The sequence below is a fragment of the Gallinula chloropus genome (assembly GCF_964237585.1).
Source record: "Gallinula chloropus genome assembly, chromosome: Z".
Classification (NCBI taxonomy): domain Eukaryota; kingdom Metazoa; phylum Chordata; class Aves; order Gruiformes; family Rallidae; genus Gallinula; species Gallinula chloropus.
In genome coordinates this window covers 73,963,502-74,107,680 of record NC_140089.1, presented here as the reverse complement: position 1 = coordinate 74,107,680, position 144,179 = coordinate 73,963,502, and the positions used below count along the sequence as shown (strand labels likewise).

The window sequence follows — 144,179 nt, the reverse complement described above, 5'->3', positions numbered from 1 at the left end:
ACCTGGAAGTGAGAGGAAAGTTCCCAGAGGCTCTGGAGCAGCCTCTCAGCCAGGACAGCAGCAAGGCAGCGTGCTGAAGTGGGGCTTGGCAGACATGTGAATGGGAAAACATGAAGTGACAGACAGGGATAGTGGGAGGCTAGACTTGATGGCTCAGGAAGGCTTGGCTCCTATTTGCATGTCTGCAGGCAGAAAAAGTTCGGTCTGAATTCTTCAGTTTTTTCATGGTGCCATTCCAGGTAGCACTGGTGAACAGTGTTCATTGCTGCTGTCTCTGTAAGAGGTCCATTCCCATCCTCAGTTGTGACCCAGCCTTGGTTTCACAGCTTTTTATTATTGCCACCACCACCATAGCCATGTAACATCAATAGGACCTGAAACTCAAACAGTGTAAATCTAGATTTAAATTTTTTAAACAAAAATCTTTAAACAAAAATACTCACTATATTAAAATGCTCTTCTACAAGTATATTTTTCCTTTTGAAGACATATTACAGCATGGCCCATGCCTGACAGAAGTATCACAGAAACCCTTCAGATACCACAGTGATGGGGATTCTGTAAGATCCCATAAAAAATGGCTACAATCCTGATTAGGTATGTGTATACAGAAGGGAGAAGTAAAGTTAACACTGTGCCTTAGAGCCTCTGCAGAGGCACACTGTGAACTGCTTTATGTGGTGCCTTCTGAAGTTTATTCTCTGTTGTAAATCTGAATGTGATGAAGGAAATAAAAATCTCTTTTTAGATCATCTGGGAGAAGACTGTTTAATGTCATTAATATTATATAAGAATGAATTACAAGCCCACTGTTTCTTGTATAAACTAGTCAAACTCTGTAGACTTAAGAGCTTTTAAAAATATTTTTTCAACTGTATCATTTGGAGAGCCCATAGACCTCTCAGACCACAACCCTCACAGCCTGCTTCAGCCTGGCACTGGGAACAATGTGGGTTTTGCTCAGTGGATGTTCACAAAGAGTTGGGGTGCCCAATAGGACCAGGAAAACCTGGGTATTTATGGTGAGGGACAAAGCTGCTGTTCAGCCACTGCTTCTAGGACTTTGAAGCACAAACTTCATGCATGACTTTTGTGCAAGAGACAGAACAGCCATGGAAAGTAGGTAATTTTGAGGAATAAAGAAATAACATTGACTGTACGCACTGCCTGGAGAGTCTAGAGAAGCCTTCATTTTACACTAGTGACTCCAAAGTCTTTGTGTGATGGCACTGATCTTGTTCATTTGCTACATGTTCTGAGCAGAAAGAGGGAATTACTCTTTTAAGGGTTACAAGCTTATGCATTTCAGCTCCTCAAAAGACAAGAAAATTATTCTTGTTGCAGGGAGTGAAGTGGCAAGATTCCTGTAAACTGGGGAGAATGACAAAAATATTCCTAACAATTCAGGCTGATTTGATTCTGTTCATGGGCAATGGCAAAGGTGTCCAGAAAAACCTCACCTGGCACAGCATGTTCAACTGTTTAAGAGAAAAGAACCTGACACACATGTGGAAGTGACTGCATGCAGAGGACGCTGGTGGTGCAGACCCGTGCAGTCCTCATTTAGGCAACTGGCAGACCCTTAAATGGGTGGCTTTGAACAACCCTTGTCCACAATTTATATGCAGAGTCTGCTTGTAAAGAGTCTCTAAACAATGTGCCAGGTTTCTGTGGCTAGCATTAGAGATGGTGCTCTGCATTCATGATTGTAGATAATTGTTAGCCAAGGTTATCAACAATTCATTGACCTATTGCATCTCTTTATTAAGGTATCCATTATCAATTCATTAGCTTGTCCATGGCAAAGTGCTTAAAAGAAAAAATATAATGTAAAGTAAGGTTAATTATTTCCAAGCTGTGTTTTCCAAACAAAAACATCTTCCCTACTGAAAGATGAAAACATCAGCAGGAAATATTGTTCTGAAAAAAGGACAACTACTGCCATTGCCGCACCAAATCCACCTGTATGCACATACACAGACATGTCTGTGCAGCTCCAGACTTCAGAATAGTGGAGTTGCCCAAAGATCATCTTCCTCAGGCTTGTCTCCTTGCTGGACAGGTAACTCTCACTTTCTCTCTGACCCTGATGATATTTCCAAAAGAAATCTCCCTGACAGATGAGCTAGTTTGGTCTTTCATCTTCTAGTAACAAAAACTGTTTCTGGAATTTAATACTACTGCTGTACTCTGCTCCAACAGAGGAGGGAAGAGGTAGGCAGCAAGAAGCTATTGCCTGGCCAGTGCTGCAGGTACTGAAGCAGTGTTTCACAATATTTTTAATTGCAGTCAAGATCTTTTTTTGTCCTCTATCATGCACACAAACCACAGTTCAACAGCCAGTGCTACAACTAGCACCCAGCAGGTCCTATGACCTGGGAGAAGGCTCAACTCCACAACCATGTCTCAGACAGAGAAAACACACTGCTAATGATCAGAGAAATGACACAGCTAAACAAGCAGCTTTTTTGTAAACTATTCCCACTCTGCAAATGTTCTATTTCAAGCTATCATAGGCCCAGTAGATATGTTTGCGTTTTAAAAGAAAAAGCTTATTCTAAGAAAAAAAAATCTTCATTTAAATAGAACTTGATGGTTTCACATACGAACACTGGGGAAAAGTGCACAACACATAAGACACGGAAGGGTAATTTTAGTCACTATAACACATCTTTTGTAAAAACTCACCCTGGACTGAAAAACATTACAAAACAGCATCTCGCTTTCCAGAGCTTTCAGTTCAGTGGACAGTGTTGCTGGGTTCATAAAGGAATGCCAAGCTGGGGGACTGTCATGATCACAAGGTGCCAGGCAGAGACTGCCAAGTGTAGAGGGACCTGAGGACATCCACTTATCTGCCTGGACATGCTGTGGGCCACAGAGCATCCCCCTCTGCAACAAACCCAAAGCCTATGATAATAAACCAAGATCCACCCACAGAAAGACAACAGGAGAGATCAGGGACATCACTCACACCACTGGCTCTCTAGTAATTGCAAACTGATGTGCTATTCCAGAAACCTAAAAAGTCCTAGATGGACCAACAAAACAGACCAGGATCATGCTACCAGAGCAGACATGAGAAGCCCTCAGCTGTCCTTTCTGTCTAGACCAAGTTCTGGTGACAGGTTTAAGCACAGCAGGAAAAAAGACGTGCACAGAGATTTCGTTGAACACCTCAGCAGCATCAGTGCATGGTGCCATCACCCTGAGTCACCAGAGGAGGCCTAGGAGATGTGTCCGTCCTGGCACCCCAGACAGCTGAAGCATGATGCGATAACAATACAAGCACAGCGCTACCAGAGAAATCCACCATCTCTTCAAAACCCCTTTTGATTTAGTTTGTTGCACCCATTGTTTCACAACACAAACCTCACCCCTTTTCTCCAAGGATACCTATCTTCAGCTACTCTGCCCCTCATCTGTGGCTATGAAGCTTCATATTAAAACAAACCCAAGTCCCCCATTTCCCTGATCAAATGAGCTCTTCAGAACTTGCCTCTTCAGATACCCAGAATTTGTCTTCTAATTTCCAGTATAAATATATTTATGATGAATATGTAGCTGTTTAATCCTGAGCTAGTATTATTCTTAAACTCAAAGAGCTCTTTCCTCAGCAATTTCCACCCAACAAATTTATTACAAGATCACATCCCCTCTAACCTTCATTCGGCCTGGCTAAATGACCTAAACTCATCAAAGGAAATGTTACAATTATTTTAAAATACAGTTCTGATAATGAGAGAAAACAGCAAGACTACAAAGTTAGGGGACTTCAGTAGTAACAACTAAAACATGAAGGTACGTCCCTTAGTGGTTTTAGCTAAAGACAATCATTGATTTCCCAAATACATATTTCCCCACGAGACACAGCAAAAACCAAGTCTGATACTAAAGATAAGGATAATTCACTTTGATACTAAAGATAGGGATAATTCACTTTATACTCCACAATACCACATCCACCCAGCATCCAGCCAGCTTCCAGCTGGAACAGATCTTTGTACATCTTCTGGTCTTTAAAGGCCAGCGTAGGTGTCAGGAAGTCCCTCCTGCCACGGCACTGGCAGTGGTGCATTAGCTGCGGTGGGAGGCAGAAGTCTGGCTGTGCTCAGAAGCAATCATTTTGCAGGTTATTACTGAATTTGTTTTCCACTGACATAGTCTGTCAAACCTGCCTGGCTCCATTTGCAATCAAGTCTTTTTTCAACCTTTTTTAAGAAAAAAGAAATCCTTTTTTTTCTTTAACCAAGTTGAGATTTTAAGACATTTTATGGTTTTACTTTGACATGTGAGAGGTTGAATGGCAGGCAAATGAACCAGGAAATTCGGCCCCGTATTGGGGGTGGGTGTCATTAAGCCCTGTCATTAAACCAGAAGCATTCAATATGCCAAACACTCAATCTCTTAGAAGGAATAGCAGAAAAAAAGGTTTCTGATTTTAATGACAGTCTTCTAAGAAGCCAGTGGCTGAATGGACACAAAGCTGTGATTGGGACAGATCACCACTCACCCATGCCTGGGAAGAGAGGCTCTGGGAGAGCACCCTCGAGGCATTTGTCTCCTTGTCTGAATTAGAGCCCTGCAGGGGTAAGGGGCACTTCATTATTGCAAACCTACTCCAGCAAGAAGGATTAATCAGCTGTTGAACCCTCTACCCGCTCTGGCTCACTGTACTTAAATCCTGATGGCTCTTACAGCATCTTTAACTGTCCAGGGATCGTATTATATGTAGATAGATATATGCATCAGTATAAAAGATGCTTCCATAAATGCTAGAGGAAACTGCTTCTATTTGCATAGAGGAAGAAAAATGTTCTTGCCCTGCAGTCTGACAAAATCTGTAAAAGCTGTAGGAGGTGAATTCTCTTCTTCATATGTGGTTCATTTTTTGCTAACCATTACATTGTTCTTCATGAGCTAAAACATGTGAGTAGGATACTATAGCTGTTTAGTAGCAAACCACATGATTTACATCCTGCATGTGGCCTTATGAGTATTTGGTCCAGCCCTGATGCACCTCAGGGTGGTTAGAAAAGAGGACACAACCTTGCAGAAGCTGGAGGTGAACAAAAGGCACCAGATGACACCTGGGCTACCTGCAGTAGTGGATCTGCAAAAGAGATGCAGAAGTAGTCAGGAACGCAGAGGAGGTCTTCTTCCAGTCTGGGGCTGCTGGACACATCCTTGGTGCCAGCTGCAGCTGAGGACACAGGTTTGCTCTGAACACACTGGAGGGCTTTACTGTATGGTGTGGCATTGAGCAGTGTTTGAGGCAGGCTGTAGGGATGTGACACCCATCCTCCCCGTTTGTTAGAACTTCAAAAGACTCAGAAATCAAAATCACCTCATTGTTACTTACTACATGGCTGAAGCAGGTAGGGACAGCCTTAATTAGGGTAGATAATGTCACAAGAATAAAATCCTGACATAACATAATGTCTCTTGGTGGTACATAAATGTCAAGACATTTATGGAAGACAACTGTTGCAGCAAAACAAATGCCTGCATTTTCATTATACAGAGTGATGGATGAAGATGCAAATGTCACCATATGGCTAAAGGGTGCTGTGCAGATGAGTGGAGGTGATCTCTTGCAGTGTGCTGTCTGAGTTGCTGCATGCCACTGCTTCTGGGGAGGGACCACCCTGGGCAATGTGCGCTAGAGCGGCCTAAGAGGACATGCCAAGACCAGGCACTGGCCATGTATGTTGACCATACATACATGTCTTCCCTCACTGGATTAATCCTGGTTCTCCCTGATTTGATATCTGCTTTACACACTGAAGGAAGAGAAAAACACAGCTCATTGGAGGAAGAGATAGGGAGAGAGGTAGAGAAGACCCTTCTCCATAAGCCCAAATCAGTGAGAATTTGGGGTCAAAGAGACATTGACTGTACAAGCAATAGATAGTAGTGGGATATAACATGGACACAGGACTTTGGCTTGAAGATAATATGACTTCAAATAAAATTAGCCTTATGTTCCATTCAAATCATGCTCTAATTTCACAGATATTTTCAGAAGTCTCCAGCGCTACACACAGCAGAACTAATACATCAAAAAGGCAAATGGCAGATGAATTATGAGCTAACAAATGAAGAACAGAAATTGTTTTCTAAGACAGAATAACTCCTCTCTTCCTTTTGCCTCATTTTTACTGTTGGCATTGAATTATATTTTGCTTTTCAGGGGTTTTAATCACGGACTCGGGTTTCATCAGCACACGTAGCTCCAGCCATGGAACACAACAAGTACCCAGGTCCTCAGCATGGCCCAGTGCAGCCTCTCAGGACCCTGTCACAGCAGGACCAGCCCAGATCCTGAGCCCAGTTCTGCTGGGCACAGCACAAGAACATAAGATGTTCAGATGCCCCAGTTACTGTTTGGCTGAGGCTGATTTTCTTCCCATGCCCCTCCTGCTAAGCAAGAGCCCAGAAGAAGTGTGAACAGCCGACCAAGATGTTGCAGTTGGAAGATATTTCACCTTTATACAGCTGCTGAATCCCAGGGGGAAAGTCCTGGAGTAGGAAAAAAGACATCTGCCTTTTCTTCAGCCACCTCTCTTCACCTAATAGGTGCTACAGCAGAGGAATACGCTCCTGATGATGCCAAGAAAAATGTGGAGGTATAACTTAAAGAAAAGAGACTATAACAACATATTATTCAAAGCTGATTCCTGCAAAAAGCAGTTTTTCTGAGCAGCCACTGTTAGGCAATAAATAAATGATTAAAAACATTAGTTGATGGTTTTCTTCTAAAATATGACAGATTAGACTGGAAAACACTGTAATTTAGACAACTTAAAACAGACTCCAGAACAAATCAATCAAACTGGTTTTTACCACACATTAATGACATCCATTCCTTCAGAGAAGGATTTTTCCAGCAGTGCCCACACTGTGGGGAAACTGCAATATCTGAACCTATTTTCAAAGCAGGTGATTTAAAAGTATTATTTAAAAGCAAGACAAAGTCAAAGAGATTTCTTTCTTTTAAAGGACTGGAGGTCAATTTTCCTGTTAACATTCTATTCTTTAATGCATTTATTTTCTTCAGATTTTTGTTCTTTTAAAAATCAGACAAGCTTTTAGTTATGGCAGTCTGATTTTTGTAGACTGCTGTAGAAGGCAAGTCTCTTCTACCCCATTCTCCCATCCTGACAGGTCTCTGGGATGGGGCTGCAGCAAGCACCACACTGCAGCATCGGCACATGAACACATCAGTGAGCTGTGGGTGCAAGAGGAAAGTCATTAATGAAATAGTTCCATGCAGCCTGTGTGCAAATGCACACACCCAGCTGCACAGGAACACAGTTCCAGTTTTTCACACTTCCAAGAACCTGAGCTTTTCTGCAGACTGTCTGCTCCCATTCACTGCAGAAAATGGCTTGTCAAACTGATCACATCCCATCAAAGAGAAGGGCAGGCCACATCTAGAGGATACCACCATCACTCAGGAGCACAGGAGGCTATATGGAAGTGATAAAAACTCTTTTGGCAGCAGTCAACCCCTCTGCCTGGCCTTGGGGGTGAGTCGTCCAGGCTGCCTTTTGCATGCAGAGGCTCCACAGCGCCTGAGCATGTCACCATGACCCTCTGTGATCCTACAAGTAGGTTTATTTGTGCAAATTTTTTTCTTGCTGCATACACATGTGCAACACCACAGCCTTGGCTTGCTTCTAGAAACATTGCTGAGGACATGAAGGGAGTAAAAGAACTCTCTCCCTAACTACTGGCTTTTACAAGCCAAAAACCGAATAGGAAGAGTCACCAATCACCCCAGACAGAAATGCAGAGGCAGGGTTTAGAGAAGAGGCACTGGACATCTACTGCCAATTCTTAATTGGATTGTGCACAGCTAGAGCACACTAAACAATGGGAAACTTGGAGCAAATGGCCTTGAGGAGCAGTAGGTGAGGGCATCAGGGTCCTGTAGTAAGGGTGAGTCTCCTTTAGCAAACATTCAGTGGGAAGCAGCCAGCTACATTTACCAGGTGTCTGTGTAGCTGTGGGGACAGGATTTGTGCCCGGCTCAGAGCATCCTTACAACATCTCAGAGTGGAACCTGACCTCCAGTGAGATCTTGAGAAGCTCAGAGCTCCTGCAGGGATTGCTTCTCTGGAGACTGCACTGTGTTTCAAGTTCAGGTGCTCACCTACACTTCCCAGTACGACCCCCATTGCAGCTGCCTCCCTCCCCACTTTAAATATGATCACCATTTGAAAATGCATGTGTTTGGTTGTTTATTTTGTAAACAAATCCAACTCTATTAAAGGTGTGTGTAATGATTTGAACTGAATTAATTAGAAATCAAAGACTATTAAATAATAACACGTCTTACACTCTGAAAGTTCTGTGCATTCATTAGTTATGTTAATTATTGTAGCTCAGCCAATAACATACATATCTTGAAGTTCCACTTATAATTGAGTTTCAGTAAGGTTTTTAATCCTTTTCTATCTCACCACTTTTTTTCCTTATTTAATTGTGGCCACAGTAACACTGTTCAGAGGAGATTTATATTCCAGAAAGCCTGCTGTGAATTTCTCTTACATATTTGCATGGTTTCTATGAAGATTCTTGACATAGACTTCTTCTCCCCCCCCCCCCCCCTTTATTTTGAAAAGCAAAACATTCAGCCAGCCAGCCAAAACTCCTGCAGATCTGAATAACGGGGCAAAATTTTGTTTCATGCTGTTTCTCACTGCTATTTCTGATTTTCTCTTAAGATACTTGAATTTGGATCATTGCACCTTAGAAATGTGATGGGAAATGGCATTCTCACCACCTCTGAATATGCACAACATGCATCTTAAAATCTAACACAACAACTGTTCCAAATACTTGGATTAAATAGATCTCCCTCAGAAAATGAGACAAAGCTGTTGTGGAGACAGAGTGAGGAGAAGGTGAATTTCAACATTGAAAACTGGAAGGCTGTGGGAAACAACGCAGGAAAATTAGCCCGGTATGTCAGGAGATCACTTTAAAGTAGGAAGGGAACAGTTAAGAAAGCTATGAATATTACATGGAACCTTAGTTTGCTCCCACTGGTCATTGCCATAGCAGGTACCTTCCTACACATCACCAGCGACAATGAGCTGAGATGTCAGTCTCTGTCTCTGGCCATAGCACGCAGCAGGGCAGGACGGTGCCTGTCCCCTCAAGGCTGTGCTGAACCCCACCTACATTCACATGAGAAAACAGGGAGCAGGTGCCCACTGTGTTTTGCAGAGCTTTGCCCCAAGCACAGCAGCCTCCTCCATGGTGCCCATCAGTGGGGACATCCTTTCCAAATGTCAGGTTTCCTGGACTCCTAAGTCACACTAACTTGTTTTCTGGAAGTGCACCAAGCTTCCTGCACAATCACGGCTTTGCTCAAGTTATTTCATTATTCCTGTAGGATAAAGACAGCTCTTTTCTCCAAATACCACCCACAAATGATGTATCTGCAAGCAACGCTGTCTTCCTGGCCCTGGACACCTTCACTTTCTGTGCTGATGGTGGTTTCCAACAAAACAAACCAGCCTGTTGCCATGATCAGAGGGGCTGGTTCATTCCACTGCCAAATATGTTATGAGATGGACAAACATGAGCTTGGTGAAGAATCAAGAAGAAATGTGGTGGATTGCAATTGTTTTCTCATGCCAGTGAGCAAATGGGTTGGCAGTGTGTTTCCCCAAGCCCTTTTCCATCAGTGTTGGGTGATGGCACTGCTTCCAAGAAGGAAAAAAACTTACAGGGAAATATCAAGCGTAGAAGAGAAAGGCAAAAAAACTTCCTGTGGGGTGTTTCCTGGTGTCTAGAGAGACAGTGTTCAGTGTGCTTAGGAAAAACCCTGAATAAAAAGGCCAAAAAGATGTTGCTTTGTCAATGTGGAAAGAAAACTTTTAAAAAGCATTTGTTCCCTTGCCTTTTGGGAGCTGATGAAACTGTCTCCAGCAAAAGGGAGGGAGAACCTCAGCCATTTTTGGCTCAACTGCCTGCAACTATTTGCTGCTGGCTTTTGCTTTCCCATTTGCCATGGAGAAAGCCTGCAGGAAGGCATCAGGAATTTGGCTGGGAAGAAGGCAACTTGAAACTGCTGCCCAGCCAGGGTCAAGCTTTCCGGAGAATATCTAGAAGCTGCTTGTTTTATTTTGCAAATAAGTTGAAAATAAACGTTTCAGGTGCCCTGAGAAAGAATATTTTGATATTTTTTTTATTCTTCAGTGGCTTTTCATTCTGACATGTTTTATTTTGTATTGTGCCTTACTGAAAATAGAAAATGTATTCCACTGAAACAAAATGTCCTAAATTGTTGATTTGAAATTAATTGCTTTTTATTTCATTTTGTAAAGGAAACTTTGATGTTTTGCACTTTATTTTCATTTTACTATGAAAACAAATAGCAACATTTTGGAGCTTTCCCAAGAAAAGGAATATTGAATTTCAAACCGATCTTGTTAAAAAATTCAATCGTTATATTCACAAGCATATGAATTGCAGAGTTTTGTCTGTATCTTTACAAACAATGATTTTTTATTCTGTTTTTCCTGGAGTTAACAAAGATTTGTGAGCTAGGGGAAGAGGCTGGGGAAGAGTCTAATTTGTTCCTTCTTAATGGTACAGATGTAAAACATTATCTACATCCCTATTTACTGCTAATAGCAAGATAACATACCCCAGAGACAAATCATAGGCTCTTTAAAGTGCTCGTTAGCTCAGAAACACAGAACCCCACAGCATTCAGCAAATAACAAAGGCTTGCAAAGGCATTGTTAAGTTTATTGTTAGAGAGTAAAGATGATGTGAATGGTCAGACTATAAATAATACAATTTCATGAAAGGCCATGGAGAGAAAAGATTGAAACCAGCACCTTTGTGGCACAACCACAGAAGCTTACTGGGGTGAAGCCCTGCAGAGGGTGATGGGGGAGAGTCCTGGACCAGCTGCTCTGAAAGCTGGTGGGAGGGTGCTCAACTGCTGCAGTGACCTCTGCTAAAAGGAAAAAAAAGGTCTGAAATCCCCATCATTTGCCTTCTATACTTGTTCCCTGGCTTTTTCCAGAGTTGCAGTTTCCCTGGGGAGGGTTTCTTTGCTGCTGAAGCATGTGCTGGGGAGTCCATTGCTGAGGGGCTCCCAGCATGGCAGAAGTAGGTTGGGGTCCAAAATCAGGCAGTACGGTTTTGGGGGGGCTGAAGGCTTTTGGCTTTGATAAGGGAAAAAATAAGGTTTATTTTCTGTGAGAAACCTGCCTTGCTGACAGCTCAGGAATGTGTGCCTCTCCCCGTGTTTCGTGCACCCCTTTCCTCTTTCCCCACGATACTCAATGCAGCCTCATAAGTCCCAAGAAACAGGTGTGTACCCACATATTTCTGCAGGGTTACTTCCATTGTGAGCAGCCAGTGGAACTCTCCCATTCCCTTTTGCCATGAACATGAGAGAAATGAGCCCGCTGTAGGCTGTGCCATCCATTGTGGCTGCTCTCTTGGAGCAGGTTTTACTCTCATCAAAAAGAATGTTTGCATTGGAATAAACTGTTACTGTGCCAGGCTCACCGCCCCTGGAAGAGTTACTGCATACTTTGTTAGGAAAGGAACACTTCATAGGGAGAACATACAGATGGTCAAATCCACTGTACACTCATTAAAAGTTGATATGAAGGTTAAGTGAGAGGACAAACTTTGAATGATGCTGTCAGATAGGAGGTAAAAATCTCCACTTTTCTGTCAGTGGGAAAACTATCACCACCAGCGAAATAAATGTCTTTCTTTAAAACAGGTTTCACAAGTCTTCTTCCAGCCATGGGCATGGGCAATGAACAAACCATTCTCCTGACCTGGGAGTATGGGAACTGCTCCCCTCCAAAACACGGATTTTAAAATGAGTTGATTGTTCTAGATATTTCTCAAGTTATCCTTTGTTTTCTATTGTAACAAGACCCTCTGGGGACTATTTCAGAGCCTGATTAAAAGCCAAAGCCTAACCAAAAGCCCACAGAGCATCCTCGCCCCAACCGCCAGCCCCTCGGAAGGTCCCTTCCTGCAGGCACAGCTGCCCCAGGGGCAGTGCTGGCCCTGGGCTTACATCAGTGCCCTTGGCCCTGGCATCACACATGTTCCCCATTCTGTGATCAGAAATAATTACTTTCACTTTCCAAAAATAATCCTTGGGGAGTAATACATGTCTCCACTACTGAAACCAGACGATGTCCTACCACACTTCACATGGTCTGCCAGCTCTAGCATTGTCCAAAGTACTAGTTGGCAAACTTCATGCTCTTTGGCTATCTGAAAAGCTCTGAGACTCTTGAAGTTGAACGTGTGGCTGTCGCCTTACTGTTCCCTCTTTTTGAGTGGCTTCAACAGCAAATGGCAGGATTTTCAGGCACTGTGGCTCATAACATGATGCATGCTCCCTTTTCCAAGACTGGTAACAAGACAGTGACCTGGACAAAGATTTTATATTACCTTTAAACTGCAGCATTTCTAGTCCTATGCCACTTAGTATCACTGTGACATGATTCACTTTCCCCTTGATCTCACACTCCTACAGATACACACACACCAAGGACCCTGAGACTATCCTGTTAGCACCTGTGGAAGCAAAGATAAAAAAAAAACCCAAAATATATATCCCCCTCTTGTTCCAAGAAAATATCTGATTTTATTTTTTTCCCCACACAGGACAAAGGTTGATAAACAAATACAGTGTTTGTATATGACCATGAGGGAAGGAAAACTGTGGGAGAACAGCGTGGGAGTGCCAACTCTGCCTGTGCTTTCTGGAGATGGTTCTCAGCCACAGGGATTTTTTTTGTTTGATGGGATTAGCAAATATCTCTGCAATCTTACCTTGAACCACTCAAACAGAAGCAAGAGCTCTCTGCAATGAATAACAGCTCTACCATAACTCCATTTCATGCTTAGAGGCCTCCATTGTTTTGTGATGCCTTAAAAAAATAGTAATGGCAACAAAACTGGCTGAAAGGTGCTGGTGAGAGTGTGCTGGCTCCCTGCCACCTAAAGCCTCACAGCTGGGGGCAGTGACAAAACCCAGGGCCCACACCCCAACAAACTATGCTCTGGGCAGGAATTCACACTTATTTTAGAGCACCAACCTAATTAACTTAAAAGGACATAGTGGTTTTCCTTCTCTGTAGTCCTGGGCTTTTGTGGCAGAAACCAGCTAAGAATTGACCTTTTTTTCCATTGGTTCATCCTGTTCGGATATTACCTCTCTGTGAGTGAGGGTATTCCCAGAAGGATCATTTACAGGCATCTTTGAACCCCCTTCCTCCTGTCCCCCCATCCCCCATCCCTCACCTGTGTGACTGCACAGTGCCCAGGCAATGGGGCACCTCAACCTTCTCCTCCTGCTGTAACGCAGGTAACCCCAGTCCCCAGCAGAGACAATGGTGCTGATATATCCAGCAAATCAGTTAGCTTTTTTTTCCCCATTTCCCACCTTAAAGCTTCCATATAATTAACTCAGACTGTGTTTTTTCTTGTCTAAAGCTTCACCTGCAAACAGGTGTGGTGGAATTAGAGCTTGACTCCTCTTATCTGCCCCTCCCATAATTACGCAGATGAATGGCTGCTGCTCAGTTTCCCTTGCCGAAGTCCTTTTCCACTGTGAAGCACCATGTGAATGCATGAAGTTTTGAGTGCTAAAGACAGTCATGGAGAGCCCTTCATAGAATCATAGAATGGTCTGGGTTGGAAGGGACCCCGAGGATCACAGAGCTCCACCCCCCCTGCCACAGGCAGGGCCACCAACCTCCAGGCCTGGATCTACACAAGGTTACACAGGGCCCCATCCAATCTGGCCTTGAACACTTCCAGGGATGGGGCATCCACCACCTCAACGGGCAGCCTGTTCCAGTCCATTACCACTCTCTGTAAAGAATTTCCCTCTAATATCTAATCTAAATCTTCCCTCCTTTAGCTTTAATCCATTCCCTCTGGCCCTGCCAGTGTCTACCCTTTTAAAAAGTTGATTCCCCTCCTGTTTCTACGCTCCCTTCAGGTACTGGAAAGCTGCAAGGAGGTCTTATCTCAACAAACCCAGCTCCCTCAGCCTCTCTTTGTAGGGGAGGTGCTCCAGCCCTCTAATCATTGTCATAGCCCTCCTCTGAACCCTCTCCAACAGCTCTACACCTTTATTATATTGGGGACCCCGGATCTGGACACAGTACTCCAGATGGGGCCTCATGAAGGCAGAGTAGAGAGGGACAATCACCTCCCTGTGCCTGATGGCCACCCCTCTTCTGATGGAAAGAGCCCTTTTCCTCCTGAACTCCTTCTTCACTAGATCTTTAAATAATCTCTCAAATTAAATACAGTTGTTAGATTATATTTTTTATTATTATTATTATTATTATTACTATTTCTATATTTTAGTGTAACTCATTTCAATTCTTGAAAGCTACAGGCTAAACCATTGATTGTGACTCAGTGGTGAGAGCTCACATGTGGGAGCAGTAATCCAGGGATCCTTACACTACAATCTCACTAAATTAATACATCACAAAATCACAGAATCACCAGGTTGGAAAAGACCTTTAAGATGATCGAGTCCAACCATTCCCATCCTATGCTAAACCATATCCCTCAGTACCTCATCTACCCGTCTTTCAAACACATCCAGGGGCTATGACTCAACCACCTCCCTGGGCAGCCTGTTCCAGGCCCTGACAACTGTCAGTGAAGAACTTTTTCCTAACATCTAATCTGAACCTGCCCTGGCACAGCTTCATGCCATTTCCCCTTGTCATATCTCCTGTCACCTGGCTGAAGAGACCATCGCTCACCTCTTTACAACCTCCCTTCAGGTAGTTATAGGTGGTGATAAGGTCTCCCCTCAGCCTCCTCTTCTCCAGGCTAAACAGCCCCAGCTCCCTCAGCTGCTCCTCATAGGATTTACCCTCCAGCCCCTTCACCAGCCTGGTTGCCCTTCTCTGCACTCGCTCCAGGACCTCAATGTCCTTCTTATGGTGAGGAGCCCAGAACTGCACACAGTACTCAAGGTGCAGCCTCACCAATGCTGAGTCCAGGAGTACAATCACCTCCCTGGACTGGTGACTACACTGTTTCTGATAGATGTTTAGTAGTTAATGCTTAACTAGCATTCAACTGCCTGGGGCAACATCTACACGCCCCCCTCACACCTCTGCTCCAGCCAGAGCATCATGCTGTGCATAGGATTGTCTTGTGCCAAGAACTGGTTTCCCTTTGTGGTAACATTGTCAGCTACTGCCAATGCAGCAGAACAGATGCATGATATTCATACATGTACATGAAAAATTGTATGTGGTACATGATGGCTTTCAGATGTGCCTAAACCAAGCCAGGTGTCAACACTCAGCATCTCAGGGAAAGATGCACAATCTCCACAAAAAAAAAAGGCTGAAGTGCCTCCCCTTTTCATGCAGCATCACTCAGGCTTCAAGATGGGGATTAACCCACCTGTCACACCAGCAGCAGTGTGGCACAGCACTTCCCTACTCTCCCATCCCACTGCAGTATGTCCTGCACAGGCTGCAAATGCCCAGCCGCTGGCAAGTCCTGCCCAGCCGTGCTCTGCCGGAGCCCAAAAGCCCGTTCAGGCCAGGGTGCCCATCCTCTGTGTCCCTCTGGCCTTCGTTCCCCCCAGACAGTGCTCCTGGAGGTTCCCAAGCACACGCTTTTATCTGATTAGATATGAAGATATGCTTAAACTAAAAATGTGCTTCTAGACATGACCCAAAAGAGGATCCCATCTAGATCACTTGCAGTGACCTCCCCGGCTTGGCTTGCTGCCCCAGGACCAGCGGTGATGTGATGTGAGATGTGGTGCCGTTCACCTGCAAGCTCCCCGTCTGCTGCACCTGTCTTACATCTGCTGCTCCCTGGTCTCTGTACCCCTCTCAGCTCCACTGTGAAAATCATATGCTGCACAATGAAAATCCCCATAGAAACAAGCTCTCTGGTTGATGTCCTCAGAGGATTTGTTTTGCGGAGGGTCAGGTGGCTTGTTATGTAGAGACACACAACAGCAGTGATTTGGATAATTAATTACTGGCCATGACCTCTCCCACTTTTGAAGAGAAGCTATAGTGGTTGTTGCCCTTCCTTGGCTTCTCTGTGACAATGTATGTTGCCTCTAAGGTTTTGTCCTGGTTAGGATAAGATTTTTTTCTGGATTGAATGAGCTTTGTACCTCCACACCCAAACTGCTCTGTGGTGTCCTCTTTGCAACTACTGCCCCACATTGATGTACCAATAATGACTTTTCTGCACAACAGAGGGAAGGTATTTTGGATATTATAAATGGGTTTTTGTGAGGCTGTGGTTTATTTTATATTCATCTGCAGGCTCTTCTCCTCACTGCAGCAGTTAACATGTCCTAAAAATGCTGAATTGCTCTTAATGAGAACATGGATATGCTATTGCAGACAAATTTCACCATCCTTCAGTTTTATAGCAAGCAGATTTATGCTGTTGGGTTTTTTCCCTTTTTTTTTCCTTCCTATGCTGTAGGTTATCTGAAGAAGAAAAGAATCTGAAAATGTCAGTATTAGTCAATACAGCAGCAGAGAATCAGCAAGTAATAGCCTGTAAAGAAGATGGGAGTATCAGCAATACCATCAGAAGCATCTCCTCATGGATCCAAAAGCTTCAGCAGCAGTTCAGCTGCACCAGGCAGAGAAGGGTTCTTGCACTGTTTCAGTCCCAGATTTCACTCCTGCCTCTGGCTCCAAAGATTCCTGAGCCATTCTCAGCCAAGGCAGCTAGCTGGTGGTGCAGCCCTGTCCCCTGTGGCTGTGTAAGCACAGCCTGGACGATGAGCACCTAGGATCTGAGAGGAGCCATGTCCAAGCCTGCCACTTTCTTCCCTGCTCTGGCAAGCCCTGCATCCACGACCACGCTCCAGGGTTGGGCTAGCTAGCCCCCAGCATTTCACAGAGAGGCATCCACTTCACAGGGCTGCATTGTTTTCATTTTTCAAACACAGGCACCCACATGATCTCCAAGTTGAAATGAAAAACAGAGAGAGGATCATACAGCACATCTTTTTTTTTTTTTCTTCTGACAGGAATTGTGCTAACAGTGCATCAGAAACAGGCCAGCAAACCAGACATGCTGATGCTCAGTGGTAGCTCTGTAACACCACTCCCCAGCACCATCTCAGCCCATGCCAGCCCTCGCAGCCACGTTTTGGCTGAGAGCAGCCAGACCAAGCAGTGCCCCCTGGCAGCCACCCTGCCGAGCACAGCACACACCAGCTCTGCTCATCTGGTGTCGGTTCCCCCACTGGCATGGGTCAGCAGACACACAGACACACGTTTCTCCCTTCTCTCCTTCATTCGAGAACAAGCCCAGTCAATTGGGAGGACTGATGAAGTTTGAGCAGTCTTCCTCGGGCAAAGGCAGCTACGCCCTTAGGATTAGGGCTTGCATGAGGAGGAAAGCTCTTGGGTGGTGGGTTCTGTTGGAGCAAGAGCAAGATGGGACTAGGCAGAAAAGACTGGCAACCTGAGTGCCTGATTATAGCTTTGAAGTTTGTATTTATTGGACGAGACAGCTTTGCCTGCTAGAGCCTTGCACAGCTTGCTTTATTCTTGGACAGATCTGAGAGAAAGTGTTAATTGCTCATACAGCCAGATTTTCCAAAGGGGTGGCAGAAGCACTGCTTTGCAGGATATGGGCATCAGATCCAATTTATAGTCTTTATTCACTCACCGCCTAAGCAGATGAGATTGAATTTGTCCTAGAATTAATGTATACTTTCTGTAGGTGGTACCAATGTGCTGCTTCTACGGCTTGCCTTTATTTTTTTGGGGGGTGGGGGGTAACATAAAAGTTTGCTTTTCAGATCGTTTCTGCTCAGTTTATGCAACCTAATTCTCCTACCAGCTCCAGCGGTTGTGCCTCTTGCAAGACATCTGTTTCCAGCTGACAGAACCCAAGGCAGTATTTGGAAACCTACCCAAAAACCCAAAAGGAATTGACATAGGCCCCTACAGGGAATTTGATTAACTTGGGCAACCTGATCTTAAAAGGGAAAATCCCACTCCGTGCCCTGCTGAGGTGCCAGAGCACCAGGCTGCTTGCCCAGCCCAGCCCAGCCCAGCCCAGCCTGGCATGGCAGCTTTTCTGGGACAGCAAGATACGCTCTGAATCTTCCCCGGCAGAGCTGGGAACTGAACCTTCACACTCTCCTCGCTGGGCTAGCACAAAGAAAGCAGCACTGTTGCTGTTCTTTAAAGGAGCCAGGGCTGTGCCACTTCTGTGTCGAAAACAGCACAAAGCTACACGCTTGGAGAGACCCTTCAGCAGTTAGGGGGGGGCACACACCAGCATGTGGACCTCATACAGGCACAGGTTTGAGAGGAACGTGGTGATGCACAGCACTGCAACAGCAGCAGCGGCCGTGCCTGCGGGCATTGCAGCAGCTGTAACAGCCTTACACAAACCTAACAGTGTTCCTCTGGATCACATGCTCAGGGGACAGCTTTAAGGGCAGGGAAACAGAAATTCTAGGTTTAGACTCTACCGCTCCCACAAGTAAGTAATGTTCTGCTTGCTTTTGCAAGCCACCACAGCAATAAGGTACAACGGATACAATCTAAGTACCGTGGGAGGCAGATGGAGAAACTCATCAGCCTTGAAAGCAAGAATCTCTTCCATGCTCTCACTTCTAAATATGCAAACCAGGCACAGCAATTCTTCGCAACACAAACACAATAGCTACTTTCGCCTTTGCTGGAGCCTCAAAACCTGATGCTATGTAAATACATTCAGGAAAGGAGATTCTTTTGCCCACCCCGTTCCCACAAAGGTGTCTCCTGAAGCTCTTCCATAAGAGCTGCCACACACACCATGAACAGATGGACATAGGCAGAAGAGGGGTGCAGAACACCGCAGAGCATCAAAGATGTCGCGGGGTCTTGTAAAAAAGGCAACAACAGAAGTCAGACAAGATAGCAAAAGTCTGTTCGGGCCTGTAACCAATTTTCTCCTCTGTGAGAGCAGAGCTCTACTTTCTGCATCTGTGTGAGAGGACTTCAGCACTGCAAGGCTGGTGTTATTATCTCAGTGGTTTTGGCACTGACCTTGTACCCCACTTCACTGGGCTGGCAGACTGCTGGATTTTGACCATGCCTATAAATACTGGAGTTTCATTTCAGAGCAAATCATCAAGGTTGTTTTCTGAGCCTCAACATTTTTCTTTAAATCGACCCACCCGCCTTCCAACGGTACTGAAGCTAAAATGACACTATGACATATTTACTCATGACCGTATGACATGTATGGAAGGATGACCCCACTATCCACAGAAAAGAATTTTCATCACTTTGCAGTCATCTATTTTTATCATTTACCAGGTGGTTAATGGAATATGTCTTTGTGTGTCAACTCGTACTATTTTCAGAGAGCAGCCCCACACTAACATCAACAATTAATATCTCAAACGCTATCACTTCCACAGCAGTTTTAATCAAAAGGTAAAAAATCACTTCTCTAAGGACTACATATGCCACCCACCATTCAACCTGATCGAAAAACAAGTAATTACTACAATGAATGTGGGAAGTGTACTTGAGATTGACCCAACCGAGACGTCGGTGAGAAGAGAGAAGATGGGGAATCCAGTTGTTAGCTGAGTTTTGAACTTCATTATTTCTGTATATCAAATCCCTCTGCTCTCAGCCAAGACCTTGAGGGTTTTGCATGTGCTGAGGTGTGACACGCTGGCATGAACATGAGATAATCTTTCACTGCTCCTAATGGCAGGAAAGTACACCATGAAAAACAGAAACAATAGGTGAAAGATGAGATTTTTAAACTTTATTTTATTGATTGTTTTGGAAATACATAGAAGGACTTTGATGTTTAGTTTGCAGAGCTTACAGTACATCTACGTTTTATATCATATTTCATTTTTTTTTCTTTTTCAGGGAGAAAAGTGAGTAAAATATCAAGAGAAATATGTCCAATGTTATAATAGAATCTCTTCTTCTTCAGGACAAAGAATATCAACTGTCCTTGCCTTATGAAGTGCTGTCAAGCAGAGGATGATCTCAGTGACATCCCAATAAACATTCATGCAAACCATCAACCATCAACCAGGAGAAACAAGAAGATCTCACATCTCTGTTAATACTGATCATCGCACTACTGCTTGGAGTGCACCTTTACCCATGAACCCCACCTGTGTCCACAGAGAGGGAAATACTTAGGAGTGCTTTAAAAATCAGTTAGAAAAGTGGAGTCACAGCTTGTAGCAGTTGGGTTGTGCGGACACATTACATTTTCATAATAATACCAATAATCTACCACAATTTATTGTGCTCAAGATAAAAAAACCAACAATAATTCAAGTGTGACATGCAGGTATTTGCAGCACTGCTGTGTATGGAGAGAGCCTGTTCTCCTTTTTTCCCCATTTTTCAGCACCGTATCAACTTTTGCTCTCTTGCATTAACACTGATACAAATAAGACACATAAATATCTAGCATGTATGACAGTCTTTAAGAATTCTTCCGCACTCTTATCAAGTGTGATCTCCAAGCTGCAGAGAAAGGTTTGTTGCACAGACCTTAGCTGGTTATTCCTCACAACATCCCTGTGAGGCAGGAAGGAAAACATCTCCTTTTCCAGCAACAGGAGACAAGGCAGAGAGCACAGGTGACATTTCTCAAGGCAGTAAGTGGAGAACTGGAAAAGCTGAAACTCGGGAGTTCTTGGTTCCTGATTCTTTGCTTCAGGAACCAAGATGCTGAACTCCTTGACATTATCAGGTCGAGAGTCTTTTTACAGCCATCTGTTAGTGACTACGATGGCTTCTGTGCGTACGCCAGCAAAGCAGAGTTCTATGGCAGAAGCAGCACCACACTCGCTGCCTTCAGACACCTCTGTACTTTGTATGTGTCAGGAAATGTTCTCTGTAATTAATCAACCAGTCCTACAACTAATGCAGCATAGGTAATTGCAATAGACCAGCATTTCATATATAGACTTCTTTAAGACTTCCCCAGCTATTTAAATATACATATATTTTTCCCTGGATGAGTTAATAGCAACTCCGTTCCTGTGTATTATACTTTTTATACTCCCCTAAACCCAGCATCCATTCTGGGAACTCTTTACTAGAGCTTTGAGTGACAAGACACCTTCAGGAATCCCACCCATCCTCTCAGCATAGCCCTACACCCATCCCTGACCCTGAAGGCAAAGACAGGCATCTCTTGCTCTGCACAGCACCCCAAGGGTCAGAATTGTCACTGAAGCATCTTCAGGGACTGGGGAAGAGGCCTCTGGGCTGCTCTATCCAAACGCAAAACTGTTTCACACAGAGATAAAGTAGAATCAACTTTTGTTCTGTAGAGAGTTTTAATCTGCAAAATCTCCATGAGGAGAACATCACCTCAATAGAAATGGCCAAACTTTAAGAGAGTAACTTCTTTGGAATGACTGAATACACCTAGGGGATACACCTAAATAGATAAAACAGTTGAAAACTAACGCTCAGTAAGAACTAATGTGCTAACCCTGGGTTAAGTTACTCTGAAGCACTTTGTTCAACGTAGTTTCAAGTGTTGCATGCACTTCTGTATGTTTTATTATAAAATTAGCACTGGTCTTTCTACATGTTGCCTTCCCATGGGCTCAGGATCAGGTCTTGCTTTCGCATTCAGGCTACATTAAAGCCTACCTACCGTTAGCACCCGTAAGTGCAAGTCATACAACTCTGTATTATGGGAGTACTTTTATACCAGCCTAAACGTGCTTGCAAAGACTTACAAAGGTGCTTTATTCCTTTGTGGGAAGGAGGATAACCTATTCTGGTACTGGCAAGAGATTATCAAAGCATAGTTTAGAGTAAGTGCAACTAAACAAAATAATCTCTCTAATCAAAAGAATTTTATTGCTGTAAAACTCATGTGTAGATCAAGTCAAATTTTATACCTGCCCATGAAAAAGAAGCATTTCTTATTTTAGACTGGAAAAACGCAGTACAAAAGCTAGTACAGGAGCTAAGTACAGATGGATTTTCCTATCTGATTCCCTAGTAATGTGTTACATTCCTTCTACAACACACACTGTGGTAACTCATCCATCTAGTTTTAGAATGCCCTTCTATATCATATCCCAACACTGCTTATCGCATGTACATGGCATATTTTACATGTTTTTCAGTCACTTCATCTGCTCCAGTCCTGATGTCAAACATTATGTCAGAAATTATTTTACCTGAAATGTTTTACTTCTTCCTATTTACATGAATGACAGAAACCATTATAGTTGGAGAGAACACTGTATTTTAGTAACTGCAGATTTCCAGTCAATTCATGCTCTGTATAATAAAGACATATTGTGCTGATTTGGGATGTGAGATCCAATGCTGTCATATTACCTATTTGCAAAAATAACAGTGATTTCGTAATTAATAACAGGGAAAAGAATATCTTTATCAAATAGCAGAACCAGTATGAGAGAATGACTTCTCATTTTGATTGTCTGATGTTGTTCATTCTAGTTATCACGAGTCTGGATTCCAAACTCTTTTTTTGCCAATGTCTTTATCAGCTAGTGGTGCATGCTTACTGCTTGTACCCTTAAACCAACTGTATTCCCTTCAAAAGAATCTTCCACTTCTGTTTCTCTATGTTACACTGGAACGGCAGACCTCACTCCAGAAACAATCTCCATTTGCCTCTGAGTGGGAGCTGGGCAGAAGAATCACATCAGGAAACTAAAAGCAGTTCACTCGGGACAGTTGTGCAGCTACCAGTTGTCTGCACTGTTTAATCCTCCTTCATAGTATCCCCATTCTAGTTTATTATCCCCATTATATGATTTAAACAGAGAGGGTCAGAGTTGGACTCTGGGAGGTGTGGGCTTCCTAACACCAACAGACACACACCGGGGAAGCAGCAGACACATTCAGGGCTAAGGACCCAGTTATTTCCACCGGTTTAAGCAGTTTTGTCACACACATCAAAAATTTCAGGAAAAGGAAAGTTCATATTCCTGATGCCTCTTTACAGCTGTGTTCATTTGCTACAGACCACTCCAGAAAAAAACTCCACACCTGAACAGGAGAATGTACGTGGCATGTGCCACAGTTCCAAAGCAGTGGAGTAACTTGTAAGGTTAATGATGTAAGGAAAAGCAGAGACAATCATACCTTTGTGTGGTCATTTCCTGAATCTGTGTAAAAAACGTAGTATTTGGCAGAGAGACTACAAGGCATTTTTTTGACAATCACAGAATCAGAGAATGGCATGGCTGGAAGGGACCCCATGGATCACAGAGCTCCAACACGTTCATTAACATTTTAGTATAATATTGTTTAAAATATAGGGAATAAATTCACTGTTCCATTTAAATTGGTAATGTTATGAAAGTAAAATACCATCCATTTAGGCTGATAGTCACAGTCAGAGTTTAACTATCTGGAAACTACTTACAAAGCCCTTACCAAAAAAAAAAAAAGGAAAAAAAAAACAAAAAAGAAAAGGGAAAAAAAAAGAAAAGAAATAAAAAGAAAAAAGAAAAGAAAAAGTAACATTGCAAAACAGTCATCCATTTCTCTTCACTGAGCTCCCACTTGGAAACAAGCCTTCTGGCAGGTTGAGCCCAGTCTGTATTTCACGTTTAAATCTGCCTCATTGGTATCAGTTTTGGCGAAACCTAGCAAAAAGGAGGGAAAAAACACAACAGTTGGCATACAGATATAGCAGTACAACCCACTGTTCACTTCCACCTCTATCATGCCACTGAAGACTTGAAACACTGTATTTACTTAAACTGGTATGTTTGCAGTATTTCAGAGATAAACACTCCCACTACTAGATTTTCTGATGCTGGAATACAAGATCTGTTGGTGCTAGTACCCAGCCTCTAAACTGCATTTATTCTGAGTTGGGTTATTGATTTAAGAATGCAAGCAGATTAAGCTTGGGCAGCTGAACCTGTACTCGCCTGGGCTGTACTGGCCAAGGTCTTCTCAGGTGGCATCCAATGCCAGCAGGAGGGACAGCTGAACTCAGGTGAGGCAGCTCCTCAGTTACACAGCATACGGGATGCTGCAGGAACGTAACTAACAAATGGGCTGTGGCTTAGTTCACGCGCTGGCCCATAAATTGTCTTGGTTTGTGTACAGTGTGACTGCACTTGCCATGAACAGCATTATGGCAGAGAGCTGCAGATGGGCAACAGTTCCAGCCATCACCTGCTAATCCGTTTGCATTCCTGTATCAACGCACTGAATGATGAAGAGGCAGCAGAACAGATTACACTCAGCTGAATCGCCACTGCAGTATGAAGACAAGCATGCTGAGGAGTCTCAAACTGATGTTTTCCCTTCTTTGCTCAATAGACAAATCCATTCTTTTCCTCATGACCCACCAGGAGACAGGATGAAGTCTGTCAGTGCTGGGTCTGTCCAGAAGTAATCAACTGAGTTCTGGAACATGCTCGTGAGCAGGGGATATACAATCAAATGCATATGACTATTACATGCATAATGTACCTATAGTACATTTATACCTTTCATTGGGTTAGTTGTTTGATGATACATTTGATACTTCCAATTTTACCTATTTTTATAAATTTGCCTACTTCCATTCACATTAATTTGGTTTGTTTGATGATGATACAGCTTAACACTTCTAATTTTACTTTTTTTAAATTTAAATTTGCCTTTTTCCACTCACATTCATTTCTGTGTGAGGACACACTTATGTTTTCTACTACTCTAATTCCATACACTTGTAAAAATCAATTTGTGACATTAGAAGATATCCAGCACATCAAAAATAAAACACAGTAAGTCTGAACAGGAAACTAGATGGGGTAAATGGGAACAATACAGAGCAGACTTTGAAGAGTAGCAACGGTTCACATTTGCTTGAACCCTGACTGCAAGTCTACACGAATACCCTGAGGAAAAGCTCTCCACAGAAGATCCAAGCCTCTTTGAATATCTCCTGTTCCCAGCCCTATTTAAACAGGTGCCACTGGATGAAGATCAAAAGTAACTCATGTGATCTTACTTGTTCAGGATGAAAAACAGTTCCTAAGCTTAGTTCATGAAGAATGTGTCTACTCTATCAAGTGCTAATGAAACGTTTCCAGTGGATGGAAACTGTTTGATTTTTCAAAACTGAGTGTGAACTAGGATGTAATAGGTACAACTGTAGAGGAGCTGGAGAAACTCCCTGAGCCCATCAACATTCCTAGACTAGTTCCAGAAATGTTTCAACATTTCTGACTCCAAGTGCCACCTAATTTGGGCCTATTTCTGCCTCACTCAGGGATGGTTCTACTGAAGTAAAGGCAAAACCTGGAGGATGAAGGTAGCACCACTAAAATCTGTATTCTGCAAACAATGACAACAGACAGCTACAGGACAAGATTATTGTTTTTCTGCTGTCATAGATTTTAGTGCCATCAAAACCTCAACTGCTTCACATTTGAGTGAGCATATGATGTTAAAAGTAATGCCTGCACACCCAATGCTAATAGCGGTCACTTGCGTGTACCACTCAGAAAGGGTGAGATCCCCATGAGTGCTGAAGATAACAAGAGGTGGTGAGAGTCCAGCACCACTCAGAACTGGCCCATAAAAAGCTGTTTGCTCTAAATAAAATGTGATTAAATAAGCAGAAAAATGCTAATGTAACAAATAGGATGGTTTGAGCTTGGAAAACGAGGAGTAATCAAGGCTGAAATGTGGAAGGTCCCCTGAAACCTCTGCTTTAAATCCCAGAGGAGTTGATTTGGTAACACCCTGTGCACAGCATTTGATAAAGGGCTGAATGTGCTCAGTGAAGGCTACTTTGCAGTACACAGCTGCAGAGCTTCTACTTTTCTTACAGTTCCTCTTAAGCAACACATTCTTAATATTGTTTCACTTATAGGAAGAACTGCTTATCTTGGAAGCTTCAAAATACATTGGACAGGTAGGTGTGCTGGGAGGAGTTTGCCTGGGCAGTCCCATACACAGTCTCTCAACTGGCAAGAGAACGTCAGGGATGCTCTCAGGGACTCCCTGCAGTTCAAGCTTTTTGACTGATTTCCAACTCAAATGTACCCTTTTCAGCTGTGTCAACAGCCCTATGCTCATTTCATTACATTTCTTTATGGCAAGAAGTTCTTTCAAGGCCTGATTCTGAATGATGCTGAGTCTTAATGATTTTACCATGTGTGCAAAAAGCAAGTTATCATTAAATAATGTAAAAACAGCTCCTCAAAAAAAATATACAAATGGCCAGTGTTAGGATATTTGTTAAAATTCTACAAGTTGCCTATGTCTTAGTAACTCCCAATTATTTGAAACTGCAGTTAAAAGCAAACCACAATGCCAAAATCACCTTTTGTACAAAACTCTGTTCCTAATGTGACTTTTGCAGTGGGGATGATTGATCAGGAAAAACCACAACATCCATTTAAAAATGGACTCAATCCTGCAACAGCCTGTTTCCTCAGAGGAAAATGTACTTCCAGAAAACAAAATCTTCTCCTCTATTATTCTGTACTCACTGTCTTGAACTTGGACCATCAATTTCTTTCTAAACATACACTATTCAGTTGCTATTCAGCTGCCTAACATTTCCTTGGCAGATGCTCTTCCTAAGCCCCATGTTATCTTTCAAGACCATTTGGTAAAACTGAGCTTTTATATTAAGAAAAATAAGGGGAGGGGATGAAGACTTTTTAGCCAGACAGTCTGATTCTGATTATTTTTATAATGAAATACAACTGCAAAAGTATGGTTCTCAGTCCTTTCTCTCATGGTCTCACCAACAACATAAACCAGTATAAGCCCAAACAGATTACCTGCCACGGTGATCTATATGCTAGGCTACAGCAAATCTGATTTAAGCATGCAAGATAAGCCAGCACTTTGTCTTCACAGCACAGGAAAATCAAGGGCAAATTGTTTATTTTTTATGTGATACCAGTGTAGAGCGAAGATTGTTAACTCTAAATCACGTTTCCTTTGACATTTTGTTGTTGCAAATGTCCTTTAGGAGATGTTTTTCCAAGTAAGTAAGCAGCCTGTGAAAATGAGGCTGCGTAGCCAAATCTGTCTCAAAGAAATCCATATAGGCTATAAAGTTCTCTCCAAAACAGGTAGTCTGCATGGGGAGAGACAGTTATATACAAAGGTGCAGCCACCCCTTAAAATTTCACTTGTAACGAGCATGGATAGATGTTTGCTTTAGTTTAGATCACTCACTGCATTCACTGAAAATGTTACTAGAAAAGGGTTGACTCCTCATTTTCCACCCATTAGTTCTGTTTCAAACTAGCAAAATATACAGTCAAAAAAAGCTGCCTTTACTGTAGCAATACAGTAGCACTAAAGTTCCTGTCATCAACATAAACAAGAACAAGATGTCTCATTCAGTGAACATAAATAATCACAAACACAACTGTTACTCTTGCAAGCCTGAGGTAGAGTCTTGAAATGTGGGAAAAAAGGACCGAGGATGCTGCTTTCTGAACAAATGCCTACCACAATGCTCAAATCTCTATTATTTCAACTCCAAAACTAAGTGAAGAAGCTGTAGATGTTCACTGAATATGAAAATCAGACCATCAAGGGTCCAATATTATGCAACATTGACCCAGTCTTCCTGTCACAGATGTCTGTATAAGTTTTGGTAAGGATTTCAAGGAGAGGACTGTGTCACTGTGGCCTGGAAACATTCTTTAGAGGTGGATTTAAAAAAAAAATGTAGAAAGAACTAGTGCTCATCCATGCCACAATTTTAAACACACAAATCATTACAGATCATGTTTTCCATTGGTAGTGCTACAGAGATTTCAAGCACTTCTGGAATTACCAACCAGGAGGTAACAGTGGCCCCCACACTACCCTGCAGAGGTACATGCTTTGCAAGCAAGCACTACTTTGCAAGCATTTATGCAAGCTGCCTGCTTTCAAGCTAAGTATATGAAAGTGCACAAACCAAGCAGCATCTACATTTTTCATGCCCACAGCTCCTTCAGTGGAGCTCATGATTTCATGTGTGGTCACGGCAGCTGAGTGGAGTTTGCCTTCAGGAAAGCTAGCAAGTGCCACTCGTGAAGTGGCCCCTCCTGATCCCCATGAGACAGATCCCAGGCACCCAGACACTGCATTGCTGCAGTATCAATTGCCAACTTCAGGCTACCCCATAGATTCAAAATTTATACTACTTCTTTGTGGCACTTACAGGAAAGCACTAAGGGACAGTGGGTGGTGCTAATCTTTTATTTGGTACTAACAGTCCTGCCCTATTACATCCCCCATGTTGCTGCAAAAGTTTGATCTCATAGCCCATCATTTTGAGCTTATCACTTCTTTCTCTGAAGTCTTTGGCTGCTTCTGCTTTCGCTGCCTTGAGCGTAGGCTGCTGGACTTTACTTTGGGTAACACATGCTCAAATATATATTTATGTCACCTGCACCAAAAAGAAAACCGGCAGGTTTGGAACACATAAGGATGGTGTCTTCTTAAAAAAAAAAAAAAAAGTCCTTTCCTGTAGGTTAAGTCTATTTAAATGCTTACTAAACATGGCACATTCAAATACATCATGAAGCTAATCCCCAAATCAAACAGGCAAGAACAAAACAGTGACTGACTGCAACAGATGCAAATCTACGAGGTCATTTTTATGTTTTAATTTTGGATGCTGGCTCATCAGCCAAAGAAAAAGTAGTCCTGACATTACCTAAGTTTCAAAAAAAAACCCCTGATCATTTTTTCCTAAATCACAGTCAGAAGTTGAATGAATAATTTCTTCTGCAGACAGAATTGCTGAATATGGAAAGCTGCTTCCACTGCAAATTAAAAAATAATAATGACTTCCATAAAATGTCACATGGAAAATAAATAATGGAGCAAAATGATTTTGTAGCAGTTTCCTGCACTCTGCAATACCAGGTCACTTGTCTTTAACAGAACAACTTTTTTCAGGTAAATTAACTTATTTCAGAAGTGAACAGCCCTTTATTTAAAACTCCTCCAGTAAAACCATGAACTATCATACCAGTTACCAGAAATGCTCCCATACAGACACAGGAAATTAATGAAATTCCAGAGGCTTACTGCTCAGGAAGTTTTACTTACTGCCAATACTGTGCTCTAAGCCTTAATAACAAACTCTTTCACATACTAACTGCTCCGCAATCTTTCAATTATGTGCCCTAGCCTTGCCACGAACCTCTGCAAAGAGGAAGACTATTGCACTTCATTACCAATACTCCCCAACTATTTTTACAGCACAATTTGTACACTACCATACTTGCTGTCCTTGCCAAAGGAGAGCTGACCTGCCCCAAAAGACTGCAGAACACAGAAGAAAAAAATTTGTAATGTGCCTGAAGGAGAAGGCCAGGAAGAAACTGTCTGTTACCCATCACTTACACACAGTCAGCTACTGCAATGCAGCTTTCCATTAATAAGCCAGTTTTGTGTCAGCATTAAGTGAGACTTAAGAATGAATATGAAGGTCAAAAGGCCTTCTGGATTAATGCAGAGCCTAAGTTTCATTTGTAAAAGGCAACAGGAGAGAAAAAGCAAAGAAAACAACAGTAGAGAATTTAACTGATGAGCACTAGTGACACAGAGGGGATGTGCGGTCACCACTGTTGAGAAGACTCACAACCCCATCTAAAGATAGAATGAAAACTTAGCAACAGAGTTAGGTAAACTAACTTATACAGTGGAAAAATAAATACTCATTCACTTCTCAGATAGGAATCAGCTCCCCGCTTCCAAACATCAAAAAAGTTCTCTTTCCACACTTGTCCTTTTACTCCTAGTCATTTCTCCATTTCTTCTGTTCTCTAATGCTTCCAGTATGATCACACTAGATAAGCCCTCAATTATATTATTTTCATTGCAAATCCCATGGGTCATCTACCCATCCACCCAGCCCTCACACCTCTAAGGAGGAAACTTACTGCACCAACACATCTTCGTGTGATGAGCATTTGTGGAGAGTATTTGTTCCGACAGCCAACTAACCATACTTGTTTGTAAAATGACTTACTGTGAAATCACAGCCAGTGCTTTTCTTGATATCATCCACTGTCAGTCCCTCCCAGATTTCCACAAGGGTCAACCCCTTCTTCTTGTCCACATCAAATACAGCCTGCCAGGTTCAAAGAGCACGCAATTAGTTTTTTATTATCAGAACAGAAAATGAGGCTGCAAGTAGTAATACTGTACAAAATGGTGTGCTGAAGTAGGCAGCATTCCCTCAATAATAAAAGGTGTCTTTATTAATTGGTTTTGCTTTTCACTTTTCTGACTGGCCAAAAGCGATTTCTGTTACATGTATTCATACCTGAAAGAATATAAAATGTGAGATGTGTTAGTTTTGTGGGAAAAACATACAACTGTTCTTCACTGCATGGAATGAGAACCATGCCACCTGCTCCAGTCTAGTAAGAAGAACTGGGAGGTCCAACAGACAGGCTGAGATGGTCTTTGCTGTAAGAAACTGCTCATCAAGAGATCATGAATGAAAATAGGAAAAGAACATTATTCTGTTTCTTTTCAAGGTCAGTAGAGAGCTACAGTGAGGCTCGTCGGCTCTGTCACATCACAAACTTCTCCAACAGCTACTGCACACCCAATGCAAATTTTAGTATTAGCAGAAACTAGCAGTGGAAGACAAGATTTCTTGTATTTTTAACAGAAAACCTGGGCAGATGTTCTTGAAGGAGCAAAGGCTGTTCTTTCTGATATCTTCTTAAGATATGCTTTCCAATTCCAAGGCTCACAAGAGCATCAAATAATAAAACCACCTGTAAAATGATGTGCACTTTAATGGTGCTTACCAGAGGGACATACATAGGTTGCAAGCTAGTTGCCAAGGAAACCATAAGGTCTATAGTAATTTTCCTTAAAAAAGTCAGTAGCTAAAGACTGGTGGAATTTGGACTTAAAGTCTTAAGGTCATCTCTTAATAAAGCAAACAGATTGGACAAGTGGTGACTCTGAGAAATTTCTGCTTGTTTTTTTGCTTTCTATCAGTCCTCGTTTCCTCTCATACCTTACATATTTATGTGGCTAGTTAGTAGAAGACTGGAAAAACTTCCACATTTTCTTCTATTTTCCCTTGCTTTGTGGAGAAAAAAAATTTAAATTACAGTAGCAATACATCACCAGGAGGAATCAAATTCTACATCAGCACATTTGATGCATTCTACTTTGCATGATAGATGGCTTACAGATGGACTACTCTAAGCCTTTAAAAAAGTAAACATGGATAATAAAAGGAGTACAATTACAGCAAAAACCTTAAGTCACTTACCCTTTGCTGAAAAGATCCACTAATGTACTTTGAGCTTCAGCAATATCAGATACGTGCACTTGCACTGGAAATTGCTTCACAAATGGCATCAAGGACAGAAAAATCTAAGACCTACTATAGATACAGTTTGTGTTTCTCTGACAGAATCACAGTGCACACCAAGGAAGATGGCAACTGCCTGACACATACATGACACACATTTGCTTTGTTGGAGTGAAAAAAAAAAGAGCCATGATTACAGCTGTATTTGAGGATTTTAGGAATTCCTGTATTTGAGGATATACTTTAGGAAAAATAAGTACACACACTTTGCATATTTCTCATGTGTGTTTTTGATGGTGTCTAAGAATATGGTCCAGTATGTTAAATGTCAATGGCGAAAGCTTTAAAAGAAAAAACACAAGCCCCTAGATCTCTGGAATATAACTCTAAGGGCATCTGTGCCCTTCATTGGCAACAGATACTAAATACATTCTTCATTTTTAGTAAGGTTTACTACTTTCACTGAGTGTCCCTTCCTAGGGATAGAGGAGGGAAGTATTGATGGGGATTCAAGAAAAATACTTTACCTTCTCTGTAATGATGCGGTTTACACATTGTTTCCCAGTAAGTGGTAAATTGCATTTCTCCAAGATCTTATGGACATTTCCCTGCATTTAACAATATAAAGACACACATTAATTTAAAAAAACCAACATAACTTACTCAGAATTCAAATACGTAAATATGAAAATCACAGCTGTAGCCATTTGCTGTTACTGAAACATTCACTGTACTCGGAACACTCTCCGCATCTAGTTCCATGGCAGACTACATCTTTGGCAACTTGGGACAGTTATTACTTAAATCCCACATACAGAGAGATGACTAATAGGAATCTCACTGTACCACAGAGTGGCATCCTGAGTGCAGAAGCTCTGCATACTTCTGCTTAATAATTTTCCTGCTACAACGTGAGGATAAGAGATACATGGACCCTCACTGATGACACATAAAGGAGAAAAATTAAGGAAAGACATTGCAGGCATGACACTTCTCTGCCTTATACTTTAACACAAACAGTATGTGCAGGATCAGCCACATACACAGACATTTTAAATCTCCAGGGCTCAAGTGTATAGTCATGCTCTGAAAATAGTAAAATCAGTTCCTTACCCACATTGAATTCCTATTTCCTCCACCTCTCCAGAAAAGTCCAAAAGCAGACTAAAAGATGAGCATGATATGCTCATCTTCAAGTGCTACACAGAAGTCACATTCTGTCTGGCTTAGAACAAATTAGCATGCAAAATAGTAGAGAATAAAGTATGTACACAAAAGAGGATTTAAGGTACTTGTTTTTTCTGGGGCTTCAAATGCCAGCTACTCTAAATCCTGGGAAAAATGCTACCTAACGAGACGTAGCTTCTGACATGAAGCTGGACATGTAAGGTTTGGGTGGTGAGGCTTTCCCCCCCCACACCTCTTTTTTTTCCCACTTCTTTTTTTACTTCAATGTTTTAACAGGAGTTCACAAATTACTTTAGATCCTGTTAAACGAACGTAGGCTGCAAGAGTTCTGAATGGATATTGAAGAGATGGATCATTACATTTTTAGTCAGTGTTTGTAGGCGTTTCACAGAGGTAGCATTAAGTGCACATTTCTCCCATTAACACGTGCTTTTACTTTTTCTCTAATTATCAATTTTCAGCCATGGATTTCGAAACTCTCAGAGTATTACATGTCCCATTTAGCCATCTGAATGCAATACTTTTTAAATTTACAATTGTCAGTTTGCCTTAAGGCTTAATATAAACTCAGGAACCACCTCTCAGCCAGTTTCAGTCCTGAGTAATAACAAAATGAGCAATCCATGTACTTTAGAATTTATCTTTTTCTGAAAGGAACTATTTCTTCATTTTAACTGTAATTATACTAGCAAAGATCCACATCTGGTCATCTGGTATCAAGGCAACTACTCTGATGAAACTCACTCACTCTTAATGATAATAATGACTTGTGACAGTGCTACTTTCAATTGATCTACTTATCTTGCCCATCTCAAGGACCTTCCTGCACACTTTGCCTAAGAGCCCTGATTAATCTGTGCTATTTGTAATATCCTCAGCAACATATCAGGTATACTTCTCAGCCACATGAAATGAAGTGTCTCCTCTTGGTACCCAACTGAGACTGAAATGCACTGGATTGCGAAGATGACAGCTTGAATGGCATCTGTGACTCAGAATGGATATGTTCCAGCTTCTTAACACTAGAACTGAAGACTACTGTATTACCAGTCAGTATTAAAGGTGATTTTTGGAATACATCCATCAGGCCACTATCAGAACGGGAATCCAAATGGAACTGCATGAATTTTTACCATCTGAGTTCATACAGGATTTGTTCAGATAAAGGAAAAGACTGTCGTGTAGATACATAAAACCTTAAGGTGCTTCAGTCTGCTTTCAGTAAAAAATTATATTGTTGAAGAACGAAAATGTCTTTAATCTTCCACAACACACTAAAATCAGAACTACTCACAGTGCAAGAATCGAGTTAATTTTTAATTTGATACTCCATGTTTTGGTCACATACAAATCAAGTGCTTGACACTATTTTCCACTCTGTTTTGCTGAATGGTGTGTTTCTTAACACGGAACAATTATCAGCCATTACTTTACTGTTCTGCAAAACATGTCAACGATGGCATGGGGGCAAGAAGTTGACTTTTATTTACCTTAAGCAATATTTAGTATTTGTAAGCACATACGCACAGTGACTGTGTAGAGATTAAATAAACCCCCTTCCATTCTATGGTTATATACAAAAAAAAGTAATTTAGCAAAAAAAAAAAAGTTAAGTACCAAAAAAATAAGACTTTAGGTCCATTTGCCAAGTGTCTCACTGTGGCCTAAGCATGTGGAGTAAATACTGAGTCACTCTTCCACAGACAGGCCCTCCTGGCTCCTGACATGCTGTGATGTACAGATATCCCGAGCTAGAGACTGCTTCTGGGCAACGCTATTTAATTGTCACTGATGAACTTAACCTCACAAAATGTTTAGTCCCTTTCCTATAGACTTAATTCTTCAAGCTCCTGCCTCATCCTGCTGACCCACCACAACTTCATTAGCTGGCTGTGAAAAATGTTTCTTGTTGCTTTAAACATGCTGGTTGCTAATTTCAATTATAGCCCTCCCTACTAGAGGCAGTGACAGCCATTCTGTATCCATCTTCTCCATGCCCTTATTATTTTGTGTATTTTTACGTTGCTGAAGAGTGTTCTATAAAACTCATTTCCTGTTCTGTTATCTTCCTTCTGTACCTCTTAAGTCTTCATTACATGTAAAAAAATAATTAGTTAAAATGCAAATACATTGGGGTAGACTGTATTTAGTTTTATTTCTAATATACTGCATAGAAGAGTTTAAAAAGAGCAAAATTCTTTGATAATTTGTGCTGACAGGTACTAGATTCACCCTCATAATTAAGCATACATTCTGTTTTGCCTGCACTGCAAGACTCAGCCTATTCCCATTGCCTGTGCACTTTTAAACTCTTAGAAATCTTATTTAAATGTTTAACAAGCCATTACTATTATACAAAGGAAACTTGAAAAGGATTAAAAGATCCTTCACAAGATCACAAATCAGAGTAAACTGACTGCAAGAGCTACCTATTGTAGCAACTCCTGAACACGTCTACTAAAGGTACCGCGTATATCCCATGCCTTCCACTGTATTTCCACCCATCAAATCTTGACTGCTGTTGATTTACAGAAGACTTTGGCATCTAATGATACATTTCTTATTATATGGAGAATAAGATGACAAAAATGTCCCTATACTCAAAAGCCAGCCGTCACAGCACATGCAGGCATTTCTTTCACTCAGTAGCACTCTGGGCTTTCAGCAGGGTGAAAGATTGCTCCTCTGATACACAGACACAGGCGCAGGAAGTTCGTAAGAAAGTCTTTGGTGTAAAGAATTAAAAAACCCATGAATATAAAATCACCACTATAAGAAGCAGTCACACTAATAAAAGATCTCTGACCTTCAGAACCAGTCTCACAGGTGTTTTTGATTGTGTATTAAAAAAACCCCAAACAATCAAACAATGAAATAAAAAAAGAGGAGCACCTGAAAACTTAAAAGGTGGGTTTTGATTTCCAACTATTAGATTTCCATATTACATCATCTCCACTTTTGGGCAAACATGAAAAAGCAGTATGAAGACCCCAAAAGGAGGCTAGGTGAGAGGAAAGAACGCCAATAATATTTTCCATTTTAAAATAAGAATAAAATGAAAAATCATGTACACAGTTTAATTTTGTTTTCTCACTAAGTAGCAGTAACTTATGAAAGCCTGTAACTGGCTCTCCAGAAGTGCAGACCAGGCACCCTGTGTACATAAGAGCTCTACTTATGTATACATATGCCAAAATATGGCTTCCATCTTTTTCAGGTTTCAGTATTCCTACTGACAAAAAACCACTCAAACAACTTCCAAACACTACTGGAAAAATATATTGGTAATAGCACGTTTAAGAGCATGAATAACTATACTGTGTGTGGACTCCAGGCCTTATCCAAATTCCACAGTAACAAGAAATTCAGTATAGGTATGTATTCTGATCACATTAATACCTGAAGTATGTATTTGAGCAAATGTATAATTACATAGCCAGTTTTGGGGAGGCTGTAATAAGGTTGCAAGTTGTATAGATGAGTTTGCTTTGTACTTTATTTGTTTACACATATGCACACAAAAACTAATGTGTCAGACTTGCCCTTGCTACTGGAAATGTGACCTGTGAGACCATAGCTTAGCTTATCTGTGAAGCTACTATATTTTTCAACCTTTTGAAAGTTTTTTAAAAAAATAATTCTTCAAATCCCATTTAAAAAGCCTATAACTGTTAATATATTTACCTTTCATATTTACATTTTTTTTGTAGTTTACTATGCAAATTCCTTAAGCATTCTGGCAGGGGTATTAACTTACTGCAGACATAAAATAAATTTGGAACAGAAACACAGAAATAAAACAAAAGGTTCATTTTTAAAAATTCAGAAGATACTTTTGTGTTTCAGACTATTTTTCTCATAGTTTGGACAGTCCCACTTTACAATTTTCAAATCACAAGTTTCCTATGACCTTCTGTGGGACACTGTTTATATCTACAAACCTCCCTCCACAAGTAAGTCTCTAGATTAAGCTCTATCACGTAATGACGTAAGGCATCCTGCATCTCATCACACCCAAAAGTTCTATTCTATTAAGCTGTCAGTACCAGTTTGACTGGCATCTTCAAACGTAAGTATATTTCCATCACAGTAAGTATTCGACCATGGGAACCTCGTTTTTCAAATGATTCTGAGGCAAAGAGTAAAACCTCTGAGGTAACATCTACTGTAGCTCTGGCAATTGCCACTCATTAAATTTGCATGAAGTAACTAAAAAATGTGTGCAGCTTTCAAACATGAAGTTAATATTTCATTTTTACCATGGTGAATGATTCACTTGCAAGAGGACAGGAGCCATACTAACCCAGCTCCATTTTGCACCTCCATAATAACTCCCAGCAAAACTGTCAAATTCTCTCAAAGCAGCAGAATGAATGCAAGATGTCGTTTTTCCTCTCTTTTTTTTTTTTTTTTTGTACAGAACAAAACGCATGTCAAAAGAAGCAGCAGAACCTTACCTTGGCTGAGTGCTCCATGGTGACAACCACTTTGGTCTGCGCACTGGATACCAGGTCCATGGCACCCCCCATTCCTTTCACCATCTTACCCTAAAATTAAAATTTTAATGGAAATTTAACACATTTGATACTTTTTTATATATACATATGCTGCAATGACAGCACAAGATATTCACCTTTTCCTGAATAGAAAGCCCACCTAATTCATCACCACTCTATTCAAACACTAACAAAGCTTCACCAGAGTGAAAATACCTGTCTCATTCTAGGCTCTATATGATGCTAATAGAGAAAAATTGTGAGTAGAATGAGGATCCACTGCCCTGGCTGGTGCCCTGGGGTGTAACTTAAACGTGAGCAGCACGATTGGCTTAATGGTACTGTCACTGAGGAGCGATGAATTTAGTTCCAATAGTTCTGACATTAGAAAAGCAAAGTGCTCATTCTCCCGCTAATAGAAATATCATTACTTCCTCAAAAGAAATCTTTGCCTATGAAATGCAGCAACATGAACATCTGAGCACTCTCCACCTGCAAGTTTAGAAAGCCATGGCTCATATCACTGTATCAGCACAAACCGATCTTTTTGTTCTATTCCAGATGTCTGCGGATGTTATTTCAGAACATGGGCAAATAAATGAATGTCGACCAGTATTCACTGCTGTTTGTCCCCCAAATCAAGCAATGCTTTCTGCTTCTATGACTCATTCTTCTCTAAAAGAGTATCAGAATTGCACCTGCTCTCACAGCAGCTGTACTACAACTTTAAGTTCACCTACCTCTATATTTACTTCCCTACAGCATTCAACCCCAGCCTGTTTCCATCACCTCAAACAGAATACATCTGATCATGGAAGGTAAGAGGTCTAGACCTGGCAAACTTCTGACAGGAAATGACCATAAGTACAAAGCTCTGCCAGTATGAGAACAGTCATTTCTGGACAGCTGTCCTGGTGTTGGTCAGGATGGAGTTAAATTCATTTGTAGTAGTGGTTGGAATGCTGTGTTTGGGAGTTAAAATGAAAGCCGTGCTGATAACACCCTGATGGTTTTAGTTGCTGTCAGACAGTCAAGGACTTTCTCAGCTCTTCATGAGAAAGGAGGGGCAAAGCCAGGACAGGTGACCCAACTGACCAAAGAGAGTATTCCACGCCAGTTATGTCCTGCCCAGGATATCTGGGGGCTGACGGGAGGAAGGCCGAGGGCGGCTCCGGGGCGCGCGGTTCTTGGGGGACGTTCGGGTTCCGGGACGGCTCTGGCTGGCACGGCCTGAGCTGTGGGTTTGGTGAGAAACTGCATTGTGTATCAACAGCTTCATAGATTTTTGCTCTAAAGTCCTGTTAGCATTGTTATATTGTATCTTTCTGTTATCTTAGTAAACTATCCTTATCCCAACCCACGGGCCTTTTAGTTTCTTAGTTTTGGGGTTATTTGCACCTTCCTTTTCCCTTCCCTTATCTCTCACCCCCGCCCCCCCCCCCCCTTCCCTCTTTCCCTGCTCTTTTCCTTTAAGGAGCAGGCAGCTGAGTGGATCTCGGCTCTCAGCTGGGGTGAAACCACGACAACAGCAACCACCAGAACCCTGAAAACAAGGCAACAACCTCCTATGCACTCCAGAGCTGCTGAGGAGGGAATATCAAGGCACCTTCATGGTAGGGAGAGTTAGTAGGGAACATGAGGCAGGGAATTTTATAGATTAAGATCAATTATTTTCTGTCTTAAGTGGGGTTTATTTGCTCTCTTTTGATTAGTTACTTTCTATAATTAAAATAAATTATGGACAATGATACAATGTCTACTGTTTTACTAATAAAACTTAAGACTAAGCAACTTGAAAACTTCCTAGCAACAATGCTTTTCTTTTATGTCTCATTTTATTAGCTATTTAATTCAGCACCTTACTATTATCAGTACTTAAGGTCCATGATATAAAACACATGGAAGAGATTTGTCTCATTGAGATGCCAGGACGGCAACTTACCGATCTCTTGAAAGGAAATATACACCACCTCCCCGCCCCAACCCCCGTAAAAAAACCCAAATCATGTTTTCATACTGTTCGCACAGCGAAGAATAAATCACATCTTCCTATATCTGTAAAAAAACCCTAGAAATTACTCAGGTCAGATTAATATGTAATAGTATTGCATTGTTTAATGGTACTACTAAATATTTATTTGCAAATACAAACCCAAAAGGAATGAGAGGATTTAACTGTGTCCTTAACATTTTGGCACGGCTCAGATCATTCTCCATTCTACCTGAAAATGTAGAGCTCCTACAGAGACTGCAGTGACCTCTCACCTGCCTGCCAGAGGCTCACTTACAAGATAATGGAGAGTGGCTGGAGATGATGGATTATCTCCCCAGTAACTCAGAATATGTTTGCATTGAGGATTATGCTATCAGAACACCTGTCCTGACAATGCCATTAGTTCATTTTCTAAGACTTTTAGTTCTATTAACTAGGAAAGGCCTACAGCCACTAGGAAATATATGAAGTAAGAAGCACAGTGACAAATCTACCGCTGGAGAAGCTGTCACACTTCATCCCTTTGTGTACACAGAAGCAGGAAAATGCAAGTTAAGTTGAAGAGAAGAGCACAGGGACCTTTAAATTGCTCCATCTGTTCCTCTTCTTTCGGCAAACACACTCATCACAGTACAATCACAGTATCACAGAATGATAGGGGTTGGAAGGAGCCTCTGGAGATCACCTAGTCCAGCCCCTCTGCCAGAGCAAGATCAAGTAATTTGCCTGGTAAAGCAACAATTAAGAATTAACTCCAACTAGCCAAGTAATTACATGCTTTTATTTTGAGGAATATCGAACATATAAGAGCCTTGTATCACCCTCAGCACACCTACCAAACTCCCACACCTTGCATTTTCCCCCACACCAAGGTTGGTCCCATCCAACCTAACCTAACACATCCCATGAACACACATTCTAATAAGCAGAAATGTTCATGTTGACGTCACTGTGGGATCCAAGATAATCTCTGGTATTCCAGCAGAATCTTGTTGAGTACTCCAAGGTGAGACAGTCAGGATACTTTTTAAGAGAATGGGAAGTATTTCCAAAATTATATTGCAAGATAGAAAGATGCTATATCAAGCAGGAAACAATTTGTAAGGAAATCCAAGCAGACTAAAAAGAGGTGCCTGAGAGAAAAAAGGAACACTCAGGAGCCTCAGAACACTATTAAGACATTGAATCCACTCTGGTCTCTTACACCTTTCCACTATATTGCCAGTGGGCAATACTTTTTTTCCATAACTGAATTTTAGAGCTACTCCCAAAATCGTGGGACATAATGTATCTAATGTGGCTAAACGAAACCAGTCCCTTGATACAAACACATACTACATCAATAGTACAGCAAAGCAGATGCTTAATGAAGTGTACAAGAAACACTGGAAAATTAGCAGCGGTAAATGTAGGATTTGAAGGATTAGAATATAGGTGAAAATTAAAACTTGAATGATCCCATTTAAAACCGAGTATCAAAGGACATCCAAGGCAAAAATGTATGCCCATTTGACATGAGTATTCTTGGTATCCTGGGATGCATTAATTAGAGTGTGGACGGCAGACTGAGGGACGTTCTCCTCCCCCTCTGCTCTGCCCTGGTGAGGCCACATCTGGAGCACTATGTCCAGCTGTAGGCTTCCCAGTTCAAGCAAGACAGGGAACTACTGTCTTGTGGAGGACTACAAAGATCATGAGGGGACTGGAGCATCTCTCATATGAGGAAAAGCTAAAGGAGTTGGGTCTGTTTAGCCTGGAGAAGACTGCAGGGGGATCTCATCAATATTTATAAATTAAACCTAAAAGGCAGATGTCAAGAGGCTGGGTCTGGACTCTGTGCAGTGGTGCCCAGCAACAGGACAAGGCCTGAGAGGCACAAATAGAACACAGGGAGTTCTATCTCAGTGATGGAAACCTTCTTCCCTGTGAGGGTGGTAGAGCACTGGGACAGGCTGCCCAGAGACATTGTGGTGTCTCCCTCTCTTCAGACATTCAAAACCCACCTGGACGCTGTCCTGTGCAACCTGCTCTAGTTGATCCTGCTTTAGCAGGGGGCTTAGACTAGATGATCTCCAGAGGTCCCTTCCAAACCCTGCCATTCTGGGATTCTGGGTTTCTATGAAAAGGCAATGAGCTACTTCCCTGTTACAAGTCCATGTAACCAATTGCCCTACTACTATATTAAATAAATAAAATTTAGTCTGAAATGTCTCTGTCCATTAAATAAAGAATATATATGCCTCACACTACGCTCAAAGTTAGTAAAACTACTATTTTAATACCTCTGACAGAAGATAATGAATGCTTCTAGTTTAAACTACGGTCCTTGTAGAGGCTTCCCATCTAATTTGAATTTTCAGACATTACGCCCTGAGGACATTCAATACGCGACCTAGGATGAGACAGCAATGGTTTCAAGAATGTCAGTATGGTCTCTGATGGCCACAGACTATGTGGCAGGTACATCACCCATCGCCAGTCTCAGCTTCCTTATGAAAGGAAATAATTATATCATGCCAGGGACAGTTGTTAAAATTCAGAGGTATCGGAACAGAACTCAACAGAGGAAAGCAGAAATGAATGTAATGCAGTGGGTACAAGATACTTCCACTGCCACAATCAATGGTGCTAACACTGCTGTCCAGAGGATGAATTTAGGATCCCTTCAAAGTTTCCTGCTCTGTCCTCTCCACAGTGATGCATCTGCTCTACTTACACGTCACTCACACAGGTGTCCCTCTCCAAATAGGTACTGCTTTCACAGATGCGCCAGCTTCAAATGACACACAGAGCACAAGTAAGGAGGTCATCAGAGCCATATATAACTATTTTACAAAAATACCTCATCAAACATTGTGGGGTTAGATGAGGTTGGTGTAGGGTTTTTTTGCTTGTTTGGAGGGGGTGCATATTAGGGCAGAACTTAGCTTTGAGCAAAAAAGATACCAATTCGAGGGTAATATTAAAACATACATATGCATAAATGTAACTACATAAAAACCACAGGTGACAATCTTTTACCCATTCCTCATAATCCTGTCCAGCCTTTAAAGGAAAGGTACAATTAAGAGTCAATTCTACAATTAAAGCCACAACTCTCCCAGATTTCACTTGCAATTTCTTCGGGGGAAAGACTGGAAGAAGCCTGTATCAAAAATGATGGATAAAGCTAAAGATTAAGTGTTCTAAAATATACTTCCTTGTCCTATCTTCCACTGATTGTATGTTCTTATATGGCACAATTACAGAATTATTATAATTATACTGTCAACTATGACAGCTACATTAGATTTTACTGTGAGTATATGACTGAGTAAACATTACCAAGAAACACTGGGAAATCATTAATGGGATTTTTTAATCAGTGGAATTTTCAATTGCAACAACACAACAAAGAGTTAATTCGGCTGAATGCATCAAAGCTGAGCACATATATGTACAACAGAGTGAAGATATCTTTTCTCCAAAATAAAGACTTAGTTGTTTGGCTGAGCCACACAGAAAATTACCTGACTTTCAAGAGTCGTAACCAGGTATCTCTTAACATCCACATAATGGAAAGAAAAATTTAAAAGTGAGTCTAATTTTTGAAAGAATGGAACATAAATTCTTGAGTGACTGACACATCTTGTCAAAATTTATTAATAACACTTCCCTAAAATGCAGCATACAGAAATATGTGCACTAACTATATTTATACTTTTACTTTCCATAACCAGAACATTACAGTAGCATAAAATATGTGTAAAGTTGGTCAAATTTTATTCCTTTATTCTCCCATAAAACTAACTTAAAAGAACTGTTGGCAGCAGATTCAAATGACTGAGTGAAATTCGAATGAATACACTGAGAATCTGCATCTCAGGAGCAACTCAAAACAGTCTGTGACATGCTTCATTGAAATGGATTTCCATTACAATGATGAATGCTATTTCAGTGTAATGGGGCAGTTAAGCCTCCATTTACCTTTGCATAGCATTTCCAAAACACACAGCATAGCATGCAATAATTAAATATTACTGCCAATGTAATACTAGTCTCACTTGAAAGTGATGGTTCCATATCATAGTCACAATTGTTACCACTAATCCACAGATCAGGAGTCTTTTGACATATGCTTGTATTTTTGAGACAGGCTCAATCTCTTCAGGTGCTCTCATTATGAAGATGCCTAATGCATAGCTGCCACTTCCCACATTGAAAATTTAAAGGAGCACGGATAAAGCAGCTACAGTGATCTCCTACACTCATTCCATGCAGCATGAAGAGACAGAAACACAAAAAATATTGATAGAAAATGCCTTCAAAAAAGCATAAGAAGTGAAGCTATGACAGTACACTCCCTTTGAGCCTCCAGGACTCTTCCAATCATGGCAATTACGTGCTGCAAGAACTCTGCAGGGCTTCCAGCCACATGTTTACTGGGAGGGAAACAGTAGGCTTCATTCCAAAACACATGTCTGTGAAGTGCTTATATCTCTTCATATTAAAACAATATCCCACTGAAATGTAGATTTACAAGGACACTCTAGGTAACTGCATGCCCTGTCCTTCAGCTTTGTCCAACTACTGTTGTATAAGCCCTAATCAGTCATGGCCAAAGTGTCCAAAACTGTATGGAAGTTGTATTCTGAAGCTCTGTAGAAGAACTACCAATAATGCATAAAATGATATTCCTAAAGCCTTATGTTATACTGACCTCTACAGATGGTAAAATAAAAGATTACTAAACAGGAGTTGGGTTTCCTCATGCTTTATTTTCAGATAATCTTTGATAATGCTTAGAATTTTTGTATAATTTTCTTACCATTTATTTCACTACTAAGGCTTTAATCCCGCAGGTTTGGCTACTCCAAGTCAGAACATTAAAAATAAAGGCTGCTGCTTCAAGGATTATTTATTTTTTCCAAGAACGATACAGATTTATGTATCCAAACTGCATCACCCTGCGCAAATTAAATCACCCTCTTCTTCAGCACTTTAACTGCATTACCTTAGCTATCAAAACATTAATTTTATACTCCAGCAGAAAAGCATACAAAGCTGGAGTTAATTTTCGTGCTCAAAATTATATTTGGTCTGCATTGTTTGTAGGGAATAGAGATGTTACTATCAGTCCCGGTATCATTCTTGATGCTGCAGCTCGTAAACGGAACTGCTGGCCACTAGGCTTTGAGCCTGGTGGTTCAGGATATTGCCAACTTCCATTCCACCTTTCTATGCATCCTGTCTGTTCTCATGGATTTACACACATCTGGTTTACTTACTTGGTCCTCAGTCCTCTTCTACAGTTGGTATTAACTACCTTTCCCGAAGTTCTACTGATAGCCATGCCACTCACATCTAAGCAAAGCCTTCATCCAGAACCCTATATTCACTTCAGCTGGAAAAGATCTTTAAGATAACAACTCTAACCATTAACCTAGCACTGCCACGTCCACCTACTAGGCCATGTCCCTAAGTACCACATCTACATGTCTTTCAAATGTCTCCTGGGATGGTGACTCCTCCACATCCCTGGGCAGCATGTTCCAGTGTTTGACAATCCTTCTGGTGAAGAAATTGCTCCCGATATCTAACCTAAATCTCCCCTGGCGCAATTTGAAACCACCTCCTCTCATCCTATAGCTTGTTACCTGAGAGAAGTGATCAACCCTGACATCTCTGCAACTGCTTTGCAGTAGTTGCAGACAGCGATAAGGTCTCTCCTCAGCCTCCTTTTTTTAAGACTAAAAAGGCCCAGTTTCCTCTGCTGCTCCTCACAGGACTTGCACTCCAAACCCTTCCCCAGCTTCATTGCCCTTCTCTGAATGCGCTTCAGCATCTCAACATTCGTCTTCTATGAGGGGCCCAAAACTGGGCACAGTACTCGAGGTGCAGACCAGAGCTAAACACAACAGAACTATCACCTCCCTGGTCCTGCTGGTCACCACTATTCCTGATACAGGCCAGGATGCTGTTGGCCTTCTTGGCCACCTGGGCACACTGTCAGCACATGCTCAGCCGGCTGTCAACTCACACCCCCACATCCTTCTCTTCCATGGAGCTCTCCTGCCACTCTGCCCCAAGCCTGTAACACTGTCTGGGGTTACTGTGACCAAAGTGTAGAACCCAGCACTTGGCCATGTTGAACCCCATAAAGTTGGCCTCTGCCCATCAATCCACTCTGTCCAGGTCCCTCTGCAGAGCCATCCTGCCTTCCAGCAGATCAACACTCCCACATAATGTGGTGTTGTCTGCAAACTTAACTGAGGATGCACTCGATCCCCTTGTCCAGATTGTGAATAAAGATATTAAAGAGAACTGGGCCCAGCACCAAGCTCTGGGGAACACTTCTTGTAACCAGCCACCAACTCTTGGGAGTTGCGGAGCAGTTCTGCCAGCTCCCTCAAGACCCTTGGGTGTATCCCATCTGTACCCATCGACTTGTGGCTGAGGAGGTCACTAACCAGTTCCCCTAGGATTATGGGGGCTTCGGTCCACTTCTCATCCCCATCTTTCCACTCAGCGGTCTGGGTATCTGAAGACCAACTGGTCTTACTACTAAAGACTGAGGCAAAAAAGGCATTAAGTACCTCAGCCTTTATCCTCTGTCACAACGGTCCCTCTCCCACACATCCAATAAAGGTGAGAGATCCTCCCTAGCCCTCCTTCTGTTATTAATGTATTTATAGAATTGTTTCTCTTTGTCTTGGGTTTGGTCAGGATGGAGTTAAATTCATTTGTAACAGCGGATGGAATGCTGTGTTTGACAGTTAAAATGGGAATAGTGCTGATAACACCCTGATGGTTTTAGTTGCTGTCAGACAGTCAAGGACTTTCTCAGCTCTTCACGAGAAAGGAGGGGCGAAGCCAGGACAGGTGACCCAACTGACCAAAGAGAGTATTCCACGCCAGTTACGTCCTGCCCAGGATATCTGGGGGCTGACGGGAGGAAGGCTGAGGGCGGCTCCGGGACACGCGGTTCTTGGGGGACGGTCGGGTTCTGGGACGGCTCTGGCTGGCACGGCCTGAGCTGTGTGGTTTGGTGAGAAACTGCATTGTGTATCAACAGCTTCATAGATTTTTGCTCTAAAGTCCTGTTAGCATTGTTACATTGTATCTTTCTGTTATCTTAGTAAACTATCCTTATCCCAACCCACGGGCCTCTTAGTTTCTTGGTTTTGGGGTTATTTGCCCCTCCCTTTTCCCTTCCCTAACCTCTCACCCCCCCTTCCCTCTTCCCCTGCTCTTTTCTTTTAAGGAGCAGGCAGCTGCGTGGATCTCGGCTCTCAGCCGGGGTTAAACCGCGACAGTCTTTTACAGCAGTGGCAAGATTGAGCTCTATCTGGGCTTTGGCCCTCCTTACTTTCTCCCCGCATAACCTCACCCTAGCTCTGTAGTCCTCCTGGGTTGCCTGCCACTTCTTCCAGCAATCATAAACTCTCCTTTTCTTCCTGAGTTCCAGTCAAAGCTCTGTTCAGCTAGGCAGGTCTTTTTCCCTGCTGGCTCGACTTGAACAGGGAATGGCTTGCTCCCGTGCCTTTCAGGACCACATCCTTGAGGAGGGTCCAGCCTTCCTGAGCTCCTTTGTCTTCCAGGACTTGCTCTCAGGGGAGCAACTCAGGTAGTTGTAGAGAGCAGCAGTATCTCCCCTCAGGCTCCTTTTCTCCAGCCTAAACAACCTCAGTTCCCTCAGCTGCTCCCCACCAGACTTGTGCTCTAGTCCCTTCACCAGCTTCGTTCCCCTTTTTTCAACATGGTCCATGACCTTAATATCTTTCTTGTAATGAAGAGCACAAAACTGAACACAGGACTCAAGGTGCAGGCTGACCAATACCAAGTACATGAGGACGATCACTGCCCTAGTCCTGCTGACCACATTAGTTCTGACACAAGCCAGGATGCCCTTGGCTTTCTTGACCACCTGGCACACTGCTAGCTAATCTTCATATGGCTGGTGACCAACATCCTCAGGTCCTTTTCCACCAGGCAGCTTTCCAGCCACTCTGCCTCAAGCCTGCAGCACTGCCTGGGATTGCTGTGACCCAAGTGCAGGACCCAGCACAGAGCCTTGTTGAACATCATACAACTGGCCCCAGCCCATCATTCCAGCCTGCCCAGATGCCTCCACAAACCCTTCCTACTCTCAAGTAGATCCACACTCCCACCCAACTTGGTGTCATCTGTACTGAGGCTGCACTCCATCCCCTCATCCAGATCATTGATAAAGATGTTAAAGAGAACTGGGCCCATTTCCCTGGGAAACACCTCTTGTGATCAGCTGCCAACTCCATTTAACTCCATTCACCACAACTCTGTGGGCCCAGATAGCAAGTCAGTTTTTTCAGCCTGCAAACACGACACCCATCCAAGCCATGAGCAGCCAGTTTCTCAATCAGAATGCTGTGGGAAACTGTGTCAAAGGCTTTACTAAAGTCCAGGTAGACCACATCCACAGCCTTTCCCCCATCAACTGAGCACGTCAGCCTGTCATCAAAGACAACCAGGTTATTCAAGCAGGACCTGCCCTTCACAAACCCATGCTGACTGGGCCTAATCACCTGGTGTCTTGAACTTCTCACCCAGTGGCACTCAATCTCCTCCATAACATTCCCTTTTACAAAGGCCAGGCTGACAGGTCTGTAGTTCCCTGGATCCTCTTTCCAGCCCATCTTACAGATGGATGTGACATTTGCTAATCTGCCACCAAAAGGGACCTCCTCAGTCAGCCAGGACTAAATGATGGGAAATACCCTGGTGGCTTCTGCCAGCTCCCTCAGTACCCTGGGGTGGATCCCATTCAGTCCCACAGACCTGTGTGTTCTGTTCTGAGGGTCTAAAAAAAATCACCAGTGTAAAGGAACTACAACCAAATGAAGTATAGGCAGGGAGCTGTGCAGTCAACCCCAGAACTTCTAAAATCCCAAGTGAGACAATTTAAACGGCCACAGGAGCCAGGAATGCTGTTAACAGCGCATGCTTGTGTTATGGCTCTGTAAATGCTTCCCTGACAGCACCAATTTCTTATATTAGCTTGAGAGACACACATAGGTCTGATATATAGGTGACTTTCACTCACAGTTTAACACGGCTCCATCCAGTTGCTCTGAGCAACCATGGGCTCCCACCTGCTCTGGCCTACTCCATGGCTGCATCCTCAGCATTTCTCTTCCACCCCTCTCACCCACTTTCTCCTAGCTGCACTCTGTTCCCAAGAGCTCCTCAGAGATTTATGATGTCCTTCTCCTCTCCCTCCCCTGAAACCCTCTCGTTAATTAGAGAAATACCAAAGGGAAGAAGACAAAAAGCCATTAAGTAGTAGTGCTTAAGGGAATAACATGACCAATAAATATCAGAGTTGAGGAAGTAACTTCTGCCTAAGCAAACACCACTGTTTACTGCATGTGCTTAAAATATTCTCACCCTCTTCTTTCTTTACTCATGGGATTTTCCTCTCCATTAGAAATCAGCAGATAAGAGTGAAGAAAGAGCTGTAATTATTGCAACGAGCCATCCATACATCAGTTCCTCATAAGTGCAAGTAAAAACACACATGTGTGCACTAGGGCTCAAGTGTTATCAGGCTCTTAAGGGACAGAAAGTATAGCTTCACGATGGTACTTATTCAAATCAGGAAATTTAGAGTTATTGCTTGCCTCCGAAATAATGGCAAATGCCATCAATCCAAGAACCCAAAAGCTACAGTGTAGAAGGAATATTTAAACCAAATCTAAAGGCAACGCTAAGTGAAAAATACTACAATAAAATACAGCTTAAAGGTTCCTTACTCTGTGAGCTTCCAGCAAAATTGATTGCCCCACAAAAATCATGCCTGTAATTCAACTTAACTGATGACAACAAACCATCTTATTTACAGGAAAAGCAGGAAGATTAGAATGCCTAAGTGCTGGTAAATCTCAAATTAAAATTTTGTACTGTAGAAGAGTAATAACATATCAGTAAAGCAGATTAAGAATCGTATGACCAACAGATCTCAAAACAAAGTAATCAAAAGGAAATGATTGCTGATTGGAAAGGGTCCTGGCTGGATTTATGGAATGTCATCAGGCATATTTACTTACAAATAGATACAAATTCAATGCAAAAGAAAATTGCAGACAGCCAAAGGTTAGTAGGAGTGGTAAGTAAAGACAGCAAAAAGGCACAGGAATGCATGTGGTGTAAAAAAAGGTAATAAAAAGACAAATAAAGATCTACTCAAAGCTGTATTTTATACTTCTCTGTTTTGAAAACATATTTTGTTATTCATAAATTTGGGGCAGAATGGAAAGGCATCTTCGTCAGCAAAATAAACAATTACAGATATGGAAAATAATGCCCTTGATATGGATGCAAAATTAAAAAAAATGTTCGCAAATCAATCTGGTTTACTAATGCAAAATGCTGGCTAGGCCTTTTGGTATTTCAGATCTTGAAAAACAAGTCACAAAAAACAGCAGTAAAAGAATTCCAACATCATCAGAAAAATGAGTTTAATTTCTATATGGCAAAAAGTATTCTGAAATAAAGGAAAAAGTGCATGAGGATACTGGAAAACCTTTGTATGGCACCGTAAGTATTATTTGTGCCTTCATTGTTTGTGAGTGCTGTGCTTGCATTCAGTCTGCATCTAGAACAAAAGCTACTGAACTTTCAGAAGCACTTTTGACTCCTAAATGTTTGGTTTTAACACACATCATAGAATCACAGAATCATAGGGGTTGGAAGGGACCTTAAGAGATGATCGGGTCCAACGCCCCTGCCAAAGCAGCTCCCCAGCTCATATTGCACAGACAGGCGTCCAGACGGGTCTTGAGTATCTCCAGAGAAGGAGACTCCACCACCTCCCTGGGCAGCCTGTCCCAGGGCTCTGTCACCCTCACTGTGAAAAAGTTCTTCCCCATGTTGGTGCGGAACTTCCTGTGCTCCAACTTGCAGCCATTGCCCCTTGTCCTATCCCCACAGACCACTGAAAAGGGGCTGGCTGATTCCCCCTGCATCCCATACTTGAGATATTTATAAACATTAATAAGGTCCCCCCTTAGTCTTCTTTTCTCTAGGCTGAACAGCCCCAGCTCACTCAGTCTTTCCTCATAGGGGAGATGCTCCAGGCCCTTAATCATCTTTGTAGCTCTTCTCTGGACTCCATCCAGGAGATCCCTGTCTTTTTTATACTTTATTAGGAAGTTGAAAATACCACAATATTTTAATTTTCACCTCACTCTCTATAACTGTACACATAGCCTGAGCAAAAATTTAGGTTTTGATTCAATACTTAAACAACATCAAAACATATTGTATGAAATATAAATACATATAGTTTATCAAGTTTAGAAAATGCTTTTTTAGCATGACTGATTTTGTTAAACACTGAAGAGACAGTACTATGAAAACACAAGTTGGCAAGATAAAATGGCATTATATTGCAAGTTTTCATTTAACAATAAAATGTCCTGCAACTCTATTTAAAAATAATATAATGGATAACAATCCTGAACACTGTTTTCTAGAAAGCTTTGGAACACAGCAGGGAAGTCCTAGGAAAAGCCAGTGAGAGTGGAGGTCAAAATAGAAATAAAAATGGAAATACCAGATAACAGGCTTTAAAAGAAACCAACCAAACAAAACACCCCAAGCAAAAAGCAACCAAGCAAGAAAACAAGTCATGATTTGCTCCAGCTTATAGCATTGATTCTCAAGAATGAATGCGCTAGTGAATATGTTTTAGATTCAGCAGAGATGCAACTGCATGAAATTCTATATCCTGTGATACCAATACGGTCAGTGGAAATTGCTGGGATTTTGTGGCATTAAAATCTATCCACTGATGATTCAGGAGTGCCTTTTTTCAAACATTTCAGCTTTGTGAGCTATCACTAGAGGTACATTTTTGCTGGTTTACTAGGAATACTTTAGAGCAGGAATCTTTATTACTTGTTCACTTGGGTGTTTTGAAGAATACTTCTTCTGCCCTTCATTTTACAAAAGCAACAAAAAAGCAAAATAAAGCAATTCCTACTATCAAAAACTCAACTGCCCCCCTAGTGCTTTCTAATAGGCCTTTCAAAAACAGGATGAGTAAGCAGAAGGCTTTACCAGGTGCAGGAACACTTAATGCTGCTTTTGCAGAACTACAGGATTGTCAAAGAAGAAAATTTTAGGAGTTAAGTAATCTTGAATATAAAGAATAGTCTAGTAGTGTGTTTATACAGTGACTCTAATTTTGCAGAATTATAAAAAGAATGTTAGCAACCCAGCTAAAAAAATCCCTCAAATTTGTCTGACTATTGAATAAAAAGATGTATAGATTAAAATCATCTTGAACTGTGCCTGTAAGAAAAAGTCTACATACTGTTAAAAAAAAATTTCTATTGTAACAACTTACCTTTAGGTTCTTCCTAATCTATCTTCAAAATTTTGACAGACTATGCAATAATTAAGTATAATTTTTAAAAGTGACTATGTAAGCAAGTAATTTATACTTGTATTATACATCACAGTCACAACATGTTAATGTGAAGAGGTCTCACAAAATTCATTCAGCTTAAGAAAAAAGTAGTTCACAGACTGACATGAAGGAAAAAATAACCCACTTCGCTTCTCAGTAAATATACCTGCAGTATTGGACTGACAGTGCAGGTTACTTAAATTTATGTACATCAATCATATGAAAAAAATACAGTTTATTAAATGTAAGTTTTTTAAAGTTTAGTATTGAAAAGATATGAGTGTGGGTGACTTACATTTTTGAGATATAAAGTCATGGATAAATCAGGTGAACTTCAATTTTAGTAACCTGAGGTTTCAACTCCTTCAAAACTTACACTATCATACTTTTGCCTTGGCTCAAACAGCAAACCTAGGGTTAAAAGGTAACTTTATTTACCCCATACATTTCAAAGTGTGTGTGTGGGTCCTCTGTAAAAGGTGGTTTCATTATTTTGGATTCTACTGACAAGTTCCTGTAACTAAAGATAAAAATAGAAATTGGGGTTGGATAATGCAAAGCTACCCAGTATTACCTTAACATAAATCATACTTGGGAGTCTTACTGTGTATCCAACCATCGGATGTTTTAAAAAGAGAGTTTTACCAGAAGACATAAAACAGCAATAGAAGATTAAATGCACCATTTTCCAGGTCAATTAGAAATTAAAGAAGGGAAAACTGAATAAAAGAAAAAGCTTTATGGATATAGAAGCTCCTTTGTTTAAAAAGTGGTTATGGAACTGGGGGAAATCTTTCTGTGAATGCTTTTTTTCCTCTCTGTCCAAAATGCTTACCCTGTTTCCCAATTTGAAGTACACTAAGGCACCTAGGCATGTGATTTTGTGGTGGACTTTAGCAGTGTTATGTTAATGGATGGATTTGATGACTTTTTTAAGAAGTGTCCAACCTAAAGGATTCTATGATTCTGAGAGCACACACAGAACCCCAGAGCCATGCACTAACAGAAAATTTGTTTCTAGACATCTTTGATACAAACTGTATCAAAAAGTACCATACTGAAATACCTTGAAAAATAACAAACTTGTGAACGATGTGACGGATACGTACATTGATTATAGTTGAAACAGAAACTGTGTTCAAAGAATGGCTTAATGTCATCAGCTGCTTAAATAATACTGAGATTAGTTTATATTTCTGTGTTTGAAAGGTATGGTAGGACTATTCAGGTAATTCAGTAGTATGGCTTCCTTATAGCTGTACTGAAAACAAGAATCCTATGATCCTTTCACAGGAATGCTGAGAAAAACGAATCAGACATTTTTAATCATTTCATGAGATACATCCAGGTACAAGAGTTGTCACTCAAGAAAAAACATCGGTCCTCAGTAAAAACAGTAATGTTTGAAAGTTGCAGACCCAAGAAGGAAAAAAAGCTTACTTAAACCATGTTTAGCTTTTCACAATGCTTAGCTCAAGCATAATTTTAGAGGGTTGACTCCTGATAATTGATTGCTTGGTGCCAGCAGATCACAAGAAAATCTATTAACCTTAAAGCTGTATAGATCCTCTTCTTTAATGCTTTGAGCTTCACAACCTGCCTCCTGCTTCAGCTCTTTTCTCCTTTGCAGGACCCTACACTTATATTACCCTAATTATATACTGATAACATACATTTAGATTATCCTAAATGCACGGACAGTAGTACAAACACCTACTTACAGGAATCATCCAGTTGGCCAGGTCACCATACTTAGACACCTGCATAGCTCCAAGCATTGTCAAATCAACATGGCCTCTGGCAACAGAAAGTGTGTAATTAGCATATCTAGTTCATGTAACAGCCCACAAATCTTAACAAGCTTTTGTTCACATTCTCATTACATCAATATAAAAACAGTGGCATATCAAAGAGATAGCAACCATTTTGTCACACATGTAGCTGTTTTTTTCTCCTTTCTAGATGTATTGCTGATGCAAATTTTTCTGTCTGCCTACTGAGCCTCAAAAATGTTATTACTTTTGTCTGGTTTTGGTTAATTGCATGCACAGTCAATCAGCTCTGAAATCATACTTTTAAGTGCACTCCTTCACGTATTTACATGCACTCATTATCTTTTCAGAGCCATTAGGATTTAGTGTTTGTTTGCATCCAACCTCCTTCCCGAAAAACAAACAAAAAACAGGTGCAGATGGTGAATTTCCATTAGGGAGGTGGAATGAAGATCACAGTTGCAAGCTGAGCAAAGAGAATATACAGAGTGCAAGTACAGATTAGATACTTGGAAATGACCAAAAAGTAGTTGTTAAAATGTAGTTATAAATGTGTTTATATATGGCCAGGTGGCGGTTGACATGGACATCATTATGGTATCTATTAGTTACAGTGGTTTTCTATTTCCAATAGCTAGACCTAATCCTCTGTAAACCATCACTGAGTAAGTCCGTGACCATTTCACAGGTTGTTAAATGCTAACCATATTTCAAAGAATTACTAATGAGTTCTGTCACTGACTCAGTTTATTCTTTTCATGTTTCAAAAGATCAGGGTTTGTGTTGTTACGTACCCTCTTATCATTGCAAATGATTCATCGCTAGAGAAATAGGAAGAACCTGGAAGAACAGTGACTGTCTCCTTACCTGTAAAAGAAATACGTATTTTGTCTCTTTGACAAATGAAGTCACAGCAATTAGCCAAGAAACAAGGTGGGTTTTATCAAATTCTTTTGGCTTCTGTACAACTATGGATATGATTATATTTACTATATGACATGTAAACCTGATCAATCATAATGAATGGTGAAGCACCTTATTACAGTTTTTAATGATAGGACTGCCCACTCTTTGACCATCAGCAGTTCCAGGTAAGACAGCACTGACACTAGAGGTGGCTAAGAAATCTCTGTAGACTTCAGCCTTCTTGCCTATTCACAGGAAAAAAAAAGGAGAGGTAACTCTCTTGAAAAGGAGTAAGAGCATCTTTAAGAGACAGGGAGGTTGCAAGGAAGAGCAAGCAGACCAGACTGAACAATCTAGAGTGATAATAATGTATAATACAGAAAAGTAAATGACAGATCTAGTCTATACCTGCTTTGTTAAAGTGCACAAGAAAATCTGTTTCTTTGTGCTGTACTGTTCTCTGCAAAGTGCTTGGGTCAACCAATGGAGCATAGATAGAAGTGTCTTTTGACTCCATAACCCTCTCTTTCCTCTCATGCCTGCAACCCGAATCAGTCTAAGTAACAACCATATGTAGAGAGTGTCACTGTCAAGGCATAAGAAACACAGCTGGAGGTGAAACTATAAACCAAACATGGGAAACTTGAGATAAAATAAAAAACAAACGTCTTCAGCACCAGATAGTGTGAAAAAAAGTGTAACAACAGAGGGGAAGAAGTACGAGACATCATTAAACAGGTCCCAGTAAACATGGAAGAAGGGACAATGAGATTAACTAAAAAGATGGGGAAAAGGAAGCAAAGACTATAAGAAAGTTAAAATATAGACTGAAGTTACCTGCTATAATTTAATGAGTTCATTTGATGTACGTTATATGCCAAGTCATTGCACAGAAATAAAACTTTGTTACACAAAAGAGTAGAGAATTAAAGTCATACAAATGGTTTTGCAGTCAGACCATAAGAACTCACAACATTAACACATCCAGACCTGTTGAGACTGCTGAATTGTCTTTCCCTAGAAGGCACCCACCCCAGGCAGTGGGAAAGAACACAGCCTCAAGCAGAACCCTGAGATAAAATGAGAAGCTAAGGCAATGCCAGGAAGTAAGGGACAGAAGGATGAGAGCCAGAGAATAATCTAACAAGAGCACTGCATTGCCCACTTCTTGAAAATGCTCTCAGGAAGTCAGTGCTTGTAAATATTTCTGCTGTAAGACAGAAGTCTACCTTTCAATTACAGTTAAGATAAACTTCATGTAAGACATTCTGAGATTGTGGCAAATAAAAACCCCATACATATTTCAGAGAAATACAATTACATTTACAGCTAGAAACTTGGCAAAAGCCCAAACCATGAGTGTATTTGAAAATGTGGACTTTGGGAGCTAATACTGGGCCATTCCAGTTGATAAATGCAAAGACAATTAAATCCTACTCCTTTTCCATTTAGCTTCTGTTTTCTTCACATGATTTTATAAATTTGGCTGAAAAGCACCTAGACTGGTATTAACTAAGTGTCAGTGGGATTTAGCAGCTTCTGAATGCTTCAGCAATTCTAGCAATAATTTTGGTGGCAGAGCTGAGGTTCATCTACCCTGTGTTCTGTCTACAGCAGCTTCAGAGGAAGATGTCAAGGTGCTTAACATTTAATTCCCAATAATAGAATAATCTGATTTCTATGTTGCATTCTGACTTCTTATGTTAGCTTCATCCCTGCAGGATTATCTCTTTGAAAATATTTATCAAGCATAAATGACAATTCAAAATCATCTTGTCATCCATATAAAAGCACAATTATTATTCAGAGTATTTATCAAGATCTTGGGCATTTTTTCCACGATTCCTCTGTTAACATGGTTATTTCTATTGCACCCTTATTAGAACTTAATTTCTAATGTGCAAGCACATAATTTCATGTTTTACAGTACACTTTTTTTTAATTCTAAGTATTTTTTCCTTCCAGTGACACCTTCAACATTTATTAAGAGAATCACAAACAAAGAAACCCCTCACACCTCAATTTCAGTTCAAGCATTAACACAGCTCTCACGTGCCTCTGACACTTCCTTTCCTATACTGTATTCTTACAGCAGTTACCTAGCTACTGGTGAAATGCTGGACTCAATTCCTTAACAGTCTCTTATTTCAAAGCAGAAGATGGCCTTTAACAGCTCCTTATTTAAACCATAATAACAATAGCAGTGTGATAATGGCAATAACATAGCAGCATGATAATGGTATCAATTAGTTAAGCCAGGTAGCAAATGTTTCAAGTCAGTGAACAATTGCTGGACTGCACACTGGTATTATAGTAAAAGCTTGTTTGATGTCAGTGCTTCATCTCTCTTGACTTTCCAAAGCTTAATTGTACTTGCTAACAGCTGCTGAGAAAGGTATTGCTTACAGAAATATCTAAGTACACACCCCCACACATATATGTGTATGTGTGCATATGTGTACATCAATAAAAAATGTAAAATGCACAAGTTCTCATATTAAAAAAAAACACCATCAGATGTTAGCCATGGGTCTATAACCTATACCATTAACATCAATGAGAGTTTGCAAGGTGCCAAGGCCTACTTCTGTTTGTCACAGTGCAATACTTAGGTGTACATGGAAACAGAGAATGAACATGACCACTAATTTCCACCAAGAAATCAGAAATTAGACACATGCTCTAAACTGTAAAAAGCTTAAGTTTTCAGGCTGCATGACTGCTTCTGAGGCAAAATGTCCCAAAGCAGTTGTGCAAAAACTGTATTAGAAAAAGTATGTGAGGACTGGCATTCTCCCCCCTGCCACACTAATGTAGCAAAAGCAGCTGCCTGCAGCAGAGCCCTCTAGTATGCCGGTTGGTATGGTTTGGGGAGCTTTCTCCCTACTCTGTCCACTGCTCCCTCTCTAAATACAAGCATGTTGCATTACTGGCAACTGACTAACCAGGAATAAATCAGTCCATTACCAGTTACACCCAGGACATTTCAAAACACAGTCCACATATGAATCACTGAAAAACATTTTCTAGAAGACACAAGGTGAAAAGTAACAGGAAAACAAATCCATATTTACATATAGGCTTCACAAAACTATCACATTTCTGAAAAAGGAGGATTTGACCCTTCACTGCCTAGCCTGAAAGAAAGTTTCCTTCAGTAGTATTAAAGTGCCCCTAAGTATAAGCTCTGTAACTAGAATATAGACATCTCAATTGATCAAAATCAGACTTCCTTTAAAAGAAGATAAATACATTAATAAGTAAATAAAACAGGAGTCTGGGTTCAAGCACTGAATCAAAAGAACAATTTTAGATTAACAATGAATAATAATTTTTCATAAATTAAATATATTTAAAAGATTTTACCTGCATTAATCAGGTCTGGATCTACTTCATTTTCAAGTGGATAAGGACCCTGACAACAACACAGACATATCTCAGCTTTATACTGGAAAACGTTTTAGATACAGTTATAACTGCTTTATTATTTCTAATGCTTGCTACTGAAAAGAGATCATCATAGGCATGCATCTTTTTTTTTTTAATCTTTAGCAGAAAACACCCCTGATGATACAAGTCACAATTTACATCAACTAACATGTCAGGACTGGAGGACAGGGGATAGGGGCTCTTAGAATTACTAAATAACCAGGTGGGGAGCCAGGGGGGAGCTGTTTGGATTGGTTTTGGAGATATTTTTGGTTTTTAACCAAAGCAGTGGACATTTTTTCAGTACGAGGTATGTAGGTGCAACTTCACAAAGCCATACAACAGTGAAAATAATATTAACTTTAAGCATTATTTGAAATTATGTTTGATATAGCATACAAGGCTTAGTCTTGCAAACTAAGGTTCTGACTCCAAGCCACCCGTGTACTTAAGAAGACACTTAGTAAAGTAGTATTATAATTCTGAAACTAGCATTTCCTTAAAATTTTCATTTATGAATATATATTTAATATATATTTAATAAAACTATATATATTTAATAAAACTATAATTAGGTTGGGGGAGGAGTGAGGAATAAAACCCAGCCCCTGCAAAAAATTACGCTGCTGTAAGCAACAAAGACATATTCTTACCAAACCCAGGACTCCATTTTCACTCTGTAAGTGAACAGTTATGTCTGGACTGATGAAGTTACTGGCCAACAGTGGTATTCCAATACCCAGATTAGCTGAAGGGAATTGGTTAAGGCACAAACAGGAACACACTTACTGCAAACTAGTAAGTTTAAAACTGTGATCATTCTACTATGACTAGATTAGAACTGTTCTCTTCACAAACACTTTAATTTTTAGTTTGATGCCTCATGTTTGTGACAATTTATTTTAGTACTTTGATTGTCTAATTGCATTCTGGCAAATGGTTTACACGAGGGTGGTGAGGCCCTGGCACAGACTGCCCAGAGAAGCTGTGGCTGCCCCCTCCCTGGCAGTGTTTAAGGCCAGGTTGGATGGGCTCTGGGCAGCCTGAGCTGGTGGAGGGTGCTCCTGCCCATGGCAGCAGGAGTTGGAACTAGATGATCTTTAAGGTCCCTTCCAACCCAAACTGTTCTTTGATAACCACACACACCCCCAGTAAAGCTTCATTTCCAGCATACGTAATTTTTTTCAACAAATTCATGCAAAAAGAAAAAAAATTCAACTGCTACCAAACTCTACAGATACACCTGGATAAAAACTCTGGCATCCTATGTCTTTAAATCCATCTATTTCAACAGGGTGTTAATAAAATTAGAGAATTCCAGGCTCTAGAAAAGACTATGAGTGCAGTAATTAACATGTCTTAAACAAAACAGCTGCAGTTGTTATTCTAGTGAGTCATCGCTTTAGCCTATGTCACAGCTGAAGGATACCATACATGCCATCCTCAAACTCTAAAGCAGCCCGTCTGATGATCCTCTCCCTCACATTGTCTCCTTGTTTCTGTTTGGCTTTTGAGTCTTCAGGCTTTCGGACTGACAGGCGCTGCAAAAGAAGTCATTATAAGTAAAGATTAGAATCTAGATTCTTGCTTCTTGAGACACAAAAGCCTGATTTGTGATTGCACTAAGATACTTGGCCTAAGAATAATGTTATTTATCCATCTTCTGCACAAACTGACCTTTTATTCTATCAGTTCAAGCTTATTTAAGCCAATGGAGTCATCAAATATCCTCACTGATAGCCTCCGAGCAAAATGCTATTTCTTTGCATTGCCAAGGCTGAGAGAACATATGATATGCAGACAACTGTTTTAAGAAGGCAGCAGTCATTAGTGCAAATACTAGCGAGTCTGAGATTCTTTACCCCAGAGATACCTAAATTGATTTGTAAAATGTCAGCTTAAAATACAGATACTGCTCTCTTTCTGCATTCATTCAAGTCAGTCGCATTCAACAACTAAGTTTTCAAACACAAATCTCTACAATCTCTCACAAATCTGCCTGAAGTTGTTTCCTGAGATTTGGTGGCCTTAAGCTGATGCTTTCTAAATCACATGTAAGCCAAAACGCCACCTCATTCAAGAAGTTTCTAAGCCCTTTTTTGTAAATCATTGTTTATATACATTATGTTCTTTATGCATCTCTCCCACACATGTAAAACTGCTCTGGGAAACATCACATCCCCCCAGTATGTCTTCACATCCTTTCCTACTTCAGGCCATAATGACATCGGGCAAAATTATCCTTTGTTCCTCTTCATCACCACAAAAGAATTTTTGCAGTGTCTTTTTTCCCCACGCTGGGAGTCACTTTCCTCTAGGTAGTCAGAAAGAATCAGTACAAATCCTCTTGAATTTCCCAGCAACAATCTTGTTATGCCTTGGCTATTTTCCCTAGAATTGGTGCACTTACAACTTAGGGAAAAAGTAAGAACAATCACACAGGGTTTCTCTGCAGCAAAGAGAAGGTTGGATAGAAAGTACAACTTGCTCTACAGGGACTGTATGTAAACCAAATTAGGCAGGAACTGCTAGTTAAAGATAGAATTATGACAGACTAACTATCCTCTTTATTTCTCATTTCTCCTCTTAGCACTTATCATACTCAAAGTTTTTACATGTACAGCCACATCCTTCATACATAATCTTTTATGGAAGAGTAAATAAATTTCCTTCCTATAACTCTATTAATGATAGGCACCACTGCCAGAATTAGAAAATTACACAAACAAAATTAAACTCTTACAACTTTGCTGTGCAGTTTATAGCAGGTATTTTATCCCTGCCTTTTTCTTCCTTTTTTTAAAAGATATACGGAAAGGGACAGTTGACTAGATAGGTGTATTTACATATGCAGACAAGCTAAAGAAAGTCAGGTGTTTGTACAAAGGTCACCTCTTCATCCAATGCCAAACTGCAATAAGAACAGCAGTTTAATAAATGCAAAATGGATTTCTCTCATGAAAGGTTAAAGCTTTTCTGTGAGATTATTTGCACCCATTCAGAATAAGGAAACAGGCCATTAATTGCAGTATAAGACAACATGACCAGAAAAAGAAAGAAAAAAGAAAAGAAAGAAAAAAAGAGGTTTGACACATCTGGGTCTAGTCAAATACTCAACAACATGCAATATGTTTTTTCAGAATGAACAGATGGAAGGGGGAAAAAAGCTTTTAACCTTCACATTCATAAGAGAGTTTACTCAAAGAAAAGGCTTTGTATGTCTTTCTAGGACTTTGTGACTTGATTTTAATAATAAAAGTTCAATTATTACAATTCCTTTCTGCACTTATTTTTCAAGATGTATTTTTCCTTGTGTCATATATCTCCCCCTCCACCAGCCCTTGTGATGACATTTTGAATAATTCCCACCTCCAGAATATGGAGACACAGAAGAATACGTAATTTTCAATTGCACTTTAAGAGCTTTGTCACACCACTAAAATGAATATAGGAACATAGCCTGAGTGAGGCAAAGCCGCAGAAACAAAGTACAATTACATAATCATTATTTTCTTGGATGTTTTCAGTGATGGAATATTATTACTGAAAATTTTAATAGCTATTGACATCTTTTATTCAAGCCAGAAATGCCACTGGCTTAAAAAAAAAAGTTTCTCCTTAGAGAGAAGGAAAGAAAGGTTCCAGGACCCTTGCAACATAACATCATTCAATACATTGCACAAAAGAGACCAAGACTGGCCAGATGTACCCATATCAAAACCTCTCCAGTAGAAAAGAATGTATCTAAGTGTAAAAGTCAGCTCTTAGTCCAGGTGTTCCCCTTGTTGTGCCTACAGGTAGCAAACTGAGAGGAGAATGAAGTAGCATTTTCCATCAAATTTTCAACTGTGTTAAAGTCATCCAGGACCACAGGCAACTGCTCTGAAATAAATCAGGGACAGACCCAAAGACCTTCAGGTGTAAGAAACAAGGCCCAAATCTCAGGTCCCCACAGAACTACTGTACCTGAACTCCAGTACTTAGCAAAACTTGACAAGTCTTTCTCACACTGTTTTCTCAGTGTTAGTATTTGATGGCTAGAGTAAAAACCCTGTAAATTCTAAAATACAACCTAAGCTGTATGTTGTGACCAAGAAGTTCAGCTACTTACTTCAATTCTCTTCTCAAACTTCTCTCCTTGTATCAGACGATCAACATAGATTTTAGGAACATGAATGTCTTCTGGGGCAAATGTTCCTATGTCAACTATTTCCTCCACCTACACAGAGAAAAGGGAAAATGAAAGTATTCAGAAAAAAAGCATTCATGAGAGAATTTTTTTTAAGCAATGAAGTTTCAGAAATTAAATATACAGTGGATCTAATCAAGAAAACTAAGGAATGGGTGAAAGCAGATATACCCTTTAAAATGGCTTGAAGAAATATATCATGATTAGTTACACCACAGTTGTTTGTACCTACAAATAATTTCCATCCAAACAGAAGGAAACAAAAGGTTGCAAAACGTCAAGAGTACAAAGCAGAAGTATGAATTTTAAGGATATAAACACAGAAACTAGTGTTTGTATCCACAGTGTTCTCCAAAGTTAGTCTCCATAGGTGCTCTCTAGAACTGAAAACATTTTAACTGTGATATTCAATTGCAAGAATGATGTGAAAATCTAAATCTCTACAGTTAGTGAAACATGGGTTCACCACAAAATGGCACTGATCCATACACAGTACATTTGAAATGTCATTTATCTGAAGCAGAACTGGTAATGGTTTTCTCTGCCTGAGCTTGAGCTGGTCTGGCTGGATACTGTTAAACCCAGACACTTGCAGCACAGACCCTCAGCCATGTCTGATGTTTTCACAGAATCCCTGAATGGTCAGGGTTGGAAGGGACCTCTGGAGATCACCTAGTCTGAACCCCCTGCCAGAGCAGGATCAGCTAGAGCACAAGACAGTATACAGGCAGGTTCCGAGTATCTCTGGAGAAGGAGACTCCACAGCCTCTCTGGGCAGCCTGTCCCAGGGCTCTGCCACCCGCACAGTATAGCAGTTCCTCCTCATTTTAGGCGGAACTTCCTATATTAAAGTTTGTGCCCATTGCCTCTTGCCTATCACTGGGAACCACTGAAAAAAGAGTGACCCCATCCTCCTGACACCCACCTCTCAAGTATTTGTAAGTATTGAAAAGATCACCCCCTCAGTTCTTCTCTTGGCTAAAATGTCTCAAGTCCCTCAGCCTCTCTTCTTAAAAGAGATGTTCTAGTCCCCTAATTGTTTTCATAGCCTGGTTTTGTACCCTCTCCCAGGGAGCCCAGAACTGCACACAATATTTCAGATGAGGCCTCACCAGGGCAGAGTAGTGCAGGAGAGGAACCTCCCTTGACCTGCTGACCACACTTCTCTTGATACACCCCAGGATCCCATTGGCTTTCTTGGCCATGAGGACACACTGCTGGCTCATGGCGAACCTGCTGTCCACCAGGAATCCCCAGTCTTCTTCCACAGAGCTGCTTCCCAGCAGGTCAGCCCCCAACCTGAACTGGTGCCTGGAGTTACTCCTCCCTACATGCAGGCCCCTACACTTGCCCATGTTGAATCTCATAAGGTGACTCTCTGCTCAGCTCTCCAGTCTGTCCAGATCTTGCTGGTTGGCAGCACAGGCCTTCTGGTGTGTCAACCACGCCTCCCAGTTTTGTGTCATCAGCCAACTGGCTGAAGGTACACCCTATTTTCCCTGATAAGTCCCAGGTGCAGAGGGTACTTCTTGTTGTCACAACCCAGACACTACTGCTAGGGCTGTACCTCCATCTGACCACAGAAAAATGTATTAATTTTAAAGGTCAAAGATAACATCTGAAACAATCTACCCAAAAAGAAATTAGTTTAAGTTTCCAAACTGCTGTATCACCAGGAACTAAACTTTTCAGGAATGTCCAAAGTCTAAGAACCCCAAAACAAGACCCAGGGTATGACATATCAGTGGGGATACATCACTTAGTATCCATCACTGCTAAAGCAGCATTAAAGAACTTAAAATTCAATTTGACATCCTACTGTTGCAACACAATGTGATCAATAATAAATTCTACGGTATCTCTGAAAGACAATTACCTTCCCACCATGCCTTGCAGTGTGGCCATAAAAACCCAAACAAATCTACCCTAAAAGCAGCAGAGGGAGAGGAAAAATTAACAAACTAAAGACCACAGGATGGGTTTCAGATAATCCTTAAAAAATCCATAGGGTAGAGACAAGTGGTGAGATCTGAAAGATCAATGTGGTAAGGAAGTGGCAGTAACAGCACAGTGACACCAACATCAGGGTTCATGGAGAACAGAATCATACATCCAGAAAGTTCTTAAACACAAGATAAGGAGAGACAATCAATTCAAACAAGAGTCAAACTACTGTATTCACAAAAAAAGCAACATGTGCAATTTTATCCATGCCCTATTTCATTAAAGGTTTTTAATTTAAACATGTGTTTTAAAATTAGTATGGACATGAAGTCAAACACAGGATAAAGTGAAAAAATCCTGACGCACACTGCACTCCGAGTCCAGTGACTCCTACTCGCACATGCTCAAACAGGAGGAGAAGCAGGGGACAAGACTTCAATGAAGCCATACACCAGCAGACAATCTGCTACCAGAGGAATTCCCAAATTCACCTTTTTCTAATTAAATCTGTCTTCACTTACCAGGTAGAAATTTACACCTGGGGAATACTCATTGCTACTGATTTGAACCTTTCCATAAAAGAATGTCATTACTTGCTGCAGTAGCTGAAATTATAAACCAAAAATATTTGCTGGTACAATCGAACCAGCTTCCAGAGAATTATGCTGTCAGAAAACTTGACATGGTGTATCTCTACACCCATAGAATAAATCATTTATCCAACAATAAATTGTTGGATTCTGTTACTAATCACTGCATTTTCTTAATCAGTATTTTGTCTCTTTGGAAACAGCAGTCAGCATAGCTTTTCCTCAGAAGAACCATCAACATAATTATTTATTATTTCCATATATTATCCTAAATGAACATCACATGGACAAACTGTATTTTGTCCTAGGGATTTTAAATGATCCTTAAGGATCCCTACAGACTGGAACACCTGTATGTTTACAGGAAGTTTGCCAGTATTCTTATGGATGTTTTGCAATTATTATGTTTTACCATGTAAGAATAAGTAAGAATCAAATGTAATTAAAATTAAGTATGTTAAAATATCCACATAGCAATAAACCAGAATTTTCAAAATGGATTGAAAGTTTGCATGTGATGACTGCAAGAATACGTATCATCCAATTCTGCAAGTGGAATTCATGCAGGGCAAATATAAATGTGGTGTGATTGTTCCAACTCTCTCCCAATTCTTCTGACAGGGAACCAGATGATACTTCAGCTGAGAGACTCTGGGTGGGCTGCCAGCAGCCTCCATCAGTATTGCCAGCACTACTACCACAAATGAAGCCTTGCCAACAAAAGTGGAACAGAGAAATCTGATGGCTATAGGAACCACCAACTTAACTTTCTGTGACTACTGCAAGACAGGGCCCAAGCATCTTTCCAGATAGGGATATCTTCCTAAAAAAAAAAATAAATCCTTCCATATCTGGGCAAATTCACTTTCCTTTGAAGGTACATATTCCTTTACGAGTCCTTTACGTAACACATCCATAGCCTAAGACCCAATGAGACATGCAGGAGAGCATTGGTATTAATAATTAAAAGGATGTGTGTGAGTTTTCTTCCTGTTCTGCTCTGCTTTTTAATCCTTCTGTTCTTTCTTCTCTCTACTTACCTTGCCTCAGGCTTTATTTTGTCATGTACAGAAGAATCCTGTAAACATCAAAACCCATTGGTATCCCATTCAAGAGACACAAAGCCTGGCAAATCATAAAAAAGGAACTAATCAGGGCAGACCACCTCCTGCACTTTTTAATTAGCAAATCAAAATACTCTTGTACCATTTAGATTACCTTGATCAGATGTGTTCATTTTCAATCTTAACATCATCAACATGTTAGAAGATAGGAAATGTTTACATGTCTGCTACACAGGTAAAGCTAAAGAGTAACTTCAGGAGACCATATGGGCTGAGTTTCCTCTTCCAGGAAGGTTCTGATGTGTGATTCAAAAATCCTTTTATTGTTTCAAGAGTTTCACAGTATTGGTTTTCTTCCTGGGAATAAATGTTCTTGCAAATCTTGTCTGATTGCTGACAATGGGAGCAGAATGAATAAATTCAATCACTTCTGAATACTGGTTTATCTGCAAGTACACCCAGAACATAAAAGCTGTTCTCTGCTATGAATCACAAGAGCCTTCTGCCATTCCGTTTGGAATCAGCACTCATAGAATCAATGGTCATTCGTTTCACAATATCACTTCCTTCTGTAAGTTACATCTACTTTTCCCTTTTTTAAAGTAGTTTGACTGACTTTTGCTTATGGAAATTCACCTGCTCTTCTATGGTTTTATCTCAGAATTTCTAAATGTGTCCAGGGAGAGGGAAAGTGAATGTCAAAGGTTATGGACTTCCAGTAAGAAGCATAAAGAACTCCAATTTTTGATTAAAAATTGCCAAGGAAATTACAGTGACACAACTATTCATGCCAAAACACTTGAAAAGAAGAAGGCTGTTCCTTTGAGTTTGTACCTTTTGACTTGTTTCTGCAGCCTAATTATGTCCTTTATGAGGCATGAAATGTTTTCAGTGGTTTTAGTTTTAAAACTCAGTTTTCAAAGAACTAAGCTGTAACCAGAAATGGCAATATAATTCCTGATTCTGGGAAAAAAGTTGAAAATGTGTGTGGGTGGGTGGCTGAAAGAAAGAGACTGGGGGAGAGAGCTTAACAAAACCTATGCATTTTTAAGTAGCTTATTTTTACACTGGCTTTATTAAATCTCTTCATCATTACCTTAATTATCCTAGTACACTTCAGTTCTTCAAACTGAAATAATAAAAAACCCAGCAGAACATAAGTAGAATACAACATTACAACTGGTCAAATGTTCAAAACAAACAGAAGAATTAAATCAAATTTAGCCCCATAGATACTGAACACAAGCTCATTAGAGGACTTCTTCAGTTCACTGCTGGAAGACTCAGCGTATCACTGCAAAATTCATCTCAACATTTATAAAATAACAAGTTTTTAAAAAAATAGACACAATAAGGACTATCAGGAAAAGTTACATGTGTCTGGTTCACTCAAGATCACAGAAACTGATACCACTCTCCATGGCTAAAGACAAACAAGAAAAAATATCAGTCTTATTTTTAATTGTTCAGACTGAATTTCACAAAAAACTTTGATATCGTAGGACAGTGGAATACACTCTGAAAATAGGTCACTGGAAATTAAGAACACACAACACAAACTTACTGGGCTACAGGATAGAGCAAAGCATGTTATATTTATTCAGTTCTGCCTGCATGCAGGGAGATGAAAACAGGATGTCCTGAGTTCAGTTCTGTCCTTTTCTGACTCTAAGATCATGAAATTCCTACTCCTGCCAAACTCCTATGGCAATGAAATGACAGTCAGTCAGTAGCCATCCTGAAGAGGAGACTTCTACAACAAACTTAAAAGCAAACAACTACCAAGTAGTCTGATATAGGCATACCATGGTCAACAACCACCACGTTATGCTCACATGGAATAAACGTCTTCATAAGCATACTGAGAAGAACAGTAAAAATCTGTAAAGTTCATATTTATTAGAGAACGTTTGACTTAATTAGACTGATCTGGGTGAAAGTGAAGGTCCATTTAGCCCAGTAACCCTTCTTGGCAAATAACAGGAGCTTAAAAGACATCATGGTGGTGCTGGTTGTATTTTCCCAGCTTCTTGCAATGTGCAGTTTAAGGACATCCTCAGTCAGAGGCTGGACATAGACCACCTTGCTTCATAGCTTCTGGCGGACCATGAACTTGTCTAATAGTTTTCATGGAGCCCCATCATTGCATTTCCACAATTTAACTAGTACGAAAAACATTTCTCACTCTCTAATGTAATTTCACTGTGTGCTTCCTCCTCTTTGCAATACAGGAATAGCACACAGCTGTTCTTTATTTGCCTGTTCCATACCAATGAAATTCCTACGAACATTTGTATTTTTTCCTGGTTTCTAGAAGACTGTTACCCTCTGTAAACATCACAGAGAAGAACAGTGAGGTGTGGTGCCAGTATGTCATATCTGATCATTAAGAAAGCAAAGCTGACATAAATCTTCTAGGTTTGTCTCCAGGTTTTTTGTCATGTGGTAACAGATCCTCATAAATAAGAAGCCTCTGCCAGATTATACTCATTTCACCTTTTCCCCCCCCCCCACTGTTCTAAATCTCAATTACAGCCACTTCTAGATGCCTCAGGCTTTATTTCTTCTCTCATACTTCTCTGCAGCTGATGCTTGTTTTCTCCAACCGCCCCTTTCTGTTCCTCACATTTAACCTCTTCTTGTACTGCTGACAGGAAAGAAGATAAGACTTCACTAAATTAAACATTCTAAGTACTAATGCACAACTGCAAATAAAAGATGAAACATACTTGATTATCTGCAAAAGCTGTTTGTAAAGTTGTGTGAGCGCATGGAAGAATGAGAAAAACTTAACCACCAGCCTCTGAAAAGGTTTTACCATACACACAGAACTACACTTCTTCAGAGATTTTTAAGCTAGGCACATTTTAGCACAGAAAGTTTAAGTTTCAAGAACATCTTCTGCGTCAGAAGATACTGATACTCCACAAAAGTATAATCCTAAAAAAGTATTCTCAAAACAACGTATTTCACCTTTTTATTTTTCTTATAAATGGGCAGTTTTACACAAAATAAAAACACGCTCAAGCAGACTCACTTGAATTACAGAAGTGTTTTCAGGAAAGAGTAGCTACTTCAACAATAAATGCCTGATACCAACTGTGTCTGTAAATATGCAGTAAAAATCCATCCTGTAAGTATGTGAAACTTCCAGTTTTTCCTCGAGATGTTCGCAAAGTAGATAAACTCAGAAAGAGTCTGCTAACTACTACTGGTTATTGAAGTTGCTCCATTACATTACAAACAAGCGATGGAATCGCTTGTTTGACCATGTGCACAAATAGGCCTACATAATTCTGCATGAATCAAAAAGCAAAGACAATAGCCGTTTTCTTGCTTCCTTAAATCAATTCATTTTGATTTTATGCTATTTTTCTACTGTAAAATTACCTGAATTAACTGACTAAGACATTACTTTAAGATCCAGCAATCTACCAGACTCGGTATTACCAACCAACCCTCCTGCAGCAGGCATACCTACAGCCTTCTCGAAACCTGATTGTTTAAGGAACAGATGATGGTTGTGATCACATTTTGAGACTCATGCTTTCTTGATGAAATGAGGTGATTTCATAGTACTCAGTGCTTATTTTTACTATATTCAACCGGATGATAGTAGTGACAACAAAAATGGGAACATAATTATGTTTTAACCTTTTAAAGTGCCCAATTTTAATCAGTATCTACGTTCTTAGCACAAAGTTAAATGTAACCATCCACACAAAACACATACAAAATTGACTTCTCATATCTGGAGAAGTCAATTAGGGAAAATAAGTATTTTAGATTACATTATGTAATTATTTTAAAATCAAGTAATTTAAATAATGGGAGAAGAGCCAGAAGAAAACAAACCCACCGCAACTGCTGAACAGTCTTGGTTTGTTAAGGGTTAGCTAATCCCCGAACAGCAGGGGTTGGAAGGGATCTCTGGAGATCATCTAGTCCAACCCTGTGCTAAAGCATGATCACCTACAGCACGTTGCACAGGATCATGTCCAGGCAGATTTTGAGTCTCTCCAGATAGGGAGACTCCACAGCCTCTCTGAGCAGCCTGTCCCAGTGCTCTGTTTTTCCTCATGTTGAGACAGAACTTGCTGTGTTTATGGCCATTCACCCCTGTCCTGTCCCTGGGTGAAAATGTTTGGCCCCAGACTCTTAACATTCGCCCTTCAGATATTTATATGCTTTAATTAGATCCCTTCTACCCCTCAGTCTTCTCCAGGCTGAACAGGAGTGGAGTTTTGTCTCTAATGGCAAAAGAAGGAGATCAATTTATACTAGGTACCTCTGTGCAATGCTAACTAACCACATCCCAAATCCTCCCACTCCTAGCAGAATAGCCACTAACAATTTTAACTCTACTGGAATAGCATCACTTAGCATCCATGCAGGCAAAAAGTACATTTCTTTAAATGCATTATTCCTGAATTTCATTACTTATTTTCAAAATACTTTAGATTGAAACTCTCTGAACTATTGGAAAGTAAAAATAAGTAAATTGTATTTTTTATTAAAATCATTCACATATTATCAAGGAGATTCAAAACCTAAAAAAATCACTTTTAATTTCAACAAAATCTTTTATTTTCTTACTCAAACCAGAGCAACAATAAATGGAGACTGAAAGAAATCTCATCTCTTATGTATTTAAGCAAATGTAAGTTAACATCAATAACAACATCAATAAGCTTTACTTCCAAAAATCAGCTAAGAAAAATTGAATTACTGAAGGGAGTAAAAAAATATAGAAATGTAAAAAACAACACCCCCAAAAAATGAAAAAAAAAAACAACCCAGAAATTTAATTCCACCATCCAAGAAAGAATTCTTTGTATTTTCCATGTTATGCAAGTCCAGCTAAACCACCCTCAAATTCAAGGGGTACCTCAATCTTAAGGATCAGAAGAGAGCATGCTAAGCAAGAGACATACTGGAAAGTAATCAGGGTGAAACAATATATTACCAGCTATTTTGTAGTAAATTATATTGCTGATTCTCTATAGTAAGAAAAAGAAACCCCACAGGTATTGAAATAAAGCTGCCATTTCAAAATGGCACTTTATGTGCATACGGATATTAGATATCGGTATTTCAGCCATTCATTATAGACAGTGATAGTTTACAAAGAATCTTGGAAAACATTTTATAGGCTATGGCTGTCTTTGTCTACAAGGGACCAGTGTGGTTCATTTCACCTTAAAAATCCTAGTTGATATTGCAAACCCTCAAGATACTCAACATCAATACAAGTTTTTTGTATTGTCAAGGAAGGAGGTAGTCAAAAGTAATTTTCAAGGGAAGGAAAGGCAAGTGCTCATACTATCATGTGGCTTCAACATTTTTAACTGATTAATCAGAAACCACAAGAATGTGGGCATTGAGATTGTAAGTAACAACCTTTAAGAAAAATGTAATTTTTCTTACCCTAGATCACTATCCTACCTGAAAGATGCCTGGGAAGGAAAGCACTATGCATGCACGGAAATAAAAACCAAGAATAGTGCTTCACAGCATGAAAAATATTGTTGGACACTGAAGATGATAGAAACATGTTAAATTAGTCCTTTATACTATTAAAGTTTTTGCTTATCACAGACTAATGAGAAATTTGATTTCTTTCCCTCTAGCAAGGGTGAAAAATTGTCTGTAGCACATTCGATATTCAAAATATGACCTCTAAACTCCTGATCAGACCAAGTGTTCTATTCTGTCTCTGTATTTATTAATCAGGCTGAATAACCACTGAAGCACATCAAGCCAATACCAACTGCCTTAACATTCCCAATAGAGCTCTTACACAACTTATTTAAACTTTTATATGAAGTCTATCTTTTTTTTTTTTAACCCTGATCTCCTCAGGCCCCTCAAAAGAGAAAGACATTGATATTATGTTTCTCTGCTGTCTCTTATTCCTATGAATCATTGAAAGAACAATTAGGTGCTCTCAGAAAACTTCACAGTCATTTAGCAACTTTTGTTCTTCTTGTGTCTGAAAGTCTAGATGATGTCTTGAAGTGGGTGACTGGGTGGCCAGCTTTGTGTAATTCATCTTGTTCTCACCCTTTCCATAAGCCTCCTGGCAGACTTCTAAATCAAATACATTTGGGTAGTGTATGCTTCAACCATGATGGAATCTGACAAAATCTATCAGAAACAGCAATTCATTTCTACTTATATGGTGGCTCAATATAGTCTCTTAAATCTGGAGTTTCGTAAAATCCAAATTAGTTCTATATTTGAATGAATGCAGCACATGTACCATCACATTTCTGTAAAATTTATGTCCAAAAAATGTGAAGATCACTTTTCTAAATGAATGAAGACCAGAGAGACTGAGTGCATACACAGCTCAGGAAAATCAAGAGATAGTCAAATTCCATGGGCAATGAGGGGACAGGAGGCTTTTCTAATTGCTGTTGACAAATACAAAGTGCATAACCCCTCCTGAATACTTTACAAGAGGTGACCAAATACCAGAGCATCAAGAATGTGCTGCTGTTCAGGCTAGGAAGCCTTGTTTCTCACCTGGCCTCATCCCAAGATGTCACAAAACCTACAAGACTTTTCAAAATACACAATTACAAAAACCCAAACAAAAAAACCCCAAGCCCTCCAAAAAACCCAACACCACAAAGTAACATAAACAAAGGTGCATAAAAATTCGCATGACACATCGGTGTAACTTCCACCAGCCTGGAATTCAAATAGGTAAAAAATTTGGCATAAAAATGCAAGTGTCTGTTTTGAAGGTAATGTGGGGGAAAAAAACTGGTATCTGAAACTATTTTAATGGAGAAATTTAGTGTACTTAAATAACTGCTATATGTTTGTACCCTCATTTGCAGCTCTTGATGCTCACAGTGTTTGAGAAATTCAGCATTTTGCAAGCCTGGAGGGCACAACTGCGCCTTAGCAACCGGTTGGCAACACCTCCCTCTTTTTGAACGGGAGCATGTCCCAGCTATCTTTGCTTTTCCCTGCTTCTTTTAACAAGAAGAAGAAACTGATAGAATACATCTGACTTATTACAAAGATGAACAAAAAAAAGAAATGCATCTGTTTTTCTACAACAAAAAAACCCAAAACATCTGTTTACACATGAAAATGTTCCTAGATTTGTCTAGTTGTTCCTTTCTCCAGTTTAAACACAAGTGACAAAGTAAGGAACTTAGTATCTAATTCATGGGCACATCGACCAGAGTGCATTTCCATGCAGTGGGCTTCAAGACTGCAGGTTTCCTATAAAGCAATCAACTGTTCTGTAAAAAAAGGGAAGTCTAGGCCACTTGCAAATAAATACCAGGAAAACTTCAGGAGACAGAAATAGAAAAATACTCCTTAGTTGTCATCTGTTTTTTTTAACCATCTTCTGCAGCCTGAAAAATCAGCACAATTTGAAGTTAAGACAGTTTAGGTATCTCAATCCTTTGCTTCTCTTTAAACCTTTATTTCCTTCACTCAACCATTCTGTAGCATCTGCAGGGAAGTTTGTCACTAGAGAAGACTAAAATCTGAGCTACTGATTCAAACACTAACTCCAAAATTCTCCATGCAGCAATAGTTACAAGGTTGCAGCATTGCAAATCTCAGTATTTTGACCACCTGAAAAAAATGTATTTCTTTCATATCAGTAGACAATTACTCACATTGAGAAGTTTTTGTAAGAGTTTCTGTTTCAATGTCAAATCTTTCTCACAGTCTACTAGGTATCTCCTACTACAAAAGGAATTGTTTAATTTGCAGTAACAAATACTAGTATACATGCATATTAATTCCTTGAATCATGCGCAAAGGTCTCTCTGAACAATGCTATAACAATTTCTGATTTAAAATACAAAGCCTGATAAAGCAATGATTAAGGTGTCTTACACACAAATCACTAGTTTACTGTACATGTTAGTGCACAAAATGAAAAGTTAAACCTAGAGCATTTTAAATCCTATTACTTTCAAATTCTCATGATACAGGACATGAGTCCTGTTAATGAAATATACTTTAAATGCACAGCACATCAGACTTTCTACAAATTGTTATGAAAAGAACCCTAAATTTAGCTTGAGGAGCAGAGGCTTTCCATTAGTTTCCCCAGCACACTGACTTCCTGGCAATGTGCAGCATCTACTGATCAACCATGGACTTGTTTTAGCTTGTTATTTTTGAATATCATATTTGTTCATAACATATATGACAAGGATAAAAGGATTTTTTTCACTGAAGATTATATTCACATCTGCAGTGAACTTCTGAAGCTGAATGCTGAGAAAGCTCATGTTACTCATTCAAGAAAGTATCAATTTAGAACAGAATAAAATATGAGACACAGATAAAAGAAAAACAAATTCCTATCTTCCAGCCAATGTTGTGTATAGGTGAAACTATATGAACAGCAGTCAGCAACAATTTGTTCTGCTATGAATTTTAACTGCTTAATATTCACTATCCCAGTAATGAAGTGCCAAAACTAAACCCACATAATTAGAGGATATATATATATATAAAGAAAAGCAGAAAAAAAACCCCCAACAAATAACAACACAAACCCACATAAGTAAAATGACTATTCAGGAAGTTTACTTCCCTGAAAATCAGAGGCATGTTACTTAAATGTAAAAAGAACTACCTTGCGAAGTCCCTTCTAGCCCAGTTTATTCCAGTGCTTGTCAATTCATCATAAGGTGGTCTGCACAATAGCTGTGAAAATGTTTTGATTTTCTTTTCTGTGTTTTAATGCACACACAAAAGTAAGCAATCAAATGCACAAAAGCAAGCAATCAAATGCAGTGAAAGGAAATAAAAGCATCAATAGAGCATTCAGGTCTGGGGGTGGGCTTCTTTTTGGAAACTAAAATTACTGTGGCAATGGTGTGCAAATATTTCTAGGAGCTGCTTTTAACCAAATGAGCACTAGTAGTCCCTGGATTTCAATTCCAGTCCTTCTCTGACTTGTTCTTTAACATTCAATGATTGGTGCCATAATAGCTACCAAACTGCTTTTTAACATTGCTCAGTACTGAATATCCTGAACAATGCTGACTATGAAGCAGAAAAGGCATTAAATATTTCAGCATTCTTTGTATTCTGCATTGGTAATTCTACTGGTTTCATTGAGCAGCCAAGACTCAATGAAAGCAGACTCAACAACATCCTTGTTCTCCCAGCCCACTATGTAGGTACCCTTAAAAATATTTATTTCTACTTTCAAGTCTTCTTTAGTTTGTACTGGGATGGAGATTCCTGAGTTTGCTCCTATGGGGCTAAGCTTTCCTGTTTGGGTTTCACTTGCTGTCATTCTTCTTTTCTGGTTTTGAGTTTGCTATGATTTGTGATCAAGGTCAAACTCCGGATGCTCTTCCTATGATTTCTCCACATTGGAAAACTTTAACACAGTGTTTCCCTAGTTTAAATTCTTCTTATCTGGATCTCCCAAAACCTTAATCTGTCAGGCATTCCTGGTATTTTGCTGTTTTCCCTTCTATGCTTTCTAAGGGTCATGAGCCTGCATTTAACAGCTACTCTCCCACAAGTGTTCACTCAAAAATCTTTCATCTAAGGTTCCTCTGAGAAAAGATATTGTAATGTCTATACTCTATAATTTACTTATCTAAATTCAGAACCACAAGCAGCTCTGATTCAGAATTTAGCCAAAACCCAGGCATGTAAATCCAATCTTGCAGTCGAAAGCCCTGACTCGCCACCTAAGTGTTTAAGATGCAAAGACTTCCATACTTACGATATATATTTTTGTATATGTAACATATAAAGTATAGTAACATGGCAACTAGAATTCTATTGCCACTTGTGGCAAAAGCAGCAGTTAAGGTGGAGGAATAAGCAGCTCAGTGTCCATCCTGTGCCAAATGGGTCTTCCAAACAAAGCATTAACCAACTGCAGATCCTTGGGACAACCATCCCGAGTGCACACAGAGTCATCACTGAGCAATTAAACAGTATCAAGAAAGGCTATATCAATGCAACAGATCAGTGGATATAGCATTTCCACTGAACAGCCTCAATTCTTTATCCTTCTGGGCCTCAAATTTTAATCTATGTTTTCCCAGAAACAAATCCTAATACAAAGCCTGTGCCCATCCCTAATCCAAAACTGCTTCTTTGAACTAGGGTTCAGTCTCAAGTTGTGTGGTTGAGGCATCCAGGTAAAAAAAAAAATTATTTTAGATTATTTTTCAACTTTACAATAGTACTTAAAAGCTTTTTACAGTAAATTGTCACTGTGCAATAACTTTGAAGAATCCCTCAGAACAGATCTGTGCATCTCAGTCCTGGGTCCAGGTCTGTTCAATATCTTTATCAATGACCTCAATGAAGGGATTAAATGTCCCCTCAATAAATCTGCACACTTAAGATAGGAGGAGGTTTTGATCTGCATGAGGGTAGGGAGGCTCTTCAGAAGCATCTGGACAGGTTGGATCCATGGCTGAGACCAATGGGATGAGGTTCAACAAAGCCAAGTGCAGATTCCTGAACCTGGGACATAACCCCATGCAGCACTACAGGCTTGGGGCAGAGTGGCTGGAAAACTGCCTGGGGGAGAAGGACCTGGGGGTGTTGGTTGACTGCAGGCTAAATATGAGCCAGCAGTGTGCCTGGGCGGCCAACAAGGCCAACAGCATCCTGGCTTGTATCAAAAACAGTGTGGTCAGTAGGTCTGGGGAGGTGATTTGCCCCTAGACTCGGCCTTGGTGAGGCTGCACCTCGAGTACTGACTGCAGTTCTGGGCTCCTCACCATAAGAAGGACATTGAGGTTCTCGAGCGAGTGCAGAGAAGGGCAACCAGGCTGGTGAAGGGGCTGGAGGGCAAATCCTATGAGGAGCGGCTGAGGCAGCTGGGGCTGTTTAGCCTGGAGAAGAGGAGGCTGAGGGGAGACCTTATCACCACCTACAACTACCTGAAGGGAGGTTGTATAGAGATGGGTGTTGGTCTCTTCACCCAAGCAAGAGGTGATAGGACAAGGGGGAATGGGCTCAAGCTGTGCCAGGGCAGGGTCAGATTAGGCATTAGAAAAACATTCTTCACCAAAAGCGTTGTTGGGCATTGGAACAGGCTGCCTATGGAGGGGGTTGACCCTGGATGTGTTTAAAAGACGGGTAGATGAGTTGTTTAGGGATATGGTTTAGTAGAGGACAGGGGTAGTTGGACTCAGTGATACCAAAAGTCTTTTCCAACCAAGTGATTCTGTGATCTGAGGAAAGTTTACCATTGCTAAAGCACTTGGAGGAACAGACATCAAAAACAAAGGTTCATTTTCCAGTTTCCTCAATAAAACACAATGCCATGATTTAGCACAGATAACAAGATACAAATAGCTTATTTCAGCCTGCTTCTGTCCTTTAGTGCAGTGCAGTTCATTGTACCTGAGATAATGACGCTCACTGACGTGGCTGTGTTGTTACTAGGCAACCAGAGATAAAATGCAGGGTTTAATGATTTTTATTTAATGCATTTTTATGAGAAAGTACACTCTCTTTTTTCCTCTCCTGGTATTATTTGAGGTGGAAATGCTGTTTACACAAGCAGATATATTTAGCCATCCTGTGCAATCTCAACAGGAAAATTACTCAAACTGGATATTCAAACATCCAGTCAGTAAGTATTTCTAAATATGTTGACTACTACCACTATCAAATACTTACTACATGGCAGTGACTGAGATCCTTAACCACTCCACCAGGGACAAGTATTCAGTAGGTCTTACAGCAGAAAATAAAATGGCAAGAATACAGACAAGTTTAGGGATGTTTGGGGCTGTTACGGATGTTTATGTACTACTCATGGCAGAAAGGAAGAGCCCAAGCCTTTATCACCCTTCACCTCTGCCCATGACACCCACACCTAAAAACATCACACCATGTTTTTCTCCTGTTGCCTGAACTGTCTCCACAAAAAAGCTGTCCCTCACGCTGGGACTCTGCTCACAGGAGCCTCTAACAGGAAGATGCATATCTTAGGAAGCGTCCCAGTGTCACAGCCTTTACCCTAGCAGTATAGGCACACATCCAGGAGGCCACCCTGTAACTCCAAGCTGCTACACATTCCATTTCCCATCACACAATTCAGTGGGTCTGTTAAGGTGCCTGACAGCAGTCCCACCCACTGAACTCAGGAGACGGGGTTGCTGGAAATGTTTTATCACAGTTCTAAGACCAAACAAGCCCTCAAGTTTCTTCACATGACAAGCCCTTCCTCTGCACCTTTATATGGTCTGCTGGCTCATACATAGAACTTGTGACCGCTGAGTTCTTTTTAGATTGGCTGACTTCCCAACACTCCCATCTTTGCAGCAGAAGCAGGAAAGTGTTTATAGATCTGAAAATCAACTGAAAGCTTCAGGCTGAGTGTGTGCTTGAGGGCTCATGTCCAAACAAAGCTATAGGTCTGGCTGTATGCTTAAGTCTTGCAAGTTTTTCAAGATGAAATAAGCAGCAGATGAACAGAGCGCTTGTTTTTTTAAAGCAACATGGTAGAAGAACAACAACAAAAAAAAAGCCCAGGTAAACTCCTCCACTGTTTTGCTTTCACATATAGATAAAGCTATACTAACTAAAGTTAACTACCACCAGTGATGGATTATTTATCACAATGCAAAGGTTACTTTTCAAATCATGTAATTTACAGAAAACGTGTAATTCAGTTTAAAACTTTTTTCACCCTTAATACTGGTCATCTTTGAAATAAAGCAGAAATTCCACTGGACTCAGCACAATTGGTTGTTTACAGACAGTCACCTGTGCTTCAGCATACTTCCTTATCATCATGAGTGTTAGCAGGTTCTACTTCCCATCATGCATGTAGCAGTCCAAAATATTTGTGCAAGTCAGTGAATGCCTCTTGCATTTCATTAGAAGTTTACAACAATGTAATCAATGTTTTGATACCAGAGAGTATTGAACAGTTGCTTTTTACCATTTGCCCCAGCCAAAATACACAAGGCTGAGGGCCACTTTAGTCTGAAATTTGCTCTAGGGGAATTTTAAAACTCTGTAGCTCGCTGCTTTATGCAACAGCTGTAACTGGCCACAGTACAGACTAACTTCCTCTTCCTGCAGAAGCCTCTCTAGACACAGTCTTACTCCTCACAACACAGAAGTGTTTTTAAGCAAATAATAGATATCAGTTTGTCTGTTTGTAAGGTAGATTTTTTGGCCTTTACTCTTATCCACCACATCAGCAAATGCTGCCAAGTTCTCCCACCTCTGAATTGGTACAAAAATTGTCTGTACTTAGAGTGAAAAACACCACACTGACTTAAACTAGAGAACAGCAGCTTTAATATATTAAAGAAATTATGGTGCATGCACACCTGGAGATTTCACAGGTCCTTGGTTTAGGACAGGTTAACAAATGGAAGTGATCCCAGTGCACTTCCCACTTTCAACAAGTTCACAGATAGCTTGAGACTAGATTTCCAGTAGTTTCTATTTCCCTTGGTATGGATCTTACTATGCCAAGTGCCCTTCCATATTTTTAACAATTGTCAGAAATTAAGATAAATCTGAGGAAAGACTGGTGAAATAACAAATCCTAAGAAGCAAATGGCAATGCCAGACACAACAGGTAAACTAATAAGACACTGTTAGAGATCTGTGATAAAGAAATACCTGCCATACTTAGAGAATCCACGTTGGAAAACACTGATTACACATTTCCTGAAGTATGCAGGAAACAGATCAACAAGGTTTAAGAACTAATGTTGTAGGACCCCCTGTATAATGATCAGCAAAGAGTACATACAGGTAGGCAAACAAGGAAGCAGCAGAAGAGTAACTCTACCTTTCATGTGACATTAGTGGCAGCTGAATTACAGCCCTGAAGACAGTCACATTCGTAAAGTTTCAGAAAAAAGCAGCATGAGATAGAGATGGTCATAAAAAGGATACAAGAGCTGAAGAAAATGTTTTACTGTTAGAATCATTAAGAATTCAATCTGTTCATCATATCAATTGCACTGAGAAGTCACTCAGCGGGAAGGAAATGCCAGCTTCAGAAAGGTTTTTAATCTAGCAGAAGAGAGTAAAAGCACTGGATGGAACCTAATGCCAAACTAATTACAGTAAAAAGACACATTTATACCAGGGAGGGTGATTAACCATTGGAAGAAACAGAAGGATGGATTTTCCATCTCTTGTTTTGTTTGCATCAAGGCAGGGTAACTTTCTGATTAAAACTGTCTTCCAAAATTCAAGTTATTATCTGATTGAATGTACTCACTGAGCTTAATAGTGACATAAGTGAATAGACTAGCACACATCTTTCCAATGTAAAGTTTAAAAAACAAAGTTCTGTTCTTGATTGCTTCTTGACTGGATAAACAACATAAACAGAAAAGAGAAATAAATCACCCATCAGAGCAGCTATGAGGAACAGCAACTCTTTATGTATTTATAGCATTCATTTTAAAGGAAAACTCGCAGCAACACAAAAATCAGAAACACAGAGTGATACACTTCTAATTTTTGCTAGTAACCTGACTCAGCTTGGTGCTTTGTGCTAGAGATGCAGATGTTGGCAGCATTAGTCTGGCTGCATAACAGGTACAAAGGTACATTTTCAAAACTGGAATGGGAACACCAGACTGAGAAACTACAATCCCAATTAGTCACTGCATGACTCTGAAGACAAGTGTGACATGTGGCTAGTTTGATGAAAGGAGCTGGGATGGCTTCAAATCTCTACCTCCAAGACTATCTGCTTAAATTAAGTTAAATGGCCAGTCGGTCAAAACCAGAAAGAGAGCTGGGAACAGATACCAGGATTCAGAAATCCCTGATGCCAAGAGAGCATCCGAATTACTACTGGACACAAATTGTGTTTTTTTTCTCCTAGTAAGTGGGACTGAGAAGTTCACTCTTCAGTCCTGAACATTAAGGAGTCAGGCAAAACTCTTTTTTGTTTCCTCAGTTCCCTAGTGATTAGTTCAAGACAGCTATAGGCTGACAATGCTCAATACTGAGGATGTACTAGGTGCCATACTGAGGTATCCCCTTCTAATTCCCTGAGTTTGAATGCTTCAATCCAAATACAACATTCTGAACTCAACTTTGGAAGAAAGACACTTAAAAGTAAGCCAATGAGGTATTGCATTGGCCTCAAAACATCCACTTGTCCTGCATCTCGGGTTATGCCTCTTCACTCACAAATTTTTCCATAAAACCTAGAGTTGTAAAGTAATATTAATGTGTCATCTTGCAAAAAGCTTGTCAGATTTGAAAATGCAACAAGACTCATGGTGGACACAGTTCACAGCAGATCTGCTAAAGACTGCTGAGCAGAATTATAGCAAAAAGGATGTCATGTAATTGCTGCTCACTGACAAGAAAATTCTACCCCATCACATGTGAATAGAAGAGCAGAAAGAGAGAATGAGATGGAATGTAGGTGGAAGGCTTTGATCTACTTAAATCTCTAAATGCCAGACTGTGCAAAGCATGAAGGGCAAGTGACTAGAAGGAAAGGGAATGATGAGGGATTCTTTATTTAATTTTTAAATGGAAAAGTATTTTAAACCTTTCTTGAAAATCAACTGTGAAAATTCATGTTCTGTTGCTGATTGTCACTGTAAGTCCTATGGCAAATTCTGCAGTATTTTTTGCCACAGTTCTGTAAAATGCAGAGAAACAGTTCAAGTTCCCAAATGTATTATTCAGAATGAACAGATTTTCCAAGCAGGACTTTACAAAAACAAAAACAAAAACAAAAACAAAAAACCAAAACAAAAAAAAAACAACCCACCCCACCAAAACCCAAGAAAACCCAACAAACCAACCTCAAAAAAAACTCCATCCCAAATAAAAAAAAACCCAACAACAAACAAAACACAAGAAGACAAAACAAAACAAAAAGGTGAAACACAAGACTCTTCCATTTAGAATTTACTGGAAAGTCTAGAAGAGCTTGTCTTGATTTCACTGTCAAGCCATATTTAACTTTTATTAGGCATATAAAAAGAACTTAACAGGGAGTGATGAAAAGGCCAATGCAGCAGTCTGTCTTTTAGACATTGCTATGCTTTAGCAACTCTCCAGCCACCAATATACATCCAGTGCAGGCTGCTCCGTGTTTTTAAACATTAGCATTTCAGACGACAAGGAAAAAAGACCTTCTAGATCATGTAGCCCATCCTCTTTCCAAGGCATCACAAAATTCTGTATCTTGTTATGGACAGATACTTACTGAATTTATTAAATTTCAGAGACCACAACTATGATAGCTCCACGGATCCTTATTATCATCAAGTTTTAAGCATAACCTCTTACATGACTGTTCCCAAGCACAGCCGAAGTCTACTGTTTCTTCTTCCATCCACATATTTTATTTAAAAAATTTGAAGGCTGTTGCCTTGTTTCCCTTTCAAAGACCGATCACAGCAAACACAAAGTCTGGGCCAGGATCAGATGAACAGTAATAAACTGTGGAACTGCGGTGAACTAACCAGTAAAAGAGAGCAAAGTGTCAGGAGTAGGGAATCCAAGTTAGATCCCTGCGTCTGGCATGAAATCTTGCAATGAGCCAACAAAAGGAGAACTCTGCCCCTAAAATACCGGGGCATAGGGCTTACTGTGTTTCAACTTCTTACCTCTACTACAGTCGTCTTGGCAGCTTTGCACATAGGTTGGTTGAAATTTCTCGCAGTTTTCCTGCAAAAGAAAACAAAATGAATAAATATTACAAGGAAAGATTTTTCAGATGCAAGCTATAACAAATATCGCTGTAACATAAACATCACAAATCTTTTTGCCAAAGAGCTAGAGGACTAACACAAAAAAGGAGGGAGGAAAAAGTATTATGGGATTGTTTAAGATGCATATGAAATTAAATTATATTTTGCTACATTGGAAAATATTTATTACAGCTCATTTGACTTTTAATAAGCACCTTGTTTAACTGAAATTGGGTATGCTGCTGCTATCTTCATTTATTAGATCCAACCCCAGCAGCAAGCTGGGCTTTATGCAATGTATCTTCCCATTATTCCACTGCAAAAAGAAATGGAATTAATCTCCACAGGGGGCCCACACAGGGCCGAACAACCTCTCAAGTCACTCCTATGCCTTCATAATTCAGACCAGGACTTGGGATAGCACTTTGCAGTGCAGTAAATTTAACTCAATTCTCTTGATTAAAAAAGCTGTGCCAGTTTTGGCACTTGCTATAAGACTCCGGTGTTCACACTAAGCTCTCCCATGCAGTATTTCTGTAGCGAAGAAAAAGAACCTCTAAGGTATAAAAGTAACACAACATGTATAACCATGCTGGGATCTGCACTGAGAGCCTGGTAGGCACAAGGAAAAACAAATGACCTGTGCATACCTCTCTGTATTTTTCAGAAAGCAAAAACTGTGTGCCATAATATTTAAGAAAAATTACATGTGTTTTAGTCGGGTTCCATTGATAGCTTCTCAGCTATTCCATTAACAGCTTTTCATTTTTAAAAAGTAGAATTACTGACATTTTTTCATCAAAATGCCTGAAAAAATTCAAAACCTGCTTTTCCCCCCGCCCCCTTTCACAGGGGCAATTTTTTTCCTGACCATCTTTTTTTCTTCACTCATTCTTGCCAATGACCATGCCTAATGCTACAGCCACGCCGAACTTTGGGAGGCTGCTGCCACCTCGTGGCTTTGGGCAAGGCAGGGAATTGAAATTTCCAATTTCTGGAACTAACACACAGTTTTAAACACTTTTTCTAGTGCAGAGACCTACAGAATCAAAGCTACAGACAAAACTCTACTCCAATTATTTCTTGGGGGAATCCTGTTTTATTGGCAATACACAAACAGCTGTGAAGCCTCTAACAAAGGCTACAGAAGTAGCCTTATCATCCATAGGTGTCCTCTGTGGCCGTGTAAACACTGAGGAAACCATTAAAAAAACCCCACAAAACCACTTGAAGTTATATACTTCTCTTGATACATGAATAAAATATTACCTAGTAGTGATTTTCTAGGGAAAACTACCCTACAGTCGAAAATTAGAAAATTGAGTTACAGAAGCTGACAAGATTGCAGGGGAATGGATACTGATGGGGGAAGTCAGTTGTGGAAACCAATAATTCAGTATTTTATCCCAAAAAACTACCTCTTTAAGCCAAAAACCTTTCTCAAGATCACAGTGACTTGTCTTCTGGTAAAAGAAACCAAAACAAAAATATTTTTACATGGGGAAGAAGTTACCAGAAAAACTTTCAATGTCAAATTGAGGAATTAACAGGCTTGATTCTTATCCTAATTATTAAAGTTTATGCAATTTAGAATGTTCTTGGGTTACTGAAGTTGTTTCAGGAGCAGCAGTTTTTTTCAAGATCAAAGGTCTTATTTCTAAAGAAGAACCAGAAATGCTGTATTTATTTTCCAACACAAAATAATGTTCAAGTACTTGGGAGTCTGAAATCCAGAAACTAGCTCCCCATGTTTGCCTTTTTATTTCAAGACAGCTTTCTGGACACCTAACTCAACAATGTTTACAAATTCCATTGTTGGATTCTTAAGTTGACCCCAAGGCATGACAACAGCTTTTCTCTCAAAGGCAAAAGATAGCAAACTAGTTCATAGTAGACTAAATCAGTGAACTAACTACACCCACTACATACCTAACGGCACAGAGATGAAGGGACACATCAGATATGAGATGAATTTATGTACTGCAGAACCACTTGAAGTATGAAGGGATGCCCTAAAGTGACTGCCCGTGACAGCAGGGGCCCTGACTCAGTTTATCCCTTAAACATCTCTATTCCTTTGTCAAGAGTGTACTTTAATCAGCACCAAACCATACCTCTGCTTGTGAAGTGGAAGTATACTGCGCTAGAACAACTCCATAGCAGAGTGGTACCAGATGAAAAGGGAGGGCATCCAAAGGAGGTGGAAACACACAAAAGTGGTGGCACTCCCTGCTGTTGTCCCTAATGAGCAAAGCTCCAAGGGAGCTTAAGACCTGGAGACACTCTTCTGCTAAGCAGAACTAGTACCTGCAGCAGACTAACAAAGCAAAATGCCTGTACACACATCTTTTCAGCTAGCACAGGAGAAAACTGGGATTACTGGGGCAAGTCTTGGATTAATTGTCTTGGTAATGCTGCACTATATCTAAGAATAATTATCTACTGGGCCAGACACAGGTTTTGTTAGGTAAAAGCTGTGTTGCAGAACACCCACTCAGCATAAAGGTGCCTGGAAGAAAAACAGTCCCATTACACTGCATGGAACAAAAGAACTAGGGACACAAGTATCACATGCAAAACCCTGTTTAATAAACTGCTTTCTAAAGCACCTGGTGCTTCTCTTGGATCCCCAAGACACTACACTTAGATCCCCAACACTACAGACTGAAATATGAGAAAAAGCAAACCCATGCTGGCCTGTGGTCCAAATCAGTCTCCCTAAAGCACATCTTTTAGACTTTAAAAATTGTTTAGCTTGAGGGTGATTAACACAGTCGTGGGAAACACTATAAATACTACCACACTGCATGAAAATGGTGGCAGATGTGAGTAAACACAAAGCCTATGTCTATCAAACCATACCTCAGCAAACAAAACCAGAATTCACATGATAAAAAAGCACGGAAGAATACCAAAGGCAGTGAATACATATTCAGTATGTAGCACAACATCAAAAATACTTTTTCCTTTTCATCCTGTTGATCACAAAAATATTGCTTCTATATTCTAATCTACCATAATTTCCTTCTCTATTGTCTGCCCCAGACTGAGATGAGCCTATGTTTCCCACTGTAGGCCATGAGGTAATCTATGTCCCATGCAGAATTAGAATTCACTGCTGATTATGAGCAAGTACTTTGAAGACAGCAATGCTCTACATGGTATAAGACACTGGATAATGATGTTTCCATCTTTGGTTAGTTACACTTGAAAGAAAGGAGTCAAGATTTTTGGGTCTTCACTCCAGATGGCATTAGTATCTTGTATCGTCTTTATGAATGTGGGAGAGAGGTGAAGACTTCTGAAAGGAACAGAACAGATAGGAAAAGGCCTAAAAGGAGACCACAGGACATAAAGGAATACAGGGGAAAAGGGAGAATGCAACCAGTCTGTTTCTGTGGAGAATGAAAGAATTTTTCAGAGGTAAGTATCAGTAGACAGTTACAGGGAAAAAGCACAGAGGCTCAAGATCAAACAAAAACAAGCCCAAGGAGGAGACTGTTTCCTGTATTACATGTCCCACAGCCTAAGGAAAGCAGTTTAGCATCAGATTTATGAACACACACGCACACACACACACACACACACACACAAGAAAGTCCAGTTTTTAATCAGAAATCATCTTGTCTTGCCAGTGGGCAAGCCAGGATGTCAAGAGTTGTGTCAAATAAAACATTATTTTAAAATTTTCAAGTATTTTATTACTGTATCTGTAAGATATATAGGCAAAATTAGTGTGAATGCGTGTGTATATATACATATACACACAAACCCCATTATTTTAGCATTATCTGCAGATCTTGCAGCTGATTTTTCAAGTCCTCATTTGAGTATGTAAGACAGACTGCATCATTCAGCATTTTCTTGTAGCAAACTGCAGCTGATTACCACCACACTTACCTTTACGTCTGACAGCCATAAAACAAACAAATAAAAACCAGCCATTAAACATGAGCAAACCTCTCCTGCTTCAGTTCAGGACAAACCAGAGCACAAATAGAACACCTCAAATAAATTATGTTACCACTAGTGTAGCGCCCAAACTTTCCACTACAAAAGGTGTTTACATTCATACAATGCCTCTTCACACAGCCCTGAGATCAAATCGACTTTAAACATGCTTTTCTAGGGATAGAATAAAGTTTTCTCATCACTGAGACTGCCTCATCTCCCTTCTCTTACAACATACATGAATCTGCCTTTCTTTGGTCAGCCTTCAATTGTGCAAGGATAAGGACCCAAACTAACACAGAAATTGAAATTAACAGAATGTTACTACATTTCTCCACAGCGTTAATAACTTTAATGTGCTATATCTCATTTTCAACTCCCAATGCTTTATTTCACAGTTATGTTTGAATTTGCAAAAGTCATTAGAAAAAGCAATTCTATTTTGGTTTTTTATAGCAGTGTAATTTGACAGTAGGGAAAGGCATATGAAAGAAAGTTAAATCAGTAAAACATTATTTTGCCATCACACAGGAGACAGGATTCTCCTACTCTTTCATTTTCTAAATCACTAAACAACCTTTTTTACCACTGGTTAACAAGCCATACCTGAAAATGATGTTTCCTGCACGGTCAGCCTTCCAAGCCTTGACAAGAGCAAAATCTCCTGTAATCGACTTCTCCAGAATAAAGTGGCGGCCATCAAACTCTCGCACCTACAGAGAGGAACACCCTACTGAGATACAGGTTTCTTTTTACATATTGCATAGTTTAATCTGAAAAACTGTAGGTCAACTGTATAACAGAGAGGCACAGAAAGGCTGTAAACACCAGTGCCATCATAGCACCTCTGTTGAGTGAAACAGAATGAGAGTCAAATCCATGTTCCTGCTGCTCCCTCTACTGGAATTAGGCATGCTTCTTCTGGCACATCTACCAGCTACCTGAAAACTAAGAGCTAAAGCAGAAGCATTGAAGTTCATACTTTTCTCTTCAAGTACAGTTACAGCACTAAATAAATCTCTTGCCTTCTCTAAATTATACATCTACTTCCAATATGAAGCTCTTGTTTCTCACTTGGAAGCCAAACTCTTTTCATTTCTTTGTTATTTCAGATTCTCAGACTAAATTCCATTTCAACTGCAATGTTGGCAAATGCGTTTCCTGAAAGTTTGTGTCAACTGAACTAAAGCTTCATGCACAGCTTCAGAGCCACTTACTCAATACCACAGGATTTAAGGAGCACCTGCCCCACTACTTGGAGGTTGGTCTCAATCCTTACTGTGCAATGCACTAGACTAGTACAAGATTTATTTGAATACACAGTGAACTTGCTCAGAGAATTGTCAAGTGAAGACTAAATCAGAAAGGCACATTTTCACTTCGAATAGTACCTGATGTTAAGTCACCTTAAAGCTGTAAAAACCTTTCTAACACATCACAGAGGACAGAAGTGCCTGGTGCCACAGCCATCCTGCTAATCCAATATACCAAGGTCAAATGTGGACAATAGGTGCTTAAGCTACTGTTTATCTTGGAAATACATATGAAATTCAGTTTTCACAGCAGAAAGCTACCTAGTTACAAATCGACATCTTACCTCTCTTGGCTGGCTGGCAATGGCAATGGTGCCATCTGTGTTGTATTTGATAGGTGCACCCCCTTCCTGCACCAGGGTTCCGTAGCCGGTACTGGTATAAAAAGCCGGGATTCCTGCTCCTCCTGCTCTGATACGTTCAGCAAGTGTACCCTGTGGGAAAATAACATTTAAGAACTAGCCATTTGAGAACAACAGGTCAAACTTGCATGAACTTATTTCTGCATCTTATCATTTGGGGCTTTTCCTCCCGAATTGAGCTGCCCACCACATCTACTTCTTCCTCCCATTTTACTTTCCCCTTGTGGGATTGGTACTGAACATGGCAAGAAATGCTTCCCACATGGCCACACTCAAGAGCACACTGTCGTTCAACTCACTGTCAATGCCCAAGACACAGCACTTTGCTGTGCTTCCTCTCCTTCAGCTTGTTTCCAAAAGAGCACAGAGCTCTTCTCCTTTCCTATCTGGCTAGATATGTTTTTCTTTTGTATCAGGCCTACGTATTTATGCCTCATTCTCCAAAATGAGGAGGGATTTTTATGAAAAACTTCATATCTCACTCCAAGTTGAAACAGCCACATAGAACAGATTGAGAAAGGCAAAGGGAGTCCAGCAATTTGGGTCACTTGTGCTGAGAATAGCAAAAAATGCATTTCTACTCTATTTGACCACCCCATGTGCACTCTATGTCCAGCTGAACCACAGATACCAAAAACTGAAATTCCTCATCAGCCTTAACAATGGATTTATAGCGAAGATGTCTCATGCTGTTCATTAGTGCCCTTTCCCAAATATTTTTTTGTATTTTTCTGTATTCAAACCAAGGTGAGATCATCATGGTATCTAGCTTGATAGCCTTCAAAATATAGGTTGCATTTTCCCTAGTTATCCTGCAAGACACAAAACAACTTCTGGTAGATTTACAAAATGGTGTTAAGAGGCAGATATGAACCATGCAAAGACACAATGTCCTCTGTCCCAAGCATCCTTAGTATTTCAAGATCTCCCCATGAACTTTCTTTTACTGTGTAACAAGGACACAACAGTACCCCCATTTTGCCTGAAGGCCTACCAAACTTGAAGAGCATTTTCCAAAATGCTATCTTAACTTGACACAAGTATTTTTAGTGATAGGACAAAGGGGAATGGTTTTCAACTGGAAGGGGGAGGATTTAGAATGGACATTATGAAAAAATTCTTCACTACAAGGGTAGCAAGGCACTGGAACACATTGCCAAGGGAAGTGGTGGATGCCCCCTCCCTGGCAGTGTTCAAGACCAGGCTGGATGGGGCTTTGTGCAACCTGGGCTAGTGGGAGGTGTCCCTGCCTGTGGCAGGGGGGTTGATACTTGATGATCTTTAAGGTCCTTTCCAGCCCTAACCATCCTATGTTTCTATGATTTTAAACACCCTCATCTCCTAGCAAGTCATTAATTCACCTTACTTCTGACATTTGTCATGGTTTAGCCCCAGACAACAATCAAGCATCATGCAACTACTTCCTAACTCAACCCCCATCGGGATGGGGGAGAGAATCAGAAGACTGAAAATGAGAAAACTCATGGGTTGAGATAAAAAAACAGTTTAATAGGACACACAAAAAGAGAAGATAATAAATATATACATAAAATAAATATGAGTGGTGCAGTTGATGCTGTACAATATCCCTAGCTGCCATAACAGGCCCTCAGCTGCTGCCCTGCCCCTCAGCCCACCCCCCATTATAAATGTAACATGACATTACATGGTATAGGATATTTCTCCGGCCAGTTTCGGTCAGCTGTCCTGGTGGTGCCCCCTCCCAGCTTCTTGGGTGCCCCCCAGGAAGGGCAGTATGAGAAGCTGAAGAGTCCTTGACTGCTTGGCAGCAATTAAAACATCAGCATGATATGAAGATAACTCTAATCCTAAACCAAAATTCAGCACTACACCACATGCTAGAAAGAATATTTAACTTTATTCCTGCCAAAACCAGGACACCATTTTACACTATGGATCCAGTATTTTCATGCAGGATCTACACAGCTTCTCTGTGCAGTCCACAAAGCCAATTACAGGTTTAAGGAATTCAAGGTCTTCCAGATGAAAGCACTCAACATAAGTAGGAAGAAAAAACAAAAATTAAATGTGAGAACTGTTTTGAAACATGAGAAGTGACAAGTGCCTGGCTATTTCCGTGTCAGCTGACTGGGTATAAAGGGAGCTTTACTCACTTTTCTTAATCTCTGTGATTCAGCAGATATACACAAAAGACAGAGCCCAAAAAAGACTCTCTTCTCCATAAAATCTTAAGACTATTGCTTTTCTCAGAGACTTAACAGCTGTTTAAAGCCCTTTGGAAATGCCACACACTAACATGCTGCAGGCTTTAAAGTTAGACTACTAATTTAACAAAACTGTATCTCAGCAGATTGTGACTGATACTCACGATTTCAGGACCTCACTGCATTCAGGCTCTTTTGGCAACTCAACAGTTGTAAAGCAATTAAAATTACGGTGCTAAAGACCAAAGTGGTAAATATTGGTCCATAACACTATGCAGAGATTAGTTAAGATTTAATGAACAAACCTAACACAGACACAGGTCTCACAGTGAACTGCAACCCCCATACCCCCTAGATGGCAGACACCGCACGCACCGCGTCCCTGAGGCACAGGAGCTGCCAGCACGGGAGTTCAGCAGCTTCCCGGCTTCTTTCCCCTTACATGGGACACAGCAGTGAGCATGCTACCTGGGGTTTTCTACAGTCTGTGAGGAACCAGCAAAAATCAAACACTGTACAAGAAAATATACAGTGTATAATATGTGTGTATATGCATACCTGAAATTAATATAATGTAAAGAGCCATAAATGAATTCACACAGTCAAGCACAGTCAGTTCTTAAATGACCGGCTGCAGCCTACAGCCCATAGCCAAGTGTCTTTCCTACACATCTGCACACAGGCAAGACATTTGGATGGCAAAATAATTTTCTAAGCACACCCACACATTTCTACTTAGTATTTTAGATGCAAAGAAATCACTGGTGTCCTAGACACGCGCCTTACCTGTGGTGTAAGCTCAACTTCAAGTTCACCAGATAAATACTGCCGCTCAAATTCCGCATTCTCTCCAACGTATGATGACACCATGCGCTTTATCTGCTTAGTTTGAAGCAGAAGGCCAAGTCCAAAATTGTCAACGCTGTGTGGAAAAAGCCAGACAATACTCAGCATTTATGAGTTGTTTTGAACCCCAAGCACTTGATAAACTTTAATGATTTAATAAGAAATGCAAAGTTACCTCCCTCCCACTTCAGACATAAGGAATAGGAGACAAAAAATAAAATCCAGCTTTTAGGATGGAGAACATTAAAGTTGTAATTAAAATTTGGGAGTCTGATGCTCAGACCTCATCGCTTCCAAAGCACTGAATACATTCAAAACTTCACTTTGAAGGCACTTCACATTTAACAGCTAACAATACCATCTTCAGTGGTGTTATTTTACATATTTGCTCCTTTAAAAAGCCTGACTAACTAATAGAAAGTCACACATGGCACAACCTGCCTTTGAGTGAACAAGGATTTACTTTTTTTTGTTGAAACTGTTGCTCCCCAGGAAAGAGGTAAGAGATTGTTTAGCAGCTGAAGGGGAAGAGCACACTCACATTTATAGTACTAGTTTGTATAGAAGGTAAAACAATATTTGTATTTAAATTTCCTTACTACAGTAAATAATTCACTTATTAAGAAATTGCCTACTCCAGAAGCTATTAACACTGCACTCAGGATTTTCTTCTCTATGTCATAATTAAAGTTTAAAGTGAATGCCAAAGCTGATATACATCATTTTTCTTGTACCAGTGCTTCTAAATTCAGATAACCTAAAGACATTAGTCTTCATTAGTCTTTAGCATTTTTATGATGTTTGTCATCCTATACTGTGTGCTGATGGAAGAATAACATATTTCAAGAGTTCCTTAACAACAGGGCTCTGTAAAAGAAGCTATTTCAACCGGGGTGGGGGGGAAAGAAAGAGATTAAAACATAGAAATGTGGTTTGGGTTTGCATGGCAAGGCAAGGTTTTCATAGCGAGGAGGGGCTGCAGGGGTGCCTTCTGTGAGAAGCTGCTAGAAGCTTCTGTAAGTCTGACAAAACCAATGCCAGCCACATCCAAGACAGATCCACCGCTGAACAAGTCCGAGACGATCAGTGATGCTCGTAGCACATCTGTGATAACATAGTTAAGAGGAAATAAAAACCCAGAAGCAGATTTTTTTATTGCCAGAGAAAGGAATGAGAAGATGTGAAGAACTCTGCAGACACCAGGGTCAGTAAAGAAGTGGGGAAGGAGGCACTCCAGGCACTAGAGCAGAGATTCTCCTGCAGCCCATGGAGAAAACATGGTGAAACAGATTGTTCCCTGCAGCCCATGGAAGATGATGGGGAGCAGAGATCCCACCTGCAGCCCATGGACGACCCCACGATGGAGCAAGCAGACACCTGAATGAAACTGTGACATGATGGGAAGCCTACGCTGGAGCAAGCCCCTGGCAGGACCTGCAGCCCATAGAGAGTGAGGCCCACGCCAGAACGGGTTTGCTGGAGGGACTTGGGACCCCATAGGGGACCATGCTGGAACAGTCTGGGCCTGAAGGTCTGCACCCTGTGGAAGGGACCCACACTGGGTTAGTTCATGAAGAACTGAAGCCCCCATGGAACAGACTCAGGTTGGAGAAGTTCATGGAGAACTGTCTCCTTTGACAGAACCCATGCTGGAGCAGGGGAAGAGTGGGAGGAATTCGCCCCCTGAGGAGGAAGGAACAGCAGAAAGAACACATGATAAACTGTTCACAACCCCCATCCCCATCTCCCCTCATGCTGCACAGGGAAGGAGGTAGAGAAGTCATGAATAAAGTTGAGCCAGGGCAGAAGAGAGGGGAGGGGAGGTGTTTTAAGATTTGGTTTTATTTCTCATTATCCTGCTCTGTTTTGATTGGGTAATAAATTAGGTGCATTTTATTCCATCTGACTCTGATTAGCCTGTGACAGTAGTTCCTGAATGATCTCTCCCTGTTCTTAACTTGACCTGCAAGCCTTTCATTATACCTTCTCTTCCCTGTCCAGCTGAGGAGGGGTGTTGCAAAATGGCTTTGGTGGGCATCTGGCCTCCTGCCAGGGTCAAGCCACTACAAAATGGGAATAAAGAGATATGATATTACAAAGCTATGTTTCTTCACCATTTCCACACATTACCCAGGATATTGGCAGACTGGCACATGTACACAAAGCTCCTCTACCTTTATATTGGTCTCCACAACATATGAGTGGAGAACTCAGACCTCTCACTCCCATTACAGGAAAGGTGCCATTAAGAAACCCAGTATCTAGCATGCTGTAATTAACATACTTACAATATAAGCATCCTATTGAAAACACCATTCCTGAAGCAAAGCTCCAAAAAGGTTGTCTGTATTTTCTATTAATTGCTTTAATGAACTATATCCCTTTCCTATAAAAATCTTACCCTCTTGGTATTCTAACACCCCTATGTCTACAACACAGCTTGTTTCCCAAGGTACTGTCAGAAATGAACTCTCCACTAATGACCAGGTCAGGAAAGTAATGCACCAGACCACTTTCCTCTTACTGTCCCTCCTTGTACCTTACCTGAATTATTGGTAAGTATATCCCCCAACCTCGGCTTTATAAGCTATGGTGATGACAAAACAAAAAGGATATAAATGATATAAAGGACTTGTTTGTATCAGTGCCATAATTCCAAGTCTATACTCCCCAAACAATAAACATTACACTACTCAAAAAAGGGAGAAAAAGAAACCCACTTAAAAATCAAGATAAAATGTCAAGTGAGCTGAGACATTTGATTGGCACAGTGAACCAGTGTAGCACCAAAGGACAGAACCCCTGAGCAGCAACCAGGCATCGCTGAATGTATATGAATGTTCTACCACTTCAGGATTCACACCTGACAACCTGGCTGCAGATTCCTGGCATGCTTTCAAAAGGACAAATTCAGAAAGTTTACTACCAGACAGTATCCATTTTCAAATATAAAACTGGTAACAACCCAGTTCTACAACAGCACCACTATCCTCTTGTTTGCGAAGAGGTGCTATCCTGTAGCTTGTGCTGCAGAGCTGCCTATGAAGGGAGAGGGGCTGAGCTGAACTTTGCCAGCACCAGCTCTCCCTCTCCTCAGTGCTCTGTGGGGACAGGACAAGGGGCAGTGGCTGCAAGTTGGAGCACAGGAAGTTCCACACCAACATGCAGAAGAACTTTTTCACAGTGAGGGTGACAGAGCCCTGGGACAGGCTGCCCAGGGAGGTGGTGGAGTCTCCTTCTCTGGAAATATTCAAGACCCGTCTGGATGCCTATCTGAGTGATATGTCCTGGGGAGCTGCTTTGGCAGGGGGGTTGGACCCGATGATCTCTCGAGGTCCCTTCCAACCCCTATGATTCTGTGATTCTGTGATTCCTTCCGCCATACTGACAACAGCTGCATGGACAGATGTGCAGTCAGAAAGACTTCTAAACTTCATGCATAATGAAGACTATTTTAAGAACATAGCCCACTTCTATGCATACTCAGGCATTCTGGAAACTGCATGAGAGGAAGTGAAAGAAGCTCCTCTGACCTGGTTCTCTGAATTTAATCTGTGATCTCTAGATGTAATGACTTTTGATTTACTATAAAAGCTTTCTCCACACCCCAACTCTGACCTACTAAAAAAAAAAAATTAAAAAATCTAACTCTGATGCAATGTGAAGTGTGTGCCACAGTGCCAAAGCTTTAAGAATAAAATGTGTGCTGCCTGGAAACAGCCTGTATTTCTAACTCTCCACAGGAAAAAATTCCAGCAGGTTGCAACTAAACCAACCTGCAATAAAGTAGAAAGGAGAGTTTTGTGGGCAAATAAAGGTATTTTTTTTTTAGAAGAGGAGAATGAGAAAGGGATGGAAACAGAGGGTCAACAATTTGTAATGGTAAAAAAACCTTCTGCCTGATTTCACAAAGATCTATAATCTTTCCTCCTACAGGCTCAGAAACTGAAGTGGAGAACATCATCCTTGCCAGGATTTTGCATATCATCCTACAGGATACTATCTAGGATGCCCTACAGACACATGTAATTCCCTCAACTACTACAGGAAGGTATCTTCTCTCAAACTAAACTTTGTAGTTAGAAAGTCCCCTATAGAAATAATAGAAAATTGCACAAAATTATTCTGTTACAGTCACCCCAAATTGTTCCTCACTTCTTAAGTCACTCTTTCTGCTCACCTCAAATGCAGTCCATCTATTCAAAAGTAAAGTTGCAATGAGGATCAGTCACTGAGCACAGAGGTCATACAACCTTATTTCCAGCACAATGAGAAGAGGAATTTTACTTTCAGAAGGTCATGCAACTAAGAGGCTCTGCCTGCCTCATAACACAAAATGACTTCAATTCCCAGTCACATTTCTTCTTCAGAGCAGTATCATACAATTCCTGTTACTCATCTTACACATTTATTTTAGATGTAAATTACTTAGAAGAAATTCAGTGCTATCCATCTTTCCTAAGGATGCAATCTGCACTCAGGTTTCCAGCTGAAATAACCCTTTAGCTTTCTATGCATGTCACTTTTCCTCTCATCTCCCTCCAAAAAATAATTTTAAGTACTTCAGCATATTTTTTGTTTCCTTTAGTTTTTCCTTATATTTAAACGTCCTAAGAAGCACACATTTCACACAGCAGTGAAAATATTGTTCTCACTCCTCTTCTCCCTTCCGTGTGCTCTTACTTGACATCTCTATCCCAGAATAAAAATAAAAACCAATTTCTGGTTTAGGTATTTTTTTTTTAATTTAACATCTCTACATAACATTTTTAATGCTATTTACTTAATTTGCTGGTTTCTTGATTGTTTTTTGTTTTAGGCACCAACATTTCTTTGAACTTTTTTCAGCCTAAATTATGTCTGTGCTGAAAATCTTAAAATACCTAAAATATCTGTCTTCCAGGGAATGCCCTTCCTGACAAATCGAAACCACAGGAAGAAAAAACACCCTTTTCTGAGTGCACACCTATCTTGAAAAGCTGGGTTTTGCCTTTCAAAAATTTAAAGAAAGGTGAGTGCAGTAAAAATGTGTTGTGCTAGACCGGAAGGAAGAAGGGGTGGTGGAAGTTGATATAGTTATGCATGCTGTTGGAAGAGGGAAAGAGCTAGACACATCAGTGCTAGACAGAGAATGCATTCTTTTGCCCTCAAAATTGTTTAGCTCTATAGAAGCTTCCCCATTCTATACTAGGATGAAATCTGAATCAACAGAATACATGAAACACACATAAGAAAAGAGATCTAACCTGGCTCTCATCAAGACCATAAGTGATTCAAGTTCTCTATACTACTGATGTGGACAAGTAATCACAATTAAGGAGGTCAGGTTGATTAGTAACAGAAACCTTCCTATTGTTTCATCTGCCTTGGATGTACAAAACCTTCCTGTCAAAAACTAATGTCTGCCTTTTCTCATTAAAAAATTAGCCAAACATGACTCCTAGCCAGATCTAATTCACATATCTCAAGTATACCAGAAGTAGTCAAAGGTAACATGACTATGTGGGACTCCAGATAAACAGTAACTTAAGCCTTTTTCTTTGATGGCTCAAGCAAGACACATTCTACATCAAAGGGGAAAAGAGACTATCACTATTTCCAAGCTGATAAAAACTTCTGATACCAAAGAGCCCTTCACAGCCCAATAAAGTAGGGAACAGACATTTCCATTCTTAAGCAGGAAAAAAAAAAAAAAAAAAGAAGAGACCCGGGATGTCACACATTTTTAGCATTTGGGGGGGTGGGAGGAGGAAAGGGGGTGAGTAAAAGGAGATAATTACACTCTGCTCCCTCTCTGCCTTTGTAAAGATATTTATAGGCATTAAGAAAAGTAGGGATGGTCAGGAAAGATTGGCTGCCCTTACTGGGAACACTGGAAACTTCCAGTAAGCAGCATCAGTTAGCACGAGAGCTTCATTCTACATCTCTTAAGGAGAAGTCTTCCTCTACACGTCTTCAAATATTCTCCAGGACCTGTGATGCATACTCCTGTGAGATCCTGAGAACAGAGGTCACTGGTTATGTAAGATTAGCATGAGTATTTCAGTTCTGTAGAATTAAAACATGTTGTCCAATGAGGACCTAGTATTATCTAGCTGACATTTCTCCTCTCATAATTTGGGGACTGGAAGGATGGGAGGCTAACTCTATCACCCATAAGGACTATGGATTGAGAAAGTAAGGCATGCAGAAGAACCCTGGTGCACTGCTCTGCCTCAGACAGAGACTAGAGCTTCCTACAACCTGCTGTTGCTGCAGAACTCCCCATACTCATGGTTGGTCCTACTCCTGGAGAACGGTTTATGTAAAGACACTACTCAGCTTCTGGAGATACATGAGCAGTCTCTCTAAGCATTCAGCAGGTCTGAGTGTTGCTCAACCATGCATGAAACTTGATAACAGATGGACTTGTTCCAGAGCTAGAAATTTTCCTGGCAAGAGGCTAGGAGTGGGAAAGGGAAACAATTTTCTCTGTCATTCTCCTCTTAAAGGAGGCTTCATCTTAACTTACAATTTGCAACAACCTCTTCAGTCCTCAGAAGCATCTGCTCCAAGTTACATGCAATTAAATGTCCTCATAGGCCCATACTTCCTAGGGAAGTTCAGATACGCTCCCCAGCTAAAAGGAATGCTTCAATCACTACGTTTGGTACCTCTTAGTAACACAGCCTTAAGCTTTCAGGTTCACAGGGGTGCCTGACTATGAAATTTCACTGACATGATAGAAGGTGAGGCTGAAGGTGCCATCTGAGTTCTTAGTGATGCACATTCCTAATGTAATCCTGGCAGCATTAGAAAGTGATCCTTTACAGCCTTTGTGCAGGAAATCAGTAGGTACCTACTAGATGGTGTTTTTGTCAGAAGACACCAAACAAAGGTGCAGGTCCACCAAGGGTAAAATCAATGTGGACAATCACTGTAGACAACAGTTCTTGGTGACACTTCCCTAGTCATGTAGCAATCTTCAAACAGTGAAATATCATCTCCCATACACAACACTGGGACATCAATAAGGAGCCAATTCAGATGATACTCTGCTTCTCTTCCTTTCATGACCCTCACTTCCAGCAGGGTACACAGAATGAAGGTCAGATGAGCAATGGGAGTCAACTAACAGGGAGAGAAAAACAGATTCAGCTCATAGGAAGGTAAATTAGAGGCATAGTGTTTATTTGTCCTGTTGATTCTTGAGACACCATCTTCAGCCATCTTTTTTTCTTTCCTTTTTCCTGTGGCATTTCCCTTCCATCCTAATGGAAACTTCTTAATGTAAAGCCAAAAAAGACATGTAGAAGATCTCTGAGGGATGGTGACCAAGAAAAGAGAAGGAAGAGGTAAGTATAGGTGGTGCCATATGCTAAGGCATTCCTGGTCTGGAGAAGGAAGAGGTAGGACAGAATACAATGCTCCCAGAAACCACAGAAACTGTCTCATGACCTTTCCAGCCCATAGCAAAGGAAAAAAGAAACACTGCACCTAATCCCTCTCAGCTCAGCAGCCTGAGAGTTTTTCCACTCTGAGGGGTAAAAGAAGAAAGACGCCTTCTTATGGGAACTCTGTCCTCACTGCTATTCATCTCAGTTCCAGCTTCACAGCAAAATGGCACTATTCCTACTGCACCATCTTCCTCCAAAAACAATACCCATCTGTAACAACAATGGGTGCAAGCATACAGGCCAAGTGCATCAAAAGGTTGCGAATGCAGCTAATTTGTGAAGAGGATAAGTACTGGACATTTCATGGTTGCAGCTGTCTTCTCTTTCCACATTCCTTTCTGCTCTGAAATGGCATATTGTATTTTTATTACAACAATTAAATATATTCAGAACTTTAAAACTTTGCTGTATTTTTCCTTCACACTGAAGTTATACAGCACAGACTTGATCTGATAAATAGTTTAATTTCACTGTGAATGCATCATACTTCAAAAGTCTCCTGCCTGAAAGCTAAGTTCAAATTTTATTACCACTTTTCTAAAACCTAATTGATACATTTCCTCAACCATGTTGAGTTCTAAACCTATTCTGTCTTTCTCATTTGTAATCACAACCAGAAATTCACCTGCACAGCAGATTTCGTAACAGTTCCATGTAGTGCCAGGTTTGTACAATTCACCCTGCCAAAATCCTAAATAACCTCCACACCAAAATTAGCAAGATGACCTGGTCAGATTTCCAGGGATTTACAGATCAGAGAGTGTCATCACAAAGAAAAGGAATGTCGTAGTTTTACTCCGGCTGAGAGCTGAGATCCACACAGCTGCCTGCTCTTTAAAAGAAAAGAGGAAGGGGGAAAAGAGGTGGTGTGAGGCAAGGGAAGGGAAAAGGAAGGGGCAAATAACACCCCCAAAATCAAGAAACCAAAAGCCCGTGGGTTGGGATAAGGATAGTTTACTAAAATAGCAGAATGATCAAATATAACAATGCTAACAGGACTTTAGAGCAAAAGATATATGAAGCTGTTGATACACAATGCAGTTTCTCACCGAACCCACAGCTCAGGCCGTGCCACCCAGCGCCATCCTGGAACCCGACTGTCCCCCAAAAACCGCGCGTCCTGGAGCCGCTCCCTCCTCCTCCCATCACCCCCCCTTTATACTGAGCAGGACGTAATTGGCATGGAATACCCTCTTTGACCAGTTTGGGTCACCTGTCCTGGCTTCCTCCCCTCCTTTCTCATTAATAGAGAAATACGAAGATATGAAAAAAGTCCTTGACTGCTTGACCACAACTGAAACCATCAGGGTGTTATCAGCACGGCTTTCATTTTAACTCTCAAACACAGCATTCCATCCGCTGCTACAAATGAATTTAACTCCATCCTGACCAAAACCAGGGAAAAAAAAAAAAAAAGGTAAAGTGCTTGCAATGTTCAACTTCACTCTGGAAATATATAACTTTCCTCATTATTCTGGCAATTTGCAATGTGCAGCATTTTACCTAACTCTTCTTTCTTCACCAATAAAAATCATTGGTGCCATATTGGTGACTTTGTATTTCACTTCTCTAAGTATAGTTAATTTGGAATAATGAAATTTTATGCACATACAAAAATGACACATGCTGCATAAGATACTCTGAGCATCACCTTGGTCATATCTTTGTGCATATACAAGCAGTCCCCCATGCTTTTTCAGTTACGTTTTAGCGCTCTGAATCAAGGGATTGTCAAATTCATGCAACTAAAGCTACCTAACACCTAACAGAATCACAGAATCCTTAAGGTTGGAAAATATCATCAAGTCCAACTGCCAGTCCAATACCACCATGTCAACTAGATCATGTTCTAGAGTGCCACATCTACATGTTTTCTGAACACCTCCAGTGATGGTGACTCTACCACCTCTCTGGGCAGCCTGTTCCAATGCTGATCACTCTTTCAGTGAAGAAATCTTTCCTAACACCCAATATAAACCTCCCTTGATGCAACTTGAGACTATTTCCTCTCATCCTATTGCTAGTTACTTGGGAGAAGAGACAAACCCCCTCCTCGCTACAACCTCCTTACATTATGTGAAAAAACTTCTCAACTTTCCATGACTTTGGAATGCTATTTCCACCTGACAGTATATACACATAAAGTATAGTTAAAGTAATCTAAATATATAAAAATACACATAAATTTATACACTTATATAAGTATGGAATTAAGCCACATGAGCTACATATGCAAGAATAAACAGTGAGTCCATGGCAGTCACATTTTGGTTTTAACAAAAACATAAAACTCATAGAAATGACTGAAAAAATGAGATAACCTTAAACTTCAACATGCATAACATGAATCTATCCTGCCTTAAATTAAAAACATTTAATTGCTAAGAACCTAAAAATACCTTTTTGTGCTATATAGACTATGGGGTGCAGTAAGTTTACCATTGCTTTCCATGCCACATAGTAGTGCCTTACCTGTAAATTTGGAAACTGCAAATAGCTCACTAGGAGAACATGGGTATTATGTTCAACAGAACTAGCAATACACTCAGGCACCACAACTAAGAGCTCAAATGTTGATCTCAAAGCTACCTTCTCCTCACTAATACATAACATTGCACCATAAAAAGAATTTCTTCAGGAAGAGCATAGAGACCAAAGGTTCTAAAAGCTGATGCCTTTTAAGCAGTCTGAATCTGTAATAATCTGACAGCATGCTGTCAATCTCCTTTCGGATAATCATCCAGGTGATTAGCAATTAAGATATTAACTGTGACTTCTCTATTTTTACTGTAAGTGAAACCCTACTGTTTAACACTATTGTGTCCAAAAATAATGCATATTTAAGTCTCAAAAGCAGAGAAAGCCCAGAGGGAAGTAGCTCATTTGACAGGTCAGACAACAAGTGCAGCTAGAAGTAATGGACTTCACTTTTACCAAGTACAAATTCAGTCTATTGAGGTGGTAGAGAAGAAACAGAAGTGATGATACCAGAATGTGATTATATTCGATATCAGTTATCCCTTTCATTAAACAAAAATAACTTTAATTTTAAATCTCTGTCTGTGTTGATGAGAATGTAACCTGAAACAGTAAGTCTGATAGCCTGCATTACAGAAGTCTTAGCATAAGCTGACCTGAAACATCCAAGTCCACTGTAACTTGAAATCAGTATGCAACAAGATACCAACAGCTCACACACAGATGAAAAACCAGCCATGCACAAGAAGGTCCTGTACATTAATCACAACTATCTTGGGTATTTACTGAATCAAGTTTTAAAATAAGGATCTACTGATGTATGTGGAGATGACAACCAAATCTAAGCAATAATGCAGCAAAAATGTAATAAAATAGTGTTTAGGAGCTTACTGAGACAGATTCCTCTGAATTTAAAACACTTATAATAATATAGTGCAAAGGAAACTCTTAAAATAGGAACAATATAGGGAAAGCAAGCTGTAAGGGAAGGTGTGAGAGGTTGTTTTAGAAGCACACTCGCCCACAATATTATCTTTCACTATCTCCCTGGTTCAAAAGCTCCAGTTTCCCCAGCAGCAAGTTCTGTAAATACCAGAGATACTGGATATTTGAACTGCTTCCCTTTCAAACACTTTACCTTGTTTGGCTTGGCAAAACAGTAACTGCTCTTAAAGGTGCCATTTCACTAGCTAGCACACAATGTCTGCACTAACACAAAGCACAGCAACAGACAGTAAATTCAGCAGTATGTTTCTAATACCCTATAACCTGTGCTTGACAAGCTTTTCATAGAGAAAACAAGGACTCTACCTCCCAGCAACTACACGATTTGAACAAGCATTTGCAGGAGGAATCTCCTCCCTACCACCCTGCAGCAAAGAACAGCAGGTTGTGTATGTGTGAAAATCATACTCCTTTAAAGGTGGTTACAGGCATTGCCTGGCATTTCTAAGTTCTGCTGACCCCTCTTTCCAGCTAAGTGTTGGTAAGAGTGTTTCAGGACTTCCTAATTCTTGCTTTCCCCTTGATGTAAGTGAAGTCCTCTTTCCACTGCTGCTATTTTAGTTATAAACAGACAGCTCTGTAACACGTTTTGTGGTTCAAGCATATTGAAGGACATGTGACTTAATCCATGTGGCTGCACTGTTCTCCAGAATAGATTGTCTGTCTGTGCGATTGGCCCCTTCCCTGCTCCAATTACAAGCTGCCTGCTAACCCCACTGCAGGATGAGAAAACCTAACCACAACCATTTACCTCTGGCTTGCTGGAAGAGCTGGCAAGGAAAAAGCAGCTGCACTGAGGAAAATGAAATGCAGCAGGGCAGCAACTGCAGCGCAACAGCAACAAAGCAAAACACAGTGAATCCTAAGGCATCAGGAATACAGGAACAATTCACCCTTTGGATATATTGCTGCAGGTTACATGGTTGCTGTGCTACTTCAGTTTTAAATCCATTTATCAGTATTGCAATAATCAATAACACCACTATACTTTTTGTTATTTTATTAGAAGATGCTTAAATGGCATCTCCCACTGTGAAAAGGATTCTGATTTTATTAAGGATTACATCTGTGCTTAAATCTGTTTTCCAAACCCTACCGAATTATAGCAGACTAATTTCTATATAATAGTAATGTAATATATTAAACCAACAGCTGAGACTGTATTTTATTATTAATTTAATTTCAAAATAAGTGATACTGTTCAATGAGAGAGTAATACCAGGATGTTTACAAACTAGATGGTATCAAAAACCTAGATGCCCTCAGGAATTTTTAAATCACACTGTTCTGTGAGGACCTGTTCAAGAAAACATAGTTTTAAGAAAAAAATATAGTTTTAAGAAAAAAAATATAGTTTTAAGAAAAAAATATGTAGTTTTAAGAAAAAAATATATAGTTTTAAGAAAAAAATATATAGTTTTAAGAAAAAAATATAGTTTTAAGAAAAAAATATATAGTTTTAAGAAAAAAATATAGTTTTAAGAAAAAAAATTAAATTTTGCCCTTCACCAGCAACCAAACATTTCACAGCAATCACACCGGCCTCAAATTCCAAAGAACTTTCAGGAAAGTAAGCATTACTTCAAGCAAAATTAATTTTAAACTATAACACAACCAACTATACACAGAATGCAATACGAAATGCCATCTTCTCTATTCTTCATAGAATCCTGGAATGTGTAAGGTTGGAAAGGACCTTTGGAGGTCATCCAGTCCAACACCCCTGCAGTACGCAGGGACATTATCACTAGATCAGGTCACTCAGAGCCCTGTCCAGCCTGACCTTGAAGATCTCCAGGTACGGGGCCCCACTAAATCTCTCGGCAGCCTGTTCCAGTGATCCACCGCTCTCATATTGAGGAACTTTTTCCTAACATTCGACCTAAATTTCCCCTTTTTGAGTTTACAACTGTTACCCCTTGTCCTACTGCTACATGTCCTCATGAACAGTTCTTCCACAGCTTTCTTGTACAGCACCTTTCAGGTATTAGAAGGCCGCTATAAGGTCCCCCTGGAGCCTTCTCTTCTCCAAGCCGAAGAAGTCCAACTCTCTCAGCCTGTCCTCACAGGAAAGGTGCTCTGGCCATTTGACCATTTTTGTGGCCCTCCTCTGGAGATGTTCCGACAGGTCTATGCCCTTCCTGTGTTGAGGGTTCCAAAGCTGGACACAGTATTCCAGGCGGTATCTCACCAGAGCAGAGTAGAGGGGCAGAATCACCTCTCTCGATCTGGTGGCCGCACTTCTTTTGATACAGCCTTGGATGCAGTTGGCCTTCTGGGCTGCAGATGCACATTGGTGGCTCATGTCCAGCTTCTCACCCACAAGTACTCCCAAGTCCTTTTCCTCAGGGCTGCTTGCAAGCTCTGAATTTTCAATTCTTTTCCACTATGCTTCTCCACTCTTCCTCTCATTCAAATCCTCATCTTAATCCCAAGAGCATCTGTGCAATCTCTATCTACATATATGTGCATTACTCACAGAAATCATTCACCTTCTTCATACTTCTAAGTAATTGATCTTTCCAGTCAAAAGTATTATTTCTGCCTTTCTTTCTCCTGTTTATCATCCAGAAGAAATTGTTTCTCACAAGATTCTATGTATGTGCCAAATACAAATATATATGTGTGTACTTACATATGCACAGCATTACTAGATAAATCCCACCTAATTCACTTCTTTGACAAGGCTGGAGGAATTGAATGAGCACAGTTTGACATCTATTTTCAATCTGTATGAACAACAAAGTCCTTTATACCTAAACAACCTTTCTGGCTCACATGAACTTTTCTTCTATTCTAACTAAGGTACAGAAGGAAACAGTTTCCCAGTGTTTTTTTTTCACCTTACAACTCTTGCTCTGCAATTGAATAAAGGTTCATCTTCTAAAGAACAGACAGGAAACTTCAACCCCAAGGAAAGGGCTAATAATTGCCACCATTAATAAAGTTCCATGAAAACAATAAAAAATTTTCATTGTTCCACCACATATATATATATATAAATAATAATACTCATCATTCCACCCCAAATACAGCATTCAAAAGTAAAAGTTTGACAGACAATATATTAACACAGCTATTACAATTTGCTGAAAGCAAGCAGTATTCTAAAAAACAGACTGAAAGAATGCTCACCAAAAATCTTCCTTACCAACGCCATGTGTAACCCCCATACATCTAGCTGTGAGAAATCTCATTTCACAAGACAGCGCGGTTCAGGATGAATGAGCTCCCCCATCAAGACAAATTTGCTGAAGACAGTAAAATGCCACTAATCTTCCAATTTTCTTCAAATCCTCGATTAACTAAATTACACTGGAATGATTACATTGCTGAAGGTGGTATTTAACAAGGTAAGTCACTGACTGCAGGTTAGGACCACCTGCAGATGCTAGTCATCCAACCCCACTGTAAGGAATAGACTATCAGTCTTATTGACCAGACTCATTACAAATACATGCCATTATATTCATCAATATTTTTATTTAATTTAATTTCTATTTTATCTATGCACTTCAGCAGAAGTGGCTGTAGTTATTTTCTGTGTGATCATGAGATAGAGTCAACAACAATGATCGGCTTATGTCCTAGTGAGAAGCTGAGAAATTATATATAAAACAACAATTATTCTGTCAACCCCACATGAATTTCTTAATGGGTAAACATTTCTAAAAAAGAAATTAAAAATCTAAGGTTCATTAAAGAGGCTCTCCATTGTAAATATTCTCCGTTGTTGTTGTATTGTTTGAGTGGTTTTAAGTAACAGAATGTCAGAAAGCATCAAACAGTAGTTAAAAACAACTGACCCCTATTTAGTACACACACAAAACCCACTAACATTACATTTAAAGCACCTTAGTCAGAATTTTCAGTTACAGTCAATCACTTTTATGTAATTATGTATTTATATATTATATACAATACATTATATATACATATTTATAAATACCTAATTCTAACTATCTATAAGAGTGACAACTGTTCCTTGACAAAGCTGAGTAAACATACAGTACTGTGCTTTCTGGGATCATTCAAAAAATAACTTTCAAACAAAGCTGTGTGGTTAATATGGAAATTCTCATGATGAAAAGTAAGGGGTTTTCATATGTAACAGCCTTCTGCACAAACACAACACTTACTAAACCATATGAATACCTACCCTGCATTGTTACTGACTGCTGTTATTCCCTTTACTCCAGTCTTCAGTAAACCCCCAATGAGGTTTTCAGGAATCCCACACAATCCAAAACCTAGGTAAAATAGGAGAAAATTGAACACATGTAACAAGTGTTTGAAAGAACACAGATTAATCAGAAGTCTGAGAACATGCACTGTTTCATTGACAACCTCTTCTGAGCAGAACAAGGTCCTTAGCTGAGCCAACACGGAATCACAAGGTTGGAAAAGACTTTTAAGATCACCAAGTCCAACCATTCCTGTCCTATGCTAAACCATATATCTGATCTAACCTTTTTTTGAACACATCCAGGGAAGGTGACTCAACCACCCCCCTGGGCAGCCTGTTCCAGGCCCTGACAACACTTTCAGTAAAAAACTTTTTCTGAACATCTAATCTGACCCTGTCCTGGAACAGCTTTGTGCCATTTCCTCTTGTCCCATCTTCTGTCACCTGGCTGAAGGGACTGTCACCCACTTCTCTGCAACCTCCTTTCAGGTAGTTGTAGGTGGTGATAAGGTCTCCCCTCAGCCTCCTCTTCTCCAGGCTAAACAGCCCCAGCTCCTTCAGCTGCTCCTCACAGGATTTGCCCTCCAGCCACTTCACCAGCCTGGTTGCCCTTCTCTGCACTCACTCGAGGACCTCAATGTCCTTATGGTGAGGAGCCCAGAACTGGACACAGTACTTGAGGTGCAGCCTCACCAAGGCCGAGTCCAGCAGCACAATCACCTCCCTAGACCTACTGGCCACGCTGTTTTTGATACAAGCCAGGATGCCTTTGGCTTTCCTGGCCACCTGGGCACACTGCTGGCTCATACTCAGCCTGCAGTCAACCAACACCCCCAGGTCCTTCTCTGCCTGACAGCTCTCCAGCCAGTCTCCCCCAAGCCTGTAGCACTGCATGGGGTTGTTATGTCCCATGTGCAGCACTCTACACTTGGCCTTGTTAAACTTCATCCCATTAATCTCAGCCCATCGGTCCAGTCTGTCCAGATCCCTCTGAAGAGCCTCCCTACCCTCAGACAGATCAACACTTCCTCCCAGCTTAGTGTCATCTGCAAACTTACTGAGGGAGCATTCAATCCCTTCATCGAGGTCATTGATAAAGATGTTGAACAAAACTGGACCCAGGACTGAGCCCTGGGGGACGCCGCTCGTGACCGGCCTCCAGCTGGATTTTGTTCCATTCACCACCACCCTTTGGGCCCGGCCATCCAGCCAGTTTTTAACCCAGCTGAGGGTCCACCTGTCAAGGCCAGTGGCAGCCAGTTTCTCAGTCAGAATGCTGTGAGAAACCGTGTCAAAGGCTTTACTGAAGTCCAGGTAGAACACAGCCACAGCCTTCCCCTTGTCCATTAAGCAAGTCACCTTGTCATAGAAGGTGATTAGGTTAGTTTGACAGGATCTACCTTTTGTAAACCCATGTTGACTAGGTCTGATCCCCTGGCCATCATGCACATGTTGCATGACCCTCTCCATGATCTTCCCCGGGACTGAGGTCAGACTGACAGGCCTGAACAGAATACTAACACTTCTGGAAAGAGTTGCAACGCAGCACTGGAATCTCCCAGTCACTAAATGCTTCCCAGTTTGGATGAAAGAAATTTAACCATCAAAGTCCTGCTCACCTACAAATGGAAGAGCTTAGAGCCTTCGCTCTCCTGATGTGTTCTCTAATCACTCCTCTTTCTACCCAAGAACTTTCTGTTCTTTGCTGTGAATAACAACGCCAAACAGGATGAGCAAGGAGTTCTCCCATACAGCTTTAGTCTATAATTAGGTGATAAAAATCTGGGAATCTTTATGTTCTCAGGAAGATGTGTTACTGGAAGCACAGTGACATAGATCTCCACCCAGCCTGGGATGGTGCCTCACACTCCTACCTATTATGGAAGAAGGCAGTACATCTACAATAAAGTACCATGCGACATTTGAGGCACCGAAGTCAGACCTTCCTCTGTTCCAACAACAAAAAAATACAATCATTCTTCCTAGAAAGCTCTTTGCCTCATTACACATCTCCAGTGAGGTCTCCCATGTTTTACAACCTCACATTCATTACTTTTTCAATACTAAAAGTTGCTCAGAGCCTACTAGAGAGATTGATTTTCTTTCACCAGATTGAACAGTGTGAAATGGTGCAAATTATCTACAATATTCAAAAGCTCAAGTCACAGAGAAAGTCACTATGACACAACTTCTTGACTCTTCTGGAAATGCTACACATAACCATTTAGTGTAGCATAGATAAGTGTTATCTTCACTTTCTGCAGCCAGAAACATGTTAGGCCATTTGTTCAAGGTCACAAAGCCTGAGCAACTAGGCAGACACAGAACATAGAGAATGCCACCATAAAAACAATTAAACTAAATTTTATATCTTTACCAAAAGAAGTTAACAGTGCTAACTTGAAAAAGCCCAAATTGATTTTCTTGCATTCAAACTGGCCCAAAAGTCTAAGTAAAATCTAACATTTCACTAGTGGGGGGAAAAAAAAACGTAATGACTTTTTGAATATTTTTTCCTCCCTGAAGAAACAAACTGGTATTTTCTCACTGAAAAGAGCCTGCCCCTCACTAGCAGAGCAGGAAATTACTTCTTTAAAATACTCATACAAACATATGGATTCTCAAATTAGTTAATATTAAAAGAAACATGGTAAACTAGTAAAAAGTATCTTACTAATTAAACATGTGTTTGGATCCATAAAGAATTTAAGTATTTACCACCAACAAGGATAGTTGCCCCATTGGGTATATCTTTTACAGCTTCAACAGGATCAGTATAAAACTTGGTGCTGCGATGACAGCTGGTAGAAAAATAGCATCCACAAATCTGGAACAACATTAAAAGAAACAAGGGAATGAATAAAGAGCATTATATAGTAGCTTTATAATGACGATCATCCCTCTGGTTAATTAAGAGTGAAATACACACACACAAAAAAAGATAATGCTACTATGAACACTTAACATTGAGGAGGGGAGAAGGGTTCATGTCTCCAAAAACAAGACACGGTTGTCTCTCTATCCCCCATATCACCCCTATTTTATAACATACGTATGTATTATGAAAGCTTTAAGCTTAACATGAGCTCCATCAATCTGAAAACACCTAAACGGATTTTACCCTGAATTTTACCTTGAACAAGTAATAAATTGTGACTAATTGTGAACAGATTCACAAGTGCAATTCCTCAGGATAGGTTAGAGCACCCCAAACACTGCTCTAACCTACATATTGCTATTTTTAGCTTCAAAGATATCCAAACACTAAGCATAACCAGAAATTGCTGAAGCAGAGAGCCAACACCACCACATAATCTGAATGGAGGTCAAGGAACAACATGAAGCACAGCGCTGTGCTGGCAATAGAGCAAGCATGGACTCCCTTCAATGAAGTGAACTTCCCCCAGCTTCCTAATGCAAATTTAGAACAATTAGTGTTGTTGAAGAACAGCCTAGACTCAGGGAGACTTCAACAAACTGATGAAATAGGCAAGAGGGATATGAACATAAATCCCACCCACAAAACTAGATTTCACATTGAAAAGCCATTACATTGTAACCATCATAACTCACCTATTATCTACAAAGGTCACAGTTACCCTTTTTTTTTCTTCCTCCTTTTAAGTATTTCTCACTAATGCTACTATACATTAGTCCTAATCAAGAACTGTCAAGGCACCAGGAACAACTGACATTTAAGTCAATTCATTGACCATAAATTGAGAGCATTTGGAAGTTAAAATACTAAACACTGGTGTTTCCATTCCTAATTTCTTAGTAGAACTGAGAAATTTTAAACTGGCAAAGAAGGAGACGAATAAGTAAATAAATAATAAGCAAATTAATCTACACATTTCAAGACAATAGCCTAATTCTTCTCCAGTGGGTTGCCTTAATATCCAGTTACAACCACGGCTATAATTTTTGGCTCGGTTTCAACACTGCACAATCTGCCTTCTTAAAAAAATTAAGGCTGCAACAGTTTACATTGAATATTAAGAAGACCTTTCTCAATGGAGGCTTATCTCCTTCTCAATGGAGACACTATATTCCTGTGTTCTGATGGGCTCAAAAAAAACCAAACCCCAAACCAGCATGTGGGTCATAAGGAACAGTGACGGCTGAGAAGACCCATTCTCCACCATACCGTGACTTTTTCTTTCAGAAACTTTTTTGTGAAGATCATTTCTTCTGATCACATTTGGTATGCAAATGATAAAAACCACCTGCATTTGAGTGCTGGAGCCGAGGTTCAATAGGGCTGCAGGCAGGCCTGAAGGGCAGGGCTGGAGGGAAGCCAGGCCACTGCTGTGTCCCTGTACTCACACATAGGAAAATATTTTAAGGAGATCATGTGGTACCTTTTCTTTAATCTTCCCCATTGCCTGCAACAGTGGGAAACCACAGAGCAGCATGTGTTATATATGTGTGCCTTCCCAGGTTGGATGTCTCTAACGAGGGTATCTGCCTTTCTGTACTACAAACCTTTCCTGTCCCTCCTGAGAGCAACCTGCTTTCAGGGCACAGAGGTGCCAGGAATCACCTAGCAGGAGCTGGCTGCAATTCTGGCAGCTCCAGTTTAATAGAGAAGTAACATGGAGACAGATAAACTCATAGAATGATCAACAAAATTTAATTATATTTTTGTATTAGAGTGAAATACAGCTTAGCAAAACAAAGGCTGGAAGAGATGTGATTATTGGCCCATAAAGGCGTCAGGAAGAGCAAACACGGCATGAGAAACAGTCGATGACCTGTTTCGGCTCAAACAAACCGACAAAAAACCCACAGAAACAATTCTGGCTGAAGAGACCAAAACAAACAAACGAATAAACAACTCGCCCTTCGCTACACGTGTGCTGGAAACCATTATACCAGCGAGGTCTGGCAAAAGCTTCCCCCAGGAAGCGCGAAGCCAGTGAGCGAGCTGCACGGCGGGACACGGCGGGGTTCCCGGGAGCTGCGCACGCCGCGCTGGCCTCTCCTGCCCACACCTGCAGCTCACCCTCCGCACAGCGCGACGCGGTGAGCGCGGCACTGAAACTCACGGTAACCCCCGGTACTTGCGCTCCCCTTTCAAACGCAGGGCAGATAATTAAACCTCAAAGCCCGGTACCCGAAGGTCGCCGCATCCCCAGGGGACACCGGGACCAAGCCTGCCCCGGGGCCGCGCTCCGCTACGCTTCCCGCCGCAGCTGCCGCGGGCCTCCTCTGCGCCACAACCGCCACGGTAATGATATAAAAATCCCGAAACAAAGCGAGCCCACCACTTCCCCACGGGCGCGGGCACCGCCACCCTCGGGGCAGCAGGGCGCCCGCCTACCCCCCGGGGCTGCGGCTGCCCGGCCCCGCCCGGTTCTCCCGCCCGCGGGAAACGCCGAACCCCAGCGAAAGGCGGCTCCGAGCGCGGCCCTGACGCGGCGGGTACCCCGCCAAGGTCACCGCCGCCCGGGCAGGCGCGGCAGCCAAGGCCCGGTGGGCGAGGAGACCACGAAGGAAGCGCGGGCAGCCGGCGGGGCCGCCCGCTGTGGGGGAGCTCGGCCGAGCGACGGGGCGGGCCCCTAGCGCCTCGCCTTACCTCAGCCCCGGCGCCCCGCGCTCTCGTGGCGGGAAGGAGGATGCGGCGGCTGAGCGGCGTCAGGAGGAATTTGTACGCCGCCATCTTCGCACTGCGCGACTCTCGGGGAGGGGAGCGTAGGGGATGCCGGCTGGGCCGAGGTGGCGGTTCCTGCTTGTCCCAACGCCGGGCGAGGGCAGCGGGAAGGGGCAGGAACGGCGGGTCCCGCGGGCGGAGGGAGGGTGAGGGGCTCGGCCCTGACGCACACTGACGTCGCCTGCGCCCGAGGCGGAGCCGACGGATGAACGGAGGGGGCCGACGCTCGAAGTGAGCCGGCAGAGCGTCGCCCCCGCCCCCTCCCCCTCGCCGGCTTCTCCTGGAGAGCTGTCCAGCTGTCCCGCGGCTGCCGAGCCCGGGTAGCCCCGGCCCGGGTGCTGTCCCAGGGAAGGGGGTTGGGGTGGCCGGCGACAAGGCGAGGCAGGATGAGCAGACCCACTCGGGGAGCAGCAGCAGCCCACAGGCGCTGCAGCCCACTGATAGCCCCGACTCAGCGGTTTTGTTCTCAAAAAACCCTCAGCCCCACGGAAAACATGGGGACAAACCCGTCGGTGTTATAACCGCTTCAGCTGTGAAAGGAAAGGGGTGTGTGTGTGTGTGTGGGGGGGGGGGGGGGGGGGGGGGGGGGGGGGCGCGTGTGTGTTTTCGGATGCTCCATTGCTTCCATATGCGGAAAACTGAGATGTGCCATCGCAGGTGTCTTTCCTTGGAAGTTAAGGTGGCTTAAATTTCTTCCCCATCACTTTGCGACCAAGGACTAACACCACGAGATTTAAAGTTAGGACAGAGACACTGAGTGGTTAAGTTTCCAATGGGCAGACCTGAGGGTGAGCGAGGCTCCAGCAAGCGCACGGTCTCCGCAGGGCCCTTGGACGCTATGTTTGGGTGGGAAAATATTCCTAGAATAGATGTATACTTGTTTAAGCAGCCATGTGATGTGAAGTGCTGGCGTTTCTTCTGCTGCTGCTAGAAGGAAAATTCAAAGCATGCCTCCGCCATTATTTACGCTTTCTAAAAATACCCCGAATGATCTGTGCATGCCCTAACTAACGCCCGGTGGAACAGAAAAAATGTAAGAAAAAATTAACAGAAAAGAAAGTAATAAGATGTTTATATGCTGGAAAAGCTAAACTATCCTCACGCACATGACAGGAGGTCACACTTTTTGCAGGTCACGCTGCTCCCCGTCTTGTTTCCAGGCTGTTCCAGTGCAGCTGCTGGCCTCTCTGTACTTAGCCATCACAGAATGAACACACAGCGGGGTAATTTACAGCAAGGAAGCCAAGGTTTTAAGAGTACACTGCCAGACTCCAAAGTGTTTATGCACACCTAGACCATTTTATTCAGAGTGCTGGTCCAGGTTTGCAGGCACTGGTCTGTGATACAAGTCTAACACTTTTCAAGTTCAACAGAATTTACAGATGAGTAATTGAAGAGTTTTGAGCCCTTGCTGCCAAAACCAAGTCACCAGGTAGGCATTCTGGAGCTAACATAGGTTAATCATTATATACACCATATAACACAAGCTTACTTATACTACGACCAAGCATAATGAGATGTCAAAGTCAGCACTCCAATACAGTGAAAGATTTCCCAAAGAAGCCACCCAAGAGTCAGCAGACACCCAAGCTACTTTTATAAGTTTGATTTACCATTATAGCAGAGAAAAGAACCTCGGGAGCAGCAACTTTTCTTCTATTATTTCTAGACAAATTTCTTAAAATGTGTTCATACATGAACCAGATTTTATCCAATTAAAATTTAGCAATTTACCTCTCTTTCAGACCCCTTGGAAGTTGACAAGAAAATTCAATTATAGAGCCATAAAAATTCCATATGGAGCCACACAGAAAGGAAAGTTTTAGGGAGCAACTACAGCACATACACAGCACCTAAATTTACCTCCAACATGTTAATGGGTCCCAGTTCTGAAAAAAAGCAGTTGGTGTTTAAGTATTTGTGAGTATTACTCAAAATACTAAAGCATTTTTATATGAATAATTTAAGATCACTTGAGACTAATATCTGGATAAAGTGGAATGAACGTGATCCCCTTGGTACTGGATGGAAAGTCAAAGAAAATGGAGTATTTCATAGCATCTACATCTTCCTGCAAGAATAGAAAACGAAGGAAGGAAGGACATAAAACTCAGAATACAAACCTACAGGTATTAGATAATTATAAAGATATTCCAACTGAAAACATAAAAATAAGTACAATCTCCTGTGAAATGCATTCAACAATTTTAAGATCGACTCATAGCGTTGTCAGGAAACTGTATTTACCTAGGGGAAGACAAAAGGGCTGCCACCTGCATCACCAATGATTACACTAGTAAGCCACATGAACTTAAATATTTGACTTATTAACAAGGTTGAAGTTAAAGGAAGGTCATTACAAATAAAAATGGATATTTACCAGTCTAGTGAAAACTATGAAAGTTGAAAATCCACAGGGATTTGGCAAATGAATGTTCATACATAATGAAACATGAATGCCAAAGGCAAAACTAAAAATAAATGCCAAATAAAAATAATAAATATTAAATTAAAAAAACACTAAAAAGCCAACCTCTAGACAGTTATGGAAATGTAAAGCAAATGAGAAAGCACAGAGCGAAGGGGTTTTTTGAAGAAAAAAACCTGTGAGGCTGTTGAGGAATCCCTCTGCCAAACAACTCCGGCAACATTGTCTCTTCACAATTCTAAGTTTAAGATCAAAGACGATACCAAAGTTTGAAAGGATCCTGAAGCTACATAATAAGGAAGAACCAACAACCCTTTGGCAGGAGCAGTTCTTTATCCCTGAAGGACCTCTTGAAAACACAATAGGAAGTCAATGAATATTTTCGTTACAATGAGTATCACAGTAGAATACAGGAGCTCACTTAATTAAGACTATTTAAAAAAACGTAATTGGATGAGCAGGTCCATATTGTGAAACACAATCTGGGAACATCCTTTTATTTAGTTCATACTAGTCCAGTTTCCATTACAGCACTCAGATTTTATGCATGATGCCTTGCTTTTATAAAAATTATATCATGTGAGACAATCTTATTATTACAAGCTCAATAAGCAGCTCTGCAGAACTTCTTAGAAGCCACTGAACATTTCACACTTGGTGAAAATTAGAAAATTTAAGTTACCACAACAACCTTGACAGCAGTGAGAAATAGCTAGTGAGCTATCAGCAGTTAAAAATAGTTACTTCAGTTTCATAATCTTGAAAATACAAAACCTCAAACTTGCTGACCACTGCAAATGCTGCATCTCAAGTAAAAACTACTAATTATGCTAAGGTGTCATTTTTGTTTAAGTAGAACCACTAAGTCTGTACTTAGTATGATACTTGGCACCTCTACTCATGTTCATATATTGTATATTTAGTAACTGTCATCAACAATGTCTAAATTAGTTAAGTGTAATAACCTTCAGCAGTGACAGTCAGTACATCTACTAGCTCAAGGGATGGGTGACTTATCATTCCTTTACAGCAGGAGTGAGGAAAAAACAAAGCACCGATTCAGCAGATATTTGCAGCCATCAGCTGCACAAGTTCCTTATGTTTGTGTATTGATATTTATGGAGGCTGGTTTAAATTCTTACTCAGAAAACGCTGCCAATCCCTCACTCCTAATTTTTGTCCAGAATATTTTGCTGCAAGAATGCAACAGAACAGGAAAGTGTTTTTTTCCCGTGTCTGGCCAAGCTGAAGGAATGGTGTCCTTTTACACTCCGTAGCCACAGTGTTGTAAAAGAGTAAAGGTAAACATAACGACAGGGGCTTCAGAAACAATAACCTGTAATCAGGAATCCTGAGCAACTGTCACACTGCATGTCAGTTCATGTTTGGCAGCACTACTGTAACCGGCTTTTCTGGATTCTGCAAGGCAGTGTTACATTAATGAGCTTCATGGGGTGCTTTCACACAAACCTCATCAGCAAACAGAATGTACTTTAAACTCAAAACCCAGGAGGACTTCGTAAAACCAGTAGTGAAGAAATCTTTTTCCTTCTATTTGATATACAACTTCCAAAACCAAACATGCAGCCCTAAGATGATAATGCAGATCTTTGTCTGCAGATGTTGTGCATGGTGAAGGGATCACGCCTGCCCCTGTACCTCTCTGCAGCTAGTGCCGTACAGTAAGAATATAGGACAGCCACCAGAGTTGGAAATTAAGAAAAGCAACGCTTGCCTCTGCAAGTTTCACCTGTTAGCTCTGGTTTCCTTTATGAAACTTGGACTTTGCCATCCATTTCGTGGGAGTGGAGCTTAACCGACAAGCAACATTTCTTGGTCCCAAGAGTCTAGCATGCAAAATCACACATGCAACCCAAGCCCTTGTAATTATTTTATCATCCACTCACCAGGGAGCCAGTTCCCTGTGTGCGCTGACAAAACCAAGAACCAATCCATTCGCATCTGAATTGTTTTGCCTAATTCTTCTATTGCATCCAGCTGCTGGAGGAACAGATGCCTGGAGTGCAGAACAGTTTCCCCCTTACAGTGAGCAGCCCATCAATGGATTAGTTAAAATTCTCAACAGTCCAAAACTTAAACATCTAATAGGAAAAGCAGATGGTCATTTCCTGTGACATTTCATCTCTCAGTCTCAATCAAAAGAACAGAAATATTAGCAAGGAAGGTAAATTAACTTTTACATGGGTTGATACAAAACCTGAAACTCTGATGTCTTTAATTTCTTCATAAGGTAATTTAAAAAGAAACCCTACCATTCACTCATCCATCTTTTTAAAAGGCTTCTTAGAATCCGTCTTAGAATACTGGTTTTTTCTTCAACTCTCCCCTGGTTTTGGTAAAGTATATCCTACCTGGTTTTAAACCTGGCTCTACAAATACCTGCTCAAATTGAACTTGGAAGCCTGCTACACCTGTGTTCACAAGCACCCAGCTACCAGTTTCAAAGCTTTTGGGCCTCTTGTTCTCAACTTCACCAGCTTCAGATATTGTGTCGCTGATCGGAATGGCTTGTTTTTGGGGGCTGGTTTGAAGCATACCCCAACAGTTCACTGCAGACTTCTGTATTCTGCTTTTGGGGGTTTGCAGTTTCAGGAAACAATCGTTTCTGACTGACATCACTACCACGAGCATCCCCGAGAGAAGCCGGACTGTATTGAGCGCACTGATGACACCCTGCGGCATCCTGCTGAACTCTTAAGCAGGAAGGGCTTCCAGCAGTTTGGCATTTACCTTCCTCCGGCACCAGTGCCTGTCCTCAAGCCAGGCTGGCAGGTGCCAGTGATGTACCACTTCTGCAACAAATTTGGCATAGAGATCTTTGAGTACCGGTGGTAACCCGAAAGACTGGCTGAAACTAATTACTATGGGAATAGAAAAAAAGGGTCTCAGATTCCCATATAATTTTAAACACCTCTACAATGTATAATTGACATGACTAGATTCTTTATGCACTCAATAAACATAATGATTTTTGGTTGTAGTGCATTTAATTTTTTAATAAATTCAAGGAAGCACTTCCAGAATTTCACTCATCTTGCAAATTTTCCACAACAGGAATCAGGAAAATTGCCAACAATCCCCAATTTCCCATTTGCCTCACAGGGTAAAACCTTGCTGCTCCAGCAGTTGTGTGCCATAACAGAGGAATTATATGTGACGAGAACAGATCTGCATAATCAGCATGCTTCTGTTTCCATATGCCTTTGAAAGACAGGGTACTTGAACATGGGTTCAAGAGGGTACTCTCAGCAGTCACACTCCCAGGTAGCAGATATCCTGAAAACCAACCAGCAGACACTTCACATCCTCCTCCATGCTTAATGTACAAGAAACAGGGAGTTCTTGCCCTGGCAAGCATAGAACACGCATTTGCATTGTTGAACATCCAACTGTAGCATGGGAAAAGGGGTGGGAAGGCTTTTAAGGCAAATGAGTTTCTCAGTCATGCTCATCTGAAAGATACAGTTGCATAAGCACAGTGTTAAAGGCAGCATCATAAAAATTGGGGGAAAAGGGGAAGGAGAGCAGAGCAGCTGTTTAAAATAGTTCTCTTCCAAGAGAAACATGTGCCAAACTAAGGCATGACAAATCTGCCTTGCATTCTCAAGTACACATTGCTTCTCATTCCTCCCATGATCCTTTTAAGGATTTTCTTGGATTTTTTTTTCATTTTCCTCAAGAGAAACCCCACAAGAACTGTAAAAACTTAAATGCTAAGTGCTACATAGATTAGTACAATAGTCTGATTAGCAGATTTAATTTTGCTATGATCCAAGGGAATTAACTAACTGCATAATGCCTCTTGTGGCAGCACACAACTTTACTAAAAGCCATATGAAGGTTGTCTGAGGGTATGTTACACACTACCTTTTCAGAAGCAAGTTACAGTCTTAGCTTACAGCCACCCAGATCAGCTTGGTGATGCAACTGCAGACTAGGTCTGTGGGAAAAATGGGCAGCATTCAGTGCATGTGTGTGACCTTACACACCAAACTATCACATAGCTCTAGGATTCATACAATCAACAACAGAAACATGCAGTTAAAGGCATGAGTCTGGTCACTTGTTTGACCAAATTACACTACTTCTGTAATAGCTAGAAGTCAGTTGTGAAGTAATACCCCTCAGTTACATACACAGTAATTTGCAACCCTTGGAGACTGGAGTGAAGATTACTGTAAGCCAGCTTTGGCAGGGGGGTTGGACCCAATGATCTCTTGAGGTCCCTTCCAACCCCTACAATTCTATGATTCTATGATTCTCCCAGACCAACTCATACAGGAGCCCGTAAATGAGATGCAGCAAGCACAAGCATTCCTCTGCATGGAGGTGACCATAGTAGGCACTGTGCTTTGATCATTAAACATGTAACAGAAGAACACAGCTTTCCTTGCCTGTTGCAAGTAAACTGATTCCATGATAGAAGATTGTATTCTGCATCCTTGGTTTTTAAAAAGCAGTTGCCTCTCCTTTGAGCAGCAAGAAGCAGTTCCTTTTTGTCAGCCTCTAATGCTTTCTCCTTCTAGGAAGGTCAGTTTAGAAAAGAGCAGTTCCAACACCAAAGTTCAGTGCAAGCCACTCCTGATAATGAAAAAAACAAACTACTAAATCATCTTGTGTGTCATGAACCTATTTAGATGGGAATCAGGCACCGTGTTGTCCTGGTTGCAGGTGGCCACACTGTAAGAAAGGAGCTGGTTTGTATTTTGCCAGGGCACCACCTGAACTATACACTGAGTAGAAAACAGGCAGAACAAAGAACGGTCATGCAAGGTTAGACAAACAAAAATATGACACACCTACAATGTCTACTAGCAGTCGGCACTCACATGCCTCTCCAGAATAAATGTATTTCACAGCTGTTGACATAAAGGTAAAATTCCATTAGAGATCAGCCTATGCCCCGATTTCACATTTGGCATCAACAGCATGAATATCAAATGCTGACTTGGATGTGTTTCAGTCTGAATACATAGCTTGCTTTTAAGAGGACTGGCTGAAGTTCAGCAAGACCAAGCTGAGGTTCAACAAAGCCAAGTGCAGAGTTCTACACTTGGGACATAATAGAAGCTACAGGCTTGGGGAAGAGCAGCTGGAAAGCTGCACGAGTGAGAAGGACCTGGGGATGTTGGCTGACTGCAGACTGAATATGAGCCAGCAGTGTGCCCAGGTGGCCAGGAAAACCAATGGCATCTTGACTTGTATCAGAAACAGTGTGGCCAGCAGGTCCAGGGAGGTGATTGTGCCCATATACTTGGCATTGGTGAGGCTGCACCTCGAGTACTGACTGCAGTTCTGGGCTCCTCACCATAAGAAGGACATTGAGGTTCTCGAGCGAGTGCAGAGAAGGGCAACCACGCTGGTGAAGGGGCTGGAGGGCAAATCCTGTGAGGAGCGGCTGAGGGAGCTGGGGCTGTTTAGCCTGGAGAAGAGGAGGCTGAGGGGAGACCTTATCACAACCTACAACTACCTGAAGGGAGGTTGTATAGAGATGGGTGTTGGTCTCTTCACCCAAGCAAGAGGTGATAGGACAAGGGGGAATGGGCTCAAGCTGTGCCAGGGCAGGGTCAGATTAGACATTAGAAAAACATTCCTCACCAAAAGGGTTCTTGGGCATTGGAACAGGCTGCCCAGGGAGGTGGTTGAGTCACCTTCCCTGGAAGTATTTAAAAGATGGGTAGATGAGGTGCTTAGGGATATGGTTTAGTAGAGGACTGGTACGGTTGGACTGGATAATCTCAAAGGTCTTTCCCAACCTAGTGATTCTGTGAATTTGACATTTCCTTATTCAATACCATGACATCCACTATGACACTGAATTCTGGAGATCACTTCATAGAGCAAATCCCACAGACATGCAGGAAATCTCTGGTAACTCTCTTTCACTTTCTTCACTTTATTCTCAATAAATTCCATTTTTACATACCTTCCCTCACAACTGCAAAGCCATGCAGCATAAAAAAGAGAGAATTGTGTCTCCTTTTGTGAATCCAAGGAACATTTGAAAGGTGATTTCATAACATTGACCATCTTTCTTACAGATATTACTAGATGCAACAAACTCATGAAGTTCAAATTCAATAAAGACCCTTGTTTAAAGTTTCTGTGCATAAATACAATTTTTTTTTTTGTTATTTTCAAGAGCAGATATATTTGCTTCAAAGAATATAGTGATTAAAGACATGCAAAGGGACAAATACTCTGTAACACATTCAAATTCGGTTTCTCTCAAGTATTTATATAAACAACATTCCGTCAAATCCTCAACTAACAGAGTTTATTGTTATCTAAGACTGAGAGCAACAATCTAGTTGTTACTGAGGCAGCTCTGACCAGGTGAGCCACAAAAAAGACTGTGTAGTTGGTACATGCTTCAGTTCACCCCTTTGATCACGGAAGATCACCAGCTGTTTGAAATGAAACAAGGTAGACCTGAAGCAAACTTCAAACTTATTTTAGGCAAACCTAAATTAGGCAAACTTTGTTTAGTCAAATCCACTGGAGACAAGCATGACTAAATGTCATCAATACATATATAAATAAGGGAGCAAGTACCTTGCATTAATTTTTACACAATGCTCCTTATTTACATACACTGCAAAGCAAAGACTCATTTTTAAGACAGCTAAATCAGCATAATGCTCACCACATGCACACAAATTCTGATCAAATCCTTAATTCACACTAACGCTCAATAAAACAGAATTTGCCCCTAATTTACGTAGTTATGCTTTTGTACTGATTCAATGATACATAATAATGCTGAGTAGATTGATATAGATGTAGGTTGAAACACAATTAATTAATATAGCTTTAATATAAAAAGATTTTGCGTGTTTTGAGAATAGAAAGCATTTGCCTGTTTCAGATTTTAGTAGAATGTCTGTAGCCATGTGAGCTGATGCATTAGAGCAGCTACAAAATTTAACCCTAACAGTGGAACAGCCTTGAATATAAAAAGGTGAAGACAGGGGAATAATGAATAATGAGACCAACAACCAATGAAGAGACAGAGCATATCTTGTTTTCAGCTAAAAGGGGTTCCTAACTAGTTTGTGCAGGAAAGTGTTTTTGAGTACAGGAATGTGTTTTTGAGACTATGGAGAAAACCGTAAAGAACATGCACTGAGAGACAGGAAGACGTCCAGCCCTCATCCCTGAAGACCCCCAGAGTGTCATTGAGCATGCTCTATCTGGGAGGAGTTAATGTAAATTACTTCCAGGAAATAACCTTTCCTTTTCTTAGATATTATAATGAATATGTATAGTTGATCTGTATAAATATGAGAAATTTGGCTTTAAAGGGCACATACAACAGGATGAGTGATCCCCTATGTGCCCAGCACTGCAATAAAGAATACCTGCTTAATAATCACCAAGGCTATTGAGTTTTGATTCTGACTTTTCCAGGCTTCAGTACCCTATGAAAGTTTGTAATTTTCTTAAGAAAAAAACCACCAGAGGATAGCTTGTTTCTCATTTCTTGGCTATCAAAAACTACACCATTAGCACTTAACATTTTACAAATATATCCCTAATTTAAGTAATTTACCAGAGATCACACACATTTGCAAAATCTTCTTTCCTAACTCAACCAATATCTCTCAGTTGTAATTACTGTATTAAATTCAGAAACAGCTGTCTAACACTTAAATTACCTATAAAAATTTACAAGGATCATGCACATGATTCATGCTTGCAAAATAATTTATTCTCAAAATCACAGTAATTTAGTGTCATTCTAAGACACTGTACCAAAAATAATTTCTCCCAGATCCTACTGGACTTCAAGCATGTTGCTACAAACTCAAATTAGCAAAGCACATCTGTATTAATTTCTATGATGTCTTCCCTGTTCATTTTGAAGACAAATTTTGACTACAGACAGTAAAACTGTTAGGAATCTGCTAGATAAGGAATATCTGGCATCTTTTGAGTTTTGCTTGATTGAGTTTAATGTAGTTTTTCCATCTCTGTCTTTCCATTCAGTTTTTCTATTACTAAGCACTTCCACCTCTCCACAGACCCTTTTTTTCCTTCTCCTCCCATTTTTTTTCAACATTAAGTCAGTTCATATCTGAAGCAAGCAGTAAGTAATCAAGTAATCATCATCAGGGTTAGTAGGTCAGAGGAATAATTTGCTGAAAGAAAAGCCTCATTCTCCAGCTTGCTTTCTCGGTATCAAACCAGCACATATCAGAAGGCTGAGGGGCCCCTCATGGCAGGCTGCACCTCCCTCACAGCGGGCAGCGCAGCGGAGGTGCTGATCTCCTCTCTCTGGTGACCAGGAAATGAGATGAAGCTGGGCCAGGGGAAGTTCAGGCTGGACGTTAGGAAAAGGTTCTTCACTGAGAGGGTGAAGGAGAATCTGGACAAGGCTGTTAACCATATGACTTAACTTCATGTGATCCTGCAAGGACAAGAGAGTTGGAGTCAGTGATCCTGATGGATCCCTTCCAATTCAAGATGCTCTGTTACTCTGTGAACACACACAGTTCACTTGAACTGCAAAAGGTTTTCAATTGGCTACTTTCTCCAGGAATTACTATGATGTCATTATCACCCCACCTTGGTGCCAAAGTTATGTAAATTTGCACTATTTACAGAACTTAAAAGTTCTTGAAGCTGATAATGATAAAAGCATATCAATTACTGCAGTGCAAAGCTATAGACAATTTGACATTACTAATTAAAGCTAAGAACATCTTCCTAGTTTGGGTAATATTAAATATACAGAGGAACAACACATTTCCACTTGTTTCTTTAACTTTCAGAAATAAAAGTTGTCACAGACTAGAACTTCTAAAGCAAGGTAGATTATGTATATCCAAGATACTGGTTGTTGTAATATGTTTAAAATTTTCATGTGGTCAGAGATGTCAGGCTAGCCCACAGTTACATGCATCAAGACAGTTAGCAAGTGTTGATAGAACACTACAGAACAAAAATAATTCCAAAGTGTCTAGTTCTCCAGCAGCATACACATTCACACACACAGATCTCAAAAGGACAGAAAGAGTATATGGTTTGGAAGGAAAGAAGCAGCAGAATCTGCTGCAGCAATCTAGAGAATCTACTTTACATTCAGAGCCCATACACATACATGAACACACACACGCACAGATACCTATATATAAACCCAAACTAACAGAGGAGCAGTTGTGGCATTGCAATACTCTTGGCTTAGAAGGATGAAATCATAACAGATTTCCCTCTTTCATCACCTGCAACTGTTTACAGACCACAATACTTTTCCCACACAAATCCCTTTACATGAGAACACATTACCATACTGTACCTATTCCCCAGAGAGAAATGGCTTTTTGCTTCAATGTAATATATGTTCAGTGTCACTCAGAAAAAGTGCTTCTTCCTAAACATGGAGTATTTTCAGAAAGATACTGGATGCAACTTAATAACTTTGTGTGAAGCCCTGGGAATTTCAAGATTTCCCAGCCCTGAAAAGAAGGATTAGATGTAGCAAACCTCAAACCAGACCATCCTCCTTCAAATACCTAGCAAGTATCTAAAAACGTTCTAAGCAAAACCAGAATATAAGGCAAATTGATCACTGTTCTCTCAAATGATCAGACACCTGGTTTTTCTCCACTCTTTGGACCAAAGTTCTTTGCAAGGTGTGGGTAGAAGGCTAACACTGTAGGTCCACAAAGTATAAAATGAAGCTTGGGTTTAGTGCCAGAGGGAATACAGTTTGGAGAAGGAATGGACACAGGCCTGTTGAAAGGCCACTCAATCCAACAGCGAGTCAGAGCCCAGAGGAGGGCAAGAGCTTGCCCGTAGCAGTGAGATGGCAGCCCCCCACCCTGGCTGAGCCTGCCCCCTCTTCCAGGCTCTGCAGCTTCTCAAGTGTTTGCCCAGAACTCTTGCCACCTCTGCTCCTTGCGAACCACCTCCCAAGAGGGAGTATGTAGGGCATCAGACAAGAAAGATGCTTCAAAGACACTAGAGATGTCTTCTGCTCCCTCACCCAATTCATGATAAAATCAAGTGTGGGGGGAGATAGAAAGAGAGAGACAGATAGATAGACACAGACAGACAGATTGACCCACTACAACTCTTCCAGGTCCTCTTTTCTTCAGAGAACATCCTCCCTTTTATTAATATTTGTAGCAGCTTCTATTTTATAAGCTTAGTATTAACAGAAACACACATCTTCCTTCTCAGCCACTGGTGAGAAAGGTCAAAGCCAGATTTCTTTGTATATTTAGAGTGGATAATAATTTCTGAAAAAAAAACCTAATTGCACATACATCTAGCTTTCAAAATTGATAAAGTAGTGCCTGAGGCACAGGAAGAAAAAAGGACCACTTCCTTTACGAAATGATTCAGTACACATCAATTTTGGGGTTTTGTTTTAGCTTTTTCAGTTGGATTTTTTTTTGGGGGGGGGATTTGGTGGGGGTTTTTTTGACATGAGAGATAACTTTAAAGGTGGATGACATGTCCTTCACTGTTAAGCACTGGGCCACCTGTCCACTTGACTAGTTATGAAGAAAGTAACTAAGAAAGTAACAGAAAATCACAGCCGGGTATCAAAATGGAGAAGCAGGCAAAAGATCTGAAGAAGGGAACTTAAACAGTGCACTGCTTCTTCAGTCCCAAAACTGACAACATGGGAAGTGGTATATTTCACTTTGAAACATGATCCACCATCTCATTTACTCTCAGGTATGGTATGGATAGCTACCATAATAATTTTTGTATTAACACAGCTGCTCATTAGATTAAAAATTGTACCTGGCCTAGGACTATGCAGAAATAAACGACAATACAAATCCAACCAGAACATTAAGAGTTTTCTTCCATAAATCAAGCTTAACTGTGCCTGTTAGGCTTTCCTTTTTGTTATATTAATCTGTTTGGCACGTCTTTCATGTCATAACACAGGCAACAGCAAAAACATCTGTGTCTGTAAGCAGACAGCTTTTTGCTACCTAAAATACTACAGTGAATGGCACTTTTTTCTGTTGTTTTTGCTTTGTTAATCATTTCTAAGTACTTTGGTGGGACACTAACAGAACGAATGCTGTGCAACTTGAAAAGGGAAAAAGGTCTTTATTCATTCTTCTAAAATACTCAAGGTAACAAAATCCAGAACAGTGTATGAGCTCATGTCACGCTGCTCCAACGGGCAGCCATGTATTAGCTTTTCCTAGGCAGGTAAAGAGACGGAGAAAGCTGGAGCAGCAGTGCAGTGACATACAGCATTTTGATAACTTCACAACATAAAGTATTATTTTACTCTGGGGCAGTAGCAAGGCTCTTGTTAAAAATAAAACCCCACCATGTTCCCATCACAGCGTGGGAGCCATTTAGCACTTCTGAAGCGTGCCACTGAAGGTGCAACAAGAATCCCCTTCCTCTCACCACTGGTACGCGGGTTTGAGGTGATTCAGCTGCACAGCCACAGCTGTGCCCCACACGTTCAGTAGTCCGGTACCAAAAGGCAAGTATAAGGCCACCAGTAAAGATACATGTACTGATTACAAACACGCCTCTCTGCTGCCTTCCAGCGTTCGCTTCGGGCCTGGCGTGGGCACGATCTGCTCTGCAGCGAGGCCGGAGAGCGCTGCTCGAGAGGGGGCACCGAGGACTCTCCCTGGGGACACAGCCCTGCGCAGGCCACACACCTCCGTTATACAAGAGCGCTGCAGCCCCGGCCGGCCGCGGTCTGAGTGCCTGTCCGCCCGCCCGGGCAGAGGCAGAACTGCGGCACGGCTGGAGGCGCCCCGCTCCTCCTGCTGCCTTCCCACGGAGGCCGAGCGAGACCAGCCAAGCCCCACCACCGCTGCAGTGGTAGCGGGCCCGGCCGGCAGCAGAGAACAACCAGGGAGGCCGCGGTGTCGGCGCGCACCAGCCCTCCAACCCCAGAGCCTGCCCCTCGCGGACCCGCCAGCCATTCCCCGCCCTGCCGCCGGGACCCGGCCGCTACTGCAGCTGCGCGCTTCTCCCCGCCCTGGCGGCGGGCGCCGGGGGCTGGCCCGCTCGCACGGCCGCCCCGAGCCGCCGCCGCGTGGCACGTAGGGGGGCGCGGTGACGGGCTGTGGCGATGGCGGCGGCGGGGGGTGCCGAGGCAGGGGGGGCGGCGGTCGTGCTGCGACCGCGGCTGGCGGCGCTGGGCCGGCGGCTGGCGGCGCCTAAGCGAGCGGGCGGCGACGGTGAGAGGCCGCAGGAGGGAGGGGACGGGGACGGGGACTGGCCCTGCCCGGCGGACCCGCTCCGCCCTCTGCTGCCGTCGCCATACGCGGCGTGCCGCTGCGGGAGCCGGCTGTGGGCCGCGCAGGGGTCCGGGGCAGCTGGCGAGGGCTGCGCTTCCCCCTCCTCCGGAGAGAGTCCCTGGCCCCAGGAGCGGGACGCTTCTCGCCGGCCCAGGCCTTCGCCTGGAGAGTCTTGCCTGACCACTGTTGAGGGGAGCAGGGCGCTGAGGGGAGAAGGTGCACCTGCGCGCTGACAAGCTGCGCTTCTGGCGTATGGCCTGCTGGAAACGACGTGTGGGGGGTTGGTTTGGAGACGTCCGACTGTAGCCCTGAATGCCCTTAATTTAGTCGTGAAAGGTGTAGTCTGACAGGACAAGGGGCCACATACTCTGTTACTCAGCTGCTGTTGTGCGAGCCTCAGGGATGGGTAAAAGCGTTCGAGGTGAAAGGGAGAGCAAGCAAGGCTCTTGGTGACTGCTTTTCAGTGCTAAGGAAGCGTTGTATTCTTCCTTCAGATACCTTCTTAGCAAAGGGCTCTGCTACTCTGAACAAATTGGAGGACCTCTGTAACAAAGGGAAAGACCATCCTTCCACACTTTTGCAGCTCTATACGCAGGTAGTATATTTAAAGCTTTAAGAACTCCCTTTCTATAAACCCCACTGAGTAAAGTATGGGAGAGGGTTAAGTGTAGGAAAGAGGGTATAGCAGGAAGGGGGTCTCTGTTCTGTGGTGAACATCCAGGGCTGCTTTTGTCTGGATTAGAAAATGCCTCAGAGTCATTAGCTGTTTCGCTGGTACTGTAAAAAGCCACAACGGGTTTTGTGTTTACGTTCACTGTCAGCACTCTTATACTTACTTGCAACTCTAGTAAACTAAATGTTAAAAATTACCTTAAAATTGTAATGTTTTATAAACTGTAACAAGTTTGCACTCTGCTGCACACTTGATGATTTTGCTGCTGGCATTTTAACATTATATATCTTCTTTTTTCCACAGGCCGTCTTAGACATTACCTATTTTGAGGAAAACCAGCTTGTGGATGAAGATTTTCCAGAAGAATCTTCCTTGCAAAAAGTTCAGGAACTTACTTGTATACTTTCTGAACCAGAAGACCTAGTGAGAGAATGCAACATAAATGAAAGAGTGAGTACTAATGTTATTCAGACAGAAAATTATTTAAGTATTTAAATACGAAAAAACTCCAATTGAAACAGGATAGTAGTATTTGTTATGGGTAAAGGTCTTTTGAAAATTTTGCAAGTCTTACTTGCATTTTAAATAGTGATTCTGGAAAATGCATTTTTAGTAACTTGTTGCCTGTTCAGAATTCTGGCTAATGTTGCAGGATTCCATGTGCTTTTGGCAGTTTAAATGCAAAGTATTAGGCTTGTGTCTCTGGCCGTTGCTGTTAAGTATAACCTCTAAAGTTAGACTTAATGTCATTCTGTTGGCATGTGTGAGTGTGGATATGACTAGTTCAGATGGTTTACTTTTGGGTTAGCCCGGTTTGTTGGATTTTATTTCAGCCCATCAACATCCTTGGTGCAGAGTTGTTAGAATGTCTTTACTGGAGAAAAGGAGCCCTGCTGTACATGTATTGTCATACAGCAAAAGACAGGACAGAATGGCTACAAGAAAACATTGACATATTTAAAAAGGTAAAGGACATTAAAAAATTGATGAGCATGTGAATACCATTTTAAAGTTTCATTCATTTTTAAAATGGAGCTTCTTTCCCCCTCTCCCCCCGCCCCCCTTTTAAACAGAGTTTTGGGAAATTCATAGAAGTATTTCTGGCCACCATTAAATTAATCAGAAGTTATCTAAAAGTTGGGGTTTTTCTTGTTTTTCACCTCTTCTCAGTGTCTTAATGATGGAGTTCATTACTTGATGAAGATGCTTAGCTTCAGATGCCCTCTTCAACTGAATGAAGATGTCTCACTTCAAGACAGAGACACAGCTAGATTACTCACAGCAGGTAAGCAAACCTCTAAAACCCCCACAACCCGCTCTTCTTAACTTCTCTACTGTATGAAACACTTTCTTCCAAATTCTGTTGCTTGACTTCATTTGTATTCAAGAACTGTCACTTTTTAGAACAAACAAAAAAGAATGAACACAAACAGGCAGGAGGGCTCTCCACCCGCCATCGGTCTGGCTCACAGGAAGTTCTGCACCAACATGCAGAAGAACTTTGTCACAGTGAGGGTGACAGAGCCCTGTGACAGGCTGCCCAGGGAGGTGGTGGAGTCTCCATCTCTGGAGATATTCAAGACCCATCTGGACGCCTATCTGAGCGATATGTCCTGGGGAGCTGCTTTGGCAGGGGGGTGGACCCGATGATCTCTCGAGGTCCCGTCCAACCCCTATGATTCTATGATTCATGGATGTTAGTAGGTGGCAGTGCTCATTTTCTCTGGTTTTGGGTGTACTGGAGGAAAGTGAACTGAGACAATGGGTGTTTTATGCATGGTATGTATTTTACAACCATCCAGCTGTCAGCTGACAAATGTTGAAAGCACAGATGTGACTGGAAGAGGGTGCTGGATATTCCCATGTTGGTCTTCCTGTTCTGTTCTAAGAGAACACAGATACGAACACAGAGTTACTGACTTTGCACAGGTAGAAAGTACATCCAGGATTGGTTAGTTTTGGCAAACCTTTGTTCTCTCTGTCACTGCCTTCTGTAAGTGGCATTATCAGAGGCTGCATCAAGGATTTGTAAGATAGAACAGCCAGTGGTGCTGAGGACATGATGTCTGTGTTGTACACACTCACTCTGCTCTGGCTGTGGAGGGACAGAGCACCTTCTTGCTTAGTTGCTGAAAGCAGCACTGCAGCAATTCAACCCCACGACACAAATCAGGTTCAATAACTGATTTGTAGGTTTATGTATCAGGGTATTTTTTTTTCAGTATGTGGCTTTCTATTCAAATACCAAAGCTACTGCTGGTTGATGCTCAAACACTATCTTCTTTTAGGCTTGAGTTGTGGGAGTTGCAGAAGTATTCTAAAATAGATAGGCATAATCATGCCTGTGCTTAATGGATTGTAAAGAAATGGTTAAGATACATAGGAAAACACAGTTATCAGAATAGTATTTATAAGGTCATCTTAAAGACTTTGGCATTACAGAAGTTCAAAATACATAGACTAATGGGCAAGGCCTTGATCCAAGTTCTCTTCTGGGCAGTGTCAGTCATCTCCTGGTTACAGTTTGAGTTTTTTGGTGTACTTCTTTAATAGGGTTATACCACCTTTTTGGAATTTTTTTTCCAGTGTTACTAGTTGAAGTTAAAAAGCTGTATACTTGCTTAGAACAATAGAGTACCTAACCTAAATTATTTTTGCAGGTGTATTTAGTGACACTCACTTACTGGCAATCATGTACAGTGGAGAAATGTGCTTCTGGGGACTGCAGCACTGTGGAGAAGGGGAGCAGGAAAGCCTTGAGACAGTAGGTCCTGTCTCCAGCAGTGACCTGAGCTGCCAATCACAGAACGTGTCGCTGGATTTCCGAGAAACAGGCAGAAACATGCTAACAAAGTATCTGGCTGTATGTGAGGGACCTTTGAAAGGCCAAGGGTGGAACACAGAAACTGCTAAACACATGTTGGGTTACTTCATGAAATCCCACAACTAAAACAGGCTGCTTTGGCTGTGCTGGAAGAAACCTTGCATCCAAAGAGCACCTTTAGGGAGGCGGTCTCCACTTCAGTCTGACCTTCTAATCAACATGTATACTTTTGTTGCATTAAAAGCATCGGTACAAAGGACTAAACTACAGGTTCAAAGTGTAATAAAGTACTTTCAGGGGCGGGGAGGGGAAGAGACTGTCATCTAACTCTTAGGCAAGAGTGACTGTGCGTCTCTCTCCGCCCCGCCTCGTCCGCCGGCGCCGGCGCTGTCGGTCCGAGGGGCGGTAGCGGCTTCGAGACTATGGCGGACAGCGGAGCCGAAGAACGGGGCGGCTTGGAAGCCGCCGTGCGGGGTCGCCTGCGAGTCCTCCGGGAGCGCTGGACGCGGGGGACGCGCGAACGCGGCGGCACTGCTGATCCCCCGCGTCCCGCGCACCCGGAGGACCTGGAGGAGATGAGCGCTCTGCAGGCGCTGCCGGTGAGTGGGGCCTGTCCGGAGAGCGGCTTGGGGGAGTGGGGTGTGGGGGGAAGCACGGCATCCCACCTCTTGCATGTTCACTGCTCAATTCCCAGGGCCGTTAAACCGCTGCTCTCGACGGTTTTCAGATCGACGTGCAGCTGAACATCATGTCCTTCCTCACGCCCCAAGATCTGTGCCGTTTGGGAAGCACGAGCTGTTATTGGAGGGCTGCTGTGCAAGATCCGTTGTTGTGGAGGTATTTTCTCCTGAGGGATCTCCCCTTTTGGACATCCATTGATTGGAAATCACTCCCAGATGTGGAGGTTTTTAATAAAGCTTTTTCAGACATCAGCGATAACGCACTATACGATTACATGGCAGTGTAAGTATCTTCATACCCTCTTACAGAACTTACAGTCTCTCAGCCTGTAGGCATGTTTTGTATTTACAGCAGTAAAGCTGTGCTGTAAGCTGCTGATTAAATTTTGCTATGTCTCAAATACATTGTTTATTTTGGAAATAAAATTTTATGTTGTTTGACAGTTTGGCCAGCTCTTTCTGTTTGGAATTGAACAAGAATGTAAAACATTGTAAAAAAAAAAAAGACAAAGCTAAGAAAAAAAAATAAAGCTTTTTGTAAACTGCATGTCTAGTGTGCCCCAGAAATACAGTCATCTCAGAAGCTGTGCATACCGTTGATAAAAAGAGTTCTTTGCTCTCAAGTACAATGACAAACGCTTTCTTAATTTAATAAAAGTACTAAGGAATCTTTAAACTACAGCAAATGGAGCGATTCTTCTTTTTTTGTCATCTTATCTGGAAGACTTTGGACCAAAAAAAAGGGCATTTTGTGAGTGTGCGCAGAATAAAAAGTAGTACTGCCTTAGCTCTGATGGTCAAAGGCCGTAAGACGAAGACTGTCGTTTCAGTTAGTGCAGTTGAAAAGCATGCCAAGACTAATAATGTGTTTGGATGTCTGAGGAGAACTCTTAAACAGATTATTCTGTGTTTTTTTTTTAAACTTCATTAAATTTCCATAGTTAATTTTCCTTTTTGTTTTTTTTTTTAAGTAGTTTGCAGTTGAATTTTCCAAAGGGGATTTCACAGAACTGTTGCTTTGTGATAAGAGCAGTAAGTGCAGTAATCTCTGCACTCTTCATCATAATCACTTCATGCTCACTTTAGAGGTAGGAAAGATGCACCCAAAATTTGAAGTGAAAAATACCTCCTAAGTTTGAACACAGTATTTAAATCTCCTTAGGACTGTGTACTTCAGAGCATTGCTTATTTGAAAACACCTGTCACTGATTTCCATTGTGTCTGAGAGCACCTAATGGTTTTGCTGATCTCAACTGAAGCATCTCAGTTTGGGTGTAGAAGAGCACACATTTAGTGTTTCTTTTCAGTGATTTGTCCAGGAGCAGCCTCCCGTGACCACAGAAGCAAAGACTGAATGCTCCTCTAGAATGTCTGGCCCTTTTATGACTGTTACTTCTTTTCCTGGATTAGCAAAGTTTTCATGCTTTCTGTCTTCTGTGTGGGATGAACACACAAACTTGCAGGCACCACCTGTCTCCTTTCACAACATGCATTCTCTGTGCCTGCAGGGGAAATGGGCCTTTCCAGGTGGTTACCTGTTTCATAGCTAATACAAAAGCAGAATTTAAAGTTTAAAATACACTCAGAACTCTCTTATTTTTTACATTGTGACCCATCCACTTTGGTGTTATTTCGCCAATATTCTGTGTTCAGCTAGGGTGGAAGAATTTGTAATACTATTTTATTTTGTTAACATAAACGAAGAGATACATAGATAGCAGTATGCCAAGGTCAAAAAAGTTAGTGTTGGTACTGCAAAAGGACTGATGCCTTTACCTGCTTCGTACCGGTGCTTGAAACAGGTTCCAAATAGCTTTGGAACTTCATCATTCTTGATTTGTGCCTGAGTTGTACCAGCAACAATGCATGAGAACTGTGGGACCTGCATCAGTTCATGATGCTTGATTAATACCTCTTTTGTACTCTGTGTTTAATTTCTAGTTGCGTCTATTTTACACAGATACAAAAAAAGCTGTCCTCAGAGTAGAAGAAGTTTGAAATCGAGCCGTCCCCGGTACGGGCCTGTGACTTCCTTTTTGCAATCGCTGGTCACTCAGGAGGAACCGCGCTTTGCTATGTTTGGGCCAGGTTTGGAAGAGCTGGATGACTCTTTAGTGCAAAAGATGATGACATGCCCAGAAATTCTGCTAGTAGCTGGCTTGCCTCAAAGACAAATTCATGGTAATGTTGGCTTTTTGTTTTGGCAATTTTGTTTTAATAAACTGATCTAACACAAAAAAAATTAGGGCAGAAATGGAGGAAAGAGATGCTTTTTCTTCTTCCCTTGAAACTCCATAGCATACGGTAAAATAAAATTCTTGGTATTTATTCAGAAGTATAAATGCAGTGAACATTTGGGATAAAATTATAGCTGCAGTCAATTTGTACAATGTCAGATCATTTTGCTCCTAATTCCATGTCACACCTGCTGTTGTAATGGATAATGCAGACAGGACTTTAGATACTGCTTGCAGTAAGTGGCAAAACACCCCACTTATATAATTCGGTCTTGTGGTGTCAAATGGTATATATTTCATTTAGAAGAGTTGCAGGAGCACGTGAAAGTTTTTTCCCCAGTGTGTTAAAACATAGTTCGGAATATCTGTAAATTCACTTCAGTCCAAACCAGAGGCAAAAATCTATTACTTTTTTAACTAATGTTTATTTATTCACAGCAGAATTAGAACAGTTAAATTGCATTTACAGAAAGTGTAAAAATGAGGTGTCTTAGTGTTACCTTTTTCACTCTTGGGTCCTTCCAATGAAGCTTGTCATAAACAAAACGTCTAGAGCCTTTATTGTGCCAGTTTCAGCTAATAAACACCTGCCTAGTGACTCTGACATAGGTTTCTAGGTCCAAGTCTTAGCATTAGAGATTTAATACTGCTGAATTGATTTTAATTAAATTAAAAGTCTGATCAATTAAAGCATACAATTTCAGCGTAAAAACTGTAAGTATGCTACCCCCAACAGCAACGCCTCCCACCAGCATTGGATATATCCATTTTATAGGACCACTAGAATTTTCAGCCTACCACTTAGTTGTACTCAGTAACTAAATAGTTGCATTCTCATATATTCATTTTTTCCCTGTAGGAATTGGATCAGGAGTCAGTTTTCAGTTTAATAACAGTCAAAAATTCAATATTCTGACATTGTATTCAACCACCAGGTAAGATTTGTTCTCCATCAAAAAATCAGGAATTTTTCAGTTATTTCCTACTCTTCCTTATGCTTTTGTCATGTGATTTTTCTGTGTACATTCACATGCATGGATATCCCCTGTAAACTACAATGCACTTTTTTTTTTCTTGCTCCAACTGCTGATTTTTCACAATAAATCTTTCATAATAAGCCTTTTCCAAATTTCATACGTAAGGAAATGGGTATGACAGATACATAACAGGTGCATATATCCTTCTTGATACCTCGCTTTCCCTTTTGAAATGCTATATAAACTCATCCTAGAGTGTATTTCCATAGTCATATTGCAGATTGCTAACCATCAGTATATGTACACTAGAAAAGAATGGGGGGCAGGAGAGAGTGGGAAGAAATGAAACTGTTTTGCTGGCTCAGGCAATCTTCTTGTCCCTTTTCTGTGCTGCCTAAAATCTCAAAATTGAGGTTTTGCATTCTCAATTTACCAGACTACTGAAATATTGAATTATCTTGCAGTGTGGAACGGAGGAGAGCACGGGAAGAGCAAGCTGTTGCTGTGAATAAGATGTTCTACCAAGAGAACAGCATAGTAGGGAATCAGCAAGCCGTGCACTACAGTGTAATAGCTCAAGTGAAAAAGGTGTGCGAAGTAGTTGGCGGATTCATTTATGTTGCTAATGCGGAAGCACACAAAAGTAAGGGGGTTATCTTTATTTTATTTATTCATATTTTGTGGGTGATTGGAATGTCATAAAAGATTGCAAAGATGTGCAATACATCAAAAACCCATGTTCTGATTCTTTAAAAATCTGCTTCATGGTGGTATTTATTCATGGCTTATCCAGTCAAAGAGGTTCCCTGTCCTGGACACCCTCCCTCATCTCCCTGTGCCAGGTTATGGTGCCTTCTTGTCATTTATGGCAGATACGATGGCTATCTGAGCTACGTGTGGGTAATGTTCTTGATTTAAAAAAACGACACATGGGGAAGAATAGGAGTAAGCTGACTACTTGTTGTGGTAACTGTCTTTACATGCATCAACTTTGAATGGAGGGAAAGAGCTAGCTCAGAAAAGAAGAGAGTGAAAAAATGTGAAGAGATATACTAAGGAGAAAAGTAGAGTCAGCAGGGAAGGGCTGTCAGTGTTTCTTAGTGGCCTGTTGCAGTTTTGATCTCTGTGAAATACTTGGGTGTTCAGGACTGGAATGGGCTGTCTGTAGAATCTGTGGAGATCTTTAAATAGTGTCTAAGTGTGACATGAATGCAGATGATCCAGCTGTGTGATTAGCAGAACCAGATAATTTAGCCATGTGCCTTCCAGTCGTCTCTTTCTTCACTTCTGAAATTTTGAATCTTTGAAAAGTAAAAAAAAAAAAAAAGAAGTTCTCCTTGGGCTTTGGATATATTTAATACTTGTATATTAAAAATTGTTTCTTAGAGCATGATCGTCAAGAAGAACTGGCTCGGATTTTGGCAATGATTGATCCAGCCCTCGGGCCTCCAAACAGACCTCTGCTAGTTTTGTCTTGTGTCTCCCGTGTTGGTGTGAAAAGAATCCCATGTGTTTACATGGCACATCAGTTGCAACTAAATCTGCTGCGTCAGCCCTGGATGGTACTTGCTTTTAAACCCTTATTTTCTATTTCTCTGTGACTTAAATTTCATTTAGTCTTACGGTAGCTCCCAAACTGTACCTACCTAAGCAAGTATGCAGCTTTCAACAGTAGTATGTGAGCTCTTCACTCAAATGAAAAGTTTAGTTTCTCTGGACCTCTAAGATGAAGGAGTAGCCTTTCTGGACATAGATGCACGAAGTGGCTTGCCCAGAACATACAAGAAACTTCAGATGGAGCCAGAACGTAAGGAAGGATGAAATGCTGGTCTCAAAACGAGGGACACAAGGCAGATATTTCTGCCACTTTCAGGAGACAGTTAATTGTCACTCACTCAACGGGATGTATTCAGTTTATTGGCAAATCATTTTTTTTTCCCAGGACATGAAGTCTTGAACCTGTTCTTTTAGGCTTCTCCAGCACAGTATATATCAGTATGACACAGCCACACATACTTTATTTTTGGTGATATTGTGTAGCTGAAGAATAATACTTAATCTGAAAAAAAAAATCCTGATTCGAGATGCTTCCTTTGTTTTCATATGAAAAAAATTTACAGACTTTAAAAAAACCCACCTATTTATAGTAGTTTATAATATGCAACAAAATACCAGTCTTAATAACATGCTAACTTCTAAAACTAGCTTAATTTTTGCTTTAAGAGTTACAAGAAGAATTTTCAAGTAGATTCTCTTTTGAAAACTAAGTATAGTGTTCCAGAATAGCTGATGAAATGATCAAGATGAAATTCACCTCGATGCCAAGAATGCAAACTTTCCTAATGGGTCCTATAATTCAATTTGTAAGGAGTAGTGTTAAGAAACCTTAAGAAATGTTTTTTTGTCTAAGGGACCTTTAAACCAGTGATACAAAGTCAGATTTTATATGAGTATTTCTGGCTTTAAGGGCAGACATGGTGTTAATATGCTGCTAGATCCTGTTACCTGTGATCTCTAATATATTAACTTTCTAAATTTTTACAGGTGCAGGACACTGTAGCTGCAACTTTGGATGGACTGATAAATGGAATTGAGTGGCTTCTGGAAGAAGCACATTGTAAAAACGCACAGTAATGGAACTTGTTTTACTGTATGGAGACTTTGGTGTTTTGCAGTTTGGATGAAGTGAAAATCTTATCCTGACAGAGCACTGTCAAAAGAGAGATTTAAGAGGCAAATCTGCATATATTTCACTGCACATACTTTAATACCTAGCCTTCTTCCCACTGGAGTCCTGAATTAGAAGTACAAGTAGGATTGCCTGGATTCCAGCAGCTGATGAAGTAATTTTGAGGGGCATTATGGGTGTTTCATGTTTTTTTTTGTTTGTCTGGTGAGGTTTTGTTGGGGTTTTTTTGTTTGTTTTGTTTTGTTCTTTCAATCTGAGGCCTTTAGGGAGCAATCTTTTCTCAGCATATCTGATAATCTTCACTGAGTTCAAGAAGCGTCTGGACAATGCACTCAGTCCCATGCTCTGACTTGGCTGGCCCTGTGTGAAGCCAGGAATTGTACTCAATGGTCCTCATGGGTCCCTTCCAACCCAGGATATTCTGTGATTCTATGATCTAATCTCTTCTGTAAATACTCCTAGCACTAGGTTAGTTTATCAACACAGCCCGATGGCACGCATCACTTGTTTAGTAAGTATTTTCAGTGGAGATCTTGACAGTGACAGTTCCCAAGCAAAGAAAATGTACCATACACTGTGCAGCAGTACATTGACAGAAAGACAGCATCTCTTTCAAAGGAATAAATACCCCTGTATTTTTCACAGAAAAATGCGTGGACCAGAAACAGCACCTGTGGGAGAGAATTGTTGTCCCAGACTGAGATTCTTAGAAGCAAACTCACACACTACTTGGTTGTTTCTTCCTTGTGATCTTACTTGCTAACCAATGACAAAAGACCTCATAATCTTCTGCGTTCTGTTGCAGTGAAATTATCAGCTTGAATTGGAAATTCCTCTGCTGTCATGAATAGTTCTTAAATAGAATTGTTGGTAGTTCACGGCATTTGTCAAATACATAGGACCTCTGTTACTGAAATAATTGTGGCCATTCACAGATCTGAAGTGTACTCAAATTTTTCTACACAGTTGCAAATATTTTTATAAAAGGGAAACAGCATTTTACTGCTACTAGAATTTCCTTTTCCGTATTGATGTAATTTGTGATAGTCCTAAGTGTCCACCTTTTTAATGCTTTCAAATTATTGGATGAATGTTCAGAAGCTTCACTTGGATTTCTTGCCATTTGTTCTCCATGGGGGTTTTTTGGTTTTTTTCTTCTTTCACTTTTCATGGGAATTCAATAGTCTGGCAATTTTTTCCTGGTACCTAGACAAGTGACTACATGGTTCACATCCAGATGTAACTGCCATCAGTCTGGTATCTGTGTGTAGCGCTCAAAACAGCTATGTCAGAAACATATTTGAGAAGTCTTTTATATTTTAATGAACTAGAAGAGACATGGGAGGTGTCTTTTCATCTTTATATACAATTAACTTAGCTTTCTAAGCATTTTTGTGTGTCTTCTAATCAGGACCTATGGGAGCTTCAAGAGAAAATCCATGGGACACTGTACTATGATAATTCTGCGGTTTATCCTTTTTTGTTTGTTTGTTTGTTAGTAGGGTATTTGTGCTCTTCCCTTTAAAATAGAGAAGACACAAAAAATGTATGCACACTTGGGAGAAAATTCCACGCTTTGTGACAGTTGTATGTGGCTTTCCAACTAGTCATAATAATCCTATTGCTGTGTTAGATACTACAGATACGTTTTTATGCAAGATCCTTGTTCTGCTTTTTTCATAAGGAATAAATTATTTTTTAAAGAATGGTATTTTCTCTGTGTTAAGTCTCCCTGCACGTGTGCACATGCACATGTGCACACACAGTCGCAGTTGTGCTGTCCTATCAGATAAATTATCACTGTCATCATTGGTCATTAATGAAAAATGTTATTGTATGTTATCTGTTTAATTTACAAGTATTAATTCACCATAATTTGAAAAGGTCAAGATAATATAGGGGATATATTTTTTCTAACCTACAGAACATCAGTTACATTAACGTTAAGCTAGGATAAATTAAATAATTAAGAGTTTTAAGCATGCAGCCTAGGAAACAGTGGGAATTAGAAGTTTGTGCAGTCAAAGAGCTCCAGTATCATGGGAATCGCAGGGCTGATGGTGACGTATCTTGCATGATCAAGTACTGTGGTGGATCAATGGAGGCAAGCAGGAAAGGAAGAGGAGTGTGTGCACGGTGCAAAGGAACAGCTTAGATGCACAGCAGTATGCAACGGAAGAGGCAACCAGCCTGCTGAGAATTCATATGGTAAATAGTTGCAGAGATGTACTGTGGATTTTGTTTAGCTAGATTTCATCTAAAAAGAAAAAACCCTGCTACTTAAACTCAAGAGTCTGCAGAGTTTAGAAGCACAGTAAATCAATTAAGCTAGGGACTTCAGTCATTGCAAACTTAAAATTATTTGGATATGGAATATTAGAACATCACTAAAGTGTATTTAAAACTTGCTAATATAAAAAAAGCCTTTAAATATCTCTTTAGCTTTGTATTTATCACAGTAAATCCACCTGTAATGAGTTTGTGAGAAAAACTGCCCACTGAGGCAGGATGCTTATGTGAACAGTGGTCACAAAAAAAAAAAGGTAACAGTTTAAAATGACAGCACGTGTGATTTATGAGAACACTCAACCACGGAGACTTCCCCTGAGCAGCTCCCCCAAAAGAAAGTGTCCGTGGGGACGCCAGTTCTCAAGACTTTGAGCGTTAGGCAAACACGCCTGCTGCCGGCTCCGGAGCAGTACGGGAGGCAGCGGCCCGGGGGCAGCCCGAGGAGGCGGCACGCTGCCCGGCGTCCCGCTGAGCCTCAGAGGGAGAGGCCCCGGGTGGGTGTCACGGAGGCTCCACGCAGGAGCGGCAGTGGGGGGGGGAGGGGGGGGGAGGGGGCTTTCCTTCCCTGCAGCTTCATGGGGGAGTTGCGCCTTGTGCTGTCCCACTGGATGGCACTGCTGATCCATGTTAGCCACCGATGCTGACTCCAACTTGCTTCAAGTTACCGATTTTACTCCCTTCTCAGATGCGGCAGCAAGCAGATGCTGTTATGGAAAAGCCTATGAGAAAATTAACGCGTTTTTCAAAAGTTTATAGGCAGGGGATGTGATGTGTCTCCTCTTCTATTCTGTTGGGTATCAATATCCATTTGTATGGTAGAATGAGTATTGCTGCTACAGAGGATAGCTGGAGTTGCTGCCAGGAGGATGTATGAAAGTAACTGCTGGCGTCACTGCAAGGTGGTTGACGCTTTAGTCTCTAATTTAGTTTTCCTTTTGTGCTATTTTAGCACTAGTGGTTCTGGATAAATTATTTTGCTTCTATATGAGAATAAAGAAATAATATTCTTCACCCAGTGACAGAAGGTGATATTCTAGCTAGAGATTGTCCTTAAATGTCAGGACAGAGCTATCTGCACACAGGCTGTTTTCCCTCAGGAGGCTGAAACTACAAATCAAGAATGTAGGTAGGCCTATGGCAGAGATGTTCAGCAGGCGAGACAGAGCAAATAACGGAACACGGCGGATCTGGGTAGAGGGGGATACTTCACAAAGGGTGAAATTAAATTATTTCCCCTGCCAGCATCACCTCCCCTCCAGCATTATGTTCATTAGGTCACAAGTGGTCCAGACCAGTCTGGGCATTGCTGGCCAAGGTCCCCGAGCGGTTCTCCAGCCTCTCAAATGTCTTAGTGGCCCTTTGCAGGATTCTCTCTAGCTTATATCTCACATAGTGCAGACTTAAAGCTGGACACCATCCTCCAGATTCAGACCTTCAAGTCCTGGGCAGAAGTAAATGAGCATTTGTCCTCCTCATAGTCCAGTATGTGGTTAACCTTTGCCACTGCATGCTGGATCCAAGTTCACTGGTTCACCAGGGGCTCACGTGCCTTTTGCAGAGCTGTTCCCAAACCAGTCAGTGACTGGCACATCATGTTCCCTCCTGGATGCAAGACTTCGTGTTTGTCTTTGCTCAACATCTAGAGGTTCCTGTAGCACCTGTTTGCCCATTGAATACACGCTTGTGATGTATCTGGCTGTTCCTGCACAAGGAGACTAGTGTTCTGGGAACACTGGCCCTGTACAAGACAGCATACAGAATCAGTCACCTGATGGGGAAGAAAAAAGGCATTCAGTCTTTTCCTGAAGGCCGAAATCAATCGAGCCATCTGCTCCATCAAAAAAGTTGAACAATACTCGTCTCGGAGCCTCAAAATAAAATCCTCCATCGTTTAGCAAACTAGAGGGACATGAGAGCTGTGAGGGGGAAAAGCTGGTATCATCCCAGAAGTACATTTCACCAAGCACTGGAAAGGACTGGATTGTGAAATAATCCCGGCGGCACCCCAGAAACGTGCATGGTATTTGTTACATTATCCAAGACTCCTCTCTGCAAAGTGGTAACAATAAAATCAACCGTTCTGTTTGTTCTCAGGCATGACAACCAAGGAACTGAGGTAGGTAGAGAATAACTGAGGGACTGAAAGCTGTATTTCTTAATCAATAGTGTTCTGCTGATAAAAGGTTATCATTTTGGTGTGGCAGCTTTTATATCTTCTCCACACACTTAAATTATGAAGGCAGTTCCACAATCTGATGTCAGGGGACACGTGTTCCACAAATGTCAACATGGAAGGGCTGCTCTCCACAAGCAAAACTAAGCCTGTTTCTCTACTTTGAATCAAATCCAGCTTGTCTTTTATGGAAGGTTTTTATGCAAGATTCCTAAAGAAATGTAGAATCAGCAGTTGCTTAGAAGTTTCTCCTGTAACACTGACAGTATTCACAGCCAGTTGCCTTTGAAAGTCATCTGGCTTCATCTTAAATTTAGTGGACATTTAAAGAAATGACCTTCCATCTAATTCATATGAAAGCAGTATTTTAAATTTGATCTGCATGTGTGCTAAACATTAAAATATGGCAATTTTTTAAAAAAAATGTTGTCATGAATCTGAATCAGGAGGAATTAAGTAAACAGGTTACCTGGAAATCCTCTTTTTTAAATATAGCCTTCATTCATCACCAGTCAAGGCCTTGCCCAGTGTAGCATAAGGATGCTCTGATACAGCTGCATGTCATACTCCTTTTAAAAAGCACAAGCTATTTGCAAGACTATAAATGCAAATCACAAGTTTAACTACCAAAAATTTTAAAAGTATCTCATGTTTTTTTACAAAATTAAATACTCAAATTTTGTCAAATTGAATTATTAAGGGCAAAGAACCCAATTACCTGATTACTACTACATTCATATAAAATAAGAGAAGCAACTCTTAGCATAACCAATATGTGGTTGAATTATGCACTTGACTTCAAGCATCTTTAAGCCTTTTGTTGAAAATAATTGCCCAAGCCAGTATCGATATACTTCTTTTCATCTGATTTCCATAGTGCCGATTTTCTATGGGAGTCCTACTGCCACCTGAGTCATCCCCTGAAGTTTCTCATGCTGAGCATGAGACTCGCAGTCAGCTCCTGCCTTACTTTCCCCCAGGGGTATATTCCATGTGTCTCTGGTCTCTAAGCAGTACAGCACAGCAGTTTCCTTCCTGCTCTGTTATTCTGTGCACCAAATTAATGTCACTGGCCTGACCTGTGATTTGCCGAGCAGATGGTTCCGAAATCAGGGGTGGAAGAAAATGCAGAACAGTACTTCGTCTGAAGCCTGCAGCCCATGTGAGATTAGGCACTCAGAAGTGCAGGCACATGCTAAGAGCCATCTCCTAATCCTAATTACATCCCAGGAGTGTGAATTTACCCCATATTTGAGCACACAGGATTGCATACACTGGAGGGGGAGGAAGGTCTTAGAATACTTGAGCAGCATCCACAGAATTTCAACAGTTACAGCAAAACATGCAGTGAAATTTCTGAAGTCTGATCCTGTACTCCTGGTGAAAACCCTGCTCAGATATTTTTGTGCATTTATATGTTGCTAGTTTGATTTGATTTTGTGCATATCAAAGTGGAATGGGGATATTTGGATACTGGAATATCAGCGTTGTCACACCATTCTCTGCAGTGGCAGAAAGGTCAGCTTGCTCCAGAAGGCTCCTTGCAACATATCCAGAGATTGTCAGGTTGCATATTTGTCTAAGCACAGGTAGAAGTTTTGATGACAGCAAGGGCAACACTCCTCAGAATGGGTATCTTCTTCCTGACACCTCTGTGAAATATCTAAACAGACTGTCTACATTTGAAAGTTATCTCCAGTTAGAGAGTGAATTCAGAAAAAAAATGGTATGGTTGAACAACTGTGAGTAGGGCTACTCTTCTTCCAAAATAAAAGCACTTTGTTCATTCAAAGTGGGTTAAACTACACCTGAAGGACATATTCCTGTCCTGGGAAAAGAGCATCAGCACACTGGATTTATATATGGGGATAAAATGTTGTAAACCTGTTCCAGAGGAAATTCACAGAAGGTAAGCCTTAACTGATAATGTCCTGTAAGATAATAGGATATATAGCATATTTCCAAAATGTGAACACAGTGAGTTAAATCTTTGAATTAAGTCTTTTTATTTCTTCCTGGATTATGGACACAGTCTGAGGACAGAGGCTTTGTGAAGTGCAAGTACTGGCCTCAGTAAGCTGTGGTTATGCTTGCTCTATACTTCAGCTGCAGCACACCCCAAAGAGATGTATGGCAGCACTGTTTGAACCTTGGTAGCCCCGTATGGTCGCTTCTTGCCATGAGAGTGCATTGTGAATTGTACATTTGTGGACCCAGGTCCAGAAGGGACACCTCACACAGTCTACCCAGGGTGAGAGCAAGTCATAACAAGGAGTAATGTGAGTTTATCTCCTCTGAGGAGCCAGGATACTGAACCCTGCACAAAACCTAGTCCTTCTCATATGGATAATGAGCTATAACCAGTTACTAAATAGAGCATAGATGTACTCTGAATCCACTAAACTCATGTTCCTGATGGGTCATGTTAAGAGAGGACCAGCATGCTCTGACTCACTGCTCTAGGTCAAGGAATTGCTAAATAGCCCTGGCCTGTATTTGTCACCAAGGTTTCTAAAGATAGGTTTTCATCATACAAGTATTGAAGAGCATTTTAGAAGACTGGTTTTGAGAGTGTTTAAAGTTAGGGACCCAAGTCCCTAAGGCATTTTGGAGATCCCATGTTATGTTTGCACATTACAAAATTATTTCTCCTGAAGAATTTAGTTAATGATATTTGATTCTTTTTTTTTTTTTTTTTGCTTTGAGACAGCCTGAAAGTCTTGGATGAAAAAGTGCTGGAGGCTCCCCTAGCTAATACTCTGCTTTTGTCTGGACACTGGCAATATCGTGTCTTGCTCCTTCCTATCAATCACACACAGAGGTCACAGTGCTGTTCCCTCCGGGAAATTACCCCATTGTTTGCAGAATAATAAGAGCTTCCTGTACAGGCTGTTTATTTTAAAGTCTAGGACATCAGAGTGCATTTCTGCCATAAACATAATAGGGTCAGTGCTATTACTCCTTTAATATACTTAATATGCCCTAGAATCTGACTACAGATTCAGATCCTTCAAAACCACATATGTGGCAGGGATCATCAAAGTCAGTAGTACTCGTGTCTGAATTTTGCACAAGTCTTTGAAAAATAAGTGTCTTGCTTTTCCTTTAGAAATTATAAGGGATATTGTGGTGGTTTCACCCTGTCTGGAGGCCAGACGCCCACCAAAGTTGGTCTATCCCCAGTTGGACAGGGGAGAAAATATATACTGAGAGGCTTAGGAGTCAAGATAAGGACAGGGAGAGATCATTCCAGAATGAGCATCATGGGCAAAACAGACTCAACACAGAATAAAGGAAAGAAAACTCTCTAATTTATTACACTGCACTGCACACTCAGTGACACCAGAGTCAGGTAATGAGAAGAGCGACCAGATCTTAAAGCACCACCCCCCACTCCTCCCCTCTTAGCAGACTTCACGATTTTGATCCCTTCTTCCCCATATTGTGGCACAGGGACGGGCAGGGACCGGGGGAATAGGGGTCTCATTGAGTTCCTCGAGAGTTGTTTTCCTTCTTAT

The 144,179-nt window shown here is 41.0% G+C and overlaps 3 protein-coding genes across 4 annotated transcripts; 2 read left to right on the top strand and 1 right to left on the bottom strand.

Annotated features, from left to right (window-relative positions):
- Positions 1-23,300: 23,300 nt before the first annotated feature.
- OXCT1 (3-oxoacid CoA-transferase 1) lies at positions 23,301-111,441 on the bottom strand. The gene is made up of 17 exons (XM_084278730.1): positions 111,357-111,441; positions 108,497-108,605; positions 105,752-105,842; positions 90,614-90,749; positions 87,564-87,713; positions 86,573-86,679; positions 81,932-81,992; positions 61,661-61,768; positions 58,979-59,090; positions 58,203-58,297; positions 57,487-57,535; positions 54,009-54,081; positions 53,164-53,239; positions 36,981-37,070; positions 31,863-31,943; positions 30,025-30,126; positions 23,301-23,668 (listed from the first exon to the last, which is right to left on the bottom strand). The coding sequence occupies exons 1-17, from the start codon at positions 111,438-111,440 to the stop codon at positions 23,633-23,635; spliced, it is 1,560 nt and encodes a 519-aa protein (XP_084134856.1). The 5' UTR covers position 111,441; the 3' UTR covers positions 23,301-23,632.
- A 14,509-nt stretch (positions 111,442-125,950) lies between these two features.
- On the top strand, positions 125,951-129,853 carry RIMOC1 (RAB7A interacting MON1-CCZ1 complex subunit 1; the record flags this gene model as incomplete). 2 transcript variants are annotated; one of them, XM_084278139.1, is made up of 6 exons in its annotated part: positions 125,951-126,059; positions 126,614-126,714; positions 127,096-127,242; positions 127,626-127,757; positions 127,963-128,077; positions 129,453-129,853. In XM_084278139.1, 6 exons carry the CDS (start codon positions 125,951-125,953, stop codon positions 129,740-129,742), a joined length of 894 nt encoding a protein of 297 aa, XP_084134265.1. In that variant the 3' UTR covers positions 129,743-129,853. The 2 variants fall into 2 exon arrangements, with proteins under 2 accessions (XP_084134265.1, XP_084134266.1); XM_084278140.1 differs by lacking the exon at positions 127,626-127,757.
- Positions 129,854-130,000: 147 nt separating this feature from the next.
- On the top strand, positions 130,001-136,144 carry FBXO4 (F-box protein 4; the record flags this gene model as incomplete). The annotated part of the gene is made up of 7 exons (XM_084278090.1): positions 130,001-130,215; positions 130,344-130,579; positions 132,257-132,477; positions 133,393-133,468; positions 133,975-134,153; positions 134,897-135,072; positions 136,055-136,144. Exons 1-7 carry the CDS (start codon positions 130,039-130,041, stop codon positions 136,142-136,144), a joined length of 1,155 nt encoding a protein of 384 aa, XP_084134216.1. The 5' UTR covers positions 130,001-130,038.
- Positions 136,145-144,179: the final 8,035 nt, after the last annotated feature.

Coding starts and splice junctions, on each gene's coding strand:
- OXCT1 (XM_084278730.1), bottom strand. CDS start 111,440: ATGGCGGCGTACAAATTCCTCCTGACGCCGCTCAGCCGCCGCATCCTC. Junction 108,606..111,356: donor CGCGGGGCGCCGGGGCTGAG/GTAAGGCGAGGC, acceptor ATGTTGTTCCAG/ATTTGTGGATGCTATTTTTC. Junction 54,082..57,486: donor TCCAGACCTGATTAATGCAG/GTAAAATCTTTT, acceptor TTTCTTTTACAG/GTAAGGAGACAGTCACTGTT.